The sequence below is a fragment of the Ptychodera flava genome, chromosome 2 (assembly GCF_041260155.1).
Source record: "Ptychodera flava strain L36383 chromosome 2, AS_Pfla_20210202, whole genome shotgun sequence".
In the NCBI taxonomy this organism is placed as follows: Eukaryota; Metazoa; Hemichordata; class Enteropneusta; family Ptychoderidae; genus Ptychodera; species Ptychodera flava.
The window spans coordinates 45,194,893-45,339,071 of NC_091929.1; the positions used below are offsets into that span (position 1 = coordinate 45,194,893).

General features: G+C 37.1%; 8 protein-coding genes and 1 long non-coding RNA gene across 15 annotated transcripts in view; 4 read left to right on the forward strand and 5 right to left on the reverse strand.

Moving 5' to 3' along the window:
- The first annotated feature begins 4,843 nt into the window (after nt 1-4,843).
- On the forward strand, nt 4,844-23,794 carry LOC139122337 (uncharacterized). Its single transcript, XM_070687736.1, has 11 exons — nt 4,844-5,050; nt 9,413-9,533; nt 10,123-10,306; nt 10,938-11,057; nt 11,620-11,748; nt 12,219-12,428; nt 12,886-13,011; nt 14,529-14,645; nt 15,503-15,625; nt 18,044-18,128; nt 20,222-23,794. Exons 3-11 carry the CDS (start codon nt 10,289-10,291, stop codon nt 20,398-20,400), a joined length of 1,107 nt encoding a protein of 368 aa, XP_070543837.1. The 5' UTR covers nt 4,844-5,050; nt 9,413-9,533; nt 10,123-10,288; the 3' UTR covers nt 20,401-23,794.
- Nucleotides 23,795-25,884: 2,090 nt separating this feature from the next.
- Nucleotides 25,885-50,023, forward strand: LOC139148726 (uncharacterized). 2 transcript variants are annotated; one of them, XM_070720202.1, is made up of 11 exons: nt 25,885-26,119; nt 36,638-36,758; nt 37,110-37,292; nt 40,124-40,241; nt 40,563-40,684; nt 41,094-41,294; nt 41,996-42,121; nt 43,942-44,064; nt 44,790-44,912; nt 46,348-46,438; nt 46,879-50,023. In XM_070720202.1, exons 5-11 carry the CDS (start codon nt 40,622-40,624, stop codon nt 47,064-47,066), a joined length of 915 nt encoding a protein of 304 aa, XP_070576303.1. In that variant the 5' UTR covers nt 25,885-26,119; nt 36,638-36,758; nt 37,110-37,292; nt 40,124-40,241; nt 40,563-40,621; the 3' UTR covers nt 47,067-50,023. The 2 variants fall into 2 exon arrangements, with proteins under 2 accessions (XP_070576303.1, XP_070576307.1); XM_070720206.1 differs by lacking the exon at nt 46,348-46,438 and having other exon boundaries at nt 25,897-26,119; nt 46,879-49,791.
- A 78-nt stretch (nt 50,024-50,101) lies between these two features.
- On the forward strand, nt 50,102-51,367 carry LOC139148748 (uncharacterized). The gene is made up of 3 exons (XR_011555998.1): nt 50,102-50,207; nt 51,057-51,150; nt 51,266-51,367. It is a non-coding gene; the product is annotated as an uncharacterized lncRNA (long non-coding RNA).
- An 11-nt stretch (nt 51,368-51,378) lies between these two features.
- On the forward strand, nt 51,379-58,038 carry LOC139150447 (uncharacterized). The gene is made up of 7 exons (XM_070722827.1): nt 51,379-51,388; nt 51,765-51,878; nt 52,986-53,018; nt 56,163-56,195; nt 56,528-56,551; nt 56,835-57,076; nt 57,401-58,038. Exons 1-6 carry the CDS (start codon nt 51,379-51,381, stop codon nt 57,062-57,064), a joined length of 444 nt encoding a protein of 147 aa, XP_070578928.1. The 3' UTR covers nt 57,065-57,076; nt 57,401-58,038.
- A 2,940-nt stretch (nt 58,039-60,978) lies between these two features.
- LOC139121984 (sulfotransferase 1A3-like) lies at nt 60,979-76,346 on the reverse strand. 2 transcript variants are annotated; one of them, XM_070687330.1, is made up of 6 exons: nt 75,957-76,346; nt 65,687-65,949; nt 64,865-64,988; nt 63,943-64,037; nt 63,213-63,384; nt 60,979-62,397 (listed from the first exon to the last, which is right to left on the reverse strand). In XM_070687330.1, exons 1-6 carry the CDS (start codon nt 76,114-76,116, stop codon nt 62,288-62,290), a joined length of 924 nt encoding a protein of 307 aa, XP_070543431.1. In that variant the 5' UTR covers nt 76,117-76,346; the 3' UTR covers nt 60,979-62,287. The 2 variants fall into 2 exon arrangements, with proteins under 2 accessions (XP_070543431.1, XP_070543424.1); XM_070687323.1 differs by lacking the exon at nt 75,957-76,346 and adding an exon at nt 71,214-71,443.
- Nucleotides 76,347-80,022: 3,676 nt separating this feature from the next.
- On the reverse strand, nt 80,023-98,740 carry LOC139122000 (uncharacterized). The gene is made up of 6 exons (XM_070687342.1): nt 98,615-98,740; nt 87,462-87,537; nt 85,372-86,010; nt 83,671-84,309; nt 81,965-82,603; nt 80,023-80,373 (listed from the first exon to the last, which is right to left on the reverse strand). Exons 2-6 carry the CDS (start codon nt 87,514-87,516, stop codon nt 80,339-80,341), a joined length of 2,007 nt encoding a protein of 668 aa, XP_070543443.1. The 5' UTR covers nt 87,517-87,537; nt 98,615-98,740; the 3' UTR covers nt 80,023-80,338.
- Nucleotides 98,741-113,660: 14,920 nt separating this feature from the next.
- On the reverse strand, nt 113,661-120,115 carry LOC139122027 (vacuolar protein-sorting-associated protein 36-like). 2 transcript variants are annotated; one of them, XM_070687394.1, is made up of 7 exons: nt 120,027-120,115; nt 117,324-117,592; nt 116,772-116,828; nt 116,311-116,430; nt 115,536-115,649; nt 115,207-115,330; nt 113,661-114,933 (listed from the first exon to the last, which is right to left on the reverse strand). In XM_070687394.1, the coding sequence occupies exons 2-7, from the start codon at nt 117,552-117,554 to the stop codon at nt 114,428-114,430; spliced, it is 1,152 nt and encodes a 383-aa protein (XP_070543495.1). In that variant the 5' UTR covers nt 117,555-117,592; nt 120,027-120,115; the 3' UTR covers nt 113,661-114,427. The 2 variants fall into 2 exon arrangements, with proteins under 2 accessions (XP_070543495.1, XP_070543503.1); XM_070687402.1 differs by lacking the exon at nt 120,027-120,115 and adding an exon at nt 119,375-119,549.
- Nucleotides 120,116-120,164: 49 nt separating this feature from the next.
- Nucleotides 120,165-132,100, reverse strand: LOC139122010 (uncharacterized). Of its 4 annotated transcripts, none has more exons than XM_070687364.1 (8): nt 132,029-132,100; nt 129,693-129,789; nt 128,772-129,021; nt 128,102-128,158; nt 127,276-127,395; nt 126,328-126,444; nt 123,632-123,755; nt 120,165-122,459 (listed from the first exon to the last, which is right to left on the reverse strand). In XM_070687364.1, exons 3-8 carry the CDS (start codon nt 129,006-129,008, stop codon nt 121,738-121,740), a joined length of 1,377 nt encoding a protein of 458 aa, XP_070543465.1. In that variant the 5' UTR covers nt 129,009-129,021; nt 129,693-129,789; nt 132,029-132,100; the 3' UTR covers nt 120,165-121,737. The 4 variants fall into 4 exon arrangements, with proteins under 4 accessions (XP_070543465.1, XP_070543455.1, XP_070543475.1 ...); XM_070687354.1 differs by having other exon boundaries at nt 129,693-129,851; nt 132,029-132,074; XM_070687374.1 differs by lacking the exons at nt 129,693-129,789; nt 132,029-132,100 and adding an exon at nt 129,370-129,483.
- An 8,221-nt stretch (nt 132,101-140,321) lies between these two features.
- The window catches only part of LOC139122043 (uncharacterized), a 14,995-nt gene continuing 11,137 nt past the window's right edge, over nt 140,322-144,179 (reverse strand). The window contains exons 9-12 of the mRNA XM_070687412.1: nt 143,710-143,949; nt 142,770-143,075; nt 141,546-141,782; nt 140,322-140,728 (exon numbers count right to left, since the gene is read on the reverse strand). Of these exons, the coding sequence (XP_070543513.1) occupies nt 140,502-140,728; nt 141,546-141,782; nt 142,770-143,075; nt 143,710-143,949 (1,010 nt within the window). The 3' untranslated portion in view covers nt 140,322-140,501. The remainder of the gene's footprint in view (nt 140,729-141,545; nt 141,783-142,769; nt 143,076-143,709; nt 143,950-144,179) is intronic.

A 144,179-nucleotide genomic window follows, 5' to 3' on the forward strand; every position in this document is an offset into this window, starting at 1 on the left:
GGGATTCTTTTCGGAATGGGTTTCGTCCCCAAAGTTCTACTGACTTACCACGTATTGAAAATCCATGTTGTAACAAAATTGTCCGATCAGCATCATCATTGAAATAAATACGCCACAGGTTTCTAATGCGTTGCAAAACCTCCAAACTGCCGATAGTGACAACTTCGGAAATGGCTGCTATAACTTCCTCAACTCGCAACCATTGAGTACTTTCCCTTGGTACAATATCCGACTGCTTCAGAAAGACCGAAACGTCTCTGATGACATCAAGTACAAAAAACAATTATTTCTTGAAACTTTAATGTAATTTTAGAATGGAATCTGACATTCCGATGGATAGTACATTCTCCCGTCTTTATAAATGCGTTTTTTCAATCGACATATGTTTAATGTTCTTTTAAAGTAATGTTGATGTTAAAATTGTATTTTATCTTTATACTGTACAGTCATATAAGATAATATACAGCGAAGGTTCACATCTGGGCCAGTCTCTCTTGTTGGTCGTGGCCATATGCCTTTTGATTTTATACGAGACAATAAATCCTTGAACGCGCAAGGGATATACTACGATAATGGTATATATCTTAATTTCTCATGCAAAAATATATCAGTCTTTTATAAGTTTCTTCTTAGACTGAAATATTCAACCATGTGTAATTCCGAGACCATAACCATAAATGTCCCAAAGAGCCCTCACATGCATTAATCTTTCTTTTTTAATTTCCTCTTACGGTCCAATCAAAACTTCTATCAAACATAGTAGCTTTGTTGTCTCCGTATACCGTTTCTATTTAGGGAAATGTAGTGACAGGCTCAAATGTTAGGTTTTGATGCAACAAGTCTAGTAAATTTGATTCAACGTTTTGCGCATACACTGAAATACACAGGGACAAACAGACAAAGTGACAGATACACGGACAGACGCACTCGGCTCACACAGACAATGCTCTCTAAAACAATGCAACTATATGCGTATACAGGCGTACACATATTTCAACATCTTCCACATATAATCAAGGTCAATTCACCTGGCTTTTCTGCTGACTTTGTATCCAAGATGACACCGTTATGAAGAGAAGAGTGTTTACTTAGGGCCCTGTTACACCTGAACGATTTAGCCAGCGTGTACGCAGGCTTAATGAACTAACGATATACTTTTCAAATGGGCGTATATATAGCGTATTCCTTACGTAAGCATCGGTTAAAATACGTTTTGGGTACGCTAGACAATTATCTCGATGCATTTCGACATATGAGTAACTTAAAAGTAACGTGTGTCAACGTATGTCAACGTGCGCAAAATCTACCTACATATGGCCCGCGCGTGAATAAGCCATACGCTGGCATACTTGGAAAAGTTTTGTGCATGCACAAAAGTTTTCCACAACGTCGCCGTATTACAACGTATACCAGCGTGCTTCAGCGTCTCTTAACTTATGCAAAACTTACCCATAACGTACTAGTATTCGACCCAGGCCCAGCGTATTCGCCAAATTTTCCAGACGTCTGCATAAGCTGACTAAATCGTCAATGTGACAGGACCATTGTATACTTTAATCAGTTCTTTTTTTTTCCTTTTTTATATTTTCTTATGTAACATTAAATCTCAAATTAATCAGAGAAGGAATTGTGTGTTTTTTATTTTGTCATTTCTTTAATTTCAAACATCGTCAACTTAATGGTAAAAGTAATAAAAGTGAGCCAGCCTTTTAATGTGTTTCAAAATGCAATTTTATGACTAATAGATTACTAAATTGATATAAGTTGAAATAAGTTTTACAGGACGTTTCATGGGAAACATTTTCATGTTGATCATGCAAATTTGTAAGAGTTAGTGACAAGAAATGGAACTTTCCTATTCCTAAAACGCAGGTGTAAAGATCTAAGTGTCTCGGTACCCCTGGCAATATACACCACTGATGGCATATGGAAGTTATCAATTACTACTGTTACAGAAAGAAGAGACTGATATCGACGGGTTCCAAGGATGAGTGGCAGTCGCGTGTTTTACTACTGACCAGGTAGATTGACTATATATATATATATATATATATATATATATATATATATATATATATATATATATATATATATATATATATATATATATATAAAAATATCGTTTGTTATTGCACATACGTTTAGACGACGCTAGTACAACAGTTATAGACATTTTACTAATCAGAAAATCAAAAAGGGCCACTCATTCGTCGAACTGATTTATCAATTGTTCAAGTCGTTTAATCCCATGATTCCCCGTCAGGAGAATCTGATTTTTATATTTACAATGACTTCAACGAGAGCTAATTATATAAGTTACTTTCAGATATCAGAAAACACCATACTAGGCGATATTGATCTAAGTTGTTACAATTTTATTGTTATCGGTATTAAGGCTATTAAAACAACAAAGAAAACCTCAATCAACTTCATGATTCTTAACATAAATAACATCACTTAAAAAGTGAAGTTTGCGTTTATTTTTTTTGTTTGTTTTATTTGGATTCCTTACTGATTTCTGAAATAAAACATAATGTATTAACAATTTTCTCTCAGGTATACTTCTACTACAAGCTAACTTTGACCTGATATTGCACGTAAAATCAACAACCATTTTCAATCGCTAAGGGGCGACGTCAAAACAATGTAGTATAAAAAACTTAATTCCCTAAGTTTCCCCCGACACCCCCTTAGAAAATTAATTGACTTATATTGAACCTATTGCTCTTTCTATGTAAAGCGAAGCAAAGGATCAATCAATTTAGGGGTGAAATAAAGCCATGCATCGTTAAAGTCCCACTAGCTGTAAGTCCTGAATTTTTTGACCAGTCAAAATATCTTCCTATTCTCTCCTCTCTGAATTCTACCCTCTGAAGAAATATGAACTTTTATTTATTGCATTTAGGAAACAATTCCTTTCAGAAACATTTAACAAGTAAAAATATTCCCCATATTCAAAAATTGGTAATATTATAAAGGAAATAGAACATACATTGTCATTGTTGAAAACATTCGCACCTACGCATTACATGTGACCACTCTGTGCAGTATATGTCGAGATGTCAGTGCAGATATGCACAGTATGTGGGTTTTTTCCTTTTTCGCTTTGGGCTGCGATTTAATGAGTGGGCACACGTAGTTCAATGTATGTACAGGGTCAGTCAATGTCCGTAACAAGCCAATAATATACTTTTATTTCAGTTCGCATAGGCTCTATAGGTCAAATGATTAGCAATGTGACACATAGAACTTATGTCTCAGAGACACTAAAATTGGTTGAAAATATCGTTTCTTGTACAGACGCGATTCGGTTGTTCAAGTTGCAAAGGATCAATGTAACCTCAGCCTGATAGTCAGCCTACTATACCTGTATATATCAGTTTGTATGTTAAAGTCGCACTGTATTGTATTTGTTCATCAAAGGGGCTCCTTGTGCTATTGTGTGACTTGCAAACTTGTTTTTCAAAGCTATAAATTGAAGTATTCAAGCATGTCTTCAATATGTACTTCCTCGTGTTCTGATCGGCATGTCAATTACACAGCCTCGTTCGCACTTCTATTAATATTCTTCGAAATATGTCCACTGTTATATCATAAATAGTCTCAAAACAGTACGCGTTGTTAGAATGTTTTGAGTTACAGATTACTTTCAGAAGACAGAAAGTAATATGTAACAGGTTTAAGATCGGCTCTAGAAAGATAAAGACCCCTTTAAAAGTACACCTTGATTGTAGGCCACGGGGTAGGGGCAGAAGAGGAACTCTCAGCCTCAGAAACTTTCAGCAAGGCTCTGTGACAGCACAATGGTTGGATGGTGAAGTAATGCCGATTTCGTCTACAAATGTAATCTCATCTGCTTTTCTTTTTACATTTATCACTTGTTTTTATTAGTAATTTGTATTATTACAACATTCAACTATCTGGCACCTAACATTTTTGAGAAATCCAATTATCCCAAATTAGTTACAATCGTCTTAAATTATTTATCTACTACCAAAGCCCCATTTGAACAGTACATCAACTTTAATAAAAGAAGTTTTGGTTTATCTGTTTGAGTTTTTTTTTGTTATTCCGATTCAGTTCTGGTTTCTGAAACGAAAACATAATTTACCGACGATTTCATGTCAGGCACACTGTTACTTCAAACTAGCTTTACCTCATACTGCAGGTAAAATCGAGTGCTATTTCAAATCGCTAAATGCACATAGTTAAACGTATTTACAGAATCAGTCAAAGTCACTGACAAGCCAAGAAAATGTTCATCCTTCAGTTCGCATAGGTTGTATATGTCCAATATTTAGCACTGTGACACATAGAACTTATATCTCAGGGACAGTACTATTGGTTGAAAATATCGTTGCTTGTATTGACGCGGGTTGTTTGTCCAACCTGCAAAGCAACGCCACCTCAGCCAGGTAGATAGCCTGCTATACCTTAATACGTCAGTTTATACTACGGACTAACGTCGTATTGCATTGTGTTTGTTCATCAAGAGGGCTCATGGTGCTTAAGTGTCGCTTGAAAACTTGTTTTTTTCAAAGCTATAAATTGAAGCATTCAAGCATGTCGGCAATATATACTTCCTCGTGTTGTGATCGGCATGTCAATTACACAGCCTCGTTCGTACTTCCATTAATATTCTTCGAAATATGTCCACTGTTATTTCATAAATAGTCTCAAACCCGTACACGTTGTTGCAATTTTAAGGTTACGGATTACTTTTAGAACACAGAAAGTAACATGTAACATGTTTAAGATCGTCTTCAGAAAATTAAAAAACAAATTAAAAGTACAACTTGATTGTAGGCCACGGGGTGGGGGCAGTGCGAAGAGGAACTCTCAACCTCAGAAACTTTCAGCAAGGTTCTGTGACAGCAACATAGTTTGTGGTTTCCAGGCAAAGATTTTGAAGAAGTGCAGCTAAAAGTCAAGTATGGCCTGTCAAATCATGACAATCCTCGTTCTATTAAGTTTGTCTTTCCTTGCGTTTTGTGTTCCGTATTCCAGCGGGAGAACCGCGGCGGAATGGAAGTCAAGGGTCGTTTACCAGGTAAGCCGTCTTAGAGTATAGAGTTGAACGCGAAAGGGAAGAACTTAAAATATCAGAATAGTTATAAGCTATTGTATTGGGTACAGAAGACGTTCATTTTGTGTCCTTTATACCGACGTATTGGCAAATATATACAGTAATTAAAGTGATGAAAGAAAATGATGATTTGTTGGCAAGATAACTCGAGAACAAAGTCCTCATATGTACGCAGTACTATTTAGTAAATTGTCAGAACAAGAACAATTACAAAGACGCCATGACGCTGTTAATACAGTTTGGTTTGTCAATCCAAACTATGTAGCACACAGCAAAGTGATTACATAGCTGATTTTCCGCCACTCGTAAGATCAGTCATACCCTTCATGACCTCGACAATTTCAAGAGGCACGCTCGTTTTTCTTAAATTGGGTCACGCTTTTATGGGGTGAAATATCTATACACAATAGGCGATTCGATCGGATGACCCAGTGCTATGACAAATTTAAAGTAAGAAAACAAGTTTAACATAATTAAAAACCACACCAGGAAGTTTCTATACTTAATACATTGACCCTTTCGAAATGGTACCGTCACCACTGAACGTTTTGTGTTTTGCCGGATAGGCGTGAGAATGCAGCATTAATGACTTTGAAATACTCATTTTCAGTGAATTCTGTTTGTTCATAGCACTAGCTAAACATTCACTCATCAGTCTTATCTGCTTCGATATTTTTTTAATATGGTCGTCTCTGAAAAATATTTTGTTTCATTAATACAATCATCAAATCCAGGCCTCTTATTGAAAAGGGAAGTTAGTGGCTCAACGCTGATTTACATAACTAAAAGCGCCGAAAGTGATGTGAAGGAATGCAGAATACATAGTACTCGTATTGTTCTCCTGTCCCGTGAATAACATAATTTACGCGCACTGAGAAGCTCTTCCTAAAGCCGGTTCTGTGTATGCTGTGCCACCATACGCAATCAGTAAATACTCCGAAACAACCTGATAATGGTCCGTTGCCGGCCACACAGCTTTTTTTCAAGTTGCTCGCTCAATACAAAACAAAGATATTTCCATGCAAAAAAATGAGAAGAAAACCGGCACCTGTTTGTTCCTATAGAGCTGTACGAGAATAAATGAGCATTACCAGCCCGCCTTGACTCGTGTCCACGATTATTTTAGTGAACTGTTCTGTTGACTTTACCACGAGTCGACTCGGCTAAAATGTATACTACAGTAGCGAGAGAGCATGACCCCTAGACAACATCTATTTACAAAACAGCCCGCCACTGTAACACTGACGTTACCAACTTTTATGTACGGTAAAAGTAGATTGGAAAATCTCTTGTATCACAGGGTGGTCGTACTTAATATCAAGGTGTTTCGCATGAAGAAGGGAATAAATCACGTTAAATTTCGATTTTCTGTGTAATTGCCATGCCGAAACAAAACGCAACACTACCCGGTCATAGTTTTACAAAACAGAACATGACGGTAAAGGTATAGACTAATATATATCATCAAAATGTAATAAACTGTTTATCTGTCAGTCCAGACAGAGCTGCCCTATGCTGGTTTACTGTAATGGCGCTGATCATAAATGACGTCATTTTTCCTTCATTGACATGCAAAAAAATATTTGTTTACATTTTCCGCAAGGTCGACGAAAGTAAAACTTGCTAGTGTTACAATGGATACAGAAATCATTCTAGTTTTAGACTACGAGCTGCAATAACTGTCACGCATGACACATCAAAATTGTCCAGGCGCAGCAAACTGGCATGCTTCTGCGTCTAATCGTTAACATGACTAATCAAATATACCATACAATAGAAACGGGAAGTTGAAAACTCAATTGTGCTATTGAAACGTTAACTCAAGAAGCGTGCAAACAAACTGATTGAATTTTATTATATGAAGACTGAATAGTGCGTAAAAATAGTTCCATTCGTTTGAAACTGATGAAACTAAAGTCACAATATTATGATGAATTATCAGATAAAATAGCGTCTATAAAATTCACGCTGCATTGGCGAACGTTTAATCATTGAATCAACACAAGAATCGTCACGGGAACAAATGCATCTTCATTCCTATGTTTTTACTAGGTGAAATGCTTTTGCGTTAAACACCATTGACACTCCCCACTCCACAAAACGAACAAGACTGCCGTGAGTCTAATCACAATTTTTGTTCAAAAATTGATTTGTGCAGCCACGCTTTCTAAGCGTATGTTACTTTACGGAGATCATACCTTGAATTTTAATCCATTTTTCCTTATCACTGCACTTTGTCACTAAACGGTAAATTAGAGCCGAGGAAAAAATGAATGAAGACAAACATAAACAAACAGAATAGTTTTCTGCTTATTCCTATAAAATATTGTGATAGCAGATGAATTTTCCACTGGATTTCGTTGGGTATTTGGGTCTATAAAATGTGATCTCAAGTGCCCTTTAGATTGAATTTGATCTTACATGTTCATCAATAATTGTAATTTTTAGTATTGCCTGTACTAAATCTTACATAGTTTATAAACCAACCATATTGAATTTCCACCATTTACGTGTAAAGAAACACAAACTAATATACTCCACATAATTTTGCAGTTTGATTTTACAATTTTGAAAACTTAAAATTCCATATATCTAAACCAATTTCTTTAAAAATTGTATTCATGTTCATTTTTTCCATAACGTAACAAGCGTCACCTCCAGATAAGCAAAAGAGGTAGAAGAACGCATGTGCAAAATTAGTACATCTCAAGCTGAATACGCTTATTGTTGTTCGTATGTCTAATATTGGCAAACTTTCTAACATGTAAGTCTCGCAGAACTTTGTATGCTGCAATAATCATTGGAAATTTCTCTACAGATTCACAGTAATCAGATGCAGATACAGCAAACTGTAAATGTTAGCATATTTCTTCTTATTACTGTAGAATAATACTTTGCAACTTATAAAATGTGTATGGCGTAAAAATGATTGTTGTCTTTCTACAGCACGAACAATCACCATATTAAATTTCTTGAATGAAAAATCTACGGGTGAAGGTTGCTCTACAGTGCATACTATTCCATGTACAAAACAAACAATTAGGTTGAGTATCATGACACATTTCAAAGTCACCAACTCATTGATTAATAGCGCCGGTCGTGATTTCATGTTTGTTACTACATATAGCTGTTTGAAATTCGGACAAATTTCGCTGTGTCATACGTGGCTGTTATTGCAGCTTGTAGTCTGAGCCATAAACTAGAGTGATTCGTGTATCACTGGCAGGTTTTACTTTCGTCGTCCTTGTGTAAAATGTGAACAAATATTTATTTTTGCATATCAATGAAGGAAAATGACGTCATTTATGATCAGCGCCATTACAGTAAACCAGCATTGGGCATCTCTGCTTGCGGACTGAGAGATAAATAGTTGATTACATTTGATCTACAACTGTTTCTCACAATTTCAGCTGAGATTTGAAGAGCTGACAAGGGTAACACTTTAAAAATCTATGTTTGAGGGTATCTATCTCTTTATAAATCCATGAACAATCCATGGACGTCGGTTTGTTTCAGAAGTAGAGAAATTTATTACACGGAGTAATCAGTGACAAAAATTCCCGACTAAATTTTATTAATTTCAACTCTTTTGGTAGTGTCACTGATTTTGTTAGACTTGAACGCGCATTGAGGTTGAAATCCTCAAGTAAAACCTATATTCTGTGACACCATTTTTGACAGACTTTGAAACACAGCTGTGGCCTAGGGTTAGAATCGTGTACATTTATTTACATGTAAGTTTCTGCATTCATAGTAGGAAAACTCCTGTTTCTGTTTATGGTTTCTGCAACGGAACTTTGTCGCTCTTGTTTAAAACACGAAGGTTGTATCATCAATTGTGTACAAAGAAGGTGTTCAAAAATGGTAACCATTTTACAGAAGCATTTTCATTTGTTTTCTTACAAGCTTTGTTAAAAAACATGATTTTAAAACATCCTTGTAGAAGGATCTACAAAGTTTTGTGACATCTGACATCGATGGAAAAAAACGCAGTGATATTCAAAAGCGATGCATAATACAATGGCATTTGACAAACTTTCATCTTTTCCGCCAATAGTACGGTTCATCCCATTCTTTTTCAAGTGTTTTGTAAAATGAAAAATATCCTCAATAATTCTGACATTTTCGCCACATGTAACGGCCATGTAAATGACTCGTTTAACAATAATGCCAAAGCAAATTTAATCACATGACTTAATTAGTTTGTGACTTGATATACCCCATGCACGTACACAATGTAAATATCGTATTTTTGTTTATTAGTAATTGTGCTCTCAGTGTTGTTTCATTTTACAATCTTTGGTTATCATGAAATGTTATTTGTAGGTTGTTACAGACCGTCTTGCTCACACAAGTAAATCACCAACTCTCCAATGCGAGACCCCAAGCATATGTGGGGGAACATTTAAGGGTATTCAACGGGAATTAGATTACATTGCTGGTTTAGGTAAGTTCAAGTCCAAATCCTAGCAAAATCAAAACATTTTTACTTTCTCTGTGCTCATCCTCTGATTAGAAAATGTCGACGTCAAATACATGCGGTTTTGAAAATTCTTCAATTAAAATGCCAAATCTAGTTTAAGATAATAACACATGAAAGCGAGGACAATATCATGATTTGTGGCCTGCCCAAGGAAGTTGATCCTGACCGAAAGATTGATGATGCCCGAGCCGCAGGTGAGGGTATCATCAATATTTCGATCAGGGGCACCTTCTTCATTTGTTATTGATTTTATGACCTCGAACATTTGAATCGTCACAAAATCCAGTATCTTTGCACATCGAACGACTGGTTTAAATGACTCGCAAATTTTCAAATGGCGCATTTTAAATATCTCGGTCAAGAGGTCCCGGCGTCTGTACACTACGATGCGTGTGCGCACTTCGAACTTGCTTTCGAACGGGCGAGAGTAGAGGGCAATATCCTATCGAGTCATATTATATCACTTTTTTGGAATGCCACGAGGCGGTGTTTTAGCCAATCACGAGATCTGTACTATAGATGAGGTGTAATAATTTCTTACATTTACTTCTAGGCGTAAATGCGATTCTTATCTCCCCATTTGTGCTGAATACTTACGATTCATCGGGTAGAGTCGATTACCTTGGTCGCTGGCCTGTGGATATCTACAAAATTAATACCTACTTTGGAACAAAACAGGATTTGACAGATTTGGTTCAAGCGTGTCACTCACGTGACATATGGGTAATGGCAGATCTGTGAGTATGTTTCAATGTTGATCTTCCAGGGACGTGTATTGTGTAAAAAAGAATATAAAATACTTTAAACTTCGAATTCAAAGCAAGAAATTATTTGAAATTATTGCTCAAACATGTTGAATGCTCTTTCTAATCATTCACATTGTTTAAAATCGAAACTGTGTGCATTTTAAATCTCAGATCGTTTTCTTTTCAGATTTGAAATACGTTAAAAATATAAGGTTTTTAATGTCCAAAGCCTGCGTCAGATATATGATTTGAAAATATTGACGGGTACCCCAATTGTAATTTGGTTGACGTAATTTCAAAAAACCAAGGACTACACACACCTCTATTTTAATAGCCAAAGAAAAGAAGAACTACCACAAATCAAGAGTTTTAGACATGCAGGTTTATGTCGTTTCAAATTTACATTTTTAATCATTGTATTGAATGCAAATTACTGTTACGTGTTTGAAACAAACTACTATAACGGACAATTTGGAATATTGGTTTGAAATATCAATAACATTGTCACATTAATTTTGGGATAACAGTTGTTGTTTACGCTGAAACAACGCGTGAGACTTAATTGCAAACCGATTGTAGGGTCATTTTAATATTTACTATTTTTGGTAAATTTTGCAAACAGGGTTATCAGAAATATGGGTTATCAGGATGGCTGTTCCAGCAGCTCCTGTCCCTCCCAGAAAGATCTAATTTCGACAAGTTTGTACCTTTCGATAAAGAAGAACATTATGACAACTTCAACGTAAGTCTTTAAAAATCGTCATCGAATTTAATGACCAAATCTGTAGAGTTACGTACGTATGGTAATACTTGACGGGTGCAGCATGGTAGCAGCTTACGCTTACCCATTTCGGTCACCTGGTACCATCGCTTACAATTGTATTTGGGGTTCAAGATCGTCCTTCATTATCTTGTCTTTTTTTCTTTTTGAAATTTTATACTAAAGGACCTGGTAACTTATTACCTTGTATGATTTTGATTATTGAATTTGTTTTGACGTCATCCTAAGGCTTGTAAATAACTGATGAACCAATAACTATATTCTTTCTTCATATTTTATGTTTCCAAGGAACGTCTTGCAGAGCTTCTCCGCTCTCTAAACTCACCCGTTTGAAGTTTCTTCCCATAACAATGACATGTCTGTACTCGTTATTATTTACTGTACGCTGGTCGTTTTCAAGGACATACGCGATTATTAGTACCAATTATTTGGTTTTCAGCGGTCACGTGGCTGAACTTTACACTTTACAATGTTTTACGTTAAAATTTGTTGTATTTTTGTTTATTTTGTTATTTGTTTGCAGACTTGGACAAACTACCTTCCAAGATTGAATCACACCAACAGCTTCGTACGTACTACATTGATAAACTGGGTTCGAGAAGTGGCGACAGATTATGACATAGACGGTTTTAGCCTTGATAACGTAGATGGTGTAAGTAGATTCCGTGTAACAAGTGTAGAATGCAATATGTAATTTTATGAAGGACTGATTTTGCATTGCTGAAATATTATTTTTTCATAATTGATAAAGTAGTCGGTGACATATGCTTCTTCTTTTTTTTCTTCATCTGCGTCATCGTCGTCGTAGTAGTAGAGGTCTTCATCATAATCGCATATGGCTATTGCAATAGCGTGTCAAAGTTCATCGGGCTCGTACACAAAACAAGGTTTCATAGCTGTATTCTTTATTATTTCTCATATTTCAATTACCACTTGTGTGACTCTGTGTTGAGATCATCATAATTACCTTAATCGTCTTATGCCTCGCCATCATAATAATCCTCATCTTTATCTATCAAATTTGTGTTCGCTGAATAAAGCTCTCTTCTCGGACAGTCTATGACTTGATCACCATTTGAAAATACTCTTCATTTACGGATACGCTTCCTCTCACACTTTAAGATACCTAAGGACGTTTTAGAAGAGTTGAATAACTCGACCGAGATCTTTATAATTGGTCAGGCTAGTGGGAGCGGTGCTGCCCTAGCCGAATACCAACAAGCACTTGATGCTGTCTTTGATAACGACATGTATTCGGCTCTGCGCTCTTTTGTCGCAAGATCCTACTCCAGTAATGGATACTATGAAATACCTGACAAATTGGCGCTAAGAGTAAGTAGAAATGGCTACAAACAACCAGAACAGAAAAAAAAGTCTTAAAGTATAATATGCCTTGGGAATTTTTCCTAATTCACAAAATTTTGTAAACATTCCCTACTAACGGCATGTACTTATTTCAAAATGCCGTCTTACTGTATCTGAAAAGAGAAACTCTGCTTTTCACAGTGAAGTTTTAAAGATAATGAGAAATGCAATTTTATGTTCGGTATGCGGATTCTCTAGTTAGATTGGTTATGCCTTAAAGCCTAAAATTAAAATTCGTAACTTACTATCCAACTCGCTTGAGGATATATATGCCAAGGGAACCGCTTAGTCATATACTACAACCGAAAAAGCTTCGTTGTCACACCATTTTGAAGATTTAAAAACAAACCTGATTCACTATTTCATTATGAGTTCTTTTTGCCGAATCATTGTTGATGTTAGATTAATATTGTTCCGTTCACAGCGAGGTTTATTCACTGATCCCACAGTCCTCGGGGGATACTTAGACAACGTCGATACACGTAGATTATTGGGCGTCACTGATTACACTAGACTACGAAATGCACTTGCGTATCTTCTGATGGCTGAGGTAAGATTTTCTCTATCACTTCCTCTGTACTTAATTTTCTTTTCTTTAGTAACTCTTACGAAAAACCTAAACGTACAAGGCAATGGAGGGTAAGGAATGTAAAGGTAGTGGTTAAGATAAAATAGAAGATGAAAGCCAATGCGCTATTGTTAAAGTTAAAATGGACAAGTTTATTGCCCAAATCCGTGACAAATTACATCCAATAGTTCTTATATAGTGCTAATCTATATATGACACGCTTGCTCAATTGACTCTTTGCCCCATATATGCTTCATTGAGTCTCCAATGAGAACTCGTGTAATGCACTTGTAGGAACGCTTGTGACATTGAGAGTAAAGAAATTATTGAAAGACTGACTCCCTTTTTTAATCTTGTAAAAGTTCGCCACTTTAATTCAAATAGTTCTATACGCTGTTCCAGTGTTACCAATTACTCAAGTTTTTTTGTCATTGAAATTTACATCACCTTCAGGCCATTCTCAAGGTAGGGCAAAGACGCGATGAAAAATATGTCTGTGATCTTGCATAGTTGCAGCAATTAGGACGTAAGAAAATACTCTTAAGTCCCTTTCAGCTTTTGACGACATACAGATATCATAATGGATGACCATAAGGTCTTTGTAAGGAGTGGTAAAATGATCTTTTTAGAGAACGACCGAAGGCACGGGTATTATCCCAATTTTAAAAATTGGAAATGCAAAGCATAAGCGTTGAAGAGAGTATTTATGTTTGTTTGCGTTAAAAGAACTTTTGCTGCAAAATGTTGGGACTAAATTGTATAAAGAAGCTCATTGCTGATACGGGACATATCTTCAGCATCTTTTACACGTCACATTAATTAGACTGCATCAATGACGTGGAAAAGGGGTCTTGACTTATTGCGCTAAAAATTATTTGTAAGATGACGAAATTCAAGTTATTACTGCTTGTCTTCTTCCGTAACGGAGTGCACCAGACTTTAGCGACAATGTCAAAGTTTAAATTTTACTATAGAGGTTCTGGTCAATGGTCGTACTTCGAAGCTACCAGGACTGCACCATTTTCGCGGAGGGACCGAGGAGTTTTAGGGTCAAAGGGGATGGGTTGTTTTCACAACAATTCCACGGTTGAATGACGAGAATCACCGATTACTTTTTTCGGATGCCTGACGCTTACCCTTACCATCGACCCATACCAACTCAACACAACACTACAAATACGCAACAACAACTTCTATGTAAATATTTCTCGCACATTTTTCCCTTTGCACACGTGTTCTGGAAAACATGTGCTATCCCTCCATCGCAGCTTTCCTCTGTCATCCTTTTTTGCAGCCCCTCACATCTCTCAGCCCTCCTCAAAAATAATAGTAAAGTCTTTGGCAGCTCAAAAACGTACATGAAAATCCCTGAATTATTTCTTCAGGTATCTTTTTCAAGTATAGAGTTTTAGCAAAAGTTTAATATTTTCTGTATTAAGTCATTTATCATTAAAACGCTTATTTACCGTGCTCTTTCCGCTATATTTTGATCATTGTAGTGGATTCCATTTCTCTACTATGGAACTGAACAAGGAACTGAGTTTACAGGTGGAAGTGGTTCCTCAAACCACGAATCACTTTGGCCTTACTACATAGAAGAGAGAAGCCTATATCAGGTACGAGGAGTATGTATTTCATAAGAGCCTTTTTGTGTGGGAAAAATTATCGAAAAAGATTTTTGATATATTTTCAGAAATCTTTGTCTCGATAAATGAGGGGAAAAGGAATTATTTGTTGAAACGATTAGTTGAAATATCATTGTTGATGAAGTAATGGAGAGAAAAGCACTGGGTGGATAGAATGGCGCACGGCAACGTAAAGTGCTGATGGATGAATAGGTGGATGGCTGGATGGGTGGATGGATGGATGAATAAATAGACAGAGAGACGGACGGGCGGAATGTTTGACAGACTGATCAGATAAATGTAAAGGGGAAATAAACGGAGTGAGGGACAGATGGATGTATAGCGTACATTCGGAATAAATGGACAATGAAACGAAAAAGGAGGGACCTTTACAATCTATGTCACCGGTTATCATATCGTACAAGTATATTTATTGCGAAAAGTAAAACAAAGGTGATACATTCGCAATATGGCAAGGTTAAAACTCAAACGAGCTATCAGCTGGAGAAAATTTCCTTTTTTGACATGTAACACCATACTTTCAACAAACTTTCATGATATAATAGTAAATAATCGCCTATTGGTACGGAAAGGGTGTAACTGTTCACCAGTTCTCTCAATAGGTTCATTCGCGACCAATCACGCATATATATCATGAACTTGTCAAAATCTCGTGGTATACCGTCACTTGGTGGGGTTCATTACTTAAGAACTTTATCATCTAGGAGAGATTTGCCTCAATTTCTCCGTTGGAAAGGATTTATGAACGGTGTAAATTCCGCACTTATTATAGTTGGCTCAAATCCTAGTCGATGCTGCATCAGTAACAGTTCTGTATTTGCTCACAGTTCATAGCAACAATCCTTAAGCATCGAAAAGACCTGTTTGGGTCTGAAGTCAGCGGTTACCAAAACGTTGCCCAAGTGGACTGCTCCTACAGCGACAGGTTTTACTCTTTCACAAGAAAAACGGTACGTCAATTTAAAAATGTACACAGAGAGACAAGGAACCTTATACAGGGGCAACAATAAAACGACTATGGAGTTATAAATGTATGTAGAATAAGACAAAAAGACTGACGAACAGCAAGACCGAGAGACAAAAGATAAGACTGAGACAGAGTGCAATAGTTGAACGCCTCCCTCTGTATACACACAAACACACACACACACATATGTATCGAAGTATACAGATGTCCTCGTGGGAAATTACAGTGCTCGATGCTTGCAAGAGCAGAGCGTTTACAAGTACAAACCAATAATTTCTGTTACACCCGTGGCCACTTTAGTGTTGATTAAGCCTGTCTGGTGCAAGCAGAAATTCTGTTTGTATAAACGAAACAAAGTGGTGGTCGGTGTAATAAATGTAAGGTTCACTATCGGCACCCCACTGTTAGGATTGAGATAACGTTCTACTAAAATGTCTCGCCTGCCCAATTCAATCGATGACAACACTGCACTGTAGACACGCTGAAGTCTGCACTCCGACAATGAACATCAATAACAACGGTCGCGAATATCATACGGGAAAATCCTTCAGTAACGACGTGGGCAGCTTGATTGTTCAAATATAAGACATTGTGGTGCCAATTTGGCATCTAGCGAGGTACCACGAGGAGCTACAAAAAACAAGCGAGCGACCGTTTTAAGATAAGCATAGAGGGAGCCAGAAAAGTTGGAAGAGATATACATGTATCAGGACAGGTTCCCTTCAACCGGGATGAGAAAAGTGTCGTTCATGGTTACACACATGTGAATACATGTACATGTAAAACGCTACCCCGACTGTACTTTACTCTTACCTTTCCGTACCAAGTGAAATTGGAGTAAGTTTATTCACGGTTTGTAGGAAAGAAACATGGCTTAGTGCAAGTGAATGTTTATTTCGAAAGTTTTGCAGTCAAGACGGGCGATGTCTGTAATTTAATTGCTAACATTTTCAAAGTGGCATTTTCTCAATTCCCGCGTCTGAACAAAGTCCGAACACGACACTTGCGATACCCGCTATAGTATCGTTGGTATTCATTCACTGCAATATTGAAATCGGCACAAAATGTGTGATGTTCTGTAACACTGACTGCATTTGAAACACATGAGTTTTACCTGAAACTAAATACTCATAGGGCAAAATGCTGTGGTCAACATCATTTGTATACAGTGTATTTTATAATCACTCCGTAATTTCAGGTTAATCGGCGTGTCCATGGGGTACCGATAGTAGGATCATTATCACCACTGATACAGGGTAAAGTAACCGTTTTATCACCCTTCTGCAGACAGAAATTCTGCTTGTACCAGACAGGCTTGATCAACACTAAAGTGGCCACGGGTGTATTTAAGTTCATGCACGAAACTAAGTGGCAGATATTATTACTTTTTACTTGAAGTAATTTCTATATATATATATATATATATATATATATATATATATATATATATATATATATATATATCGAAGTGTACAGATGTCCTCTTGAGAAATTACAGTGCTCGATGCTAAAGCAGAGCGTTATAAATAAACAGATTACTTCAAGTATATAGTAATGAAATCTATTACTTAAGTTTCATGCATCCTGCAATCCTCAGATAGAAGCGAAAAGATTACTAGCTCGACACTCTTATATATGATTGGCACGAACCATTCTATTTGTAGGTATATCTGTGTGTGTGTCTGAGAGAGAGAGAGAGAGAGAGAGAGAGAGAGAGAGAGAGAGAGAGAGAGGAGGGAGAGAGAGAGAGAGAGAGAGAGTTCAAATGATCTGTGACTGCCTTATGCCTTACAGGAGTACTCAATTTAGACATTCAGACACAGATAGACAGACAGAGACAGACAGACCGACAAAAGCATATACATCAATGAGATTGAGGACACACACACACACACACACACACACACACACACACACACACACATATATATATATATATATATATATATATATTATATATATATATATATATAGGCTATATATATATTTAAGGGTTGCTGGAGATTGACTTTACAATTTCATCTCTACAACGTTGTTTCGTGAGTAGCAAGGCTCACTCATCAGGAAGTTAGACAGGAGTGAATCTGCATGGGGTACACATCGCTGGTTATGTAGATGGTAGAATTCTGATTGAGTGATATATATATATATATATATATATATATATATATATATATGTGTGTGTGTGTGTGTGTGTGTGTGTGTGTGTGTAATTGAAAGCACATCAAGTATGTTTTATTCCTATTTGGTACCTACTGCTCGAGTTACTTGTATTCACGCTATCATCAGATAGATGGAGTTTTGAAATCGTGTTAATTTGTAAGAGCATTCCGTCATATATAAATCATCATATCTTTTATTATAAATATTCATTTGCTGTTTAATTTAATGCATGTAACAGACGCTGATAATCATATCCAACCAGGGATATACCACATCGAGTACTCAGTATACTATTCGACACCATCCCTTCAAAAAAGGAACAGGTAACGCACACTTTATTGCTGCTGTAGCAGTATAATACATTTTAATGCTCAATTTATAGTGTAAACCTTACATACCAAGTTAATCCCCAAATTACTGAAATTTGCATGAAATTAAACGACTGGAGGCTCGTATTTACATCTGACTAGAACAGTGTAGTTAATCTCTCTAAGATGCAAGAACGATGACACGATACACATGTACTTTCTGTAAAGTTTTATAGAAAGTAAAATTGACATCACTCTGGCCATTACTTATTGATTGTATAAATTTACCTGTACACGGATAGACGCCTATACTGCACTGATAACAAAAACAGATAATTTCTCTCAATACATTTTCTCTTTACAGATTTTTACTAAACTCCTTTAGGGTAATAAGTGGGTTTTCATGGCTGGTTTATTATTATTTAAGGAAGTTACAAATTCTGTTTTCATTTTGATTTTTATTTTCATTGATACGTTGTCTTTAACTCCTTTACGAGTTGCAATATGGATCAGAATTGACCTTCATATTTCGAAGATTTAACTTTATAGAAAAATCCACAACAATTTCATTTGCAGATTCGACCATTAACAGGAACACGGGGATGACTGTAATTTGAGTAAATTGATTTAATTACCGAATAAATTGCTGTTTTGGTACGTACTGTTTGCGAGAGTAAAGCACAGAATTTGAAACGTCATTTTTACTATTTGAATATGTACGCATGCGTATTTGATGCATGGTAACGGTTTATGAAATTACAACATCGTGTCAACATGCCTAGCTAGCCTTCCCGCACCAGGCAAGCGGTCAGGTCTCTGCCCGCGCCCGCGCCCTAGGTCTCTGCTGACTGATTCGGCCTTGCAAAATGTCGGCAAAATAAACATTGTTTGGTCAGATCGAAAGATGGAACCAGAAAATGAGTGACACGCGACAACTGCATCACGTCGAGGAGGCAGACTCTAGAGTCTACAGTTTCTAAAACACCAACGTCGCCACTGTGCGATGATCAACTTCGCTAGCCAGCGGTGTTTCCTCGGGCAACACCGACCTACCAACACCGTGGCCGTGCGGACCCCACGATTTGTAATGTGAACCGGGCCATAGTCCCCCCGCAAGGAAATAACTTAGATCTGCTAGCATTCATTGATAATCTATATCCTTCAGGTTAAAAATGCATTTTTCGGAAATAAAGAAAAACTGCAGTCTCCATCATTAAATGTAATGCAGGTCATGGCATGGTCTCATTTACGACGCGTCGATCGACGCGCTGACATGGCCATGCTGCATGCAAGATCAGACTGAGGGGCAAGACAGTTGCCGAACTTCTGCAGTGGTGGACAATACTGAAGTGGGCAAAGCTTTCAAATAAATATAGCGTGCAGATACCTCGCCTTTTAACATGAAAAATGTAACAACATGCAACGGGGAGAGAATTGCGGAAATGCTGTCAGGCACGCGGTGAACACAACCAGATCGGTGTACGTACGTGGTCTGGACGCTCGATCGATCGAACGTACACAGTATAGGTGCACACGGTGTGGGCACTGACATACATGTCTATGGGTGAGAAAAATCAATCACACAATCTTTTGTAGAGCTGTACTTTATCATATCGATATACTTATATTTCTGAAACATTGTGATGCTACCAAAGTTAGGCAAACGCAAAGTTTACAATGAATTATCATTATATATGTCAAGTTCTGTCAGCGAAACGACATCGCCCCTCCAACGTGCACTCCAGTGCGACGTCATCACTCTTGGTTGTACTTGTCACGTGCACAGCAGAAAACGCCAATGTTTTTGTTTTGAAAGTTTGTTTACAAAACAGCTTTTCTAGGCGGCCGCAACCTATCAAAATGAACGCATTTGTGTGTCGGGATTGGCAAGAGGCTTAGCTAAGAAGAGTACTTCTACGTAGTATGGTCTATTTGCTTTAGTTTTACGAAAAAAAATCGACAATTTTGATCCATATTGCAACTTTAAGGTTTTACCTTAACTCCTAAACGAGTCTTAATGTTTTTTCTTATGTTCTGGTGTTTATTATTATTTTAGGAAATAACAAACATTATTTTTCATTTCCGGTTTTTATTTCATCGCTTTTCAGAGCTTGTAAATATCTTCGATTCGGCTGATAAGGTCACCGTGAAGGATGACGGTACTTTTTCTATCACTCTAGAAAACGCCGAACCGAAGATATACAGCGGAGGATCAATGGTTGGCCAATCTCTCGTGCTAGTCCTGGTTGTATGTGTGTCGATTTTATATACGATAACCAAATATTGAAGGGTTAAGATATCTCATTCCACACTTTGTCTTATCTTACTTCCAATGCAGCTCAGCTAAATTTGCTTAATGATCATTCCTAAGAACTTGGTACCCTGCCTTGATTATTGATTTGAAATTTATGATGGATCCCATACACGGTTTTTGATAACGTCAATCAAGATTCCTATGTCTTATAATTAAAGTAACTTCATTTTTCGTGGTATTACTATACAAATTTAAGGTCATAAAATAAGTTAGGTGTAATGATGTTGAGATACAGTTTTCAACTTTTCTTCTTAACCTGTACATTTATGGACAGCAACGTTATTGATAGCAGTTGAATTTAGGTCAGAACTAGAATTCAAATATAAACAATAACAGTTTAATCTACATTGTAGAGACTTTGTGGTGGCAAAGTGAATTGTATATCTTTTAATATGCTTTGGGACGTGGAACAAACACTGACAATTGACACAGAAAGCAAGATTACATGGAAAATCATAAAATGTTACAACTACTTTAACTAATCAAATTCATCGAAGTGATTCATATTGTATTCGTACTGAATTTTAAAGAATTACCTAATCTCGTACATATTGACGAATCTGATACAACATTCGGCTGTGTAGAACTACAGGAGAGAATTATCACAGGTTTTAAATGTTTAAAGTCATCAATATCTCAGTTTGCCAAAGTACTACCAGAAATTAACACAGTCGTGTTGAAATCGTACAGAAAGAAAAAAAGTTCATTTTAAACAGACTACGTTTGATGCGTATAACTTTTCAAATTCATACTTTTGTTTCGTCGATATTTTTATGTTAGACGTAATACGAAATACGTTTTCTTTACTTGTTTTAGAAAGTAAACATCTTAACATGTAGATTTTTTCAGAGAGTGATTAATAATGTTTGAATATTAACTTATCCTGAACTGGAATGTAATGTAAAGATAGCATTTTTACACGACAACTAGTATGAAATATTGCCCCGTGACTATGTACAGCTTTAAGATTAGGGAAACTATAACTTAAGTGAGTATTGTTATAAAGGAAACCTTTTGTGTTTGCAACAATAGCGTATGCCGTAGAGGGCGTATAAGTGGTCATTTAAAGAGAAAAATAATATACTATTGTTACATTTTGATCTCTTCCAGGATCGAGATTTATATTTTTCAGTGCAAAAGTTCAATCTTGAGTATTGGATATAAATAATAAGATTTGATTATTAGAGTCACTAAATTTCTATAAATTGTAGCTGGGCAACCACTCTAAATGGGTTTCTCAAAACAGAAAACATTACTCCGTGCGTTAAAGTTTGGCCAAATTCGAATATTGTAAATAAGGGTCAACCTGTCATCTAAATTGTTTTCTAATTCTGTTTTTGTAAACAGATTTCCTTAAAATATGTGAATTGATATTCTATTCAAGAACGACAAGGGTCGACTGACTGACGACTGACAGGAAACGTCAAGAAACAAAAAAGAAATATTTATAGCGAATGAGCTAAGTTTCTAGAAATAGTTTTCATTATTCTTGTGTAAGTAAGTTTTGTAAGTGTTTTAAAAGTATGTTTAAATCTCTCCAAGTATGTGGCGTATGGGAAAAATGTAAATGTTGGCTTCATGTGTACTTAAGTCAATGTCATCTTACTGTTTATGAAAAATGAAAAAAAAAATGTTTGCTATATGCCTGTAAAAGATAACATATTAGTCAAAACTGCCTTGCGGTTGATTGTGTTAAAATTATCACATAAGTAGAAAGAGGACAAGAAACTAAATTGATGTAATTTATTCACCCTGAGTGCCTGTATATTTTTCTATTTTATCATTATATCCAGCTGTTTGTTATATCTTTATTGCTGTCCATTGGCCAAGCCACAGAAGGAGGCCATGACAAAGTTTGTGCAGCTGTATAACTGAATAACTGATAACTGAATAATTTCCACATTACTATGGCCAGTTTCGAAATGGGGAATGCTTATATTGTTATTATATTATATCTTTATTAGAATTGAATTTTTTTGATGCTGATAAATGAATAATAAGCGTCATTTTCATACTCTACAATATTTCTATTGATAACAGAGTCATTTTTATTCGGTATATATATATATCGGTAGGGACAATGTATCGATACTTTTGTTGAAAAACATCAAATTGGTATATATGCATTTTGATGGGTTTCTCGATTTAAAGTGTTATGTTTACGAATCATATGTCACATAGCAGGTATCGAATTTTGATTTCTCAGTTCGTAAGGATCGTTGGATTACTATACATTAAAATACTGATGAAATTTGGATAAGTATGTATGAACAAATTGGAAGACAGAAGTATTATTAATGCTAAGTGCAGCTGGAACGCTGTTTTACAAAACAGTTAGCATCGAAACATCTGTATGTCGTGTTAAAATAAGTTTATGGGCACAGATCTAGTAATTTTGCCCAGGTTTTGCCTGTTTCTTTAAAAAGCCAAATGTGATATTCTTGAAGTTATTGGTCCTATTGCATTTTATCTGTGTATTTGTGGTATATACATGCTCAACTGTAAATGAGTATTTGTTCAAATGAAGTCAACGTTACCAAAGTTGCTGATGAGAGACAAAAGCTTGAGCTAAGTCAAAATCTCAATCAACGTTGGTAGGATTGTCTTGGCAAGGCAGCCAAATACAATATTATACAGAAAAGTGTTGCATTGAAGTGACCATGAGTGAATTTAAAAGAAGTTGTGGTGTACAGATCTTGTAAAAATCACCCTTTCATTTACAAGATGTAGGATAGCATAAGCATATTCTCAAAAGTGCAATGTGTATAGATGGTAAACTTTGCTGCTTAATCCAGCAAGATCAGGTTATTAATCACCAACTCTTACATGTGTGGATGTAAATACGACAATGTTGTATGAAAAATGCTTGTACATTTTGTTTGAATGTTTTTTTCTTTCCAGGTCATATGTATATTTATGGAATTGTTTGTATGTATCAGTTAAGTAATGGCTTCTATGCAAATCCCTGGATTGATGCTTTTAAATTTGGTTAGAAGAGCTTTAAAAGAGACGTACATATCTGTTGCCACAGGCTCCTTTATATATATAGGCTTGCGCTCGGAACTTTCCACATTTGTCTGTGATATTGCAATGCTTATTTTAACTGGCTGGCCGTGTGGGATCATGTAGGTGTGGTAGCATCGTTACTAGTTGAAGCTCTAAATAATGCCCAGTATTACATGTTGCTTTTAATACTATTCGATCGTGCAACCGTAGGCCTTAGGAGAATAAATATTTTCTTTATTATTTCTATGCCATACAATATCATGAGAGGAGACCTTTACTTTAGTAGATTGTATACCGATGTTCTACTAAAATTAGATAGCCATCAGATCAACATTTGTAGCAGGTGTCACCAAATTTGGTGCTGTAATTTCAGAGTTATATACCTAATTACAAAGTTTATTAAATATGCAAATGTACCCTTAATTAACTTCACACTACTAAATGCTTTACAACACAGTTTTTTGTCTGTCGGATCGGTATATGCAGCAGTTCTCATCACATTTGATGCAGTTATTTCGGAGTTATATGACTAATTATAAAACTTCATAAAATATGCAAATGAGCAATTTATTAACTTGACACTGCTCAGTGCTTCTCAGTACAATAGAATATCTATAAGATCATTATCTGTAGCAAGTTTCATCAAATTAAATGCTGTAATTTTAGAGTAATATCACTAATTACAAAGTTCATTAAATATGCAAAAGAACCCTTAATTAACTCTTCATAACTAAATGCTTAACCCCACAATTACATATCTTTCAGATCAGTATCTGCAGCAGATTTTTATCACATTTGGTGCAGTTATTTCGGAGTTATATGACTGATTACAAAACTTCATAAAATATGCAAATGAGCTATTTGTTAACTTGACAAAATGCTTCTCAGTACAATTAGATATTTATCAGATCAATATCTGTACCAGATTTCACTGAATTGGGTGCCGTAATTTCAGAGTTATATACCTAAATACAAAATTCATTAAATATGCAAATGAACCCTTAATTAACTTCACACTACTAAATGCTTTACACCACAGTTAGATATCAGTCGGATCAGTATCTGCAGCAGATTTCATCACATTTGTTGCAGTTCTATTGGAGTTATATGACTAATTACAAAACTTCATAAAATATGCAAATACGCTATCTATAAACTTAAAGCCCCCACTCAATTATCAGATTTATCTAATATAAATGTTATTTCCTTGATAAAATATTCAATGGAAAACAAAAGAATGACAAACTGCTAATGGGCTGTTGACACATTTACTAATGCGAGAACCAGGGATTGAGAAGGGCGCCTTTAACACTGTCCAATGCTTCTCTGTAAAATTAGATATCTATCAAATCAACATTTGTAGTAAGTATCATTAAATTTTGTGTAGGAATTTCGGAGTTATATCAATAATTACAAAAGTTCATTAAATATGCAATTGAGCAGATAATTGACATGACACTCACAGTATCATCATAATGTTCTGATATTGTCATCTGTGAAAAGTTTCATGAAATTTTGTTCAGTATTTCTTGATATATGTCTACACTGTCATTTCCGTCTCCATAGGGAAACCATTGTATGGAAAAAATGATATCGCATAACTTCATTAATATGCAAGCCACACAACCACAATTTTAATCAATCTTTGCAAGTAGCATATGGTACCTGTGTACTAAATCTGACTTGAATCTGTTCAGGCGTTTTTGTGTTATTGTGTAAACAGACAGACAGACACACACACTCACACACACACACATACACACACACGGACAGACAGACAGACAGACAGACAACGCTATGACATTAGCCCACGTGTGTAAAATCGTGAGCTAAAAATGAGTCAGCCCTTCAATATGTTTCAATATGTAAATTATGACTTAATGACCGACTAAACGATTGATCGATCGATCGATAAGTTGAAATAACAATTTACAGTAAGATTCATGGGCAACAATGGCATGGTGATTATGTAAATTTGTAAGATTAAGTGTCACGAAAGGGAAAAGTTCTAAGGTACCCCTCATCAATCGCTACAGAAAGAAGCATGTGGTATCATATATGATTTTTTTCAAAGATGGCAAATGCATGTTTTGCTATAATTGAATACGTCAGTTTGTAGATCAAAATTGCACATGGGCTCTTTGTGCTAAATAAAAGTGTGACCCATTGGTTGTTTTTCAAAGCTATGAATGGAAGTATTCAAGCATGTCGGCAATTTATGCTTCCTTGTGTTCTGATCGGCATGTCAATTAACAGCCTCGTTCGCAATTCTATTAACATTCTTCGAAATATTTCAACTGTTATATTACAAATAATCTCAAACATTACATCCTGTTATAAGTTTTAAACTTGCAGATTACTGTTAGAAGAGAGAAAGTAATGTGTAACAGGTTTAGGATGGGCTTTAGAAAGATCAGGCCTACATTAAAAGTAATCTTTGGTTGCAGGCCACAGGGCGGTGGCAGAAAAGGAACTCCAAACCTCAGAAACACTCGGCAAGGCTCTGTGACAGCACATAGTTTGTGTTTTCCGCTCTAAGGTTTTAAAGAAGTATAGCTATCAAGTCAAGTATGGCCTGTCAAATCCTGTCAATTCTGTTGCCGTTAAGTTTGTCATTCCTTGCGTTTTTCGTTTCGTATTCCAGCGGGAGAACCGCCGCGGAATGAAGTCAAGGGTCGTTTACCAGGTAAGCTGTCTTAGAGTACAGATTTGAAAGTGAAAGGAAAGAACTAAAAATATGAGAATCGTTGTAAGATAGTATATTATGTGTAGGAGGCTTTCATTTTAAGTAAGATATATCGACGCATTCGAAAGCATATACAATGATATAAGATAACTCGAAACGAAAGTATTTCTGCAAATATACTAAGTACTAATTAGTAAACTGTAAGAACAAGAACAGTAAAAATAGTCTCCTTGACGTTGTTTATACAATATTGGTTATAAATCCATGCTAGAAAGAACAGACATACAATAAGAATGGCTGCACAGAATTATATGAAATTTCCTACAAGCTTGCTTTGATGTGCGTGTTCGGGCACACCCATATCGCCTAGGTACATGATGTGCTCACTGACAGCTGCGCTTGTAAAATTTCGCAAAGCCCACTTTGCTGTTTTCATGCGAGGGAAGCGTTCGTATGTGCCGCCATTGTGAATCTCATTCCCCAAAAGCTTGCTGGTATACTGTGGCAGTTCTCGGATATCGCCAAATTGTGATTTTTTATTTTTTCCCCTGTGGACCGATAGCCGAGGGTTGCCGTTCGAATGAGTGTAACTCTACGGGAACCAAAAATGTTGCTGTCTACTATGGCAGCTGTCGGCCTTAGATGAAATGCATTTCATTTCGTTTTCATTTTAAATTTAATTTACTTTTATTTTCATTTTACCTGAGCTTATGTGTTTGCTCACCTGAACTAATGTCGCGGCGATGTCTGTGTGTCGATTAACACATCAATTGCATTTGCTTCGAGATTTTTTTAAAAATATGAACGTCTCAAGAAATAAGAACAAATGTCTTCTGTTTCACTAACACAATAATCACTATCAAGACCACTCATAGAAACGGGAAGTGGGTGGCTCCTCGCTTGATTCACATCACTGGAAGTGCAAAATGTAATGTAAAGAAATTTAGATTACATGGTGCTTTTATTGTGTACGCTTCACCGAGAATAACAAAATTTACACGCACTAAAAGAGTACCTAAAGTCGGTTCCGTATATGGTCTGCTACCCATACCAAATCAGTAAGTACTCCAAAACAATCTAATAATAGTTCGTGGCCGGCTACACAGCTTTTTCAAGTTGCTCGCTCAATACACAAAGGTGAAAATCCAAGCGCGAACAAATGAGAAGTAATCCGGCATATTTTTACACGAGCTCTGATTATATTTATTTAAAGCCTCATTACTACGCTCATTAATATAGCCTATTATTATAAGGTATGGGATCGGGATATCTTTTTGAGGCTATACATTGAGCGAATGTCAGGTCAAGAGGGTGGGTGGGAGGGAAAACAACATCTATCATCCAATACTATGCGACGTCTAAGGCTTGCTCTTGCTATCATGCCTGGTTCCTCTGTTATTAAAGTCGGGTTGCAGACTCAACAGGTGGTTGTACGTGCGCTGAGGCACAAATTCTGAGCAGCAGTGGAAGCTGTAGGGGTTCGTTCCATGGCAGTGCAGCTGTTGTAAGAAGCCTCCGTCGTTAGCAAGTGACACTGATTAGATGGTCACTGGCCTTTTATAATACCATATATGAATATTCATAATCTGCGTAGTAATTTCGCGTAGTAATTCGGCTTTGAATAATACAAAAACGGCCTTCGCTCTGCATGCAAAATAGTGTGCAATGGCGCGATGGTTAGCACGTAGCCAGAACTACAAAGTAAGCAGATCACAGTACAGTGGGAGACGACAGCGTTGCCACAATTTGGATAATGTTGTAAGGGTTTAATTAAGACCTCATAGGTGTCTCTGTGACCTCAAAGGGGTCCCCGTGCTAAATTTACAGTAAAGATAGGGGTTAAACTCAAGTCTGACAATACCCACCGCTTAGTGGGACGCTTTTGTAGTCACATTGACATTTTTGAAGTAATATTTGCTGCTATTTTAATTCAAGATGGATAAAAATATACAAAACTAAGGCTGAGGACAGAATAAACAATGACGAGGGCTACTGTCTGTGTAAAATATACCATATCTATTGAAAGACGCATTTGAAATCATATGGGCATTTTTGAAGTCATTCTAATTGCTGCTTTTAAATACAACAATGGATAAACACGGGAATAAAAAATACAGGAATTGGATTGGAGGCAGAATTATAAACGGGGAAGGGCTATTGATTTAAAAAAAACGAAATCCACCCAAATTAAGGGACATATTTTGAAGTCATACTGATTACTATTATTTAATACTTCAACATTCATACAAAAATACAGAATATTGGCTCAAAATAGAACTATTAGGGGAAGGGGTAAGTATTTTTTTCAAAATATATCTCCTATACATAGATGCCGTTGATAATATGTACATTACTGAAGCCATACAAGTTGTTGTAAATTAATTCTGCTTGCTCAAAAAATGAGATATCATTGCTTTGATGATTATTAACAAAGAGGAGGTCTAGTTTACAAAATACAAACCCATATGCACATTTTCAAGTCATACTACTTTCTGCTACTTCTGCTGCTAGTTTTTTCAAGTTGCTCGCTCAATACACAAAGGTGAAAATCCAAGCGCGAACAAATGAGAAGTAATCTGGCATATTTTTACACGAGCTCTGATTATATAATATTTAAAGCCTCATTACTACGCTCATTAATATGGCCTATTATTATAAGGTATGGGATCGGGATATCTTTTTGAGGCTATACATTGAGCGAATGTCAGGTCAAGAGGGTGGTGGGAGGGAAAACCACATCTATCATCCAATACTATGCGACGTCTAAGGCTTGCTCTTGCTATCATGCCTGGTTCCTCTGTTATTAAAGTCGCCTCCCGTCGTTAGCAAGTGACACTGATTAGATGGTCACTGGCCTTTTATAATACCATATATGAATATTCATAATCTGCGTAGTAATTCGCGTAGTAATTCGGCTTTGAATAAAACAAGCAGATAATACTCGGGGTGATTTAAATTGTCTAGAGGTTTTGTGATCTCATTCCACTGGCATTCATCGATGTGTTTATGAAGTTCCCCGGCCATAAATTCGTCTGGATTACGAAACCACAACTGCTTTGCCGATTTTTTGTTCTCGCCTTTCGACAATGCTGAAATCTCGGCCAGGTTTAGATTAGGTGGAGCCGGTCCAGGGGCACCCCCAAGCGTTATCCATCCATAACTTTTTTTTCTGATAGCCGTGCTGTTATTTACTTGATGAGACATTTCCCCAATTATGAACAATTTGTTGACAGATGTAAACTCTCATTACTATGTATATATACATACTTTTATATATAATTTTTTTTTGCATATATATATATATATATATATCTCGCTCTCCGTATAAATGGAAATGGATGTTGATATGGGGGCACCCCCGGACAGGACCATGCGAATGGCAGGCCGCCTAAAAAGGCGGAGGGCACTCAGAAGGCCCCCCTGTCAAGGAGTACCAACAATCATGGGTGGATGAAGTAAATGAAATGACACATGCTATCTCACTGATCACTTTAATGCCATAATAAAACCAGAATTTTTTTAAGCAAAGTAACATCACAAACACAAGATTCACAACTACGGGAAGTTAAGTTCATAAGTTCCAGTCCGTCATCATCTGCAAAGATCTTTTTTCAGGACAGTTTCTTGCTAAATGACCCAATTTTCCACATACGAAACATTTCATGCTTTGACGGTAATCAAATCGTGGACGTTGAGAATTTGGATACGGACGATAGTCTCTTGTAGGTCTGGTGTGTTTTAGAAATTTTCCAACTTTGGAGGCAATCTCCTCTTCTTCCTTATTTCCGAGCAATAACACAATTAGTTTTCCAGCATCGCTTTCAAATTCATTCCCCTCGAACTGAGACAATACTGCTCTGTACCGCTTCAACGTCGGATGGTTGACAATCGTAGCCCTGTCTACCAACACTCTAAGGGCGTTAACCAATTGATACCGTGACGCGGACATGTGGGCTAAATCCATCAATTTCAATAGCGCTTCTTCAACATTTGCTGTGTCAGCAGCTTGCTGCAGCTTATCGACTTTTTGCTGTAACTCGTGCAGAGCATTCCTGTCAGATACCTGCAACATAAAGCCGATATCTAATTAATGACAGTCATATCTCACTAACTCTTATTTCTATAGCCGTTTATTCTCAATGTCTACCTCTTCGTAGAACATTATTTACAAGAGCCTCATCGTTCTACGATGTCTACCTCTGCGTAGAGCATTATCATTTACAAGAGCCTCCTCGCTCTACGATGTCTACTAGCTTCGTAGAACATCATTTATAAGAGCATGCCATCATCGCTCTACAATTTCTACCTCTGCGTAGAACGTTATCATTTACAATAGCCTCATCGCTCTACAATGTCTACCTCTTCGTAGAACATTATCATTTACAATAGCCTCATCGCTCTACAATGTCTACCTCGTTGTAGAACATCATTTACAAGAGCCTCATCGCTCTACAATGTCTACCTCTTCGTAGAACATTATTATTTACAAGAGCCTCATCGCTCTACAATGTCTACCTCGTCGTAGAACATTATCATTTACAAGAGCCTCATCGCTCTACAATGTCTACCTCGTCGTAGAACATTATCATTTACAAGAGCCTCATCGCTCTACAATGTCCACCTCGTCGTAGAACATTATCATTTACAAGAGCCTCATCGCTCTACAATGTCACCTCGTCGTAGAACATTATCATTTACAAGAGCCTCCTCCTCGCACTACTCCAAATCTCTCATAAGAAAAACAAGTAGATTTTATTCATTTCACAAATAAATAAAGAGCGTCTCTACACCCGGAATTCACATGTCTTCCTAATGTCTACCTCTTCGTAGACAGCATAATACACGAGCTTCCTTACCTAACTTTACAAATCTACAACGTACACGTGCATAAAATCTCTACGTGATCCCAAGTCTCTACAGTGGCTATACTAGTCAATTTACATGCATATGCTCCCACCATATTTAACCAAAAAGACTTCAAAGAACAAGTAGAGAGTATGGAGAAAGACAATAGGATGGAATAGGAAAGGAAAAAATAGCTGTAGTCGTAAGGAAGGCAAAGGTGTGAAAGGGTGAATTCAAACAAAGGTGTGAAAGCAAAGGACAACAGGTGAGCGACATAGCATAACGAAGTTGTGGTCAGCACAGGAGTGAGGAATGTCTACATGCAAAGACAACCAAGAAACACGATGAAATAAATTAGAAAAGTGCTATGATAATACGAAAAAGTATGCTAATGCAAACAGAAGCAAAACTGGCGCTGTCAGCACGAAGGAGTAACCCACTCACAAAAGGAGTAAAATTACAATATGAAGGGGCTCACCTGAGGAACAAAATTTTCCTACTTGTACCATGAGAAAAAAAAAATAATGACAAAGGTAAGCTAAGCGTGAAGAAGGGCAATACCGGCGCTCTCTGTATCAAATAGTATCCCACTCACACAAAAAAGAGCATGACTACAAATGGAGGAGCTAACCTGCGACACAGGGTTTGCCACTGCTTGCACAGTAGGAGGAGTATTTACATGTTGAGCAGCACCATTTGTAGACGGCACTGGAACCGCGGCGGTCGCAGATGGCAAGGCCGAGGACGGAGGTTGCTCTGCTTGCATGCGGGTTGCAGGCTCAACAGGTGGTTGTACGTGCGCTGAGGCAAAATTCTGAGCAGCAGTGGAAGCTGTAGGGGTTGGTTCCATGGCAGTGCAGCTGTTGTAAGAAGCCTCCGTCGTTAGCAAGTGACACTGATTAGATGGTCACTGGCCTTTTATAATACCATATATGAATATTCATAATCTGCGTAGTAATTTCGCGTAGTAATTCGGCTTTGAATAATACAAAAAACGGCCTTCGCTCTGCGTGTAAAATAGTGTGCAATGGCGCTATGGTTAGCACGTAGCCAGAACTACAAAGTAAGCAGATCACAGTACAGTGGGAAACGACAGCGTTGCCACAATTTTGGATAATGTTGTAAGGGTTTAAGGCCTCATAGGTGTCCCTGACCCCAAAGGGGTCCCCATGCTCAATTGCAGTAAAGATAGGGGTTAAACTCACGTGTGACAATACTCACCCCTTAGTGGGACGCTTTTGTAGTCACATTGACATTTTTGAAGTAATATTTGCTGCTATTTTGTAATTGAAGGGGGATAAAAATATACAAAATTAGGGCTGACGGCAAAATTAATAATGTGGAGGGCTAGTGTTTGTATAAAACTATACCATCGCTATTGAAAGACGCATTTGAAATCATATGGGCATTTTTGAAGTCATTCTAATTGCTGCTTTTAAATACAACAATGGATAAACACGGGAATAAAAAATACAGGAATTGGATTGGAGGCAGAATTATAAACGGGGAAGGGCTATTGGTTTAAAAAAACGAAATCCAACCCAAATTAAGGGACATATTTTGAAGTCATACTGATTACTATTATTTAATACTTCAACATTCATACAAAAATACAGAATATTGGCTCAAAATAGAACTATTAGGGGAAGGGGTAAGTATTTTTTTTCAAAATATATCTCCCTATACATAGATGCCGTTGATAATATGTACATTACTGAAGCCATACAAGTTGTTGTAAATTAATTCTGCTTGCTCAAAAATGAGATATCATTGCTTTGATGATTATTAACAAAGAGGAGGTCTAGTTTACAAAATACAAACCCATATGCACATTTTCAAGTCATACTACTTTCTGCTACTTCTTCTGCTGCTATTTAGGCTATCTTTCTTTTAAAATACCTAAGTGATAAAAATATGTTTTTGAACATGTGCTCATTTTTGAAGTCATACTAGTTGGTAGTTATTACAATTTCACATCAAGGCTTTAAAAATTGTAAAAGAGGGGATCATACAGTTTGTTTTTCAAAAATATACCAATCCTTAAATAAAGGAAAGTATTTGAAGTCGATCGATGTTTTGAAGTCATGATGATTTAATACTTCAAGTTCGATATGAAAATAAAGGATTAGGGTGTGGAACAGAATTAACAAAGGGGCGGGCTAATGATTTCGAAAAATATGCACATATACCTCGTCTATAGAGAGATGCTGTTAAAGAGATGCAGTTTTGAAGTCGTACTAGTTGACGCTGTTTACTTCTTTAAATGGGATATAAAATACAAGAATAGGGCTCTATACAGAATTAACAAAAGAGCTAATGATTTTCGAAAATACTCCCTGCCCTTCAGGTAGACGACGTTAAAGACATCAAAATTCTTAATATATATATATATATATATATATATATATATATATATATATATATATATATATATATATATATATATATAAATAAATGAATATATAAATATATATGTATATATATATATATATATATATATATATATATATATATATATATATATATTTATATATAAATATGAGAGACATCAAGTATGTTTGATACAAACATACTTGATGTGTTCTCATATTTATTGTAATATTGCTCTGCATCCCTGCATCGAGCACTTTACCCCTCTGAGAAGATACAAACAAGTTTTGGTATATATATATATATATATATATATATATATTATATATATATATATATATATATATATATATATATATATATATATATATATATATATATATATATATATATATATATATATATATATATATATATATATATATATATATATATATATATATTATATATATCCGTACATTTATATCCCTGCATTTAAAGTAAACACTTCTGGTCATTTTGGTCTGTTTGTGGGAGATAAATAATCACCAAAACAATGATGAGATGGAGCGAAAGGCCAAGTATCCTTGACGTTTTTTTTTTTTTTTTTTTTTTTTTCCCCGACAAATGATCACTGATGGCATCAGTAACATTGATCTTTGGTCAGTGACCACTCTCTATTTGACCTATTTGACTAAGGGATGATTGATATACTGCGGATGCCACATATGGGACAGGATACGCCTACTATTTGCGGAACACCTGACATCACTCGTTGGCCTTTGCCAGAGGTCCATACATCTTTCTTTTACAGATGAGACGTTGTAGTGTGTATCAGTACTTTGCTGTCTATTCTGTGCTGTTTTGTGTGTGTCTTTGAAGTAATTGGCCACGTCATAATGAATTTCGACTTACAGTTGTTGGATTATGGATGGGTATAATTGTGATTATTTGACATAATAATGTGCCAGGCGACCTGTAAAGTGTCAGATACAATCAGAGTTATAGTACACTTCAATGGCTTTGTTCAACATTTGATATTGTTTTGAAAAGAATACATATGACTCCAAAAGTGTCTCCAGATAATGCAGATGATTAAATGCTCCAACTGGTACATAAAACTACTTTTACTTCGATCGCCTTGTCAAACATTTAGTGTTGAAATAAGAAAATATATTTGACTCCAAAAGTGTCCCTGTGATCTCAAAAGTGTTCCAGACAAATTCAGTGCTGAATGTTGTATTGACGCCAATTCTATTAACGGCCAGATCTTGTATTGTGCGTGCGTACAGTCCCATGATGCTGTCGTTACAAAATCTAAGCCAGTGAAAAATATGACGCACACTTCCGCTTTGTTTCACAAGTTAAGATGTATCGAGATTTAAATACATGATAAAAGTTAATGCTTTTTTAACATTTAAGCAGCATTTTTCGTAGAATTTTGTTTAGATGCAATGCATCATTGGCATTTTCCCTACTCATGATGGAATACCCTCACCAATATTCAGATACCGCCATCTCCAAAATTTATTAGCCGTTTATCGTATTTGCAACTTGTAGAATGAGTATCGCGTAAAAATTATTGTTCTCTTTTCAGGCAGGAACATTTACCGATAGTTGAAATTTCTAAAATGAAATACGCGCGGATGAGGTTTGTACTGTGCTGCACACTTCTTTTAAAACTGCATTGTCTTGTGCACCCCAAATCCTATTCACAATGAAAAAAATGCTTGAGAAATATGAAATGTTTCGAATTGCGAAAAGGTCAAAACGCAAGAGTCCTAAATGAAAATACTAAATTAAATGACGTACTTAAATGTTTGTTCTTTCACATAAACTATGTACGGTTGGTTTATAAACTATGTGTGGTAAAGCAAAAGTGGTTGGTTTTCATATAAAATTGTCTCATATTTCTCCTCGGATTCAGTATGTAGAGTATGTAAGACCACATTTTATCGTTATAAACTAACACAATCAGGTGAATTGACAATTATTCACTAGTCCTTTCTAGCTCATTTCGCTCGTTATCGTTTCATAAAAACGTTTTAACTTGTTAAAAACGTACTGTTTCGATTATCATTAATGTCGTCAATACCTCTATACCATAGATCTAAATTTGATGCAAGCATGAAAAGACGAGATTGTACACGGCCAACTGTATTGTTGGAAATTTATGCTTGTGCTTATCATTTCAAAATGTCTTTTCAGACACCAAGATGTTTCGCTCGAATGACAATTAATTATTTTCCTATAATACTTTAATATATGTTATTACATATGTACCACAGTTTTCTTCCATCGAAGAGCGCGCGTACTACCGGTATTTGCACTGCAGTGCAATACCAAAAACATTATACCATTCCTTTATGTTAATGAGTATTTACCAATTTTGACCCGGAACTATTTTTGTTTGTAAACACAAAAAAGTCGTCGAGAAGATTTCATTTCACTTTGGTTCGATGCTAGTTATAGTAAAATGCACGAAATTACCGAAAAAAAATACGACAAAGAAAATTGCATGTACTTATTAGAGTGTGAGGATGATTTTTATCATCCAGAAGAGCAGTTTGTTTGTCAACGAAGCAAAAACATTGACAACGGGGGACGTCTGCTTCTAGATGGATACGCGGTGGCCGCCGTGCTACGGCGGCCATCATACATCGAAACACACGTAACTGCGGGCGCAGCGGAGGCAATTAAACAGTTAACATTTTCAGAAACGTTTTTGCCAGTATCAACGGACATTGCCTGTTTACAATAGAAAGTCACTTTTGCATGCATTTTATTCTGTGCTTGTGTGTCTACACGCTATTGATAACAGTGAGCGCTTGTGTGCCACGGTGAACACTGAAATTTGATCGTTCGACAAGTTACGTTTCCCGTATCTTACTCTTAAATTTCTCGTAAAAAATCTTCGACCTGTTATTTGTATCGATCATTTAGAAGAATTTCCAGCTCAAATGTGAAAAAATCAAAAGCGTTCCATGTTCAAAGTTCTCTTCGTTTGGTTATCTGTGGCATGTTGCTACGTATCAGTGAGCGATCGTAAGCAGAGTTCGAGCCCTCCGACGTCCCTCTTACGTCATCCTTGATAAACAAGTAAACAATAGTTTAACCAATCAAAATAGAGGGTGTGACGGCGTTGACCGATGAAAAGTGAAATCTGATTCGATGCCTCATTACAGTGATGTCAATGTTATATAACTCCGCAGGGTCACCCTGAAGCTTTGACAGACAAGTAGTACGCACGACTAATCGTCGATTCTCTCGATAAATGATGCAAATGAAAGACAGAACATGTGTTATAATTAATATTATTCACAGATTATTACAGACCGTTTTGCTCGAACAAGTGAATCTTCAACTGTCCAATGCTCGTCCTCGACCATTTGCGGGGGAACATTCAAGGGTATTCAGCGTAAGTTAGACTACATTGCTGGTTTGGGTAAGTTTAGGTCCAAATCGTAGCAAAATCAAAAAATGCAGTACTTTTTCTGTGCTTATCTGCTGTTTAGAAAATGGGAAAAAAATGCAATTTTGAAACCATAGATTTGTTGTGCAATTTCAAAGATACTAGCCTGTCCTTCGTTATTTCAAAGAGACAATGGAACCCTGTGAGATTTTCATCAATATTTTTGCTCCTAACATGGTTTTAACATGTTCTTTACATCGACGTCGACATATGCTGAAACACTAGGAACTCAGTGTAAATTTTGCTAAGGTATCTGCCCGCTTTCACTTTCCTTTTAGATGAAAATTTCTTCAATGAAAATGTCCGAGCTTTATTTTCTTGTAGGCGTAAATGCAATTCTTATCTCCCCATTTGTGCTGAATACTAACGATTCAAAGGGTAGAGCCGATTACCTTGGTCGTTGGCCTTTGAATATCTATGAAATTAATACTTACTTCGGAACTCGACAAGACTTAATTGATTTGTTCAAGCGTGTCATTCCCGTGATATCTGGGTAATGACAGAAATGTAAGTATGTTCTTTCACTGTTGATCTTTCGCGGACGTCTGTCGCTGTTGAATGAAAGCAAAAGTATTGACAATAAAGTGTTGAAATGTTTTAAACTCCAAACCACAGTACCCATTACAATCAGTAAAATTGTGTAGAATCGAAAATGTGCGCATTTAATGTCTTGGAGATTTGTTTTCTTCTAAATTTGGACATTGATAAAAATGTAAGACGTCAAATGTCAAAAGTCTGCATTAAATATATCATTTGTGACCGGAGATGAGTAGTTATTATCTCTCTTTCCTACCCAGGGAGGTTCTATATTGTTATTATTTTCAAAAAACCAAGGGTGTGATAGTGAACGAAAACAAGAACCAATACAAATAAAGGGTTTACGAAATTCAAATGTTTTGTTATCGTATTGAACACAGAATGATTTTATATGTTTGAAACACTCAACTATAACGGTCAGATATTGTTTTGAATACGATGGTTTCAATCGGGTATGAATTCACAATGTACGGTACCCAATCACCTAGCGGAGAAGCTACAGACAAAACCGCTCGGCCAAAATCCCCAATCTCAAAAAGATTGGAAAGGGACTGCCATGCATCTTAACACCGTAAAGGGAAACCTAAGTCCAGCGAATGCCACCTTTTATTGCTTGTAAAATCATCTTTGAATAAAATGCAGCTCAAATTAAATTTGCAACATAATTGTACGCGGTGACGACTACGGCGCGACGACAAGAGAAGTTGAAGTAGACGACATTTATTATAATGAGCTCGGAATTCCATGGGCGCGAAAGGGCACATGGGAGGAGCGTGCGTGACTTCATTGGTGATACAGACGATCGGAGCTTGCAGCTGGAGGAGTAGTGTGCACGGTTCAGCGCGTTTGTAAGACGACTATGGAGAGTTCGGACGGCGATATTTCTGAAATCGAGTATTACTTTTCCGCCGACTGAAATCAAACCATACTAATTTGAACCAAGATATGTAATAATGGAGAAAATTTCAACACATTGTTCACATGTTGGCTGTTTGCATTTTGTGTATGATTCCGTGGAGAGAGTCACTGTGCTTGTACAGACCCCGAACTGGATTGGAGAGACTGAGTGACCCTGCGATCCTTCAACGCTACGTTTCTAAAACAGAGTTTTCTTCATCAGTCGCTTAAAATTAATGTTTGGTTTGTGAATGATACGGAATGATTGACTGATTGTATGTGTTACCATGTAAGTCGAGCTTGGCCAGATCTTTAAGGCTGCGAAATCTCCGATATATATCGGAAAATATTTATCCGCGATTTGACAAATCTATAGTCTCGTCTATTTTTCGAAGTTGGGGTCGAACTGAGAAAGTCGGGCTTACTCAGATCTGTTAAGTGATGAAATCTCCCATGTATATTGGATATTTGCCAGCGATTTGAAAAATCTAGTATCGTCTATTGTTGTAAAGAATGTATTTCGTACAAGACCAGCCAAAACTCCCGATGATGTCCGATCGATCCTCTTGCCAAGTCCCGATCGTCAAGTAAAAATGTATTACATGTAGTAAAGAATGTATTTCGTGCAAGGCCTTCCCAAACTCCCGATGATATCCGATCGGCCCTCTCGACGAAGTCCCGATAGCCGTGTGTATGAAAATTTCGTTTAAATGCTTGAAATTTTAAAAAATATATTTCGTGCATGAATAATCTAAATGTAAAACATGAAGGATTCTTGACTACCGGCCATGGATGCTATTTTTGAACTAAGAGTCGGACAGAGGTAGTCGGGTGGTCAGATCTGTTAGGTGGTGAAATCTCTGATATACATCGGATATTTACCCACGATTTGACAAAGTATCGTCTTATATCAGAGTTAAAGTCCAAAATCTCCGACATTTATCGGGTTAATGTTGGTGGCCGTGCCGACACTCAGTGCAAGTAAATCTAGTATCGTCTGGTATCGATATTAGAGTCCCGCAATCATTGCCGATATTTATCGGGTAATGAATATCGGCGATTTCTCAGACCCGGTGTGCCGAGACACAATAGGCAAGAAGTCATTCTAGTATCTTGTAGTATCAATGTTACTAGGTATAGTATATTAGAGTGCCGATATCGCCAATATTAATGTTTATCTGGTTAAAACCGGCGCGGACAGTAGGCTGACTCAGCATGTCAAGACACGAACCACATTGTGTAGTATCGTATTAGAGTCCCGAAATCTCTTATAAAACAATCATCCCTGAAAGTACAGAGCATAACTTTGAATATTGACAGTTTTTTAACATTGTATTACCTCGCCCGACTTTCTTTAGCCACCGTAATCGAAAAAAGCTGTTCTGTGGGATAAAAACTTACTCCGTTTTTGTTCTCCCTTGAGTCATTTTTGCACCCAACTGCACAACAGTTAATCATTTCTCATGTTACTGAGCATTAAAGAGTTGCAATGTGCAGAACTGCACTACTACAGTCATAGACTCGAATGCATCGGTAAGCTATCACACAGGTTCGTGTATCGCCTATGACGTCACGCACGTTCCTCCCATGAGCCCTTTCGCGCCAATGGATTTCGAGCTCATAATGATACTTCAACGTCTCTTTTCGTCGAGTCGTAGTCGTCGGCGCGTGCAAGTATGTAGTATATTTGAGCTGTATTAATTTTTTTTTATTCAAGGGTTATTTAGAAGGGATAAAAGGTTAAATTCGCTAGACTTAGGTTTCTCTTTAATTATATATTTAAATATCAAACATTTATTTTCTGATAATAAGTGTCATTTGCCTTGATGTCGTGTTAGATTTTGATAGCAAACAAATTGTAGGGTCATTTCAATATTTATAATTTTTGTAATTTTTACTCGCAGGGTTATCAGGAATATGGGTTATCCAGACCTCTCTTCCAACAGCTCCTATTATCGCCAAGATTATGATTTCGACAAGTTTGTACCATTTAACAAACAAGAATATTATCACGATTACAAAGTAAGACTTTGAAATTAGTGATCGAATTTATCACGAAATCAGTAGGGTAAGGTTTATATAGTCATCTTTGAAAGCAGCTGACGAATTTCTCATTATTTTATTCATATTTGCTGTTCCCGCCTAACGTCTTACAAAACTTATCCTTCATTTTCTGACATCGCTAATAAGACATAAAAAAATCTTAATCAGCTCTGCAAATATTTCACAATCTTAATACCTAAAGATATATGAATTGTGTAATGGATTATTGCACCTGTTATTTTATTTCCAGCGGCCATGTGTTTAAAATTGGCTCCTAGTTTGTTTATTTGTTGTTTGCAGGGATACTGGCTTCCACGATTGATTCATTCAAACAGTTTCGTACGCACTACATTGGTAAAATGGTTCAAGACGTTGCGGCAGATTATAATATAGACGGTTTTTGCATTGATGACGCAGATGATGTAAGTAGATTAAGTGTTACATGTTTGGAAATGCAATAGGTCCCTTGTATCAATGAAAGATTCTTATTTCATTTTTGACTCATCAATAAATAAAATGATACCTTATTTTATTGTTTATGATGTCGTCAGCAAAATATGTGTATTCTTCGTCGTTGCCATAATAATAATAATAACAATAATAATAATAATAATCATCATCATCATCACCTTTTTCGTCGCCGAGACTATCATCATTGTGACCATCATTATCTGCACCGTCTTCAGTTCGTCATCTTCATCATAATCATCGTCTTCATCCACAAATTTCTATCGAGAAAATTGCGTTCATAGGGAAACAGCTCTGTACGCGGAAAGAATAAGTCTTGGTCGCCATTTAAAAATACTCTTACACTTCCTCTCACTTTCACAGATACCCAAGGACTTCTTAGAAGAATTGAATAACTCGACTGAGCTCTTTATAATTGGTCGAGCCTATGGCAGGGGTGCTGTGTATGCACCGCCACTTGATGCTGTCTTTGATTACGACATGCAGTCAACCCTGCGCTCCTTTTTCTCGAGATACTCCTCTAGCACTGGTTATTATCAAATACCTGACGGATTGGCGCTAAGAGTAAGTTTATTGGGCTACTAATAACCACAAAGGAAAAAAAAACCTTGAAGTAGAGCACAAGCCTGAAAATGTTTTTAAATTAACAAAAATTTGTAAACATTGTCTGCTTACGGCTTGCAATGACTTACTTCAAAACACCGTCTTACTCTAATCCGGAGAGAAGTTTGCTTTTCTCACTAAAGTTTTGAGGAAAATTAAAATTACATGTTAGCTTCTATAGTCACAACTTTTACGTCCTACTTTGTTATGAAAGAACAGTTTGACAATTCCCTGACTTAAGTTGAAACTTCTAGTAGAAATGCTACCAACATGAAGTTTTGACCAGATGTATAGGGACAACACTGTTCCCATCTACGACATAATCAAGTCAACAAACCATTGGCGTATAGTCAGTTTGACAATATGTTCACTTTGAACCTGTTTGTATTACTTATATGGACTCTGAATTTAACCTCATATTAAGATGTTTTCTAAAAGCCTAAAAAAGTTTCGTAAGTTGTGACTTTAAACCTAAAATCAAAATTTGTAACTTGCTTGCAGAGATGTCTGCCAATGAAGCCACTTAGTCGGATCCTAACAACTGAAAATGCTACGTTGCAATAATTTTTCATCATTTAAATTCAAGTATGATTTAAAATCTTATTATACATTCTTTCCACCGAATCATGGTCAACGTTTACTTTATGTTGACCTGTATACAGCGAAGTTTATTCACGGATCCCACCGTCCTTGGAGGCTACTTACAAGACGTCGATACAGAGAGATTTCTTGCCCTCTATGATTACACTCGACTGAAAAATGCACTTGCATATCTTCTTATGGCTGAGGTAAGACTTTCTGTATCATTTCCCCCGTATATATAATATACCCTACTATAGTAAGTCTTACGTACCACCAAAACGTTCTCAGCAATGGAGGTGAAAGATTCAAGGGTAGTTGACAAGTTAAAACAGAAGTCAGCGGGCAATGCGATATAATGAAAGTTAACATGTGCAAAATTATTGCTATAATCCGTGCAAAATTACATCCAGTACTCCTTCATTAGTGTTATATAATGTATAATCATATAATCACTCAATTGGACACTTTAGTCCCCTATCTCTATTCGATGCAAGAACTCGCGTTACACAGTTCTTGTTTTGCGTCCGTGCACCTAAAAGCACTCCGATATGAATAGAAAGGAAAAATGGAAATCTCGACTCCATTTTGGATGATTGCAGAAGTTTCATACTTTAAATGAAATATTTAATACACAGTTTTGACGTTACCATTCCTCCCATTAATATAACATTTAACATTGGCTGCAGGCCATTCTCAATGTAGGAAAAGACTCGGTGAAAAAAGATAGATGGATAAAGAACCAATTCTTAATCAGCTGTTACATATTACATCAACTGGACTAAATCAATGACACGCAAAGTTCTCTTGACTTATAGCACCAGTTTGATTATTTTTAGACGACGAACTTCAAGTTACATATTCCCTACGTTCTCCCCATATCGACCGCTAAATACTCTTTCTGTTGTGAACGTACATCCAAAATGGCACAGGGGTACCTCGATGCGTCATACGTATGACATGTCACTGCTTCAGAAGGGTTGGACGAAATTTAATACATAGGCTCTACAAGCTTCCCCAGGGTTCATTATTGTGTCTCAGGTGAACAATGCCATATGTATGACCGATAATTTGGACGTATCTCTGTGCAGATTCCAGTGTTGCCCTTTTTGCATCGCCACACTCGAAATTTCATTTAAAATAACTTCTGAAAACAGACATGACTGTTATTAGCATCTCACATCCAACTGACTGCCCACTAACATCAGATATGCACCTCCAAACGGTGCACTTTAAAATGAATGTATGCCTAATGCTGGTAATATTACTTCTCAAATTGCCGTGCAAATTGTCAATGATGATATATCACGTTCCTGCATTACGTATTTAAGTCCAAGGTATTTAGAACCTTACATGTATATGAAATGAATTTCATTCAAATAGAATGCGGCTCGGAGCCAACTGTTTTGATATCAAGACCTATTGTTGTTTTGCTGGTCTTCAGCAATGATCGTGAACTTTTAAGCCTGCGGCCTTCAGTATTTTTTGTGAAAGTCAACAATATAGTTGCTCGTTAGACAGTTTACCAGGCTCGAGCGACAATGCAAAAGTTTACGTTAGTCTAAAACGGGAACTTGTCAATTCTCGTGTCATTTTTTTGTAAAAAGGAGCGAGGAGAGTGAGGGTCGACGGGGGTGGGTAGTTTTCATAAACATTTCAAGGGTGAATAAAAAGAACTACATTTTTTCTTTAGCCTGACCCTTAACCCTCACCGACACAACACAAATACAAACACAACAACAACTCTATGTAAGTATTTTCCGCACTTTTTTCTTTGTAAAAGTGTCCTGGAAGACAAGTCCCTAACATCCCTTGGCCCTCAATAGGTACAGTCTTGGTATAGCTCTATGCCACTACACTTGACCCGTACCATTCGATGTACAAGGTGATTTGTTAATTTTGTTTTAAATCACGTAAACTGTGTAAAGTTGAGAATTTTAGCACAAGTTTAATATATTCTGAATATTCTATTTTGGTCATTAATTACCGAAACGTTTTTTTTTTATATTCACGGTGCTATTTCCGCTAGTGGATTCCATTTCTCTTCTATGGAACTGAACAAGGACCACTGTTTGAAGGTGGAACTTACTCTCTTGAATCAAACCACGATTCCCTTTGGCCTTACTACATAGAAGATGGAAGTCTATATCAGGTATAAGGAGTATGTATTGCATATGGACCTTTTTGTGCGAGGATTATAGAAAAAGGTTATTGATATACTTCCAGAAATGTTTGTCATGACGATATACGAAGGCAATAGGAATGATTGGTTGAAACGATTAGATGGAAATACAATTTGTTAATGGCTTTATTGAGGGAAGATCACTGGGTGGTTAGATTGGCGCACGGCAGCGTGAAAGGGCGGGTGGTTGAATGGATGGATGGACATAAAGACGGACACGCAAAGGGACGGAACGTTAGATAATTAAATAGAAGGAGCGGAGACATTGATGAACAGGGGTGAAATTCTGAAATGGAGTGAATGACGGACGGATTAATTCGCAATAAAGCATGGTTGGAGCTCGATTTATCAGCTAGAGAAAATTTCCTTTTTTTGAAACACAACGCCAGACTTTCAGCATTTATTATATGGTAACAATAAACCACCTCAGCAACGAGTGTACCCCTCAATTTTGACCAGTTCTCTCCACAGATGTACTCGCCATCGATTGTGCATTTATGTCGCCAACTGGTCAAAATCTTGTGCCTTACTGTCATTGGTTGTGGTTTACTACTTAACTGCTTTATCATCTAGAAGATCTTTGCCCACGTTTCTCTGTTAGAGTGTAAAAAAGAACAATTTAAGTTCAGCACTTATTATCCGTGCATCGAATCTTGCTTGATTTAGCATCAGTAACTTTTCTTATTTACTCATAGTTCATATCAACCATCCTCAAGCATAGAAAAAACCTGTTTGGGTCTTCAGTCAGCGATTATCAAAACGTTCCCCAAGTGGATTGCTCCTACGACGACAAGTTTTATTCTTTCACAAGAAAAACGGTAGGTTAAATAGAGAGAGCCATGGAACCTAACATAGGGGCTACAAGAAAACGGTAGGCAGTATAAATGTATCTAGAATGAGACAAACAAACTGACAAACGTCGAGGCATCAACAAGAAGACTGAGAGCCAATAGATAAGAATACTAAGACAGAGTAAAATAGTTAAACACCTCCCCATATTTACTAGTTAGATATTATGAAAAAAATATGAGAAATTTGCAAGACCGTGTCGTTTTATACAACACCGTTATATATATATATATATATATATATATATATATATATATATATATATATATATATACACACATCTCGAAGTATACATGTGAAAGGATTACTAACTTGACACTCTTACATATATGATTGGGACGAACCATTTTATTTGTAGGTGGTGTTAAAATTCGATAAATAATATTTGTTTTGGTGGCGACATTTTGAAACCAACTCAGAGCGTTTGTTTAACAGTGTAGATTTGTCAGCATTGATAATGTGCAGCTTTTCTGATATACAAAGATTACATCGCTTGCTTATGCTAGAGTAGATCGATGCTTTATCAATGATTGACCATGAAATGTCAAAGTCTTGGCCCTTATTGCTTAAGTTCCATACAAATTTGGACAACTCAGTATCGTTTTTTATCTCTCTTTACGGACGATTTTATGTGGCTAGTGTAGCGCGTCTTGAAGGTGTTATCAGTGAGGCCGATGTAAACCCTCTCTGCGTTGTCCTCCATTGATATTTTGGTCCTGTAAACCACGCCTTTGACTTGACAGTTACCCTTCAAGGGGCATGCCGACTTAACCCAGCAGTTACAATCAGTTGGTTGGTCCTTACGCTGATCTCCGGTGATTACCCTTTTATTATGCGATTTGATTATACTTGCCATATTCTTCATACAGCTATAACTCACTTTAATTGTGTTTCTGTTGAAGATCATGTGAAGTTTAGACCCCTTTGGAAAATGTTTGTCAACAAGTTGAAGAAATTGCCTGCCGATATTTTTTCCTCGTTCTTGATGATCAAAGATGCCCTTATCACTAGATATAAAGGTCAATATAATACGGCGATAAAGGCAGGCGGATACACCGAACAAATTGAATTTGTCAAGACCAACTAATCAGCGAGGAGAAACAATAACAGGAAACGTCATATCACGTAGTTTAACCCCTTTTAGCAATAGCAATAGAAATTAACATTCTTGATGTGTTCTTTATATATTATATAAAGAACACATCAAGAATGTTAATATCTGTTACTGGAGTTTCATAAATTCACGTAATCGTGATTCATGCGTGGAAGTCGAGTAATCGGTAGCGAACATGAATAATATTAAAAATCGCTCGAATGTGTGCTATTATGGAATACAATATAACCTATCAATTTTGCTATTTTAAAACATTCGTCATTTGATGTTTAATTTCGTGATTTTGACAGACATTCATAATCATATCCAACGAGGAATATACAACATCGGGTCCTGATCCTATGTATACCATACGAAACCATCCCTTCGACGTAGGAACAGGTAACAACTAAGACAAAAATTCAAAGTCAACTTTCTTACTCTTCGTGGCTGTTGTGTACCATTTATCCATAGCCTTAAAATCACTGAAAGTTGCATGAGATTTTAACGATGTTGTGCTCGCCTTTTTATCTTTTTAGAGCAGTGTAGTTGAGGTCTCTAAGAATGACGCTAAGGCACAAATATTCTTAAGGTTTTCTAAGAAGTTAAAAAGACAACAATCTGGCAATGATGTACTGATTTTCAGAGTTTACGTATACAAGACTCTTCAAACAAACTGATCATGGGCAGCAAGAACAAAATCATACTTTTCTTAGTACGTTCTCTCGTAACAGTTTAACTCCTTAAGGGCTATAAATATTCGTTTTTATGTCAGGTTTAATAAAAGCTTACGAAATATAATATTTAGTTTTCATTTTCGGTTTTATTTTATTGCTTTTCAGAGCTGATAAATATCTTTGACTCGGCTGATAAGGTCACCGTGAAGAATGATGGTACTTTCTCTGTCACTCTAGAAAACGCCGAACCGAAAATTTACAGCGGAGGATCAATGTTTGGCCAATCTCTCGTGCTAGTCCTGGCCATATGTGTATCGGTGTTATATGAGATTACTGAGCATATGAAGATTTAGTTATCTCATCCAATACTTTGCGTTATCTTTCTTCCGATGCAGCTCAGCCACATGTGCTAAAACTAACATTCCTTGGAACCTGGTACCTTGCTTTGATAATTAATTTCAATATTATGATAGAACAAATCGCATTTCTATCTGTCGAAGCACCTTCGTTTCTAGTGATAATATTAAATGAACGTAAGGTCATTCAATACGTTTATTTTGCTAGTAGGTGCAATGATGTTGATATACTCAAGTTTTTAGCTTGTAAGCGTAACCTGTAAACTTATAGATAGAGTTAAGGATAGATGTTTGTTTTAATACGCTGTGGGACGTAGCACAACAAATTACAATTGACAAAGAGAGCATAATTCAATGGAGACAATCATAAAAAGTTACAGTATTGTCCTTTAGATAATTCGATCACTCAATCAATAGATTGATCGATCGATCAAAAGATAGATCTATCGATCGGTCAACCGATCAATCTATCAATTGATAAATTGATGGGTAGATCCATCAATAGAACGACTGATCTATCAATTCGATAGAATGATAGATTAATCAATCGATAGACAGAATGATCAATCGATCGATTCGATAAATTGGTCGATAGATAGAGAGATAGATAGGTCGATCTGTTATCACATTGTCTCGTACTTAGTTTGTTTCTGCTATTTATTTTTTCCGTTTAGCGTAAATTGCGACAACTTTCTGTAGCAAAGCAATAGTAGTACGACTGTTTTCATGTTAGCACGAACGACTTACTTGATATAAATGTTTTCAAACGACTAGACTTGGTTCAGGAAGTTGTTTCTAGTCTTACTATAGTAGCTACAAAGTTTAGCTTTAGTTATGTAATATTCAAAGAGATGGTATCAGTATCGATAAAACAGGCAGGGTAATGAGCGACTGTTGGTTTACATAGAGAACCCTACCGAGAAAGAAAAATATTATGTATCTGTATCGGCTACAATTCAGACAGAAAGTATGGTTGTAATAGCAAGATTAGAAACAACTTTCCAAACCAATTCCAGTAGTGTAGCAACATTTAGATCAAGTTAGTCGTTCGTACTGCAACAAAAGTTATACAGGCGAGTCGTGGGAATACTTTGCTTTGCATATAAATGTGATTATCACAAAACATTTGTTGTTTTTTTAACAATTTAATCAAACCAGCTATAAACTGAAAGTCCTTTTTCCTTCGGGAATGTTTTCTGGCTCTAACAGACCAATTTAAATGCCGCAATGACCGAAAGCCAACATCGCAAATTTCGCACAGACATTGGATACGTCAACGATAGAAATAACTGCGTTTTAACCAAGGAATTAATTAACCAAACAATATTAATGACGTATTCGTACAATTGAATGTTATTGCAAATCTCAATTGAGTGTAATAGAAAAACAGTAAGTATATCAGTATACAGGAACTTAATTAAAAGGTATCAGTGACCTCTGGCAAGTGATTTCTTCTACCAGCACTATAACTCTATACGTCTATTCAGTAATTTTGCGATGACTTCGTAATCAAAAAATGTTACGACGTGAATCGCAACAGACTCGAAAAGGATAATAATGAAAGAAAAAGCATTATGTTGTCTAATAAATCTGTTGACCTGGCTTGCTTACAGAAGTAACTTGCAAAATTAATGAATTTTGATTACAAGGAATTCAGTTGAACAATGAGTCCTGATTTACCTGTAATTCAGTCCCATGATGAGAGTTACATTGCAAAGACTTGTAATTTCTACAAGAGAGGTTGATTGTGTATGAGTATCTTAACATTATGTGAATGAAATGTAAAGATAGTGGTTTTACATAACAACTTCTGTAAAATATTGTCTTGTGTCTTTGTGCAGTTTTATGAATTGGGAAACGGTAACATAAGTGAGTATTCTGATCCTGGAAACAGTTTAAAAACGTTTTACGTATGCAACAATCAATGGCGTATGCCGTAGAGGGCGTGATAGTCGCCATGAAAAGAGAAAATAATATCTGCTGATGTGCGGCATGGAATAAGCTCTTTCTCTGATTGGTCCATTGTCACTATTCATAGCGACTTAGGGAGTCTATTTGTATTGTTTTAATTATATTGGTAAGTTTCAGCTACCCAATTGGATGACAGCTTATTCAACGCCGCACGTTAGCCCTATAATATGGTATTGTTGTATTGGGATCTCTTCCAGAATCTGAATTTAGATTTTTGACTGCAAAAGCTACTTCATGGAGATCAATTTAAAGCCCTTTACCTCTATAATATTAGAATCGATTATAAGGGTCAGAATCCATAAATTGTTGATATGCAACCAATCAAAATAAATTTTACAAACAAAAGACATGGACCTGTTAATTAATTAGGCACTGAATTAGAAATGTTATTAATAATCTCGTTGTTTGAAATGCAGGTTTCTTTTAGAAAGCTCAGTTCATATTCTATTCAAAAACTACTCTAATTGTTGACTGTCAGGAAACGTCTCTGGTTACGCAAAGAACAAAAACAACTATTTTAAGATTTAAATTTAGAATACTATCTGACATTTCGGTGGGTAGCAAAATAAAAGTGAATGTGGTTAGATCTATGTAGACCCGTTGTTATAATTTTTTTATTAATCGGTATATATTAACTTTCTTTTAATGTAACACCAACATTAAGTTTGTATTCTTTCTGATACTCTACAATTATATACGAGAACAAAAGCACGTTGCTGTACCTACAATGGTGTAGCTAATCTAAACGTCGAAATTTCAGTGTGGTGTATGTTTTATTTACAAGAGCAAGAGAGACAATAGGTTGGAAAATATAAACAATTCAATAAGCTAGAACAGGAGCTGGAAGAGTATATCACCAGAATGCATAATGCTAGTAATACCTGTAATCTCTTTCAATAGACAAGAATTTTACATCTGTTTCCATGTGATTTGTACGGTTCTTTGTTTATATCAACGGAGAAATAAACATATGTTGAAGTGTGAAATGAAAACAATCAGAGATTTTGCCTTTGATAAATATGATTGTAACACACAACAAAAGGGGACACGAATGTCCAATACGTTACAGATTTCTATTGACCATTTGTGTCATTGTAGCTTTTTGAAATCAGTTCCCAGTTGGCAGACACTAATACTCAACGAAGGGTCCCTTTTCAAGCTTTTCAAGTAAGTCACATTTACATTCTGGTTTCGTCTAGCAGTTCTGTTACACTCCGTATATATATATATATATATATAGAGAGAGAGAGAGAGAGAGAGAGAGAGAGAGAGAGAGAGAGAGAGAGAGAGAGAGAGAGAGAGAGAGAGAGAGAGAGAGAGAGAGAGAGAGACTTCCAATGAGCCTCTAACAAAAGAAAATTATAGCAATACTAGATATATTTAGCAATCATTAGTCACTTTACATGAAACCACTCAAACAAAAACACTCATTAGTATTGTAAAGGTAACTAGGTACAAAGTAATACGTCGAAGCAAAGATATGAAACTAGCTACTCTGATCGGACTCGCCAATATCGAATTCGATTAGTATTGTGACAACTAGGTCACATACATCGACGAATAGAGCAAGGACAATGTGTTGAATATTTCTTGGGAAATAATTCCATGATATCGTTGGCTGTTTGAGCCTCAAAAAATATGAATCCTTAATCAAGAATGCGGCTCCTGAGGAAGAATTTTGGACTCGCAAAAATGTTACAACTTTGCTTGTCTGCGTCTTATATAGACTCGTTGACGAATCTTCAAGGTAAATTACATTTTACGGTTTCGACAATCACAAACTTAAACAGACCGACAGAAAGAAATTATGGCTCCATTTATTCTTAGTACATGTATAGTACATTATTGTGACAATCAAACATATACATTCAATTTTTAACCAACAAAAGAATTTCCCTGAATCGTATCGATATCTCCCCCCGTCCTGCAGGTATCAAAGAATTTGGACCATCTTTAACATATTTACAGTCATACTTTGCCAACCTTTTAACTTCGTTCCTCTCCTCATTATAGCAGAGAGACAACTGTAAACGAATTACGTGTCCCAAAATGAAGAATTTCCATTATGTTCTGCTGGCGATATGTACGGCCATGGTGAGGTGTGAAGATGGCAAGTATGATCATTTGATATCGTCAGAACAAAATTCTTTGTTTCTTCCTTTGTGTTGCTCTCAAAGATATAGATTGTAGTTTACTCGTATTTATGATTCCTATATTTTTTACAGACTGTTTCATTCCCCCATGTCAAAACGGTGGCATAGGGACAGTGACAACTTATACCTGTGATTGCGCCGATGGCTATTCCGGCACAGATATCGTCAGATTCTGTTAAGTTAAAATGTGTATAGGTATTAGGTCTGCTGAATGGTACGTACGTACGTACCTACGTACGTACGTACGTACGTACGTATGTACGTATGTATGTATGTATGTATGTATGTATGTATGTATGTATGTATGTATGTATGTATGTATGTATGTATGTATGTATGTATGTATGTATGTATGTATGTATGTATGTATGTATGTATGTATGTATGTATGTATGTATGTATGTATGTATGTATGTATGTATGTATGTATGTATTTATGTATGTATGTATTATTTAAAACGTTTGATTTTAAACAAAAAACAAAGATCGCAATTTTTTTTCCGCAAAAATTATATTTAAAAAACGTTTATTCTTTGACAAACAACTGTTCTTTTCTTACATTACTTTGTAGACATAGACGAATGTGAATCGGAGCCTTGTCTAAATGGAGGAACATGTACTGATGACGTCAATGTATATACATGTGCATGTGCTGAGGGATATTCCGGAACAAACTGTGAAGTTGGTATGGCTGTGTGATTGATATTTTGCCAATTACGTTTTGTCATTTTTCGTTGCTTGATTGCAATGTATGCATAAAATATTGCCCATCTCAACTGTCATCGACCCCAGGCAATAAATAAATATTGTGTAATGGTTTGCAAGGTCTATTTGATCTTTCGAAGAACACTCGCTGAACCTAAACTTGATATGCACGATTATAATTCTCTATATATGATCCAAGATGAAACCCTCACCTAATTACATAGTCAGATATTCAGTACTAATTTGTTCCACCACAACATTCACTACTTCTCTTTAATTCTTAAATCCTAAGAGTCGAAGAACATGTCGGCACCCGCTAAATCGCTCACTCGATAAAACGCGATAAAAACACATTTTCATGACTACATATGTTATATCATTTCGATTAATCATAGCCAATCTATGATAGATGTTCTTTCCACGCTGCGAATGAACGATCCTAAAAGTATGTTTTATCGACTGATCCCGCAATTGGTTCAGGAAAGCGGTCAATATCAATAACCTCTAACACATTTCAAGATTGATAGAGCATTCTCAAACGGCAGCAATTTTGTTCCGTTCACTAGTAAGGGGACATGTAATGATTTGTTTTTATTTCACACTACGATAGAACCAGTGACAGAAGGAGAGGGTATTTTTCCATATTTGATCGCAGTTACATCTGTTGGATACATTCTAACTTTGATAACACGATTGGAACTAAGATTGGAAAATTGGATCTTTATATTTTTCAGATTCCTCAAAAGTGTTAGGTGACATATAGCTGAATCTTTCAATATTACAAATTACTCATAAATAACTCGTGAGCAGTTAGCTCGCTTGTGATTATTAACTATAGCCGAACCGAGCTCAATGTTTTTACGATGTGTCATTTTTTCCCAATGATTAAAAATACTAGCTTGCATGATGTCATCATTTCCAAGTCTCAATGACCTGATACTCATAAAGCTGACTATATCATTCACCGCGATTCGTTCCCAATTGAGGGGACGTGGCTTTACACATGCGCAAGTGTTGGCTGCATTGCTTCGACAGTTTTATTTGGTTTCACCTACAAAAAATTTCTCTTATTTCTATACTCACATAGCACCCGAGACAGAAGAGGAAGTCCCCCCTGAGGGTACGTATTTTTTTCAATGTTCTATTTTAGTCCCCACGGACACCGTCCGGGGGGACTTATAGGTTTGGTCATGTCCGTGCGTCCGTCCGTGCGTGCGTCCGTCCGTGCGTCCGTCCGTGCGTCCGTCCGTTCACGCAGATATCTCAGAGACGCCTGGAGCGATTTCGTTCAAACTTGGTACAAGGATAGTACCCTACCTCATACAGATGCACGTCGATTTGTTTCACAATGCGATCAAATTTGGCGGTGTTAGAGGACTTTTTAGTTTTCACCTCCATAGACTCCCATGTATAAGGCAGTCAGTCCATAGACTCCCATGTATAAGGCCGTCCATAGACTCCCATGTATAAGGCAGTCCATAGACTCCCATGTATAAGGCAGTCCATAGACTCCCATGTATAAGGCAGTCCATAGACTCCCATGTATAAGGCCGTCCATAGACTCCCATGTATAAGGCGGTCCATAGACTCCCATGTATAAGGCAGTCCATAGACTCCCATGTATAAGGAAGTCCATAGACTCCCATGTATAAGGCAGTCCATAGACTCCCATGTATAAGGCCGTCCATAGACTCCCATGTATAAGGTGGTCCATAGACTCCATGTATAAGGCAGTCCATAGACTCCATGTATAAGGAAGTCCATAGACTCCCATGTATAAGGCAGTCCATAGACTCCCATGTATAAGGCGGTCTATAGACTCCCATGTATAAGCAGTCCATAGACTCCCATGTATAAGGAAGTCCATAGACTCCCATGTATAAGGCAGTCCATAGACTCCCACGTATAAGGCAGTCCATAGACTCCCATGTATAAGGCCAAGAAAAATAAAAATTTAGTTTCTCATAGTATTCATATTGCAAAAAGGATGCAGTGACACAGTTTTTAGTCCCCACAGATAAAGTTCAGGGGGCTCATAGATTGGGTCATGTCAGTCCGTGAGTCCATCCATGTGAGTCCATCCGTTCACGCAGATATCTTAGACACTTTGACAAATGTCACGTGACCTTGGTGACCTTTGACCTCAAATATACATATTTGTCCATAACTCAGTAATCACTAATGCTACACCCTTCATATTTGGTATGATGGGACAGCTTATGACGCCACATATTGTTCCTCATTAATTATGTGCATATCTAATTTTGAGCGAGCCAATAGAGCCAGAGGTCTGATTTTCGGTTTGTAGGGATAACTTAGCAATACAATTTTTTTGACAAAATGTCACGTGACCTCAATGACCCTTGACCTCTAATATACATATTTGTGCATAACTCAGTAACCACAAGTGCTACACTCTTCATATTTGGTATGAATGGACACCTTATGACGCCACATATTGTACCTCATTAATTATGCGCATATCTAATTTTGAGCGAGCCGATAGAGCTAGAGGTCTGATTTTTGGTATATATGGATAACTTAGCAATACAATTTTTTTGACAAAATGTCACGTGACCTTGGTGACCTTTGACCTCAAATATACATATTTGTCCATAACTCAGTAACCGCAAGTGCTAGACCCTTCATATTTGGTATGATGGGACAGCTTATGACGCCACATATTGTACCTCATTAATTATGCGCATATCTAACTTTGAGCGAGCCAATAGAGCTAGAGGTCTGATTTTTGGTATGTAGGGATAACTTAGCAATACAATTTTTTTGACATGTCATGTGACCTCGGTGACCTTTGACCTCAAATATACATATTTGTCCATAACTCAGGAACCATTAATGCTACACCCTTCATATTTGGTATGATGGGACACCTTATGACGCCACATATTGTACCTCATTAATTATGTGCATATCTAATTTGAGCAAGCCAATAGAGGTAAATGTACGATTTTTAGTATATAGGGATAGACTATAGGATAGAAATTTTTGACAAAATGTCATGTGACCTCTATAACCTTTTACCTACAATACACGATAATGTCAATAAATAAGTAACCACAAGTGCTATGTCCTTTATATTGAGTAGGATGGAAGAACTTATGACAACACATGCTTAACCTCGTTAATTATGCCCATATATAATTGTGGCCAAGCCAATAGAGCTGGAGGTCTGAATTTTGGCATATATGGATTAATTAGCAATACAATGTTTGTTTTTTCAAAATGTCACGTGACCTTGATGACCTTTGACCTTCAATATGCATATATATGCATATCTCAGTAACCACAAGTTCTTTACGCTTTGATTTTGATAGGATAATAGACCTTAAGATGTCACATCTTGTACCTCATTTATTATGCACATATGTATTTCTTGGCTGGCCAATACAACTAGAGGTCTGATCTTTTTTCCTGATTTAGAACCATAACTTATACATGCCTCTTGTTTCAAATTGGGAACAATGACATAGACCTATGTGTCCATAGATCTGAACATATACACTCCAGTGATACTTCTTAATGACATCATTTCCCTGCCCCATCAAGACTAATACTCCTATTACAAGTGGGGACTATGTCATTGACAATGACTTGTCTATTTTAGGTATACCTCAATTTTATCCCTTGTAGCCAGTATGCATACGGTTATTACGTGAAGAGCGTGAAAAAACTCCATCGCTCTTGAAAATGAAATAAATGTGACAGTGTTACCAAACAGAAGGGAGAACTACGCCTGTGATATCATTGTGACGTATCGATAACCGTTAGGTGATTGAATGTGAAATATATTTTGCATTTGTATCAAAGTCTCAATGATATGTTTTAAACTAATCATTAATAATTTAAAATTTTGTAGTTGACCCCTTCATTTTCGTTTACGCTAACAAGCCATTATCAGTTTTCAACACCACGGGCATGTCCAAAATAACAGTTTTGTGTTCAAAATGGATGTCTAGCTACTAGATTAAGGCTACAATGACTTAATGTATTAAGCGTTATCCTTGTGTTAACTATATTGGGAAAATGCGATTTTTGTTTTCGAAAAACCAAGACGGTGAAAAGCTCCTTACACCAGGAGCTTTAAAATGAACCACACGAAGGGTAGAGCAGAAAAGAAATGTAAAAGTTTAAGCGTCCAAATATGTGTCCACAAGGCGCATTCTACCTTAAGGGTTATTATGAGTTTTAAAATGAGTCTTCTGAATAAAGAAATTGATAATTATTTTATTTTCCTCCACTACAGTGCCAGTTCCGACTGAAGCGGTACTTCCAGACGGTCAGTATTCGTACACGGCATCTTATAATCCTAGTTACACCTGGTCGCTTTGAGCAACTCTTGAAAAAAGGCCCGCCATTTAGAAAGAAATATTTTGATGCTTGGGCAAGGAGCTACTTGAACTATTTATTGGATGTACCGTATGTCTAATAATCTTGTTAATCTGGAAAAAACAATGTAAACCTTTAGCAGATAAAGCACTTAAAAAGTAATAAATTGATAACTTTTCTTATACTTAAAAGATCAATCCAAGCTAGTAATGTTGAACGGATTCCTATAATTACATTTTCGTCAATCAAGGCTAAGATAATTATTATTACATTTTCTTTCAGTCACTGTCATACCTACATTGGAACGTAAGTGTACTTATGTATTACTTATTTATGAATTTAATGCTTCATTTCTGATATCGTTGAATATCATCGTTGTTAGTATCAAGATTATCCGACTTTTTTCTTTTATTCCATACCCCCCCGCTGTCTTATCTCAATGAACTGCACTGTTTTATGAACTAAGAATAATAAATAAGCTTATGTTATTCTGAAAATACTAAATGTTTCAGCGTTTGCCCATTTCAGTAGAGATTGATTATATTGTTGGTGGGTAACATAACTGTGTTAAATGTGTCTTTACATAAAGCTTGTGAGTTTCCTGTGAAGGTGTCCAACGTTGCCAAGGGCAAAAAGGTCACGCAGAGCAGCACCAACAAGAAAGCAAAGGGGGATCCCGAGAAAGCGGTTGATGGGAGCAGAAACGGAAAGATGAAAAAGGGAAAATTCTGTACCCAAACTGATAAGAGTTCGAGCCATACTGGGTTGTCGATCTGGGAAAGACCTATGATATCTATGAAGTGGTTATTTATTCCATAACTGACTGCTGCAGTAAGTACTAACAAAGAGCAAATAACACAAATATGCACGTGTATGAGAGAGAGAGAGAGAGAGAGAGAGAGAGAGAGAGAGAGAGAGAGAGAGAGAGAGAGAGAGAGAGAGAGAGAGAGAGAGAGAGAGAGAGAGAGAGAGAGAGAGAGAGAGAGAGAGAGAGAGAGAGTTGAATTTTTGGCGCAATTTTGACCTTTTTTCTGCCGTCTTGAAGTCAATCACAACTCTCAAACAGACATAATTTGCTAATTGCTTTATTAAATTTACTGCAAGTGAAAATCTGTCTTGCAACTAATGATTTGTCAATTTTATCTTGAATTTTAGCCGGTCGTACCAAGAACGCCGTCGTGCGTGTGGGAGACGATCCCGACTTCCTTGACAACCCCCAATGCGGCAGACAGTTGATTGGTCGTCTGGCACGAGCTAATCCAGCCAGGGTTCGATGTGGATGCCCTATTCCAATGACAGGGCGCTATGTTAGTATTCAGCTTGCGGACACTGAGAAGCCACTCTCTTTATGCGAAGTGGAAGTGATGGCTGGTTGAAGTTCAAAGTTCAACTCTATGTCTTGTGAATGACAACCACACACTTTCCAAGTCGTTCGAACTCTCTTCACGGGTGATTTGAACACAATAGCACGCTTGATTCTTATTTATTTACACTTGTTGGAACTCAAAGAGGGACTACACACCAGATTTTCGCAAAGTCATTAATAACATCAATAATTGAAAATATTGAGGATACTCTTGTCATCAAAATATTTCATTTTTATTTCTTCATGAGAGAGGTCTACGAAATATAATTACAAGTAAAACCAATATGAAACGTTTTTCAGTAAGACATTCGCTTGTACAGAAATTTACTCTTGACACAACTGTATCACTTTGTCGCGGGATCTTCAAATAACTGGAAACATTTACTCCTCCTTTGAAAATAAAGGTTTTGACTGTACAGACTGCAAAGTAGTTTGCTTGTCGACTTTTTAATGCTTACGTCAAAAACCTCTTACATTGCTTCAAACACCGCTGACAACAGTAACAATATTACATTGCATCTCTTCGCGATAGTTGACAAAGCGAAATTCACCATGATTGGGCAAATGAAGGCAAGCAATATGAATATACGATTGTTTAAAGAATAATTGATGTCTTTCTGATCAGAACATGAGCAACCATTTTATTCCTTGACTTTGAAGTTCTAAATTCGGTCAACTAATATGGACCAATTTGTCATTAGGGTAGCACTCGAGTGGGAAAATGTCAATGGAAATTCAACGAAAACTGAACATAGAGATTGTTCAATTTGCTTTGATTTCTTTTGTATTTGTAATACAGTCATTATTACGTTGGAATATTTGGGAAAGCTATTGCCTGATGATGTGACTATAAAAACAAACGTATAGCGTGTAGGGACACATTGGCATAATTCGATGTGGTTACCACAACTTCTGTAAACGCAGGTGACCTGGAAAAAATGCTGATACATTGTAAGTAAATTTTTTCTGACACAAAACGGGCAAATACGGGAGAATTTGCATTTCTCCGTCTCTCCACCCGGTGATTGGAACCGTTTGCCTTCTATACAGTTACTCTGTTCTTTACGAAATTGAATACTTCATTGAAACAACAACATAGACAATACATGAACCTTGAATTCTTTTGTTGCATTCAACAAAACAACCAGCCGTGCAACGAACGGCGCTCATGATCAATCGAACATTCGTAGTGATATAATGAATTGCGTACGTATACAAGTTGACATTTTGGTGTGAGAACATGTGCCGTCCACGTGATGATATTGAGGGGATGCATTAATAGACAGCCTGTTGTTAATCTATACTCATATTATGTATTTCGCATGAGGGTTCATGCTCTGATACGTAAATCGGAAATTCATGATGTATGACTGATTGCTGAGATGGCTTTATGTTATCACGTTCATTTGTCAGTTGCAAAGGACGCAGCCGTTGTCCTTGGAAATTATTTGTGTTTTATTCTGTGTAGAATGAGAAGGGACACATTATTTGGCGTGCCCTAATATAAATTTACTGTAAATATGTTATATTTCTACCTGCCAAAAAGAGAAAGATTACAGACTGAGACATAATTTCGGGCACACACGAAAAATATGTTCGTTGGCAAAGATAAATTCACTGACCTCGATATTTAGAACTGCATAAATGCAAAACTGTTGGATATGTTAGGATGCTACGAACGACGGATATTAAAGTTTGCGTGTTTTTGGTCGATAAACACTTATTCATTTGACATACTCTACTTTCTACAAAATCATGTAAACAACATTTTTGGAAAGTACTTTGCGAGCGAGCGAGCGAGCGAGAGAGAGAGACAGAGAGAGGGACACAGACAGACAGACAGACAGACGTTGGGAGAGAGAGAGCGAGCGAGCGAGCGAGAGAGAGAGACAGAGAGAGGGACACAGACAGACAGACAGACAGACGTGGGGAAAAAGAGAGGCTAATCGTTACAGGGCACATTATGTCACCAAAATCATGTGTAGTGATAAAGGCAGCGAGCCAGCATACCCATTTCAGAAATCGTAATGAACAACAGGTGCTTTAATGTCGATATAGACTTTAGTCGTTCGAAGAATATTTAAAATGTGAGTCCAATCGAAAACTATTTTTCAAACTACTCTCTTTCTAAGATTTGAAGAGTCCTCCACCCTCTAGCTTTCTATATCCAAACCTTCAAAGTCTTTTCTAATCCTCTCAAAGTGTACAAATTCTCCCATCCGATGGGGTCTCTCTTGTTAACGCCCTCACAGTTGATTTGGTGAAGAGACTATTTTTTTCAAAAATAGTCTCTTAGCAAAATAATATGACAACTTTCCCTGTATGCAGCGAAGAAAAATGTTCTCTGCCAGCTGACATAAAATAAAATTTCCACCGTCCAGTAGGAAATGGCATTCAAACATTCTTTACACGAATAGTTTTCTTGGCTTCCTATTATCTGATAAAACAAGAAAAATGATTTCTCACAAAAGACTATCCTCCTCTCCTTATGTGATAAGTTCATTAGCTGTATCTTCTTGCGATTTTTCCGTTAGTTTTGATTGAAATGATCACTGGCTCATGTTGAATAGCCTGTCAAATAACAGAGAATCGCATATTATTCGGAAACATTACGTGCCCTACAACTAAATAACATGTGATTTTACAACGAAATTTTCAATTTTTGTCCGGACAGAAATACAAATTCTGTTGACACGCGGATTGCAACGTAGGCATTCTTCTGCACCTGCGCGAGCCATTCACAGCGATTTCAAAATAAATATTCATTGCTTATGCCCGGTACTACGTCGTAGTCCATTGTCCGAGCAATCCACGACGCAATGTTGTTTTGATCCCACAATAAACGTGAACTTGTACATCTGGCGTGATCGCGGCGTCAACATTATCTGCGTTCTCCCCAGCACGCTGAGCATGCCAGACATCAACAAACGAGCTCGGAAGGGCAACACGTTTGAACAAAAATTAGCAGTTTTATGTGGCTATTATAACATCACTAATCATGTTTATTTCTTCGTAAAACAACATTTTGCAACAAATATGAGCCTCCAACATGGAATTTTCCGAGGTAAAAAATGGTCAAAAGTTACAAATAATGGCCCTTTATGTGATAATTCCAGCAAAAACATAAAATGGCACTAGTACGTTTATTACAAATTGTTGAAATTCTAGGTAAAGTAACATATGTAAGTTGTCATATTCAAAAAAACGGAAACATTTCGATAAGCAGACTTTTCGGTTAAACATTGTTGGAACGTTTATAGTTATGAACGAAAAATCAAGGTACCCATTGTATGTGAACACATGCATAAAGGCATGTGCTGCAGTTTTGAGCCTAAGTCAGTCCAAAGATGGCAAAAACACGATACAGTTTGATATAGCTGGTTCATGGTTTAATGTTCGATATAATATTCACAGATGTATGGTTATGTACAAAGCAAGCGGTGAGACATTATGCAATGATAGAAGAAAATGATTATTCTAATAAGTAAGAATAGTACAATAAGATTAAAAATGACAGTTCAATTGTTTATGTAAATGCACACATACGTCAGAGTCAAGTCGCAAATTCACAAGCCTTATTATCTTGAATATCTCGGCAAATCTTAAATAATTTTACAAAGGCTCTATCTCATTTGAATTATTTCAGAAAACTATCTAATTATTTGATAAACACAATACAACTTTATACAATACAACCTGCACATCTCCAAATGATACGATTATTTCTGTACCTAAGTATCTTATCCTAAATGTACGTAAATATGTTTTAAATGAAGACAAAATCTTTTCAAGCGCTTAACTCTTTGGAGAAGGAAACGAGTTAACTACTTGCATTAACTTCTATTATATTCAGGTAGTGGCAAGACTTTGGACTTTTTGAATACAAAATCTTCAGTTGCAGCTTGTCGACCAATTATATAGCGGTCGTTTTGTTTTTGAGTATAGAAGCCGCTGCTAAAGAGCTGACTCTTTGTAATTGAAAATAACTGTACATTAAATAGTCGTCATTGTTTTAACCCAAAAATACGTCATCCTCATAATTTATAAGACTTGTTCTTCATGCTCACCGGATAGTCAAAATACTCGTCAAGTAAAAGACAGAAACAAAGTAGGTTTTCTCTTCTCACTCTAAAAACATATCTCAAAACTGTGAGAATGAGCGATGAAATGTTTCATTTACACTTGAAGGTAGAACGCGCCTCGGGGACAGATAGTCGGACTCTCAAATTTCTACAATTCTTCTCTGATCTACCACTTGTGGGGGTCATTTTAAAACTCTTGACGAAAGAAAAATTTTGACTGGCTTAGTTTTTAAAAAATCAAAAATTTGATTTTCCCCCACAAAGTTAACATAGGAATGGCTGCCATCTTGAATTTTAAATATCGCAATATTTTGGGTACTTTGTTTCGCTAGTTCCAAACTTTGTAAGGTGACCCCCGATATTTATTGTTGATTTGGTAAGAGAATGGTTGAAAGTTTCATTCAGGAAAGTTTGAGCGAAAATTTAAGTCTTTCGCTTAAAGTGTCTGTGTAACAATATCAAACAAGTCTGTGCAGTTGAAAAGGACACGTTCACATTGTACTTGTGAGCTCTCAGACTGAAAGACTCAGTCGTGTGAGGTACACCGGAACATTCCAAGAGAAGCAGAAGAGACACAACGCATGCCTGGAAACTTCAATACTTGTACATGAGATGTTCATATCCCTTCATGTCTTCAGCGTATACTTTTTCAAACTCTTTGTTCTGCGCAATTGTCAAGTAATTCTTCCAGTCTCCAACCATACCTGTTATACGCAACGACAAGAATGTTAATTGTTAACTATGAAGATGAAGACCTAAGATAATCACACCGATCATTTAATCAATCAATCTCTGTCTGTCTGTCTGTCTATCTATCTATCTATCTATCTATCTATCTATCTATCTATCTATCTATCTATCTATCTATCTATCTATCTATCTATCTATCTATCTATCTATCTGTCTGTCTGTCTGTCTGTCTGTCTATCTTTCTCTGTTTGACTGCCTACCTAGCTACTTACCTATCTACCTACCTACCTACCTAGAACCCTTTTACAGTATGTGTCTGTTGAGGTAGAATGAACGCCAGTTTTTACGATTGGTTTCTAATCTACCACTTGTGGGGGCTCATTTTAAAGCCTTGTGCACAAGAAAACTTACAACGTCTCAATTTTTCGAAAATCGAAATTTTTACTGGTCTCAATTGATTTAAGACGGTGATGGCGGCCATTTTGAATTTCAGATATCGGTAAATGTCAGATGTACTTTATTTCTCTAGTACAAAACTTGCCACAATGATCCCAGATTTTTTAAATCTTGATTTGCCAAGAGAATTGTTAAAAGATTTATTGAGGACAGTTTGAGCGAAACTGTCAGTTTTTTTCTCTTTCGAGGTGCATACTACCTTAAACATGTTAAACATCTCTTCCCAAGAGAAAAAAAAGCCCGTAAACGAGAAAATTTAACATAATTCTTACTGCATGTAATATTTACGATTCATCTAGTATCTTTGGAGCGGATACTTCATTTTACTTTTTCATCAAATATCTCGTTACATAAACTGTTCATATGAACTCACCCTTCCTTTGCCAGGCGCCTGCATTTTTCTCCTTGTAGAATGGCGTGGCCGAAGTCTCATAAGACTTCTTCATCTCCTTAAAACTGGAAACACGCACTACGTCATCCACTTGCTCGTCGGTCAGGTTCTTGCCAAGAAATTTAGAGATTCTTCTGACGGCGTCCTTTGTGTCCTGTGAACAATAAAATGAAAGCACTAGGTCATTATTTTCAGATATGTCTGCTTTGTAAGTTAGTGTACTTTAGGGCCAATAAGATAATAAGTAAGAAAATAAGTAAGTATATAAATAAACAAATAAATAAATAAAAATACGTTAATAAATAACTTGCTCCAAATGACAGTATTAGAACACATAAATATCATACGTATACAGGTAAGTACCTTTCAGCAACAAGATCTTCAAAAATCCATTTAATCTACAAGCATCTATGGCAATTTCAGATGTGACAAGCTTTACGATTGGCCATTTTCATGAAACGTCCCGACCTCATGTTCTGGTATTTTAACTGATATATATAATAAAATATTATCAAGTATTCATATCCAGCAGACTTGGGTACTACATTTCTGCTGAAACTTATATTTACGCAAGGATGTCAATTGCCGTCGCTGCAAAACGTTGGAGTTTCAATACCACTTTTAACTACAAAGATAAAAGGTCATGCAGGGTTCATGACAAGGGTTAGTGAAGCTAGACTTCAAGACGATGTATCGAGTCGTAGTTACTTACTTTCTTAATTTCTTCATACGTTAAACTTAGCCACCACGGTTCGTCCATATACTTTGCACATTTCTTGGTGTGTTCAAAGACAGAGCCGAAGTTCGCTGTGAAGATATTTCAAACAAGTGAGTCACTCGCGGGACTACAGGGTAGACCATCCAAGCTAGACAGTTCCTATGTGGTACGTTTTCTTTTTGTGCAGTACACAGTTGTGAAGATAGCATAGTTGATAAAATACCTGTTAGATGTTCGATAAATGCTAACTCGAACATTTGCATTAATATTTAACCTTAAAAATAAAAAATTCAAAACATTCAACAACTTTAGTAACTCTGGTATTTCATAAGATAGTGTCCATGGAAACGTCTGGTAAAGTCACGCGAACATTGTATAATTTAGTGCGGTGATTTGTGCTGATTATCGCACTTGTGCGAGACGCCGTGTATAAGTCACGCGAAGGTTAGAGTGTGGAACAGGTACACAAAAGCAGGTGATAAGTTGAAATCGGGGGCATGGTACCGGGGCAAGGAAACCACAAACGATGACTGGACAACATTTAGGGCTTCAGTACCAAAGTGGGGGAAAGTTCAGTGCGTTGAATTGTTCAGGGGATTGGATCGATTTGCTCTGACAAAAAAAAACAAACATTGTAAACATGTCCTTATGAGCTGTTAATCGGTAAATTTGGCTATCTACTCTCTGCAAGACATGTGCGATATCTATTCAAAGGAATTTAAAGCTGAGAGTTATGATGATAATGATGGTGGTGTTAGTGATGATGATGATAGTGGTTGTGGTGGTAGTGGTAATGGCAGCTGTTGTGGTGGTGGTGATGACGATGATAGTGGTGGTTGTGGAATGGTGATGATGATGATGATGATGATGATGATGATGATGATGATGATGATGATGATGATGATGACACACTTACCATTGCCTTTCAAGAACTCTTCGAAGTATTTATCCCAAGGGACAGGTACATGATACTTTGCTGACTTGTGGTGCTCAAATATGGAAACAAGAACATCTTTTGGATCTCTCCTGATATAGACAGTCTGTTCAAAAGAAAGCGGTGAAAGCAATCAACGAAACAACGCAAAACATTGCTATGGATCAAAATAACTGCAGCGTTTACCCGAATAACAAATGCTGTTGCTTGTTTCCGGCATTGCCATTTTCAAGTTAGATTTGTGCACACAATAAATAGATAATGTGACCTGCAATATCCAATTGACAACGTTTCATTACATGTATTTGGGAATTGGCGATGACGTAAAGTTATTGAGTGATTGATTGATTTATTGATTGATTGATTGAGTAACCAAAAATTATCTGCACAGCAGAAATATTATTAAACTGATACCGTGCTGTTTGTGCTTTCGAAATCTACAAAGCAGAGAATTAAGGGAGATTTCGTCTCTAGGACAGACATTCATTCTCTCATTTTTTCCAAAGCCTGATCTACGAGGACGCGAAAAATATTTATGTGCTATTTTTAATAACTACTCCGAGCCATCCACGATAGTAAAAAGATGAAATTTGTCTATGGAAGAATGAAACTTTATCAGGCAAAATAGACTCCCAGTTTTTTTTTCAAATTATTGTTTTGTGACAGTCTTACGTCTATGTTCGAATCGTTTCACTAAAAGAAAATGAACCCAAGTGATATTCTACAGTGTTACGATAGAAGTCACAGTCAAGAGCCGAAAGATGAACCCTCGATAATTGGAGTAAATATGAACTAAAGACGTACTTTGGGTTTCTTCTGAAAGAACTGCTTTGGAAGATAGTCCGTCTGGAGATGAGACTGGAGCACTCTCGGCGATGGTTTATCGTTAATCCACAACTCAATAAACGATTTTGGAACAACGATCCCATCTGCTTCTAGATCAGGGTCGCCACTGGAAGGACCTGCTTCAATATTGGCAAGCTTTTGATGTATGTCGGTCTTTTCAATGACGCTTAGGTCATCGATATTCACGATAGCTGTCAAGATCGTGTTTACCCATGCCGTACCTGTGTCAATGAGACGGAAATAAGTGTAACTATTGATGATATTTACGTTATCTTAGTTCTATATAATAACTTGATAAAATTTATTATTCTGTCTCCAGTATTTAATTATTAAAAACATCAGCCGTTTAATTACAACTAGACTGGCCCAAGTCATTCGGCGTTTCTCGAGCGTAAATGTACGCTTCAGTTAATGGCTGGAGTGGACCATCGCGTTAACCGCACGATTTACTCTTTTTTGATCTTTCTGTGCCCATAGACCTGGGGCAAGTATACATCACAACGCATTTTGCTGCAATACGCATGTGCCCTTGTACTTTATCAGAGAAAGAATAAAATGATGCAATCGAGAGGTCATCAGACGATGCAAGACGTTGGTCCTAAGCGTCACCTGGTAGAAGAATAACTCGAATATTCTGATGTCTCAGAGTACGTGAATCCATCACTACTTTGTTCATGGTAGGTACGTGAGAGTAACTTTTGATAATATATTGTTTCAGTTCTGTAAATCTAGATTTACTACTTCCTGCAGTGTAATTAAAGTAGAACGCGCCTCGGGGGACAGAAATTTGGGCTTTCAAGATTTTTAGAATTCTTTTCTGATCTACCACTTGTGGGGGCTCATTTAAAAGCTCTTGCGATAGGGAAAAATTCATCGTCTTAGCTTTTTTGAAAATCGAAAATTGTATTTTCCCCCTAGAGTTGACAAAGGGATGGTGGCCATTTGAATTTCAAATATCGAGAAATTTCAAGTTTATTTTTCTCTCTAGTATCAAAGTTTGCACGGTGACCCCTGACTTTTTATTCTTGCTTCGGTAAGAGAATGGCCGTAAGTTTCGCTGAGGAAAGTTGAGCAAAAGTTTAAGTCTTTCACTTTCGAGGCGCACATTACTTTAAATACAACCTTGCTCGAACATCGTGTTGTATGCAATATTATTGATGTCAAACGCATTTTGGTCTAGAACAATATTCAGTTGTCAATAACAACAACAAACATAGAACACATATATCAAAGGACATGATTTTTTGTAATTAGAACGAATGTAATGGAACTGGTTGTAAAAGTTGCAGCGAACGAAGCTTATCGGACAGCAAATAAGCTACTCGAAATGCTTGCTAGTTTAATATGTTCTTCGATTCAGATGACACATCTAAGAATACAAAATTGTTATATGTCTATATGTGTCCACTGTTGCGCTCTATCTCTCTGTCTATCTGTCTCTGTCTCTGTCTGTGTCCTCTCTCTCTCCTCTCTCTCTCTCTCTCTCTCTCTCTCTCTCTCTCTCTCTCTCTCTCTCTCTCTCTCTCTCTCTCTCTCTCTCTCTCTCTCTCTCCAATGACACATAAAAATTTGCCAAGTCACGCGCAGAGTGTGCCTGCACGGGACAGTACTCGCATTATCAAACTGATAAGATCATCTATTTGCGAATAGCGGAGGAAGGCACCGCTTGGCTTGACCCTTGCTCAGCGATGTGAGTTTTTGAGATGAGTTGGAGGCAAAGGTTTCGGAGAACAATGTTTGAGGAGATCATGCATCAATGGTTGGAAAAATTAATTCATGTCTAATCTTTTGCTATCTTAATCGGAAAATCACGTAGCATTGAAGGTTAATACACATCATGGACGAATATTTTAAATTAACTGAAGATTTTCAAATCTTGCTTTTTTTTACTGTATTACAGCCTGTGTGGACTTGATAGGAAAGCTATGGTGAAATTACTGTTTTTATGATTTCGTTTTGAGAAACCGCAAATGTCATTTTTACAAGGATTTAATGCATTAAAAGTTCTACAATTTTTTTACCATGAAATACATGTAAGATTTTGGCTATTTGATCTCCCGTTTCGATTTTATCTTTAGCAAAGGAATGAATTTTATCTAGCATTCGATTACCATTACCTTATATCTCGAATTATTAACCTTAGTTTAATTTGACATTATACTGGATTCAGCCTATATGTGAAATGTGTTATTTAGCGACAGATGATATAAATACTGTATATTGTATAGTTGTATCGTATAAACTTCTGTTGTATGAAGACAATCCATTAGAAAATTATAATGCTTTAGCCTATATGTACACGTTCTGTGCTGTCGTAGGTTATACATTTGTACATTTGAGTATTATGCAGATTTGCAACCGTTGGTGAAGGACTAAAAGACATTTCACAAGACTAAAATAAAATATCTCTGACAGGAATTAGGTATCGTCAGTTGATGAAAATTAATGATTTTCCCGAGATCTTTAAAAGCTTGAATGACTGCCCAGCTTACAGTGTTGTCGCTGTTCAATTCTGATAAGGTCGGTCGTTATCAAGCACTTAGATATCTATTTAATCTTACAAGCCTCTGTTTGGTACCATCAAGTCACGCGCCGGGAGTATAATGCTGATAAAGGAAGATCTTGATACTAGGTGTCGTGAGACAGCTGAACTCTGCTCTTTGATGCCGGTTGCCCGTTACTATTAGCATATGTCTCTGCTGCCGAAAAGCTGAGCGTCTAGGCGACAGCAGGTGAATGTTTTTACATTTCATATTGTATTGTATTGTATTGTGAGATACATGGTACAGAAGCAAATGATTTCACGAGTACAACTTCGATATTCGAACTGCCTAGTTTCAAGTAACATTTCGTTGCATTTACCCCTATCTTAAGACCAACGTATCAAAACCAAAGATAGAAAGAATGGTTACAGTCTTGTCATATTAATAACCAACGTACAATCATCTTTGCTTGTTCAACTCATTCAAATTTTCATTTTACCACAGGGTTCTTCAATGTCAAAAAGTAAGGTAGACTTGTGGAATGAAAATTCATTGTGTCTTTTTCTCGTAAGGTTACTTGATTTCAGCGAGATTTTATCAAATTCAACTAGTGATGGGAATATTCTTTATATTATTAACAATATTTCATATATTACAAGTTTGACTTTTTGACATTCAGAGCAAGAACCTGATTCGCCGGTTTTTGACCGATAGCACTGAGGAGGTTCCGCCCTATCTCAAATCTGACAGTTGAAAAATTCTACAGAGGCAATTACCCGTGATTGCAGTCACGTGCGGGGATTAAACAGTACCCCTCAGATAAGATATAAACGCTGTTGCTGGTCTGATGTCAAGTGGGTCCATATTTTAAAGTGTGTTGTGCCAAACTATTCCTGTCCACAGTTGCTAATTTTGGAATGCGAATCATCGTACTTTGATGAAATGGTCAAAAGGTTTGTTTTCGCGCCCCTTGCTACCCATTAGGGTCACCCATTGACCCGATACTGATACAGTTAACGGCAACAAAAGAATATACGATGTAAATTCAATCGAAAACTTGGCTGTTCACTTGCGCAGTTGGATAATAATAATAATAATATTTATTGCTTTAAAAACGCCTTCCATGTAAAAGACATCTCAAGGCGCATTACATTTCAGTTATAAAAATAGAGCAATGGAAAATGGTTAAAAATCACACAAGTAACTCTCTTTAAAAAGGTAAGTTTTTAAATGAGACTTAAAAACGTTAAAATTATCAACACATCGGAGTTTCGATGGCAGCCTGTTCCACAGCCGCGGAGCACAAACAGAAAACGACCTATCACCGTAAAACACAGTGTTAGCGATCGGCTGGTGTAAACTGATCGCTGCACCATCAGCAGTCGACCGAAGAGAGCGCCCCAAATTACGAACGCATACAAGCTCTTTTATGTATCTCGGCGCCGTATCGTTTAAAGCCTTGTACGTTAAGCATAAAATTTTAAATTCTGTTCGCTTATAAATAGGTAGCCAGTGTAAACTACGTAGTACTGGTTGAATGGGATCTGCTTTCTTTATTTTTAGTACTAGACGCGCAGCTGAATTTTGTATCAGTTGTAACTTCCTAATTTGATAATTAGGAAGGCCAAACATTAAACTATTACAGTAATCGAGTCTTGATGTAACAAACGCATGTACTAATTTTTCTGCAGAACTTGTATCAAGAAGATTACGGATTTTTCCAATTTTCCATAAAGCAAATGAAGCAGACTTACATAAATTTGTGATATAGCATACAAGATCCATATTGTTTTGCTCGTACAAGCGACGAGAAAACCATAACCTCTTAAACAAGTTCGTAACCATGAACGTATAATTACATGAAATAAATGTAGAATGTTTTTTTTGCATATTTATTTCCATAGCTCCATTGTCCCGCTACAGGAGATGTGAAAAAGTTTGAATTCTTTAGCTATGATACTCATTGCCTGAACAATGTTAATGCCAACGACAAATGCATAACACATATCTTAATACAAGAACATAACGTGTACGAATGTTTTCAGGTTTTCTGCCTTACATTATTCAAACAAAAGACACATCCATTTTCTAATGAGCATGAGTAGAAAGACATAACGTTGGGTGAATATCAGCTTTACATTGTCAACAGTTGCCGAGCAGCAATGTCAATGACAATATGTGAACTTTTTTTTATATGGATACTTATTGAGGCAGAATGCGCCTCGCAGATAGATATTTCACTCTCAAACTATTGAATATATTATTAGAAACTTTGTTCGAGGAAAGTTCGAGCAAGAGTTTGTCTTTATTTTCGAGGCGCAAACTATCTTAAATACACCGTACGCGTGTTGATGAACTATAAACGTTCACAGCATGCACAGTTATCGATAGAATAACTGTATATTAGGATGTCGTTAAGATGCTTAGGTAGCAACTGACTGGCTCTATAACAGTTACTCTTCACCTTATCACACTGACTTGACGAGCGACAAGCTGTATGCTGACAAGTCGTATCATAAAATGTCCATCGCTACATTTCTGCATATCCTACGCTATATTGCTGTTACTTGGAAACAGCTCTGCCATCGAGTAAAAAAATATGCAGACTTTTACATGTTTTTGACTTTATACCTGACTTAACCTTTCAGCTTGTTATTCTAGGTTGAAAATCGCTACATCACAAAATTTGTCCACTAGGGTTTAAAATGAAGTCTGATAAAACACCTTGACGATGCCCCGCAACTGTGACACTGTCTGTGGATGGGAGGTAATTCAATATGTATTATCATTGGTTGAAGAAAGTTTGATCAAAAGTTTAAGTCTTTTGTTTTCTAGGCGCAAAAATTATATGTGGTAAATGTATATCAATGCGTATTCAAATCATCAATAGTCATTTGTGCATGCAAAATGCAAAAAGTACACGCATTATGTTCAGCTCATTCGATGCCCTTTGTAGGAAACGACTTGAAATACGTACAATGCAAATCCTCAAAAGGCCTTACCTGATCTAGCATAGCTGAGGAGGAAAACATCATCGTCCCTGATTTCAAAATCTCTAACAAGTGTCTCGATGGTATTTTTAGCCAAAAAAGTCGGTAGGAGGTACCCAGGTCTGAAGTAGTAGGAACGCTTCCATGGTGGTTGGGCCTCTACGTCTACCATTTTAGATTTGTCTTAGAGAGACGCGCCGTTTACAAACTAGAATCGCTCGCTAGGGTCCTGTCGGCTGTCTGAGCGAAATTTCTACGATTCGGCATATATAGCGCCCGGAGGCAGAGTCGTTAATCATTGTCTATGGAATTGTAAATTCACTGGTTAACTGCCAAGCATACAAGTAGCGTCATTGCCATTGTGGTGAATGTATATCAGACAAATACAGCCCTAATGAACCCGTGTTCCCTGCGTACCTGGCCCACAACTTGTTGAGCTGAATGGTCTCCTTGCCAGCATAAAATTGCAAACTGATGTTATTGTGGGCATGTTGAGGAAGATTGCTCCTGGACAGGTATTCTAAATCTCAATTTTTTACAACTTTTTTCTGATCTACAACTTGTAATGCATACAGGTAACACAAAGATGGCGGCCATTTTGAATTTCAAATATTGGTGAATGTCAGATATTTGTTTCTCTAGTACCAACCTTTGCACAGAGACCCCTGATTTTTATTCTTGATTTGGTAAGAGAGCAATTGAAATTTTATTCAGAAAAGTATAAGGAAAAGTCTAAGCTTTTTTAAAGGCACGTACTACATGATATGTAGAATGTACCTCTGGCACAGTATTTCAAATTAGTATAATCTTACGATATTTTTATGCAAGGGCTTCCATTAGTTATTCTGATTTCGATATACTGCCCTACTTGTAAATTTATGAAAATTCAATACTAACAGGAAACGGAGGTCATAATTCAAGTATGCATAAGTTGTGTTCTACCGTAAGGATGGGTCAATAAATCTCAATGTGAAATTTAAATTTTAAATCAAAGAAACTGGTTTTCAGATGCTTTATTAATCATGATACAACAAACACTTGGCGCTGAATAAGTCTATGAGAAAGGCCCAGAAAGTTAGGATGATTCATGTATGAAGGGACAGTGCTTTCTGACCTTAAGGTTACGGGTCTGAAATACATGGAGCCTTGCTTCTGCTGGTAGACACATAACGACATTTCGCAACAAGGAGAGGAATGTAAGAGATAGTTCATATTGGTAAGTCACAGCGCAGTATTCCTCGATGACTTTTGAACAAAACTGAATCAACTTGTTGAGCACCACTCTGAGTCTACAGCTATTTTCTCCCAAGACCTTTGGACCTCAGAGTAGCTAGGCTTTGGTTTGTAAAACTGGTTTTCTGAAAGTCCAACTGCCCTTCTTTCCCCGAAGCATGTCGCTAGTGTTGGGACGAGCCCTGTCTATTGGAATGCCTTTGTCTTTCTGCATAGCTAGATGCTGTAGCTAGCTTTCAGAGCTATTTTTGATTCTCTGTCAACGACGGACTTTTCCTTTTCATTTGGGATTCACAAACCGGTGAGGCATTTGCTGAATAAAAAATGTAGAAGCCTCTGCTTCCGACCTCTAGTAGTGTTCAATATACAGTCCATCCTCCTTTTCTCATCCTTGATCTTCACTCTTATTCCTGGCATATGCATGGAGATGTCCCTTTTCTCTAGGAACTGTCAACACTATGATAAAAACGTTCTTCGTGGTTTCTCAATAGATATTAATATTCACCCTTTGGCAGTCTCTACAAATTATGGAGCGAACGCAATTCCATGTCCCAGTGAAAGAGTGGCGTAACTCATGTTTTGGTCAAAATTTAGCTGCTATAGGCCTATATATATTTCTTCAGGAATGTGAAATGCATCTTTTTGTGAAAATTTTGTGTAAAAAAGTCAACATAACTCATGTTGCCATAGGGACGTAACTTGAGTTACGCCCCTTTTGCACGAGGAAGTCAGTGCACTAAGGGCGTAACGCCGTACTTACGGCCTGTCTTGCACGGGCAAAATGAATAAAAAACATCACAATGTAAAAACTAGTGTAAGTGGTCCAAACAGAGGTTGAATAAAGCCAAAGAAATATAGGATACTGAATGACAGCATTGATGACTTCTATACAGCACTGAAACCAGTCCGTAGTCCAGTCTGTTTTCACAAAAATAGACAGCTCATTATAAATGTTGAAAATGAAATTTCAATCCCTGACAGGAATTGGTTATAAATAAATTGATTTGCCTGTTGTTAAAAAACTAAAAATAGTTCCTGTTGTACTTTGTTTCCGATTAATTCACTCTAGGGTGGTCGTTATCTAGAACTTCCATATCTGAGCGGACAATCATCCTTTGTGTACAATCATCAAGTCACACGCCATGATTACTATGTAGATACAGGTAGTGCTGAATACAAGGTGCTGTCTGACACGGCTGAACTTTGCTCTTTGGATAAGGTTACTGGTTGGTGCTAGCATATTATGCTGATGACTTAAACTTGCCCTGGGGGAAAAGAGGATTCACGAAAAACGATATTTTATGCTGTATTGTGAGGCACCTGATACAGAAATAAAGGATTTAATGACCACGGCTTCGAAATTCGAACACTGCAGCTTGAAAGAGCTCCTATTCTTGAATGAAGCGCCTACTCCTAAGATTGGTGTGTTAAAGGCTTAGAATGAAAAAAGAATCTAAGTTTTTCAACATTTATATGTTAAATTAATTACATGTTCAGTATATAAAGTCACTTCTGCTACTACATGTATTTTCAGAAAAATGTTTTCGATGTAGTACAAGAAGATAAAATGTAAAAAAATTGTAATAAATCCATAAACGGCAAGTTATTGTTCTCTTCATTGATAATTGTTTGATTTCCACGACCGTTATTAAAATCACACTGTATGACTTGAGATCATTGCCGATCATAAAATTGAGTTCGAAACTAGGAATGTTTCAAAGGTTTCTCATACTATCTAGATGATTTATTTACGTTCTGGTTGACATGTATGGAAAGAACCTGGGGCGACAGTTATTAACCAATAGCAATGCGAAGCCTAAGCCCTATCTCGAACCTAAAGTTAATAAACCTTTTTTGTCGTTGACCTTTGATGTATGTCACTTACAGGGATTGAGCAGTGCCCTGAAGAAAAGGCGTACACATCGTTACGGGTCAGATGTCAAGTGGGTCCATATTTAAAGTGTATATAGCGAAGTATGCCCATCCGTGTTTGATAATTTTGGAAACTAAATCCTTGAACTTGCATAAAATGGTCAGAGATATATGTTTCTATGCCCAGTATGAACTATATGGGTCTCCCACTGGCCTCGTACCTGATATAGTGTACAGTAATAAAGTAATGAAAGTATTTGGGTCACCGTGAACCACTCACTCATACCTGACAGTGTACGTACAGTAGTGAGGATAAAATGGGCAACGGGAAAACCAAGGATATTTACAAATGGGACAAGGGCGAGAGAACTGTCAAAATAAAACACCGAGACTTTCCTCTAACCCGAGCGCATTAATGAATTTAGCGGTCAGGACGGAACTCTGTTTTTCATATTATGATACCAATAAAAGTCACATTTAGGTCGGAGATACCGTTTGGCCCTGGAACATCAACAGACACACTACATATAATGTAAAGAACAATGACGGACGCATTCGAGAGTGACACTACAGGTCATCCTCAAATTCGTTCCCTTGGGTTTTCTTATTCTACAAGTAAGTGACCAATGACAGATCACTCCGCTCAAAATTGCTCGCATTGAACAGAAGTTTGTAGATTGGTCCCAGCCGCTTACCTTTTCGCAGCAGCAGTTACTAGTTGGGCCAGCGTTCACAGCACGATCTACGCAACAGTCTACAATAGTTTATTTCTTCAATTTACTGTGTTTTGATATTTATACGCCCACAGACTTGGAACAAATATAAAATCAGCCATATTGTCAAGATATCATGAAACTATACAATGTTGATAGCGCTGTGTTTGCTCCATGACAGAGTCACTGTGCAAAAGAACGCGCATATGCGCCTATGTCGACTGCTGCCTGTATTTCATTCTGTAAGTTCTTTTCTTCAAAAAACAATAAAATTTATAGCGACGAAAATTGCTTCAGATGTACAACATACACTTAATGTAGACGATTAGATGAATTCAAATTTATGTTTTAGCTGCTATTTTGCCAAGATATTCGTGAATGTCTGTTTTCTTACCATTGCACACGTTAAACGGCTTAACAACAAGTGGAGTATTATTTTAGTACCTGCGTCTGTAACATCTGGATTTTCGTCGTACAGTAAGTTCCGGTATTAGTTTTTGATGGCCTATAACACTTTTATCAATAACTCAATTAATATATGGAAGATTATAATAAGGATACGAAGTCCCTAGATTGGAAACAATTCACATTTTTTTTAGTCTTCTCACTAAACGTACAAGTAAGAGGTTGCATACCGACGAATGATATGGCGTATGTTCTGCATGTCCTGTTGCATGCAGGATTTGTTTAAGACAGGGCTGCCACTATACAATGTCAAATTCATGAAATAGTATCATTTATCCATAAGCTTAAGGGTTTAAACACAAGTCTATCACACAAAATCCTCTTGATGCAAACAATTGCAGGTGACAAATTTTCTTGTGAAATGTTTTAATGCAAAGTCTGTTTTCAAACTTCACCGGGCAAACGGCGAAACGATTCATGAATCGCATTGAGATATCGCGCATCGCTCTCTATCTCTACGAAACAGTCTTACCTGATCTAGCGTAGCTGAGGAGAAAAACATCACCATCTCTGATCTCAAAGTCTCTGACGAGTGTCTCAATGGTGTTTCTAGCCATGAAAGTCGGTAGCAGATACCCAGGTTTGAAGTAATAGGACCGCTTCCATGGTGGCTGGACCTCAACGTCTACCATTTTAATGTATACTACAGAGCTGTACAGTTTATAAATCTACAATTGCTCGCTTGGCTGCTGTCGGTTGTCTGAGCCTCAATCCTACAAGTCAGTGGATATATTGTAATCTGGAGGCAGAGCTGTTAAATATTGACAAGGAGTTTGTTGGAGAATGCACGTAGCAAATTTAGGTCAGCCAGGTACGCTCTTGGAGTACCTGTATTCGTGTTCGATGGGTACTCACCTGATATGCACAGCCAACAGCTTCGTATACCTGTCAACATTAAATTGCATATTCATATCGCTGGGTACTCTTCAATCTATGGTTCTCGCATGCGTGCTTGGTTGTCACTGAATGTTCATTTGAGTGACAGTTTTTTCCTCCGTTGAAAGTTGTGTTCACTTTATCATTTTTTTTAGATAAAGCAGATGGCAAACCTTCCGCCGTATGGTAGAATGCACCTCGGGCACGGTATTTCATAGTCTCAGTCAAACGGATAATTCTGTTCCTATACCAGGGCTTTTGTGAGCTCTTTCGGAACCTGTACAGAAATGTGAGTTTTCATCATACTTTCACTTAAGGCTTCTAATTGTTTTTCTCCCAGAATTTACACTGCCTAAAAACGGCGGTCGGAATGAATTTAAGATATTTAGTAATCTTCTGAGTGACATGTCCAATTCAAATAGCGGTCAGGTGTGGCCCTCCCCAGTAGACCCGTATCAAAAGAGTATAGAGATTTTGGTGCTCAATCCACGCAATAAATATTTTTATAGGACATATAATTCATGTCATTAGCAGCGATACACCTTGTCTGGTAAGAATGATAAGTTGAAACATAATCGACTGATACAAATATGTGATTATATGAGCCCCATTTTGGAATGCCTTTGTCTTTCTGCTTAGCTAGATGCTTAGCTAGATGAGTTCTCTGTCTACGATGGTCTTTTCCTTTTCATTTGGGATCCCAAAGCGGAGACGATTTTTCTGAAACGTTGAAAATGAAATGTTGAAGAAGCCTCTGCTTCAGACCTCTTGTAGTGTGCAATATACAGTCCATCCTCCCTTTCACATTCTTGGTCTTCACACTTCTTCCTTGCACATGCATGGCGAGTTTATTCTCCCTATAGGAACTGTCAACACTGTGATTATAACATTCTTCGCGGTTTCTGAATAGATATTGATATTCAGACTTTGGCAGCCTCTACAAATTGTATAGGGAACGCTATGGGGCTGTGCTTTTCTCCATTTGGAACATCCAATCATTAGCACCCGTCAAGATGATTTTGCTTAGTCTTTGGGTCATAGAAGGACTGTATCTTCATTCATCTCTAGGGCATAGTAGGGCTGCATTTTATATGTCATGCTATCAGCTGTGAAGGTTATCTTCAAAAGTTCTGGTGTATTTCAGTTCCTATTACTTCTTTGGGATAGCTACAAAAGCTTTAACGACTCCAAATTTCGTTGGACACTCTTTCCATGTTTCCATGTCTGAATTTATCGAATTACCTCTTCGTAAAAATGTCATGGGAGCATAGTATCGATGGCGAGCGATCGGTCTGTGCACGAAAGCGTCACCGCCAAGTACAGGAACAAAATCCGGTTGATGACGCAGAACAGGGGTAATTCGGATTTCTTATCTTATGTACGTCACACAGGTGGTGATGCCGGCCAGTTCATATTATAGCTTTAATCATATCCTAGTTACTATCAAGATAATAAGACGTTTTACTTATATCTATAATTTCTCTCCTCTTTCTTGTCACAATGAGTTACAAAGTTTTATTAACTAAGAATAATGAATGTATCATTCTGAAAAATAAAAATGTTTCAGCGTTTACCCCGTTCAGTGGAGATTATGTTGTTGACATGTAGAATACTTGTGTTTAATGTGTCTATCCATCGAATTTGTGAGTTTTCTGTGAAGGTGTCAAACGTTGCCAAGGGCAAAAAGGTCACGCAGAGTAGCACCAACAAGAAAGCCAAGGAAAGAGACAGACAGACAGACAGACAGACAGACAGACAGACAGACAGACAGACAGACAGACAGACAGACAAACAGACAGACAGACAAACAGACAGACAGACAGAGACAGAGACAGGGAGTGACAGAGAGAGAGAGCGAGAGAGAGAGAGCGCTGGATTTTTTAGCCAAATTAAACAACACTTTTTTCGTCGTCTTTGAGTCCATCACAACTCTCAAACAGAGATAATTTACTAAATGTGTCATAAAATTTACTGCAAGCGAAAATTTGTCTTGTAACTAGAAAAGAAAGAAAGAGAGACAGGCGATTGGTGATAAGAGAAGACAAAGCTAATTTGCTTAATAGACAGACAGACAGACAGACAGACAGACAGACAGACAGACAGACAGACAGACAGACAGACAGACAGATAGATAGATAGATAGATAGATAGATAGATAGATAGATAGATAGATAGATAGATAGATAGATAGATAGATAGATAGATAGATAGATAGATAGATAGAACATTAATATCAGACTAGTAGTTTCATTTCCTAACAACGTGTATATATACGCATGTTCTATGAACACAATAACAGTATGGGATGGAGTAACCATGTTCACATTCAGTGTTTACAATCACAGTAACAGATGGTGTGGTCGGCCCATAAACTGGCATAGAGCCGTTCTCTATTGACAGTACAGTCCGTATTCAGCAATTGTTCTGTGTGTATCATATCATTAAGTTGTCTTATAATCCGAAAATTGTTGACGTGTTGTTAAACTTGATAGGACTAACCATGAGAAGATCATGTTTTGTCATATACTAATAGCAGTAATGAAGATAATATAAATTTGCTGCTTTCAGATTTCGAATACTCCATTCGCACTGTGAAAATTATTTGAAAGCTTACTACTTCTCTTTTACCTCTTTCCATTTCTTCACTGCCTCTTTAATAAGAACTCGACATTGAGGAGTGTCAACCGTAGGGCCATTTGTTGTCACATGGAGAAGGACATGCTATGGATATGCTAAATGTGCCAAGAGCAGCTGCTGACGATCAGGATGCAGTACATAAAACTCAGTTCCATGCAAACACAATTACAAGCTCTTCGTATCGAACTTGAAGGAGCAACAGCTGCCCTTAAACTTGATGGTTACTGTGATAACAGTGAAAGTGACATTTAGGATGAGGCTGAAGAGTGTGAGGTCATGATGCAGCAGTTTGTTGGTGTTAACTGTTTTTTAACAAAAACCAAACGGACATGAAACTGGCTTTAGGCCAAAAAAAAAAAATAGTTTGTTTCTCATCCCCGCGCGCGTCAATGTAGACCCGCCGCGCCAACCTTTTTTTTTTTGCATCTCAAGAGGGAACGAAAAAAAATGAAAAAAAAAAAACTAAGAACAAATTAAACCGTTCAGATCATACCAAAGCAACACAAATATTTTATGATATACAAAACTGAACTAGACAGAACATTGAACATCACACAGTGCTGTAACATTCCATTCAGAACTGTACACTATGTCATTGAAAGCTATCAAAACTGCATTCTGCACTAATAGTCAAAAAGCAGCACTGTTGATATGCTAAAAATTTGCTGTGCATTTATCTCTGCATGCATTCCAATGTTCTCATGTTGTAAGCGCGTTGTTGTTGATGGTTGAATAAAAAAAAAGTAGCAGAAAAAAAAAAACCGCGTCACCGCATCATTTTTGCAAGATGCCTAGGATGAGAAACAAATTATTTTTTTTTTTGGCTTTACTTTTGTGCATTCTCATTACCAGAGCAAAAATTCCCACTGAGTCTCAGTAAATGTCAGCAGAAAACTCCATTTTTACTTGTAAAGCCTTGCATTGACTGATAGATAGATGGATACATAAGTAATTAGGTATGTTGATAGACAGACAGACAAAAACATAGAAACAAATAAAGAAATAGCAAGGTAAAAACAGACATATAAAGTAAACGAAACGTACGTTATTGAGTTTTATTATTGACACCTATTGAAAACAGCGCTTTTGTGTTTAATGCTTGGAACATTTTTATTTCTCTGTTGCATCCCTAACACCCCATGCGTATTAGAAGAAAAAAAAACTTCAACCAAAAGTACAATTAAAAAGACGTTCTGTGCTACAATAATTTGTTTAGTCATTATGATAACGTTCAACAGACGTGATTGACATGATGACATGGGTAAGAATCCGTCGGCGAGTTATGGAGCTGCAAGAGCTTCAATTTCACAAATGGTCAATAATTCCGTTTTGTCGACCAGCTTAACACTGACCTAACGGCCAGTCATTGACACTTTCTGTAAATGAAACAGCAACACCTCATTAGATAGTTGAAACAACACATAGCGGCCTGGTGTCAAATAGTCCTGCTACCACAGCTGTTCATATCATTTCAAACACATTTTGTTAAATTTAATACATTTACAATATTCAAATTCTCAAACTTATACAAAACTTTGCCGGTATGCTGCTTTGGTGAATTCAGTTTGTATTTTGTGGAGTAAAAGAAGAAATGTTTCCATCGTCTAGCTTTTGTGAAAAAATATATTTCATTTTCTTCATAAATTATACAGGGTTAGTGATCATTTTGAATATAAAGTATAAGTAAAGTTTGGATTATTTGTTTCTCTAATGCAAAAATCTACATGATGACCCTTGAATTGATTAATTTTCAAAAAGCAGATAAAGGTACGACACTGAGCTCACACTTTCCGATGTTTCTTTTATTTCTAATCATCTGGATAGATGTAATGGAGGTAGTTAGAAATACCAGGAATGTTCATAAAACTAATCACACCAATATATCTGTGCTTGTTATTAAAACACTTTGCAAGATTGCTCTTTTAGATTCTATGAAGAGACTGTAAGAACCTATAGTTTGCCTGAATGTCATTCACGGAAATGTGATATAAAGTCAATTAGCAAGTGCAGCATCTAAATTACTTCCGTGTCAGTGTGTGCATTTTGCATCACAATGAAACATTACTTTGCAATTTTCCACCCAAAGCTTTTGAAGAACAAAATTTATATGGCTGGGCATGACTTCATATACAATTATTAATTATGCATTGTATACTAATCCGATCAAATGTTGACTGTACGTTTTGAAATGCCGGCGTTATACTGCCGCAATCAAAACTTAAAACCTCGAAAAATATAATACTTCATCCTTTAAGGTTCCAAGACAAGAAATTTGACCTTTTTAATCTAACGATTCTCTAACGGTTAATAAGCTCAGAACCCCTGTAAAGTATACATTTTCTGAAAGCGTAGATATACGGGAACATTTTGGTAACCACAGTGTCTCCATTGTTTACATAACTATCACGTGAGACGGTAATTTGCATAACCTTTCAAAAATCGGTTTTCCCTATGTTTTGTCTCAATACTTCAAAATATCTGACTCAAACTTGCTGGAATGCAAGCTGTTACAACGCTCTTTCAAAGTGTGTCTCAGATTTTTTATATCTTGCTTAGTTTTTTTGGAGCACAATTTTAAAGAAATCAACTACGCTTAAATTCACTGCTCTGGAAGTTTTTCTGGCATAAAAACTGTTGTAGAAGGTTTAAAAAAATTCTGAGACACACTTTTGAAGACCCTTGGGACAGCTTGCACTCACACAAATTTCAGCCACATATCTCAAAGCATTGAAACAAAACATAGGGAAAACCGATTTTTGAAAGGTTATGCAAATTACCTGTCACGTGATAGTTATGTAAACAATGGTGACACTATGGTAACAAAACTGTTCCCCTATATCTAGGCTTTCCGAAAATATACAATTTACGGGGGTTCTGAGCTTCTTAAATACTAGAGAATTGTTGGTTTAAAATGGTCAATTTCTTGTCTTGGAACCTTAAGACCAAATATACATATGAATTCCTCACCTGTCCCTATTTTACACTTGCTCTCAGCTTCCAGTATCTCCTCCGGTGTCAACTCTCGGTCATAGACCTGCATACATGACACTCTGGCACTCAGATATCTACTATCGCCTGTGCGGACTCCCATTCTGGCTTCATAGTTGGTGGCCAGCTCAATCTGTCCGATGTTGATTGATTGAATCTCACTGTCCAGGATCCACAGCTTGGCCTCTCCGGTGTTGTGGTTATAACTGGCGCTGATAAAGTACCACTGGTTCAGCTCCAATACATTTTCTTCCCACAGTGCGTCTGTGAAAGCTAGGGTGTCACGGTGAGTGAAGCGTACGAAGTGGCTTGTGTCACCACTCCACATGTGGACTCCCCAATCATCTTCTTTAAAGTTGAAAATGGGACCAAATGTTCCTTGAGGGTAAACATACGCCAGCATATGTATGGAGTTTCTTGTGTCGTATGCACCATTGTTTGGGAATTCGATGTAGGAGTCTCCTACACTGGTAAATTCGTACGCACCGGCTTTCGTGCCATTTGCATCAGCAACGAGAACAGCGCCGCCACCGTTGAATCCATGGTTACCATTACCAGATGTGTCTTGCAGTTCTTCGTCACTGTCGAGAGGCCAGAATGCCACTGGAGCTGGAAGTCCTGAAATATTATCCAAAAGTAGTCGATGCAAATAAGATGTTGTCCTTCCTGTCTTGTCTTTGTACAACAAATAACTTAAGGAGTATTGAAAAAGATCGAAACAAAATATTTTAATTCTAGTAAACGTTAGAATTCTATAGTTCACTTCAATGTGATATGCGATTCGTGAGTGGCTGAGACGATCGCATAAGTTGTTTATGAAGACAATCCTATTCATTCGGTGTACTACTAAAACGGAATTAATTCATCTGTCGGTAAACAATTGTCACCTTATTGAATTTGCAAATTTGGTCCCAGAGATACAAAGTACTTAACAGTTACTGATATTTGAAATTAAATAGCCGCCATCCTTGAGTTTTCTGAATTTAGAAAAATCAAATTTACGATTTTCAGAGAAATAAAACGTTTTCAACTTTACTTTTCACGAGCTTCAAAATTAACCAACACAAATGGTTGGCCACATTTGAGTCCAAATATTTGTCTGCGAGGCCGGTACTACATCAATGTCGTTATCGGGAACGACTTATCTTCTTTTCTTTCAGAAAAGTTTTCATCCTCACATAACGCGTGAACAGATGTAAAGTAGTTGTTATTCATGGTAGCATTCACTGAATACTGGTATATGGCGAAAACTTATAATACAAATTAAGTACAATTTGGGCAAATGAAATTTGTTATAAACCTCTGACACAGAAGCTATGTTTGTAAAGATCATCTTCAGAAAGCAATTTCGAAATCCCTTCTTATTTGGATTGGCAGACAAGCTTTAAAGTAACTACAATACTTCCATGTTGCCAATACCTGCGAACTTTTGATCGACTTTCAGTCTGTTGATATGAGTTAAGTAATACAAACTGCTCAGAAATTCGGATTCAATATCGTATTGAAATTGTCTCGGAAAATGCTTCTGACAAAATGAAATTCTTATTATACTTTATGATACACTCATCCAATAAAATACTTCAGTTTCCATTTTGAAAATCATTTAACAGTCAACTTCCAATCTCACATTCTGTAAAAAGTAAGACTTTATCCTTTATAAGAAAGAATAGAATTGACTTCCTCACCTGTCCCTATTTTGCACTTGCTCTCAGCTTCCAGTATTTCCTCCGGTGTCAACTCTCGGTCATAGACCTGCATACATGACACTCTGGCACTCAGATATCTGCTATCGCCCGTGCGGACTCCCATTCTGGCTTCATAGTTGGTGGCCAGCTCAATCTGTCCGATGTTGATTGATTGAATCTCACTGTCCAGGATCCACAGCTTGGCCTCTCCGGTGTTGTGGTTATAACTGGCGCTGATAAAGTACCACTGGTTCAGCTCCAATACATTGTCTTCCCACAGTGCGTCTGTGAAAGCTAGGGTGTCACGGTTAGTGAAGCGTACGAAGTGGCTTGTGTCACCACTCCACATGTGGACTCCCCAAGCATCTTCTTTAAAGTTGAAAATGGGACCAAAAGTTCCTTGAGGGTAGACATACGCCAGCATATGTATGGAGTCTTTTGTGTCGTATGCACCATTGTTTGGGAATTCGATGTAGGAGTCTCCTACGCTGGTAAATTCGTACGCACCGGCTTTTGTGCCATCTGCATCAGCAACGAGAACAGCGCCGCCACCGTTGACTCCATGATTACCATTACCAGATGTGTCTTGCAGTTCTTCGTCACTGTCGAGTGGCCAGAATGCCACAGCAGGTGGAAGTCCTGAAATATTATCCAAAAGTAGTCGATGCAAATAAGTTATTGTCCTTCCTGTCTTGTCTTTGTATAACAAACAACGTAAGGAGTATTGAAAAAGATCGAAACAAACTATTTTAATTCTAGTAAACGGTAAAATTCTATAGTTCACTTAAATGTGATATGCAATTCGTGAGTGGTTGAGACGATCGCACAAGTTGTATTTGAAGACAATTATATTTATTTGATGTACTACTAAAACGACATTGATTCATCTGTCGGTAAACAATTGTCACCTAATAGAATTTGCAAATTCGGTTCCAGAGAAACAAAGTACTTAACATTTACTAATGTTTGAAATTAAATGGCCGCCATCCTTGAGTTTTCGGAATTGAGAAGTATCAAATTTTCGATTTTCACAGAAATAAAACGTTTGCAACTTTATTTTTCATGAGCTTCAAAATTAGCCAACACAAATGGAGGGCCATATTTGAGTCCGAATATTTGTCTGGGAGAGCGAAACTACATCAATGTCGTTATTTGGAACGACTTATCTTTTTTTCTTTCAGCAAAATTGTCTTCCTCACATCATGCGTGACAAGATGTAGAGTAGTTGTTATTCATGATAGCATTCACTGAATATATGGCGAAATCTTATAATACAAATTAAGTACAATTTGGGCAAATGAAATTTGTTATAAACCTCTTACACAGGAGCTATATTTGTAAAGATCATCTTCAGAAAGCAATTTCGAAATCCCTTCTTATTTGGATTGGCAGACAAGCTTTAAAGTAACTACAATACTTCCATGTTGCCAATACCTGCGAACTTTTGATCGACTTTCAGTCTGTTGATATGAGTTAAGTAATACAAACTGCTCAGAAATTCGGATTCAATATCGTATTGAAATTGTCTCGGAAAATGCTTCTGACAAAATGAAATTCTTATTATACTTTATGATACACTCATCCAATAAAATACTGCAGTTTACATTTTGAAAAACCATTCAACAGCCAACTTCAAATCTCACATCCTGTAAAAAGTAGTATGTTATCCTTTATTAGAAAGAATACATTTGAATTCCTCACCTGTCCCTATTTTGCACTTGCTCTCAGCTTCCAGTATTTCCTCCGGTGTCAACTCTCGGTCATAGACCTGCATACATGACACTCTGGCACTCAGATATCTACTATCGCCTGTGCGGACTCCCATTCTGGCTTCATAGTTGGTGGCCAGCTCAATCTGTCCGATGTTGATTGATTGAATCTCACTGTCCAGGATCCACAGCTTGGCCTCTCCGGTGTTGTGGTTATAACTGGCGCTGATAAAGTACCACTGGTTCAGCTCCAATACATTGTCTTCCCACAGTGCGTCTGTGAAAGCTAGGGTGTCACGGTTAGTGAAGCGTACGAAGTGGCTTGTGTCACCACTCCACATGTGGACTCCCCAAGCATCTTCTTTAAAGTTGAAAATGGGACCAAAAGTTCCTTGAGGGTAGACATACGCCAGCATATGTATGGAGTCTTTTGTGTCGTATGCACCATTGTTTGGGAATTCGATGTAGGAGTCTCCTACGCTGGTAAATTCGTACGCACCGGCTTTTGTGCCATCTGCATCAGCAACGAGAACAGCGCCGCCACCGTTGACTCCATGATTACCATTACCAGATGTGTCAGTAAGCTGATCGCCGCCATCGAGTGGCCAGAATGCCTTAGGCGATGGCAGTCCTGCAAGGCGTGTAAAGAATTGGACGTCAGAGTGCGTTTTCAAGACGTAGAATTTGGCTACCGTTTTAAAATTTATTATTTTTGGCGGATTCCCATCACATCAAGATGACTTATCAACTGAATTTAATATATTTCTAAGTTCGCTACAAAGTTCGTGCTTCAAGCAAGAGGGAATTTTTGCTCCCTTATCGCACACGTTAGTTTTCTATTACTAACGGTGTCGGATTGTTGTGTGTTGATGCGGATAAATTCGAGACCAGCCGAATACATTGATAGTAAATTTAGTAAACTTATTTTTGAGGTATTATGCTGCCTTTCAAAGATTTTTTTTAGCAGCCGATATAAGTATGAATTTGGATATTAGTTTTCAAGTTGCAGTTATATTAAAGATAAAGTCGTTCGATCACACGTACACTATAAACATTATAGGCCAAGGAACTACTCGTCTTTGTAATTTTTTGACAAAACAAAACATATTATATTGACAAAATTGATACAAAGACATCTATTAGATATTCAAAACAGCCCTTTATTGTAAAAGTTCTCACTAACATTCCCGCCATTATCTAGTTATTTTGTGACGATAACATGGAATAAAATAGCATTAAAGAGGAGGTCTTTTACTGAAATGAGTTCACAGGGATGTCATTGACACATTTTTGTGACAAATAACATTCGTACACGCACCATAACCATCAATATTTCCACTCTGTCGCTTGTGAACGCGCCTTTACTGTGGACAAAGATGGAAGGCATGAAACAGAATTGGCTCAATATACAAGTATCGCAAATTTTTGACTGCTTTTGTTCTCAAAAAACACAATTTATCCAATAAATCAGCATCAACAGCTTCCATTATGTGTCTACATTCGTACTCGCTATAGTGCTTCCATCAAATTCAATCTGCTTTGCAATTTATGGCATGACTTCCCTTTCCCAATACGAAGTCGTTTCCAGATCACGGCTTCCGCGCACACAGAAGTGCATTACCCTAATAAATGTTTCAACTTATCGCACACTACCAGTAGATAGCCAATCATAGCGTCGCTAATTTAAAGTGTATTGCAGCCGTTATGTGAAGCTGCGATTTTGTTTGGTGACTACCCTTTTATGCTACTACAGAAAGGTGAACCAGATACCTAATTACAAGCTACTTTTCTTTCACATTTGCATAGGGGCAGCGGCCATGGCCTATTTAGCGCGCTATTCGTCGCCTAACAGAAGAATAAAAGAATCCCTATGCTTGTAAATGGACTACCAGTCCTCGGTTAATAGTATGCGCATACCACCTTCCAGTAAATACATCCACATGAAATTACAGGTTGAACGTAATTAGATAGATAAGATCATGGCTTTTACGCTAAGGGTTTGCAACTGGCGAGTCTTGCTGCATGGAATCACGAATATGGCGTCAATTATGTTCGCTTACAAGTATTATAATAATACCATACCTGCCGTCAGTCCACAGGCAAACAATATCGTTTGGAGGACAAGAAGTCGTTCCATCCTGATAGACACCGCGTATAGCTGATCACACCGAGTATAGCCAAATTTGGCGAGAATAAAGCAAATAAAAACAAGAAGGTCCATGGTTAGCGCATTTCTTGTTCTTTTGAAAAAAGAATTGTTTAAAGTAAACATGACATCAGCGGTAGGCTGGCTCCGTGTCAAATTTCTACCGCTGGCTGTCTGCCCGCTCACCGATTCATAAGCGCCCAGCCAGCGGCAGAAATGGGGTAGGTAGACAGACTAGATTATAGTGGACGTGCTTTCCAATGCCATAGATCATAAGTGAAATAAAGTTCCTGATAATCCGTCAACAAATCAGAGATTATATATCTTGACATCAAAAAGACATTTGACATGGTAAGGTACAAGGGAATTTTGCCCGAATAAACTGACATCTTCTGGCTCTTAAGGATCAATATGGCCTGATTTAGCCATATTTAGGGTAAAATTAGCGTCGGGTAAATATATATCAGAACTCAAAAACTTCTACAATACTTTTTGGACTACCATTTAATGGTCTAAAAGTAAAACGATTGCAGTGTTATCTTTGTATCATCTTCAAGATGGGGTCACGTCTTCACACACGTGAGCTAATGTTGTAGCGATGTCTGTCTGTCTGTGTGAATGTGTGTCTGTATGTCTGTTTGTCTTTCCGTCTGTCTTTCTTACTGTTTACACGATAACTCTAAACGCCTGAACGGATTCAAGTGAGATTTGGTAGACAAGAACCATATGCTACTGGCAAGAACAAAGATTTTGGTTAATATGGCTTGCACAGAATGTTTCCTATGGAGACAGTCAAGATAGTGTCAACATATATCAAGAAATACTGCCCAAAATTTCATTAGAATTTTCGAATATGACAATCTCTGAACATTTTGATGATACTGTGAGTGTCATGTTAATCATTGGCTCATTTGTATATTTGACGATTTGGAACTTTTGTAATTAGTGGCACAACTTAGAAATTCCTGCAGCAAATTTGATGATACCTGCTACAAACATTGATCTGAGAGATACATTATTGTACGGAGAAGCATTGAGCAATGCCAAGTTAATAAATAGCTCATATGCATATTGTATGAATCTTTGTAATTAGTCACATAACTCCGAAATAACCGAACCAAATTTGATGAAATCTGCTGCGCATACTGATCCGACAAATATCTGACTGTGTTGAAAAACATTTAGTTGTATAAAGTAATTGAGGTTTCTTTTGCATATTTAATGAACTTTGTAATTAGTTATATAACGCTGAAATGATGGCACCAAATTTGGTAAAATCTGCTACTGATAATGACCTGATAAATATCAAATTATTACATGAAGCACTAAGTAGTGTCAAGTACTTGTTATATATTGAGAATTGCTTAATAACATATTCAATGAAGATTTGTGATTAGTCACATAACTCTGAAATAACTGTAACCAATGTTGATGAAGTCTGCTGCAGATACTTATCAGACAGATATCTGACTGTGTTGTGAAGCATTGAGTAGTGTCACTGCATGAAAACCCTATAATACTTATTGTATTAGCATGCATTATTGCCCGTATTTTGGCTGAATAGTGCATATACAGATGAATACAGACAAAAATCCATTGCTTGTTTTAAGCAATCCGGAATTCATGTGGATTCATGTGAACTCACCTGTATGTCTGTAATAGAGGTATTCCGTTGGTGTGAATTAATCTGTATTATTACGTTTTGATGCTACGTTTGAAGTTAATCGAAGGGTCATTTGCATATTTAATGAACTTTGTAACCAGTGATAGAATTCTGCAATCATGTCGCCAAATTTGGTGAATCCTGCTACAGATATTGATCTGATAAATATGTTATTTTCCCGTGATGCACTGAGCAGTGTCATGTTAATTAAGGGTCCATTTGCATATTTAATTGACTTTTTAATTTGTCATATCACTCAAAAATTACGGCATTCAATTCGATAAACCTTGCTACAGATTTTGATCTGATAGATATCTAAGCGTCCCATGAAGAATTGAGCAGTGTCAATTTAACAAACAGCTCATTTGCACATTAAATTAAGTTTTATGATTAGTGATTTAACTCCTAAAGTTGATGAAACCTACCACATATAATGATCTAACAGATACCTGACTATTCTGTGAAGCGTTCAACTATGAAATGAACCTATTAGAAATCACATGAGCACATTCAGTTCACATGTGGTTGCATTTTACGTTGATCTTATGTTGTAGCCTCCTTACCACTGTCCAGATGCATTTTAGAAAATAGTTTCAAAACACCGTGTTTTTATTAAAAGCTGGCAGCCTGCAAAATTAGGCAGCTGTTTCATAAAGTTTGCGGGTTATAAATACAGATATTGAAATATACCGAGGACAGTCATCTTATAGAAATAGATGTCATTGAACGTAAAAACGGTGCTTCAGAGCATTTTACGGCAAATGGGGTTTGTATAACGGCGTTTTCTTGATTTAAAATCTATTATTAACAATACTTAAATATTGATTTTGAATTCTAATCGTGAATGTCATTTTATTGATGTGCTTTGAGAAAAAACTGTCAGGACTGCCATTATCTCTTCTTTGTTACAGTGGGATATTCACAGAAAAGTGTATTCAAACAATCAGATTCAAAGTTGTTGCTGAATTTCTTACATCATCGAAAATCCAGTGAACTTTAAGTTAACATTTCTCCGATAGGGAGATAGGGAGGGGTCAAAACGTCGTGGATATCAAATCGTTCGTCATTAGCAGTATGTATTTTTTAGATGCTTCAGCTAAAGGCAAAGCCTGCATTCTATACGTTAAAAGAAATTTACAAAAGTTGATGGTAGCAATATATTTAAAAATGACAATTCGGCAACAAGGGCAATTTGTTTCCCCGATACAATTCCAATTTTAATTTATTTTGACACAAATATTAAATAGCGAGGTATTGGCTCTCAATGCCACATGCGACATAGATGACGAAATGTATCTTGAATTATTTATCTAAAATATTTACTTTTGATGACAAAACAGGGGGTCCTAACCAGAACCGACATATAAGCGATCAGCTTAAATGTCAGCATATACTTTTATTCTTGTAATACCGTATGTAAGAATTGAAGTTAATAGTTAAGAACATTTTGACGAAACGTCATAAAAAAAGCTACAATTATTTTTTTCTCCAGTCCATATGGTTTAAGGTAAGCTTATCGACCTGAGAGAAACAGAAACAATACTAAAAATGTAATCAACAATAATTTTGTCTATTTTTGAATTCACCAACGGACATACAATTGTTAAAAATTGTTAGAAATCGCATACTTTCGTCATTGAGCGATCGACTGTTTTCGACTTGCTTTTTTTTAAAGAGAACTTATTTCAGTAATTGTCTTTCTCATGTTGAACAGGGCATCGAAATTCATTATATTTCAAATTTTTTATCCGCCCACACGAGGCCTTTGCACCACGTTGTTTGCGCATGTAATGAATATTTTTCCGCCTAACAAATGTCCTATCAAAAAGCCTGATGCTGTACTCTGAACTGAACAAAATTAGAATAAATGATTGTATGGCGGCCATACATGTTTGCTGCACTTGAAAAAATAAAAAAAGGACTGATGTAGAAGAAGCGATTACAAAGAACCATGACGAGCATTTATACTAAACGTATTTTCATCATGTGAGCCATTTTCTCTTGATAGCGCAGTTTCTTGGCAATAAAGCCAAGAACCAAGGCTCTGTTGATGCTTGATAGAATGATTCACAACACGATATTTATTTCCAGGTCCGGCAGACATTTGTCACTTAGAACATTAAGTTTGACAGTCCTGAACCTCTTATTGTGATTTGTGGTACCAGATTTTAAGAGTTCCCCCACATGCCACACCCATCAGGGAATTGGGAAGTCAAAATATTACCAAGGTAGTATAAACAATACTGTAGCTAATATATAACACTCTCGCTAAAGCTTTCTTCACTGAATCCTCAAACCATTGTCTTTCAAAATCAAAAAGAAACAATTAACAATAAATTTAGGAATACCCACAGGGCGTTGTCTACATGTCCGTCCCCAGGGGTGGATAGGTGTTTCGTTGTATCGCTAATAAAGATATATTCTACCAACCTTTGTTAAAGAGGAAAGTCCAGCGCCGTGGGCGCACAATAGGCAACGTCGTAGTGACGTCGGTTGTTGGCAAACACTGGGCGGGATGGTTAAACACTTGCTTAGTCGTTGGCTTATCAGAATAAAATAAAACTATCTTTTACACCAGGAACTACCGATTATCACCTCTGCCAGAATATTACGGAAGTGTGTAGGGTTCACACGATTCGAGACTACATTATAACTAGGGTTTGTGGAGTGGTCGAGGGGCTGTGGTCTGGTCGACAGACGTCGACCTTCCTTGACTGTGATTTCTTCTCTACTAAGGTGACTGTATGCCGTGTGTTTTGAGTTCGAATCCAATCAAAATTTACTGAATTCAAATCACAGTCGTTTTGTGGTTCGATAGACAGCGATGCGATGACCGCTGTGGTATGCAATAGAAATACATGTATACTTTAGGAAGTTATGAAACAGAATGGGCCGCTCATGTATCGCCGAGTTCGGAGACGAATTTCCATCATACAATTTACTCAATAAACAGCAACGATGTATGGCTTTCAATACATCTCTGAATTTCTGCTAACTTTTTTGCGTCTAAGTAGATGTGTGCATATTCCGTTGCGATTTCAAACGGGACCCGGTTTTCAACCCCCTGGTTTCAACCCCGGCTTTCAACATGGAACGGATACTTTCTCACAACAGCAGCGGGTGATTTGAATGTGAAGGCGCTGTGATTGAAGCCAGTAGTTGAAATGGACATATTATTACGAGCTTCGGAAGGAAGATAGAAAACGAAGGTCTTGACTTAGTTCAGGAGAGAATTTCCTCGGGCACTGTATTGAGTTCAAATCTAGCCCTGAACATCTCGTGCTCGGTACAAGCGCGCAAACTAGACATATAAACAATAAGGGGAAAGTCTAGCCATGGATGTAAAAAATAGTCTCTAAGGACGGCAGCAGATTGTGATCGTAAGCAATCGTAAGTTAGAACCTTCTACTGTTTGTAGCTTTATGGTTTTTTTGGTTGGCAGTGATGTAGATAATAGCCGGTCACTGGTAAAAGACGTCGCGCGGCCGGGTACACGCAGCTTGCAACTGAAAAAAAACTTGTGACTTTGAAAAACAAATCTTCACTCATTCGTAAGCTTATTTTCAGTGTAATTTTGGTATTTCGAACAAATCACAGAAAAGGGTGAAGAAATTTTGAGTAAAACTGATTTAAAACGTTACGATCCCCAGTTTAGAGTTTGGTATGCAACAGCATGACCCGAAGACGAGAAGCGCAGGTTGCATATCCGGTTACCTCGGATAGGTAACCTCGGAAAACATCGACGACCGTTCGTAATATGCAAATAACATGTGACTGAGACGTAGTGGAAAAGTTGTCCGTAGTTCCATAGATGAGCCTGCATATTTGAATACTATATACGCTGCTTGCTGTTCACGATATGTAAGCCAGAAACTTCAACAAAAGGAAACTACCAGTAATCTGTGACAATGGTCAGCCAGTATTTTGAAATACATTGGTAAAGAATAAATGACGCTGATGACTCCCCAGGACAGCTGTGCAGGGCCGTGGTCGTCGTCGATGAGTACTCGAGTATGGATGATCGATCTACAACGCAATGTTGACGTAGCCAGTAACAGTGGTAACACTGAAATTTCCATTCCACTCAGCTCAACTGAATTGAATCAACTGATATAAACAATGACCAAACTTGTCACAATGCCAAAGGTACTTCCTCAAAATGTGAGTGAAAAGATTCAGTTTCGATGCCTGAAGGAAGAAATGAAATTTTGATTGCCTTCAAAACGACGTGTGAAGACTCTCAATGTTCATAACTTTTTACAGGAACACATACAAAACGTTTTTTTCAAGACCACCAATCACTCCAAAAAGAAAATGCCGCTTCTTGCTTGTTCATTACATGTGTCTTATCGTGTACATTGTATGTGGCTGTGTATGCGTATGTTTAGGTACATAACGGTGATTTTAGTGATAAGTCAGTACGCTTTGTTAGTTGTGCTCCGCAAGGATCAAGATCGCCCAGGCCGCAATTTGAATTTGAGTAATCATGATTGGCAGCATACATTAACATTTAGAACAGAGGTCAAATAGACATTCTGGACCCACGCTTTGTGAAAATATGCGTTCTCTGTATTAAATAACAGTGTTTTTCAACGTTTTTTCGACATATAGGCAGTCGCTATACATTCACAGGTGTCATGTATGAGATTGGACGGAAATTAACGCCGTTAACCCGTCGAATTTCTGGAAATCTCGGAGCAAATCGAGTGCGTCTTACCCGTAGCGTGGCTTTTTCACATCTGCATAGTCTTATCATAATCCCCCTTTTGTAGGGGACTTTCCTCTTTAACTTAGCACTGCCCTTGACAATCTTGCGTATACGTTTTATCAACATGCTGCGTCTATTATCTGATGAGTTTGAGTGCCTAATTAGCCAAAGTAATCAAGGGTAAATTACTAATCTGTGGACGCTCTCACCAGATTATCACCGGATTAAATTTGACAAAGTCAACAACGAACGCACCAGCAAGGTCACAGGGCGTTGTCTACATTTCCGTCCCCAGGGGTGGATAGGTGTTTCGTTGTATCGCTAATAAAGATATATTCTACCAACCTTTGGTGTTTCGGTCTTAACTTAGCACTGCCCTTGACAATCTTGCGTATACGTTTTATCAACATGCTGCGTCTATTATCTGATGAGTTTGAGTGCCTAATTAGCCAAGTAATCAAGGGTAAATTACTAATCTGTGGACGCTCTCACCAGATTATCACCGGATTAAATTTGACAAAGTCAACAACGAACGCACCAGCAAGGTACCTTGCTGGTGCGTTCGTTGTTGACTTTGTCAAATTTAATCCGGTGATAATCTGGTGGAGAGCGTCCACAGATTAGTAATTTACCCTTGATTACTTTGGCTAATTAGGCACTTAAACTCATCAGATAATAGACGCAGCATGTTGTGATAAAACGTATACGCAAGATTGTCAAGGGCAGTGCTAAGTTAAGACCGAAACACCAAAGGTTGGTAGAATATATCTTTATTAGCGATACAACGAAACACCTACCCACCCCTGGGGACGGACATGTAGACAACGCCCTGTGGAATACCTTTGTCTGTAAAACTTAGTTTTTTATTCCATGCCCAAAATTATTTCAGAATGCGAATGTTGAATCTAAGAATACAATATGAATGAATATACGAAATGTCCTATTCTGTCGACGACAGGCGAAGTTTAAGTCAGGCTCTGGGTAGAATTCTCTTGTCAACAATTATTTTATAGAATGCATGTCCTACGTTGAGTCTGTTAGACTAGTACTTTTGTACTTTATTTTACCTGAAGCATGATGGCGAAAACATAGCAATCTGATTTGTCAAATGTGAAAATACTGGACAATTTTATATATTCACAATACAGCAGTGTCGTTTTGGACACTCGAGCATTCATCTATAGATTACCCTTTTCCAAAGTTCTCTGCCAAAAGTTAAATCACGGGCATTCTGTTGTTCTTAAATGATGGTGTATAAGCGTGTAAACATGATTTCGTATTTTGATGTCCGTTTGGCGCTGGAGAACTTACATCGTGATTTAAAAAAAATAAAAGTCTCAACAAAAATGAGGTAATATTAATACAAAACAAACAGTCGCATTCTACTGGTTCACCAACTGATTATTCTTTCTCTCACACCGGTCATTCTGCACCGCGGCTAGACTCTCCACAGTCACTGTGCCTTGTTGTGCGCGCCCACGATGGGCCTGCATTCGAAGGCTACGTGCAGCTGTGAGCACGCGCTGCCAGACACAGCGACTGTCGGTTCTTGCAAGTATATGAATATTCATAAGGGTAGTGACGTCAAAAGAAACACCTATCTAACTGGGCCGACAGAATATATACTTGTAGCCGGTAGATCTATATACGCGGTATGGTTTTATTTTTCATTTTTCATTTTATTTGGCTATGGTATTTGTCATTTTTGTTTTGATTAACGGATGTGTGGAGTTCTATAAAGTACCCGGATCAGGCAGAAATCCGACCGGTCGCTTGCAAGAACTTCCAGACCCTGGGATTCGCGTCGCGTCTCTGAAGGGCGCGCGCGTGTTCCAACAGGGAAGAACGCGAATCGCAGGGTCTCTGCCAGACTACACCGCGGCATGCACGGCAGAGTTCTTACCAGCGCGTATTTACCGCAATCATGAAGCGCGTATTCGAAGTGCGGCGGAGAATGACGATGACGATGGTGAGTTGCTATGACTGCCGCGTACATGAGCGTGGTGACTGGAATCGAACGACAGCTATGCACGCGAGCGCCTCTGAACTGTCGTCTGCTCTCCCGGCCTCAGAAATGTATATATATACAAGGGTATGCACAGGGTACTCAGTAGCCATTAATGTCAATAAAGAAATATGAAAAATATTTTTATTAATAAATAAATATTAAAAAATATGAAATTAATATGTTACAGGTCTGACCTGAGAGCGAGCGCAGCATATCATATCGTCATTGATGTTTTCAGGCAATAGCATGCTAATTTCTGTGTTTGCTGCATGATGCATAACTTAGCCATTGACTCGTTGAGGTTGAATTGTTGTCAATTGTTTTCTAGAATAACATTTATAGCAATTTAACTCGGAAAATTATTTTAAACTGGTAAATTATATGATTCCGATCAGTTTATTATATTAAACAGGGGCGAGAACAGAGGCAGTCTGATGTAAAACACGTACTTGATATTCCCGTCGGTAGCTAGCTCTCCACACTATTTTTAATTCTCGCGTGAGTTGACCGTTCGTTCTCGCGAGAGTAGGCTTGTTTCAAAATGGCGGCGCCTAGTGATGACCGATCCGGGCCTTCAAAAGTGATCGAAAATAGGCATTTTGAAACAAATTTCACACTTTCTTTAGAACAGAGAGATTCTTTTGTAGGCAATACACATTGTCGAGTAGTTTTTGTGGTAGATGATATCTTTAATTTCACGCAATCCGTGTAAAAGTATTCAAAATGGCCGCCTCCATGGATTGGTGCTCTCTTTTCAAACTCGTAGGTATATAGAGATTCCATTCTAAATTTCTTGTACACGCGTTAGTCTTAATGCTCGCTTCGCGAGCGGCCTTCGGCCTTCGCCGCTCTCGCTGCGCTCGCTATTAATAATAAAAAATATAAAATATGAAATTGTAATCATTGTCATCTTCATCAACATCATCATTCGCCCGCCTCAACTAAAGTACTCTTCTTATAATAAGTTATTATAAGGAAGAGTACTTTAGTTGAGGCATGCGAACTTTGGGAAGAATTCAACACTGCCAATGATGCTGAATGATGATGTTGATGATGATGACGATGATATCAATTTCATATTTTCATATTTTTTTATTATTAATAATAATAATTTCATATTTTTTAATATTTCTTTATTAATAATAATATTTTCATATTTCTTTATTGACATTGATGGCTACTGAGTACCCTGTGATAGTACGCGTATATATGCGTGCCTCGTTCCGCCGCGGCGTTTAACATCGAAAGAATGCGGTCGATGTGGTCGCTTGTGACGTTCACGTAGACACGTCCGACCTTGATCTGGTTTTGTAGCTAAGTCGGCATTTCAATCTGAGCGGCATTCTGTTATAAATTTCTTACACAGTTATCATCAAAGTTCGTATTTACATATAAGCTGCTTAGTTTATTCAGACTATCAATTCAGAACAACAGAGTGCCCGTGGTTAAATCAGATAAACCAGACGGTTTTGGTCAGCTCATTCTATATACGAAGTCGCTACTATTCTAATTAAGTTTGGGTAGGATGTTGCGAAAAAATACATCAGAACAGAATACGAATACACTATATGATCGTTTTATGGCATAAAAGAGTGAAATATCATCCCTGTCGATTCGAAAATGTTGAAATTTAAGATTAACGGAAAACCAACAGAAATAGTACTTGCAAGTGTTCTACCGATTGGTCAACAGTTGTTTGGGTTTTATCTTGCGTCAGCGGGCGTAGGATAGAGAGGCAACGGCGAAGGGATGTATTTTTATTATCGGCATGCGCGGAAATTTCGTCCATTTGTTCGGCGTACATTTGTTATTAAAGAACGTAGTGGACAACGAGTTTCATTGGGAGAGGACTGGTGATGGAGTCAATGCTTTGTAAAGCCCGATGGGGACTCGAGTTTTCGTCAAGTATGGCTATCCAGGCATTTTTACCGGTATAGAAAGGGGAACACAAGTTAACAAGAGGAAGGGGATGTTTCTTAAACCGCATCAGAAGGAATATTGCAGAACACCACTCATGCTCCCGTCGAAATTGTATTTTTTCGATACACCTCTAGTAGAGTGAATTGAAATGTTTGCATCTGAGAAGGGTCGATTGCAGAAACTTTTGATTATATTTTCATTATTTTGATGAAAGTACTTATTCTTGCATTCCTTGTGGAAGGCTGAAATGCACACTATAGCAAACGCACTATTATAACATTTACATTTGTTGATATTGAAAATTGAATTCCGACTTAGATTCAAGATCATTTGTATTAACAAGAAAAACATTCAGAATGGTCACAGAATTTAAAAAAAACGAATATTGTCTCTTACAAATATACAAGAAATTCAACGTATAAAGCAATTGGACCTATACCTAACGCTTTCTGAATAATAATAATGAATTTTGATTGGTACAACTCTGTCTGAATTCTCGGTTTTATAAACACAGCATACCCAATTCTTTGAATTTAGACTTCTATAACCCACTATGCAAAAACTGAATGAAGAAAACTATTGCTGATATACTGAGTCAAACATTGACAGGTTACATCTTTCACAAGTGAAAATGCTTTCCTTTTCAATTTGAAAAGTTTCCCTGGTATTTATAATGAGCGTCTGCTCTACCGAGCCTAATAACGCTACATCGATTTAAAAACATCCAGATGATGACGAAACAAGAAAATATAGGAAAGAGATAATGAAGAGTACAATATTGTTTCCCTACCTTCTAGATAATCTGTTTCAAACGCTAACGTCGAGCCCAAATTAAAGCAAATGCCTATTACGGCTTTTGTATTTATATTCTTTCAACTGGCCATACGTGATCAGCTTCAGTGAAATAAATGGTGCCCAGACGAGTCTTAAACACTTTCTATTTTTATGTATTACAGCTCGTATGATTGTATTTTATTTTTGGCACAAGGCTTTTTCATGTGAGGCTATTATGAATGCTCTAAGTGTGGAATGTTGAAAATTTTAAAAACAAAGAGAGAGAGAGAGAGAGAGAGAGAGAGAGAGAGAGAGAGAGAGAGAGAGAGAGAGAGAGAGAGAGAGAGAGAGAGAGAGAGAGAGTCAGAGACACACAGAGATATACAGAGACATAGACGGAGACGCACATTGGCGAATCTCATAACATACATGTATATATGTTCCAGAAAATGTGAATGTGAAACTAGTTCAGAAAAGTTCTCACACATGGATCACATAAATATGTCAGGTTTTATGACCCCCCCCCCCGAGTGAGGCTGGGCCGAGGAGTTTGCTAGAAAGGCTATAAGAATATGCCGCCTGAAATGAACGACCTAGCTATCGAGTAAAGGCAGTCTAGACGCAGATGAAATAATATTTTGTGAGAATCTTGTTCATTTCTTTTGGATTGCATGGACAGGTATCTTTCCACATTTGATGGCTCAGTGTCATTCTTATCTGTCTGACGTCAGACACAAATTGACGACATACCTTGATAAGTGCCACAGATATTACATTTTTGATCAGACGCCGACCCCAATATCTAAGGACACTGTTTGGACGCGGGTCGCTCTCGCGGATTGATACGGCATACAAATTTGTAGGAAAAGTATCAGCGGGCAGTTTCGCAAGGAATGACTTGCCAATGGCCAACAGAGTTAAACATGACGCTGTGTATGCCAAATTCCTTTCACGGTTTTACGGTTAGTCTTTTTTCACTGTATAGTCCATGATAAAAGGATTAACAGCCTACACATATGTAATGACTCGAATCCTTATTATTAAATTCATTTACCATAGCATCTGGTTTGAGTTTGTATGCTTTTGGGGACGGCAACACATATTTACGATTAAAAAAATAACTAGAACTGAATAATATACAACATGACAAAATGGAAAATAGACAGTCAAGAAGAGAAGAGCAATTTTCTAAACTTCCAAGCCATCAATTTTCTTCATGAATGGCATGTTATACGATAAAATGAACTGCGGTCAATTTGAATGATGTTCTTAAAAAGTACCGAATTACTTAAAATTTTAACATAAAAACCAAAAACGGTCGACACATAATGATTCCGTGCTGTGGTGTACAAAGCTCTCTTAAAATTATACGTACATCATGTTATCTTACTATACCCACGGAGTCAATAACTTTATTAGATTTGAAAAATTTTGAGAGAAAAGGGCAGACCTGACAGTAAGCTTATTCTAGATTTTTTTGGCTAATGTGCAGCATCTCGAAAGCTGTTATCGAATGGGTTGGCTGAATCTTACCGTCATAACTGAATTATACAAAACACTCCCTAAGTTGCCGTAAATAGTGACTATCGACCAGTCAGATATTTTTGAGTCAGCTGCACATCAGCAGATAATTTTCATGACTACGCATAAATGAATAGACAACCCAGATTGGCGGATTTGAGTATGACCAAGTGACTATAATGCTCCTAAACACTGTGCATCAATGAGTCCTATATTTATTTTACTTGACCACCCATGTTTCCGTGCAAGCTGGTCTCTCGCACACTAATGTTGTCTGCGAAGCGCGATTTTCTTCGACTTGTTCGTATGATAAATGGAGTAAAAGTATCCGCCATGACCATCATCGTTTGTTAATGGAAATCTGCTGAAAGGAAGCCTAAATTGATGTGCCCGCCTCCGACCTGCCTGTAAGATTTTGACGTAGTTTTCTCTAACGCTTGCTCATTCTTAATATTATTGGTCAGCGTGTGGCTCTGTATTCCTTTAAGTTATAACCCCATATTTGGGCAGCTATTTTAATATATAGAAATTGTGTTTAAACCGAGGTGAACTCCGTCCAACACACTGTACATGTTAGTATAAAGTTCGACAGATGAGTAACTTGTTTGAAGGGCCAGCCGCAAATATCCTGCGTGTAAAAATATAAATTTCAGCTTTTACCTAGCAATGAACGTGAACCTATTATATATAGTTAAAAATACGTTTTCTAATAATTTTGATGATGTACCAACAATAAGTAAGCAGGGCAACATACAGATATCTGTGCACTCATTCGGGGTTTTTTCGCTCAAATATTTGCAGTGTCTGCCAAAGACCATTCGGCAGTAACTCTTTTTTACATATCGCTTCCGTCAATCGTAAACAAGATATCCGTTTTCATATTGTTATTTTCTAGTACAGAGTAACAGTTGCGAATGTCATATTCCGTGCGACGCGGTGGCCACGTACATGTTTGCATAAACTGTTCTGATCAAACATCCTGTCTCATTCACCTAAAGTTCAAAGTTCAAATGCTGAAAAGTAAGAAGAGTTTCTGTCGGTCAGAAAGCACATGCCAATGTTTACTAAAACGCTGAAGATTCTTACCGATATGTAAACACACAATGTTGTTAAATTTTACAAAAATATTACACGAAATTTTGTTTTCAAACGTTTTTCTTTAAAAAATATATCAAACAAGTATAAATAAAAGCGGCGTATTCCCTCCGAGTCTCAACAATCGTGGTGTTTGTTTGATTTTTGTTATTGAAGTATGGCATTTACTTTGTCTAAACCATGACTTACCGCGTATAGGATACTTGGGGCTTGGTATCTCTGTTAGAGTGACAGTAAAACTCTTTCAGGACTAAAAATTTATATATGGTGTGGCTGCAGTTAGTTTTCAGAAAGTCAGGCCTGAAAGAGTTAAGGTCTGTTGATATTAATGCTTTCTCGAGACATTGTAGTGGCTAAAAATGAGGCTTAAATCGAATAGGGCGACTACTCAGTAAGCATGCGCTGTGTGACTAAAATACCATCGCAAGGCAAACAAAAGAAAATGTACTATCTGTATGATAAAATAATCCAGACAATCACTGGAGGACGTTTGTTGACATCAGTAGAATGAAAAGTGAAAAACGGTATATACGAATGTTGGAAACCTATAAACGGAGGTCCTGGATAATAATTTGGCTATTTGTGATGTTCTTATTTTCCGAATATGTTATATTAAAACTTTGTTGGTAATACATGCTGGTAGTGTCTACAGAGTCGAACAAATTGACAATCGAGTACCGCTACATCTCCCCATAACGTTGTCAGTTTTCAAGGACTACTGCTAAAAAAGGCACCGAAATATACGGGTAATCTGAAAATTAACCAGGGTAACTCGTATTACACAAAATTGCTTTCCAGAGTACTCTAGACATTGTCATGTTTTTCAGGGGAAAACATTTGTACTGTGTTCTGTTTAGGTAATATTTCCTCGATGCAAACGACAGAGTGTGATATATGAGCATAAAATGCTCTCGTGTTTCAGTATGTATTGCCTGAAACTTGTGAAACAAGTTCTGAACTTAATTGAAATTTGATGATCAATATCATGAACAGTATTCACCATAGATTAATTCAAAAACTATGAAATAAACTGAATCAAATACTAGTTCTTAGCTCTCTGTCATTGTATCACCACATGAAATTGCAACTTGCTTTAATGCCAATCTGTGGAAGCCCATTAAATATGCAAATAATGAATAAGCTAATGCGATAATGCAGAATGCCGTCATACTGTCACATAACTTTGTCATCAATTTACGCGTGGTCAAGTCCATTGAGTCATCACTAATTTTGAAAAGTTCATTGAATATGCAAATTACTAGTCAGCTGTCTGTAACAACCTTTAAAGTAAGGTACTTCTAGTTCAATGTGCCTTATTTGAAATGTTCCTTGAGAATGGAAATTATTAAAAACGTGACGTAAAAATACAAAATGTCTTTCATTAACGCAGAATCATTGTCTTACCAAAAACAATCATATAAGACAGGTTTAATGGCCCCAAAGTGAGGCTTGGCCGTGGAAATCAATAGAAAGGCTATATGACTTTGCTGCCTGAAATCAACAACCTAGCTATCGAATTTATAAGAAATACAAAAGAGAAGGCCCTCTTGAAGCTGACGACACAGCGGCACAGGCGGTGGGCCACAATATCCAAGAACTTGAAACTAAGCTCAATGGTGACATGACATCCATTTTGAGCTTGTGTTGTAATAATAACATGTGTATAAATACAGAAAAGACCAAGGTGATGGTCATTGGAACCTCCCAGAAAAAATCTAGAACAGACAAATGTATAAAAGCTGTTGAATGTGTTAGACAAGAAAACTTTTAGGTCTGTCAATTGATGATACTTTGACCTGGGATAAACATGTCAGTAAAGTGTGCAGTAAAGTTGCTTGTAAGATTTTACAGTTAAAGCGTATAAGATCATTCTTAACTAAAAATGCAATGTTGACGTTTTATAATTGTTTCATTTTACCTCATTTTGATTATTGTTCGAACATATGGGGTCATAGTTCAACCACTCTTTTATCTCGTATAGAAAGACAGCAGAAATCTGTTGCTAGAGTGATTTTTGATCAAGACTTTTATACTCCAAGTTATTAGTTCCAGAGACCAGCTCTGGAACTGTTAGTTTTTGCTCACTTTCCTTCTTTCTTTCTTTCTTTCTCTATTTCCGGTATTACTACCATAGAACATGCTACGGACAAATTTTACCTTAATTACCCAGAATGCATTGCGACACGCTTAAGACGTCATCGCTCAGCTCGGACGGGTTTTACGGGCATTCTTGTTTGTTTGTTTATTTATTTTTTTTTATTTGGCATTGCTGAACTATCATTTTGCGTTCAGTTATTGATAATTCTAGCTTTCTTTCGCTTTGTTTTTGTTGCTTTTTGATTTTATTTTTCTCTAAATACTCGCCGTACGTGGCGCTATACTGTTTCGCCCGAATGCTAATGAATAACAATGGCGGCGGTACGATCGCTTCGCTCGCACAGAGAGAGAAAAGTAGGGTTTCCGCAAATTTACAAGCGCGGCTGGGCACATCGTGTACCTAGGCGAGGTGGGTGTGCTCGAAAACGATGATCATTGCAAAATTTGGACTCAAAATCGGCTGTTTTGGCGGAGAAACTGCCCGCCGTATTTCTGAGGAGCCACCAGCGGTTTTTCCTATATCAGTCTGCGGGGCTGTGGTGGGAGGCCGTTTAACGCCGGTAACACACAGCCCTGCCATGCAGAGCTAGGCATTCATTGTGAACGTACTATACTGTCTGTCACGCACCAGCATGCGTTGGCTGCACGTAAAAGCAACTCAACTTTCCAAGATCAAACGGTCAGTATCTTATGAAAACAGCGACATATAGCAATGAAAATTGTTTTAGTCTGTGCTTTAATCAAATGAAAATGCATGTGGCTCAATTTCAACGGCCTAGGTCCGATGTTTCCTCTCGTCTGATCATCGTCGTAAATCACACGCCTCTTTACGGCAACAACTCAGCGCTACCCGTCAAGCGATTGATTTTTGCGTAGGTCAGCGGAGCGAAAATTATTGCAGCTCTGGCTCGCGAGAATGTCGTCTGATAAACATTTCCGTGTGTTGTCGCCCCGTATGTATCTGTTGCGTTTTTACCGTACATGTAGGCATTTGTAATCTGTGTACTGTAATTCCCCGGACTGCCTTGCTTTTAGTTGTATTATGGTGTTTTAATACTGCTATCAGCCCTAAATATTAAAATCCAAAGCACTCTTTCATTTCTGCACCTATCTTTGTCACACATTCTCTTGTTTCTTCCACTGCTCTGGTCTCTGGAACTTCGCTTTTGCTTGCAAATGCTTTCTAGTGTTTTATTTAAATCCTTAAGGTAGTTGCCAATTCGTGAAAGAGTTTCATACAATGAATCAGTTTTATGTACAAAGTTCTGAATAACCTTGCTTCTGATTATCTTAACGTTTTTAGAGGTGTATAGCAGATCCAGGACGTAACACAAGGTCTGCAAACAGAGAAGATCTGTATATTCCAGTGCATAGAACCCAATTTTTCAAAAGACATTTTATGTACAACGGGGTTAAAATATGGAATACTTTGCCCGGAGAGATCAAATCCATCTTTTTCTTCTATCATTCAAAAGAATTTGCAAGTGCCATTTTTTTTAAATAGATGGGATAATCTTACTTTTATGTAATTTTTTAATCTTTTTTAGATTTGTTTTTACTTGCAGCGTTTATACATTTTTTTCAGTATAAAGTTTTCTTCCTGAATTATTTTTAATGTAAATACTGTAAATGTTGTTATACTCGACGGGGAGAAGAGCCTCAGGCTCAACAGTTTATCGAATTTAAATAAAGTCTAATAATTAATAATTAATAAAGTATTATATAGAAATAATAACAGGTTCAATTTCCGTGAAAATTTCAACATAAGGGTATTTTGGGTCGAAAAGACCAAATATGATATCGATTTCACTGCCCCATGTTTCCATGGTAACCATTTTAGGTGTTGAAAATTTCAGTTTTTCTAATATCCCATGAAAAGTTACTTTGATTGATATGAAAATTATCTAGTGGGGAAGTTCGGGTCAGAGAACACAAATGCCAGACTCATTTTAATGTTTCGAGTTGCCATAGTAACTATTTTGGGATTGAAAATGTTACTTTTTCTCTTATTCCTATTAAAGAACTATTATTTGATTTAAATAATTGATAATAAGGGGTTTTCTGGTTAGTACACCAATGAAATCACACTCATTTTAATGTGAGATGTTTCCATGGCAACCATTCTGGAGTAACAACACCTTTTTTCAGAAGTCCCACAGCTTCAATGAACTGTTTTTAGATTTCTATATAATACTTATAGCCCCTACACTTGTATAAGTAATAACGCAAATAATAATAGGTTCAATGTCCATGAAAATTTCACCCGAAGGGTATTTTAGTTCGAAAAGACCAAATATGGTATCTATTTCACTGCCCCATGTTTCCATGGTAACCATTTTAGGGGTTGAAAATTCCAGTTTTTCTAATATCCCATGAAAAGATACTTTGATTGTTATGAAAATTATCTAGTGGGGGAGTTCGGGTCAGACAACTCAAAACAACAGACTTATTTTCATGCTTCGAGTTGCCATGGTAACCAGTTGGTGATTGAAAATGTTACTTTGTCCCTAATTCCTATTAAAGAACTATTGATTGATGTAAAAAATTGATAATAAGGGTTTTTCTGGTTAGCACACCAAAAAAAAGTCACAATCATTTTTATGTGACATGTTTCCAAAGCAATCATTCAGGAGTAAAATTGCCAGTTTTTCAAAGATTCCACCTAAAATCCAGAAATCAACAGAATGTGTTTCATCAAAGGGATATTTTGGGTAAGAAAGACCAAATATCCAGTGAAAAAATCCATTAATCAACAGAAATATTATACCAAAGGGTTATTTTAGGTTAGAAAGACAAAATATGATATCCATTTTACTGCCCTGTGTTTCCATAGTAACCTATTTGCGTTTTAAAATTTCAATTTTTTTCAAATTCCATTAAAAGTAATCCCAGTAACTATGCAAATGCTCTCCTAAGTGTATTTATCACAGCATGAACCCCATGTTCATTTTTGTTAATATGTTGCCATGGTAACCTATTTGGGAACCACAGCTTTTTTATTTAAAACAATAGACCCTTGAGAGGGTCTATGTTAAAACATAATTCACTGTTTTTTATTTATTTTATGGATTTCTAAGTAACAACGTTTAACGTTTGTTCTATAATAATAATAATAAAAATTGTAATTTCTTTGCCTTCATTCTAGGAAGAATAATAAAGATAATGTACATTGGGGCCATTCTTGTCAAAATTATTTTCCGATTTTATACCCGTGATTTTATATAGACCAGAAATAATTTTTCAAGCATTTTTAATTTTGTTTCATGCAGTCATCCCAAATAAGTGTTATATAGTATAGTACCAACTTATTATACATTCAAATTAATTTTATGTGCTAAAATTAATTCTACTTGCATCTCAAATTAATTTTATGAACCAAATTTCCCTTATCACCCAATGTACCATTATTTATCAGAAGCAGTAGCAGTAGCGCACAGTTTTTTTTTGTTTTATTTGAAACATACTTCACTGGTACTTATTTATTTGATGGATTTATAATTAACGACGTATAATAATGTTCATTTTATAATAATTTATTTTGATTTATTTGCCTCATTCCAGGAAGAATAATGAAGACAAATTATTTCTGATTGTTTAACTAAAGTAAAATTATGGCCATGTAGTGGTGCATTATTTTTTGTGTGACCTGGCGTGACTCCATAAACTCTATCCTTCTGATGGTTAGCTAGATCTCCCCTTTCCATGGTAGCAATGACTAAATTTGAACATGGTCCTTGTATACCTTTCAACATTTTGTTAAACCCAGCAGGCCAAGACTAGGGGAAATATTACAAGTTAAATGTTTTACGTTTAATATTGCCAAGGGCTCGAAATTAACTTTTTTCCCCTGATAGTCCACTTGGGCAAGCATATTCTGAAGTTGGTAGCCCGGTGACACTGGCTAGTAGCCCATGCATATTTTAGATCAGGGATATCTTTTTTCGTTAACCAGACAAGAAAGGGCTATTTTACAAGGTTCTGCCCATGAAGTGAATTTTCTAGTCTTTTGATGTGTATACTGGCACACCTTTAATGCCCAAGGAAACAGGTGTAATGGACGACAGTGGGACTCAAAAGTTTTGTGATCTATAAAAGTCGCCATGACAACATGACAACAACATGGCCTTTTCAGCACTGAGACATACTGTAGTAGGGCTAAAAATAGACCATGGCCCTTCTGTTGGGAGGAGGCATAATTTCCGTGTCATTGTGATTGATACATTATTATCAAAATGCAACGAGAATGCATTTTTATTGGCCATCGTTTCCTGTGCCTGTCATTCAAGTACGTCAGTTCAGATATGGAAACTTTGTTGCAAAGTTCCACCGCACGGCCGGTCGTCTCCAGAACAAAGTCATACTATGGCAAATTTGTATGCCCAGCTGGGTTTGACTGCATTTATCTAGCTCGTCCCAAAGTGACGGACGCATCTTTCAACCTTTCAGCTTGGTGAAAAGCGCATTTATTGATTCACCAAAGGCCTGTGGACTCGCTTATTTTTGCACAAGTGCTACATGGACATAGGAAAAAGTTGTTGAATACTCACTGTTTCAGTGAATCCGCCATAATGTGAGTTCTCAAATCAAAAAATGTTGCCGAGCTCGAATACAAATGTCTTCTCATTAAATTACGTCATTGTTATACAAGAGTTAGCATTCCAAAGTCTGTCACCCTGATTTTTTCAAAGTTTGGAGAAGGCCGGCATTTCAATCTGAGTGATTGAACGACGTGAAACGCAAAATTCCACAGCATATTATCTGACAATATGTACAGTAGAAATACTGTATACCGTCGCTGCAGGTACGTATAAGCCTACACTCCAAAAAATGGCCACAGGTGGCGTGAACTTTCTGAAAGGATTTCCTAAACGTCCTACTTGTTACCTTAGGGACTCACTTGTGATGTCCTGAAAAGTATTCTCAGCAGTAATTCCAGTTTCTGTCAACATGCAAAGCTCAACGACAAGATTATAGCACGAGACGTAGTGTACAGACTACACATTCACAGGCAGGTAACTCAATTGCGCATGCTCATATTGGCAGACTACACTGGCAAACAAATGCACATGCGTGAAGGTATATGTGCAGCAAATACACTGGCATAGACTCTCCCAGTCGCTGTGCCTTGTTTTGTGCGCGCCAACGACTGCCACGATGGGCCTGCATTCGAACTCCTCTTTTCAGAATTCGCACAGCTTCAATGAACTGTTATTAGATTTCTATATAGTACTTATAGCCCCTAAACTTGTAATAATAATAATAATAATAATAATAATAATAATAATAATAATAATAATAATAATACAGTAAATTCGATCATTTTATAACATTTCGTGCTGGGGACCCTGGTCAGAGGCCAACCCCAATTTCTAAGGACACTGTTTGGACATGGGTCGCTCTCGCGGATTGATACGGCATACAAATTTGTAGGAAAAGTATCAGCGGGCAGCTTCGCAAGTAATGACTTGCCAAAGTGGCCAACAGAGTTTAACATGACCCCGTGTATGCCATATTCCTTTCACGGTTTCACGGTAAGTCTTTTTTTACTGTATAGTCCATGATAAAGGGATTAACAGCCTAAACATATATGTAATGACTCGAATCGTTATTATTTCCATTTACTATGGCATCTGGTTTGAGTTGGTATGCTTTGGAGGACGGCAACACATATTTACAATTAAAAAAATAACTGGAACTGAATGATATACAACATGACAAAATGGAAAATAATCAGTCAAGAAGAGAAGAGCAATTTTCTAAACTTGAAAGTCATTCAATTTTCTTCGTGAATGGCATGTTATACGATAAAATGAACTGCGGTCAATTTGAATGATGTTCTTAAAAAGTACCGAATTACTTAAAATTTTAACATAAAAACCAAAAAACGGTCGACGAATAGTAATTCCGATACCATAGCGAACAGGACTGTCTGAAAATTATATGTATACCAATGGAGTCAATGACTTGATTACGTTTGAACAATTTTGAGAGAAAGGGGCAGACTTGACAGTATCTAGATTTTTGGGCAAATGTGCAGCATCTCGGAAGCTGTTATCGAATTGGTTGGCTTAATCTTACCTTTGTAATTGAATAATACAAAAAGACTCCCTACGTTGCTGCAAATAGTGACTATCGACCAATCAGGTATAACTCTTTGAGTCGGGAAAAAAATTTCCATGACCAGCATAAATGAATAGACATCCTGGGTTGGCGGATTTGAGTATTACCAAGCGTGTACCATTCTTTTACATACTGTGAGTTAACGAGTCCTATATTTCACTTGACGGCTAATGTTTCAGTGCAAGCCGGTCTCTCGCACACTAATGTTGTCTGCGAAGTGTGATTTTCTTTGACTCGTTCTTCTTATAAATGGAAGAAAAGTATCCGCCTTGACCATCATTGTTTGTTAATGGAAATCTGGCGAAAGGAATCCAAAATTGACGTGCACGCCTCCGCCTTGCCTGTAAGATTTTCGCTTGGTTTTCTCTAACCCTTGCTCATTCTTAAATATTATTGGTCAGCGTGTGGCTCTGTATTCCTTTAAGTTATAACCCCATATTTGGGCAGCTATTTTAATATATAGAAATTGTGTTTAAACCGAGGTGAACTCCGTCCAACACACTGTACATGTTAGTATAAAGTTCGACAGATGAGTAACTTGTTTGAAGGGCCAGCCGCAAATATCCTGCGTGTAAAAATATAAATTTCGGCCTATTATATATAGTTAAAAATACGTTTTCTAATAATTTTGATGATGTACCAACAAAAGTAAGCAAGGCAACATACAGATATCTGTCCACTCATTCTGGTTTTTTCGCCCAAATATTTGCAGTGTCTGCCAAAGACCACACGGCAGTAACTCTTTTTCTACACATCGCTTCCGTCAATCGTAAACAAGATACCCGTTTTCATATTGTTATTTACTAGTACAGAGTAACAGTTGCGAATGTCATATTCCGTGCGACGCGGTGGCCACGTACATGTTTGCATAAACTGTTCTGATCAAACATCCTGTCTCATTCACCTAAAGTTCAAAGTTCAAATGCTGAAAAGTAAGAAGAGTTTCTGTCGGTCAGAAAGCACATGCCAATGTTTACTAAAACGCTGAAAATTCTTACCGATATGTAAACGCAAAATGTTGTTAAATTTTACAAAAATATTACACGAAATTTTGTTTGCACACGTTTTTCTTTAAAAAATATATCAAACAAGTATAAATAAAAGCGGCGTTTTCCCTCCGAGTCTCAACAATCGTGGTGTTTGTTTGTTTGATTTTTGTTATTGAAGAACGGCATTTACTTTGTCTAAGCCATGACTGACCGCGTATAGGCTACTTGGGGCTTGGTATATCTGTTAGAGTGACAGTAAAACTCTTTCAGGACTAAAACTTTATATATGGTGTGGCTGCAGTTAGTTTTCAGAAAGTCAGGCCTGAAAGAGTTAAGGTCTGTTGATATTAATGCTTTCTCGAGACATTGTAGTGGCTAAAAATGAGGCTTAAATCGAATAGGGCGACTACTCAGTAAGCATGCGCTGTGTGACTAAAATACCATCGCAAGGCAAACAAAAGAAAATGTACTATCTGTATGATAAAATAATCCAGACAATCACTGGAGAACGTTTGTTGACATCAGTAGAATGAAAAGTGAAAAACGGTATATACGAATGTTGGAAACCTATGAACGGAGGTCCTGGATAATAATTTGGCTATTTGTGATGTTCTTATTTCCCGAATATGTTATATTAAAACCTTTGTTGGTAATACATGCTGGTAGTGTCTACAGAGTCGAACAAATTGACAACTGAGTAATTCTACATCTCCCCATAACGTTGTCAGTTTTCAAGCATTAATTACAGATTTACGACTTTTTCTGTTTTTTTGCTGATAAACTGCTAAAAAAGGCACCGAAATATACGGGTAATCTGAAAATTAACCAGGGTAGCTCGTATTACACAAAATTGCTTTCGAAAATACTCTAGACGACGTAATGTTTTTCAGGGGAAAACATTTGTACTGTGTTCTGTTTAGGTAAAGTTTCCTCGATGCACACGATAGAGTGTGATATATGAGCATAAAATGCTGTCGTGTTTCAGTATGTATTGCCTGAAACTTGTGAAACAAGTTCTGAACTTAATTGAAATTTGATGATCAATATCATGAATAGTATTCACAATAGATCAATTCAAAAACAATAAAATAAACTGAATCAAATACTAGTTCTTAGCTCTCTGTCATTGTATCACCACATGAAATTGCAACTTGCTTTAATGCCAATCTGTGAAAGCCCATAAAATATGCAAATAATGAATAAGCTAATGCGATAATGCAGAATGCCGTCATACTGTCACATAACTTTGTCATCAATTTACGTATTACTTTGATCAAGCGTGGTCAAGTCCATTGAGTCATCACTAATTTTGAAAAGTTCATTGAATATGCAAATTACTAGTCAGCTGTCAGTAACAACCTTTAAAGTAAGGTACTTCTAGTTCAATGTGCCTTATTTGAAATGTTCATTGAGAATGGAAATTATTAAAAACGTGACGTAAAAATACAAAATGTCTTTCATTAACGCAGAATCATTGTCTTACCAAAAACAATCATATAAGACAGGTTTAATGGCCCCAAAGTGAGGCTTGGCCGTGGAAATCAATAGAAAGGCTATATGACTTTGCTGCCTGAAATCAACAACCTAGCTATCGAATTTATAAGAAATACAAAAGAGAAGGCCCTCTTGAAGCAGATGATATGGTAAGTACTATTATGCCCGTATAAGATTGCGCCCATACTCACGCAAGCGCCAAGCGGCACAACAACTTTAGATAAAAGTTTTGGATCCCGAAAATCTTCGGTCCATAATTTTTTAGTATGTAGGGAGTAACGTGAAATACAAATTTCGATACAATTTTAGGAGAATCTCTTTCACACTTTCTCTTTGATTGATTGTATAGATACCTCTTCACATTTTATGGCCCTGTGCCATTGTTATGTGTCTGACATCAGATGAATTAACGACATACCTTGATAAGTGTAACATATGGTGCATTGTTTTCTGCCTTCATTCCGCTTACAGTAAATCCGATCATTTTATGACATGTCGTGCTGGGGGTTCTGGTCAGAGGCCAACCCCAATTTCTAAGGACACTGTTTGGACGTGGGTCGCTCTCGCGGATTGATAGGGCATACAAATTTGTAGGAAAAGTATCAGCGGGCAGCTTCGCAAGTAATGACTTACCAAAGTGGCCAACAGAGTTTAACATGACGCTGTGTATGCCATATTCCTTTCACGGTTTCACGGTTAGTCTAAACATTTTTACTGCATAGTCCATCGAAAATGTTGATTTTCTATACTTGGTATGCGTAGTGTATGAGAAACTCAGAACAGTTCTTACGAATATAAAACTAGCAAGATTAAATTTATTTTTTTATAGAAGTTTGATTATTGATATAAATGTTCTTCATACAATAGGATTGTTACTAGTGCATATACGGTGCACGTGTTTTCAATGCGGTTCGAACCCACAACCTACGGTGTCAGTCATCTAGTGGAGTAGCAACAGACAGAACCACCGCCCCCCCCCCCCCCCCCCCCCCCGAAATCCCCACTCTCAATAAAGAGTGGTTCAATAACCGGCTAAGTTGTTATATTTTTCTGACTGCGACCCCTCAACAAGCTGTAGAGTTCAGAAGCAGTCACGCTCGTAGCTCACTATCACAGATCGCACACAAACCTTATCGGAAATGTTTACTATGCTTGGTAATCTACGACGAAACTATGATTTTTTTGCATTATGAAACTTGCAATATATGTGCAATTATAGGCGTTTGATAACTGAAATAAATGTACTGGATTAGAATGGGGTGGTTACAAATACATGTATAATCAAAATAAAATTAATTGAATTAATTTTACCGGAGATGGATCAAAGCTCATTCGGTCGACATACATACATGCATGCATGCATGCATGCATGCATACATACATACATACATACATACATACATACATACATACATACATACATACATACATACATACATACATACATACATACATACATACATACATACATACATACATACATACATACATACAGACGGACATACAGACATACAGACATACACATACATACATACATACATACATACATACATACATACATACATACATACATACATACATACATACATACATACATACATACATACATACATACATACATACATACATACATACATACATACATACATACATACATACATACATACATGCATGCATGCATACATACATACATGCATGCATGCATGTGTACGTATGCCTACAATGAAAAATCTCGAAAACCATATGTAGAAAACTTTAACATTTTATGTTTTTTTATTTGTATTGCAGGGGCAATGTACGTGGCACGTATGAATTATTTGAGCTCTGTTTAATCTGTTACTTTTTTCAAGATATATGCAGGAATCGCTTTGTATTTCTTATTAATCTGGATTATGAGTTATTTCTGTATTGTCACTTTACGTACATGTCACGTGCACCTATACATATCATCTTAAATTTTCATGCCTCGCGATTTTCAAAACATCTACGTCAGCTATGAACACCTTATGCTCACAACTTGGAAATGCTGATCTTATTAAAATCAACTTGAAGGTAAGTTAATGTCAAAAATACAATTTTGCACTCTCTTCTGTCAACTCATTTTTTTAAATATTAAAATCTGCCAAAATTATTCAACAGTATACTCCAAAAACATTACTTTTTACAGGTAAATAAACCACAATTTTCGGTCTGATTTCAAAATGACAACTTTGAAATACACAATAATTATACAAAATAAAGCAATGCGTATATTTCTGAACATTGGTAACATCAGCATCGTCAGTGAAGGAGGAGGAGCCTGATACAGTGTCTTCGGATGATAGGGCCTAGGGAGCTTTACAGTTTTCTCTTTCATATCTTTATATTTAATACGTTTTGTGAATAAATTTATCATTTGGTATACAGATCTTTGGTAGTTCACAGCATTTAAACACCATTAGGCCTAATAATGAGTACTTCAAACGATATTTGATTGCCTTTCGTTCGGGTGATCAAATCAAAGGCATATGACGTCACGCTGATGCCTCGTTTTCTAGCAAGGACGATGTTACATCGGTGTCAACAGCATAATATGATGGAGGGGATGATGCCAAGTCATTGGTGACGTTCGCGGTTGCGCCCTCTACGACGATTATATCACTTTGTTGTGGATTCTGGCCTGTGAACTGCAATAGTTGATGTTGTAGTGGTGCCGTTTGCAGCGGCATTCGCGTTTGTGTCTGCTGCGATCTGTGTGCGTACAGTGGCATTTGAGGTCGATCCAATGGCTCCCTCTGCTGCAGCTGTGGTGTCTGAGACGACATCTGTGTTTGGAACGAATGCTGATATCGTTGCTGCTGATTTGGATGCTTTGCCTGCATCAGATGATAGCGATGATGTTGCGATTGTTGCCCCATGTGTTGATGCTGCATTAATGGCAAAGGGGTCCCTTCCCTCAGTTGATTCTGAATAACAGTTTCCTGACCATGGACTTCAAAGGAAGGTTGATTCACATAATGCTGGCTCACGCTGTAATGACCTGATATAGAATTACACATTCATAAATATGTATTGTCATATCTTACTTCTATCATCAATGAATTTCTCATCATAGTCGAACGCTTCAATTCGAAGTAGGTGCAAAGTAAGCTTATAAAAAGAAATACACAGGCATGTGATGCCGTAAAGAATTTTTTTAATTGGATCTATACCAGAGCCTTTGATGAAGACATTACATAGCTTATTAATGGGAAACGTTCACGGATAATGCGTTCGGATACATAATCTTTTAAGGTGAATTTCTTTTCATTACCTCTTGATTGTGTTGCGAGATCAATGTCACGTGACCATGAGTTCTGATTGCTAACTGTTCGCACGTCTTGCATTGGGACTCCGCGTCGGACTCTTTGTCCTTCAATTGGAACGTCATACATTGCCTGAGAATTTGGTGAAAAAACACTATTTAAATAAATATCAGTGTAATTTTCTTTTGTCATTCTTGATATTAAACAGCTTCATATAAACTTTAAAGTGTAAAGTAAAACTAATGTATTAAGGAGGGCCGATTCAATGAAATATCCGGCACGTGTAACTGGAATCTTAACAGGAACTCGGCAACCCTCTATTCTGTAAAATACTCACGATCTGATTTCTGTTACAGCAGACAGCTCTACAACAGAAAGTCGATGTGACGACAGCAACAATCACTTCAATAACAGCAACAATGGCGATGAGGGCATTGGTTGCAATACAAGTCTGTATGGTATGAGAAAAAGCCGACAGAAGGGTTTCATTAACATTTATGCAAGAGCCAGGAACTCAGTGCTTTGGAGAAATGCACGGACAGTGTCTTGGGAAAATGCATTTCCTTCCATACGATGGAATCACAAGAGGGGAAAACAATGACATACATCAAGTCATCACAAAAGAAGATGCATTTTGCCTAGTCTTTAGAGCATTTCAGTAATCTGGAAATAAATGACATCAACATACTAATTTACCACAATTTCACGGACAAGAAAGGTAAATCCAAAATTTCTTCTGATAAAACGCAACTCAAAACGAGTCAAACAAAACAGAAATACGAGCTGTGATGTTAAAGGTAATCATTAAGTATCCGTAAAATGTGCATTCCGTAATTTCAAAGGGTTTTTTTTCGCGGTCTTATTCTTGTTCCCTCTCTTTCATTCTTTTTAGCCATCTTTTTTTACTTTCGGCTAAAATATCACGGATATTATATATTAATGGTATTAACATCGACGGAATGCGTATCACTTGAAGGTTTATGGCAGTTTGCCAAGTGAGTTGAAAAGTTTCTCTCGTCAAGTTTTGGTACATTCTTAGTATTGATGATTGATGAAATATAGATGAATAAATACTAAACAAAGTTCAACATGGCGTTCATTTATTCACTTACAACGTCACTGCATTCGTGTTCGCATTTTAATTCCATTGATAACGCCGCTATACTGGATGCCAGCAGGGCAGTTCCAACCATAGATGCAGATATGATCGACAGAACCAATAGAGCTGAAATCTGCGGATGGTTAACAAAAGGCAAGAAAAGGATTAATAAGGGCTACTTTCGGTGGATTTTCCTTACAACTGTAGAAATGTAACATTTTAGAGCAATCCAGGAAGTAATCCAAATAATGTAATCTCTAATGATTTGAAAAATTTGAGACTTGGAAGTCATTATGCAAGTTGTAGCTTGTCCTTCAGTAACAATATTATAAGACAACGCAGAACGCAGAAACTTAGACCATAAAAAGGTACAGAGTAACTAAATCTAAAGACTTCCTCTTCTTTAGCAAATTAGGTCACGACACAAGTTGCTAATGGTTAATTTTGACTCGTCAGAATCACAAACTAACTTACCGGTCCACTGGTCTTCTTCACTGCCGATATCAATCCCACAATGCCTATCACCATGAACTTAAAATATTAAAAGGATGTAAAAAGTGTAGTATCGATCCAAAATCATACTTAGCGATATAGGGTCTTCTTAACGTATGGTGCCACCAACGTCGAATATTTAAAACCATCAGAAAATGTGGCCAATTTCAACTTCTGTGTTTTCACAGAATGTGTTCTATTGAAAGATCACTGATGGTCACATACGGATTAATTGATACATGCAATATGAAGATATGCTAGACAAAGCGTCAAAGTATAGTGAGATTGATGTCATCAAAAGTATTTTTATTCTGTTGAAATATCACTGAATGTGGGTCAAGTTAAAACTATTTTTTTCATCGGTGTTTTTTCGAAATTCTGAAACCTTGTCAATGAAGTAAAATTGAAAGTAATGATAAATATACTGCAATTTACATAAATAATTGCTGTTATTTAAAATGTACATTTATAACATTCTAATATTAACTCGACACTGTCACGTTTTGCAATAACGAAGAATCTTATTGTACTCACAAATACACCACACCATATCCCAGTACCAATGGTCGAAAAATCACAGTCGACAATGAAAGAAAGTACTCCTAAGGCTACGGAAAAGACACCAAGAATCATCTGGCAAACACTCAGTCCAGCGATAGTGCAGTTAGCAAAGCTTTGAATCCTTCCTCGATTGGTCATCGTTGTTTGCCATTCTTGATGAGTGACTGCGTCAGGCCCGAGCAAATACTCCCGGCTTTCAGACATTTTTTATTTGCAGTTCGTTGTGGTTTAACAGTTCAAAGCTATGATAATAAATTTGAAATATACAAAATATGATGATAATGAAAATTATTCATAGAAATTGATGAAAATTGCAGTGCACAGACTGATGACACATTTTTAAATTGTGACGTTAATTTTTGTCGGATGTCAATTCATCGTCACTTGGAGCAATTTGTCCAAGTGAGTATCGATTCCACTGTTAGAAATAAGCTTGTATTTAAGCTGAGTGCATAAGACAATAGAGCTAACATATGTTTTAACTCTTAAAACAAGTTTTCTGAACAGCAAAAAAGTATTGTATTTGTGTGTTTACAAACAGAATGCATAGATAACCGATTTCATCATTATATAAAAACGTTCGAAGTTTTTCGGCAAATTGTCTGCAAAGATGGTATGTTCGATTCGCTAAAAAGATTTTATACTTGTTACGTCATCGCTACAAAGAGGCAATAACATCCATAATGTAAGGGTTTCATGATTAATTACGGCCCAGAAATAAGCAATGAATTTCTGGCCAACGAACCCTAGGTACAAAGTATCTGTTGCCACTATTTTTTACGCGAAGATGCTTTGTAAATATTTCAGAGCTCTGTACATACAGTAATTACCTATGCAAAAACACTTACAAATGTTATATTGTGACGATTTAAGGTAGAACGCACCTCGGGACAGACATTCGGACCCTCAAACTTTTACAATTCTCTTCTGAGATACCACATGTGGGGGTTTCATTTAAAGCTCTTGGTGAAAGAAAAATTTTCACCTGCTTAGTTTTTTGAAATTCGAAAATTTTCATTTTCGCCATAGAGTTAACACAGAGATGGCGGCCATTTTGAATTTCTAATATCGGTAAAACTTAGGTTATTTGTTTTTCTAGTACCAAAATTTGCACGGTGACCCCCTATTTTTATTCTTGATTTTGAAAGAGAATGATTGAAAGATTCCTTGAGGAAAGTTAGAGCAAAAGTTTAAGTCTTTCACTTTCGAGGTGCATATTACCTTAACAAGGTGAAAGAGGAATTCTGACGACTGATAATACTATATGTCAGGTTGAATAACCTCAGTTGCATTTTCCGTGAAATTAGTCTTTTTACAAAACTTTAATATTCTAATGACCCTTTCATGGCGACCTTTTGCCATGTCACAACGTTAGTTCAAATATACGGTATGGTACGATATACGGTACGCTATTCTCGGTAATACAGAGATCAAGACTTTCTGTAACCTCTTTCAAAACTACATAGTGTTCTGTTTCTTGATTTCATGAAGTGAAGTCACCATATGACAAATGGTCTTCACCTTGCAGAATTCATCATCATAAATTCACCTTATCATAACAGTAACATCCCAATAAATTAAATTTATCAGAAAATTATCACTGATAAATTGGTCACTCAACATTTCTTTATCGGGAAATTGTAATATTTCCTATGACTCTAGGAGTTCAACTGAAATTGTCTGTACAGCCGTGACAAATTTTCTGAACCTTTCATCTCCAATGCTAATGACGCCTTGTTGCGTTAAGTACATTGAAACCAGGATGACGCAATGCGCACGCCACGCTCAGTAAACGCGTTAGATACAGTTCAAAACTAGATGCGTAAGTATATTCCTGAACTGAAAATTTTGTCAGTTTCAATTATTTCCTTGGTACATTTGCTCTTCAACTTGAAGACTTAACACAATATATTTGACCAGTTTTCTATCGAAGGGACCAATGAAGACTGAACATATCTATGTCGTCAATGAAATATTGGTATCAGAGTGAGGTGAGGTTAATTGATAATGTACTGTTGACGTACCTTATCAATCGCTTTATTTGATAGCACGGTAGAACACTATTTGCACCAGACCATTGCTGTCATAATGAACTGTCATTACAAATTTAAAATCACACCACATCGTTTGCTGGCATAATGACATGTGTTTACAAATTTATCATGCTACTTATCCGACATTGCATAAAAGATCAGAGAAAATGTTCGCACCAATCGTAATATCATTATTATGCCTCCGCCCTACTAATTGCATTTCTATATCGGTCAGTAGGGGAACAGTTAAATACACATTTTATATTAACTTACTCAAGATAACGCATAGAGACTATATCCCGCCGCGAATTTGTGTGACAATAAGAGGCCCAACATCTAAATGTTTCAAGCTTTTCTCTTTGTCGCGTCAATGCAAAATAAATCATGATTACTCAGAATAGAAAATAAATCTAAGTTATACTGTTGGTAGCCCAATTATCCTGCAAGCGTTAGTGTTTACCATGAAGTAGGCTTGCCTCGGGAGTATTGTTTTTTGCCTTGTAGAAACGCGATTGCCTTTGCCACGTAACTTTTGGATGTATCAAGAACTAATAAAGTCATTTTGATATGATGGTTGCACCGATATAAGGAAAGAATACAAGTAATGTACCCAGGTATTACATTATTTCGTTGTGGCACGCACCTGTTTTATGCAACGTTGAGATCTCCGATTTCACGGACTCCCATTTCACGGCTACGCTCCTAATGACAAATTGATGACGTCATGTGCATAATACTACCTCTAGGACGAAGGTCATATGACAGAGGACAAGACAATGTGTTACGGGCTTTATTAACTGTTTTAATCGTCTATTCAATTTCTAAGGATTGTCTGAGTAATATTTAAAGTATGCTGAAAATAAACTAGCTTCTGAAGTCCCCTCTAGAGAGCGCAGCAGTATTTCAAATTGCAACAGCCTTGGTTTTGTGTTTTTTTGCATTTCAAAGATAATCATGCAGAGATCTAAACAAATATGCTCACTGAAGATGTGACATTGATCAATTGTTAACATCTCCCCAGCGGATTGCTTGACAGTTTGATGTCAACGCAAAATAACGAGCCGCCTGCAGAGCGTGACAAATTGAAGTAATGTCACTCAACGCCCAAATTTCATAATTATATAAAAGCGACAATATATCAAATGGCAAACATGTATAAAAACACTACAGCTGACAAAATATCAAATGACAAACATGTAAACACACTACAGATGTCTGACAAAGTCTTCACGGTGTAATTATGGTAATATTTTTACACCCCCTTCCGATCGCATCGAAATTTTCGTGACATTGATCATAGATAAGCGGATTGTTATACACCATATTGCCAAACTCTCGTGAAGAAAACTAGGAGAATAGTTATTGATTCAGACTGTGGTTCTATTATTTTAAAAGTGACATCATAGTGACAGTGATCGAGAAAACGGATGTAAAAGCTCAATGTCAAAGTACAAATGCTATCGTAGAAAAATCTGTTCTACTTGTAGACTGATCTGTTTCGTGTTCTTTCTTCTCTTCCAGCGGGTCTGTAAACCATGATCACCAAAATAACGCTGTTTTATAAATGAAGTTCGAAAATCCTTGTTGTTCTTCCCGGTCGGACAGAAATTGCTCGTGAAGTCAGGGATTTTCCTCACAGCTAAAACTAAAATGTGTAAAATCTTTAATTAACAAGACGTTACAATACTGTAAAAAGTTGAAGGATACTTAGCTGGCCATGGCACAGCAACTATAAAGTTAGCTACGAGTAAACATAGAAATAAAAATAATAGTAGTAAACACGATCTACTTCGTGACTTTACACAATGTTATACTCGAGGAACATGATCCCATCAGGACATTTGGATAATTGTCACCAAAAATTTGCAAGTTGAATAATTGTCACAATTGTCCATACTTTTGCCACAAAAAAAGTTGTCGGTATGATCTTTCATTACCTACAATCTCAAAAATTACAAGATTTACTGATATTGAAACAGCTATCTATGTAACTCTATCAGAGAGATTCAAGCGTAAGCAAATAAGTCACGTGACTACATGTTTCATCTCGAGTCCACATAAACTGTAGAAACCAGCTTAGATATTCAAAACATTAGAGTCCTAGTATATTTTCTTGCGTTTCTGTCTACTTTTCATTTTCTATATCTATTGCAGTGGCAAACATTAACCTTTCTCTTCATTATCACATGTCGAACGTATGGATTGAAAATGTAGAGTCTACGTCAGCCATATGTACCGGTATATTGTAACCACGTGACATAGAAAAAGTTCAGCTACTGCATCGATACATCAATGGTGTCTGTGCCCGATGTTCCTTTATCACTCAGATCATATTGGTTTGATTAATACGGTATTTAGGCATGTACTTCATTTTCTACCAAAGGTGATGTTTTGTCATCGTCGACATAGTACTCAGGTGGAGGAGTTGTGGAAGCTTCGTCGCCATCGGCATTTGCTGTTGCGCCCTCTACGTTGGTGAGGTCATGTTGTTGGTACTGTTGGTGTTCTGTGGCCTGGCAGTCTTGAGCGAGCTGCAACTGCGGTTGCTGCTGCAGTGGCATGGATTTCTGCAATTGGTCTGGTTCGATGTGCTGTTGTTCGGTGTGCTGACTTTGTTGATTCACTGTCTGGTGCAACATCTGAGGGCGTGTTTGCTGTTGTGGCCGTGGCTGCTGCAGAGGTCGTGTTTGCACTGATGGCCGTGGCTGCTGCAGCGGCTGCTGTTGCAGTGGTTGTGTTTGCAGCAACGGTTGTGACTGTTGCAGAGGTCGTGTTTGCTGCATTTGTTGCGATAATTGTTGAGGCGCTTCCAATCCCTCTCTGGATTGAGGTAGCAGTAACGGACGCGATGTCTCTCCTTGTTGTACATGCATGAGTTGTGACGGCGGCAATGGTTTCTGTTGCGGTTGTACAAACAATAGACATTGCAGTGGTTGTTGCTGCTGGTGGTTCACCAACTGGGGCTGTTGCAGTGGGGTAAAGTCTGTCGTTTGTTGATATCCAGGTACCTTCATGTCGTGGGGAGTAGCTCCGGATGTATTAGTACAGGCAGTCTGATGTGTTGATCCGTAATGACCTGTTAACAAGACAATGCGATCACTTTAATCTTGACAAGCAATTGACAAATGGCAAATGGCAAATGAAGTGATTGCAGCATGGGTACTGACGCCATAATGTTTTGTTCAAACAGGTAAAGGAAATATACAAAGTGTGCAAGTTGTAGTTGCTGTAATACCTAGCAGCAGGTCTAGGGTCAGCAAAAGTCACCCACAATTTTGGAACAAATTCAGGCACTTCAAATACTGGCGCATGTCCATTAGAAAACGGTATTCTCTCCATATTGGTTAGCCTTAAATTAGGTTTGCACATAATTAATGAGATATGTCAATTATAAAAGACACATATGCGCCCGAAGGCACCTATTGCCAAAGCTGTACTTGTTGCAGTGATCTGTAAAGGGTCATAGATTGTAAAAAAGTCATCCTAAAACTTCCGGAAAAATGTTGAGCGTACTGAACAATATACTGTACACAAACTATACCTCTAACCAATGTGGTAATGTGGTTACCGAGATACGTGATATTAAGTCAATGGTTGTTCAAGGCCATCTGAAAAATTGTGGAAAATTTTGTCCAATACCGATCAATGGCGTCATACCAAAATCAAACCTGTAAGCCGTTGCAGTTTCGGATATATGTGAAAATTGATCAAGGTAATCCACGGAAACCCTCAAAATGATACGGTATACTAGTAAGTAAACTCTCGTACTGATCAATATCCAACAAAAACACAATCGCTAGCCCATTTGGTAGATAAGGTGTGTAAAAGTTTGTCAAAGGAAAATCCAATATGGCGGCCAGGTAACATGACCAGCCATAATGTCAAGGTTAGGCCCTCGAGTTCTTATAGCCCTGAGCCAAGCTTCAGGAACTTAAACGTAGCAGTTTCCTCGATGAAGGATGATAAATGCATGATAAATAATAATAAGAAGATAATGAATGAGAAAAACTCGAGACTCCAGTAAAACCAATGTGGTCCACGCCCGTACGAGTTCGGAACCCGAGATACTTATACGGGCACGATCATTTTCAAGAGAACATTTTAATACCGTTTGGACGTACTTTGGAGTGCCAGCAAGGTAAGAACTACATTTTTCTCAATCGGTATAATAATCACTTGATATTTCAAATTAATATGTGTATGTTTATCAATGCATTGTTACAGATGTAAGTTACTATACAGCCTTACTTGTTCGATGATGCTCACATTGTAAGTCAGACGATATGGCACACTGGTTACTAAGTAATCCCGTATTTTCATGTAGGTCTTCCTGACGAATGCTTCGTCCCTCAGTTGGCACACCATGCATCATCTGGTGAAACGTACAATTTCGATAACTGTAAATAATTTCCATATTGGAATATTGTTTCGATGTAGCAGGCACATTTCAACAAGGGAGACAGAGTGTCTGCAGTTGATTTATTGGTTTGACTGGTTTCAGCTCAGAAATCGGTGATATACGATAGCCTTAACATTACCTGGCCAAAAAGTATTTTGCGACATCAGAGAAAACCGTCATTTTGCTGCAGACAGCACATGCAGATACATTTTAGGGAAGTCCATCGGATTTTTAAAAGCATAAGTATAATGAACAAATCGCTAGATTGCTAATATTAAAAAGAACTGATCGTGATGTGATCGCCAAATCATACAAGTAAGCCAATGTCAACAAGCAATAATGTGAGAGTAAGGGATTGAAGACTGCTGCGTTACAGTGCCAGGTTGTCAGTTTATCATAAAATAAATTGATTACTACGATAGAATATTTCAGAGGTAAACAAAGAATTAGTGGCATGTGGATCACAGGCGCACGACGTCTTTTAAAATCACTTGTCTGTAATTTTAATGTTGAAACATGCATTTATTAAAATCTGTGCAAACGGAAATCGTGCGGGCAGCTATTGAGGCATACAGTGAACAGTGCCCGTGCACGGCTGAGGCCGCTTAGCTCAACTGTTAACGTTACTAATTTTATACAAATGGCGAATTTTAAAACCACTTGTCTACAATTTTATTGTTGAAACATACATTTTATTGATAACTGTGCGAACGGAAATCATGCAGGCAGCTTTTGAGACATACAGTGAGCAGCGCCCAGAACACGGCTGTGGCCGCTCGGCTGTCTTGTACACATTACTCTAAAGGTACGAAAGTATTTGGAAAATAATTTTTAAATTAGACAAAATTAACGGTTATTGGCCATCCTCGAGATTCAAACTTCAACATAATCAAGGGGATACTTACAAAAATCGATCGATCGACTTCCTAACTTGTAAAGTTAACATCGGCCCTATCTACGGCTGATAATTAGCGCAATGTTTTTTTACAGACAAGTCCCCTGCCAGCGCCATTTTCAAAGTGTGCAGCTTGAAGTTGACGCATGCGCATACTTTCCTTTTAAACGAATACGTCATTGTTAATCGTACAGAGGAATAGCCTTCAAAATGGCGGTGTCATGGGAGTTGTCCGCAGGTGAAATTAGCGACTTACCAGCAATTACATGGCCCGGTGCAGTTTTTGTGTTTCAAGAACCCAGTCGATCGATTTGGTACCACGCATGCGACAACACAGAGAAGTTTAAATCCCCAGGGTTGCCAACAACGTTTTATTTTACGGATTTTATTAAATTATTTTCCAAATAGTTTCGTACCTTTAGAGTAATGTGTACAAGATAGCCGAGCGGCCACAGCCGTGTTCTGGGCGCTGCTCACAGTATGTCTCAAAAGCTGTCTGCATGATTTCTGTTTGCACAGTTATTAATTAAAATGCATGTTTCACCATTCAATTACAGACAAGTGGTTTTAAATTGGCCGAGTGTATACTATAAGTAACAGCAGAGCTAAACGGCCACAGCCGTGCACTGCACTGTAGTGTAGTGATGGGCACTGTTCATGTATGCCTCAAATCTGGCCGCACGATTTCCGTTTGCACATTTGTTAATAAAATGCATCTTTCAACATTAAAAATTCAGATAATTGATTTTAAAATTCGTCGTGCGCCTATGATGTGGATAACCAATATCAACAAGAATTGTAACACACCTCATCCGCAGTCTGTATTCTAATTCGCCAGTTGATAGTCACGTGGGATGCATTCTTTATGTGCTGATCCACGTAATTTGTTGGAACTGTTGCCTGCCAGGCATCAGTTCCAAAAAATGATGCCCGCTGACGTCAAAAACGACATTGACGCGTGCGCGGACCGGAATGTAAACAAAGATGTCGTCTGCGGCCGATCGAAACGATAGTCGAGAATTGTTTTGGTTTATCCTACTTTCTGAAGAAGAATTGAATGCTTTGGTTTCCAACAAGGACTCGAAACGGACGAAAACTATAATCAAAGGTGCATTGAACGTTTTGCAGAAGTATTGCGATCCTGTTAGGAAAAACGTTTTCTTACTGAACCACTCCAACATATTACATCATAGGCCTACATGAGACAAGTTTTGTGTATAGTACGTTCTTATGCATGGCTACGGATGAGATGTGTTACAAAACACATATTGACTGGCCATGAGGGCAACAGCATACGTCTTTAACCCCTCGGGCCTGTGAGTCACCCCCAAAACAGACTGTTTCCCTCGGCCTACGGCCTCGGGAAACAGTCCGTTTTTGGGGGTGACTCACAGTCCCTCGGGGTACAGACGTATGCTGTTGCCCACATGGCCAGTCAATATGTGTATAATGATGCACACTCCAGGGTTTGAAGAATGCACTTTTGATAACAGTTTAAATGCATCGTTTTACTGAGATAAGAGCAAACAAATTAAAATGGAGAACAAAATCAAAACATGCTCAAGTACGAACTGGCTTGATTTGCCCATGAAAAGAATATACAGTGATACTAGAACAGAAATAATATTAATACATACGACAACTACTTACCATTAGAGGCTGGTCACAACAAACAGCTCTGCAACAGAAAGCCGATGCAATAATCGCAATGACAGCCTCAGCGACAGCCGTTAACCCCAAAAGAGATTCCACTGCTAAACAAGCGTCCTATGAAAGGTAAGATCAGGTCAAAATCAGTTTTGAGAGTTGTTTTATATAGTAAATTTAACACGGAAGTCATGGCTTTAGTCAACTCAGGCGATATATTATATCACCATTTTGAGGTGTTGCAGAAAAATGTATTATCATCTGCAATGTTTTGCAGTGTCTTGATTCAAATATATGTACAAGAAACATACCTTTGAATAAAGACAACATGTGTAGCATAAAAGAAGCACAATTTTCATAATTTTTCAGCAAATGTTTAAATAAAAGTTGTGAGCGGTACCCTAAAATACACTTACAATTTGGTTTACTCATACTCCTGCGGATGGTTTCTATGGATACATAACTCATATAAATTGTTGTTGAAATATTAAATGCATATTTTCACAGAGTATGCCTTGCAAGATTTCCTATGGAATGGTATTTACATAAAAGTATTGGTGTTTACTGAGCTTGTTCCCATCAAATATCCGAAATTGGCATTTTTAACAACTTTCAAAAAGCCTTGACGTATGGCAACAAAACCGTACAGAAAGTGATATTAACAATAAATTTCACCCTCAAAACGTTTGCACTGTAATCAATTATGCCAATCTATTCATAAAACCAATTATGGCAGTCTGGTCACCATGGCATGTCACGTCTTGATGTAAGTGGTGACGTTTAATGAAGACTAGATTTTGTTCATGCAGGCCACCAAAGCTGCACTTAGATGATTTTATATCTATATTGTCAATAATTACTCATTCCTCGAACACAATCAAAGTTCATAAGTTTGTAGAAAGACTGTCACATTTCTTTATACGCTGGATGACATTGTTTTCGAATACTTACATAATAAAGGTAGTCATCATTGCCATACTCTTCTTGGGATATCATTGCTACACTTGCTGACAAAAGTACAGGCGCAAACAGAGAGGCTGACACCACCGAAAGAACCATGAACGTTATAATCTGTCAATATGGACCAAAGAATGCTAGTCATTAAAGATGGACCCCTTTACTTTGACTGCAACACCAAACGTTTGTGAATAAAATTTATAGCACTTTCATTTTAAGCATTTTCATTACATCCGTGACATTACAGACATACGTTGTAATTAGCAATGCTGTCTTAGGGAATTTAGACTGTTAATTAGACATTCTAACTTTTCCAGTAACAAGTAATCTTAAGAATCATTAATGACCAATTGCTTGCTTTTCTCTGTCTCTTCGACGTGCAACCATCTTCCCGTAGTCAATCAGTGCTAGGCTTTTATGCGCTTATCACGTCTCTAACCTTTGACCTCTAATACTATGACCTGGACAAATAGCAAACCGACATAAGTGCCGCGTTAGAATGACTGTGTAAACAGTATTGTATTTATAATCCTAGTAAATTTACCTAACTCATGTTCAGCCGTAGTCAGGCGAATCAACACAGTGGTCTAAAGGAGAATGTTTTTATTATTTTTACATAATTTATTCATCACCTAAAACTAGCCGCAACTTTTTATTAAAAATCCGAAAACTAGACCAAACACACCAGAATTTTAAAAAGGACGCGCAGGAAAATATAGCACTGTATTGTAAACGCTGGACAATTTACGAAGTAAATAGTCTTTTTTTTGTTCACAAATAACTCTTCCACAAAACAATTATATAATTAAGTATAACTCACCAATCCATTTGTCTTCTTAGATGCAGATATCAGTCCAATTAAACCGCTGACCATGAACTAGAATTAGTGATTAAACGATTAAAAAGAATTCGAAACAATAGCAAAACCCATTCCTTCTTCTCGTGTCACCCTCAAATTTTAAGGACAATATTTGATTTTGTTAGCCATGTTCAGAGCAAACGTTTACATGGCGTGCTCAGCTAAATAGTCAATGCGTGGTCGATTTGCCAAGCAATTGAAAATCTGAAGAAGAAGCAATTACCATATACGCTCTGTAATGTCGACGAGTCGAATGTTTAAGCTCGTCATAATGCCACCCCATTCCATCTTTAAATGTATATTCATGTGAGAAATACTTAATTGTTTGCTTTAGTTTGCTTAGAATAGCCTTTACACAATCAGGAATAAATGTTGGTCGGTATGCACGTATTTGCAGCAAAGGATGACAGGTCGTCCTATTGACATATATTTGCTAGTGAAATATTAGCTATTCTCTAATTCCGACATGGGAAAGTAATTTATTTGCTAGATACAGGACAAATTTAAAAGTTGAAAAATTCGTCCAAACTATCTATGGAACAGCCAAAAACTGCAAGCCATTGTGATTTCAAGAATTCCCTCCAGGCGCAGTTTTTCTTGACTTGATATTAAGGTAAAAATCATTACTTACGAAGACGCCACACCATATTCCACAACCGAGTTCAGATGACACACACTTAATAACTATTGCAACTATTCCTAAAGCCACGGCGATGCCACCTAGAAGAAGTTGACACAAACTCAGCCCAGTGATTGTTCGATTAGCAAAGCCTGGTCTTGTATCATTCCTTATCGTTGGTTGCAATTGCTGAGATGTGTATGATTGCAGTACCTGCGACTGGCTTTGTCCATGTTGTTGTGTTTGCATTGTGACATATACTCTGACAAAAAGTAATAACAACGAAACAGGTTATCATATGTTATTCAAAACACGACAATACTTAACATTTTCGCAAGTAAAGGAGATTCAATTGGTTTCATAGCTTGTGCATCAGAGCAGTCATATATTTGAGAGGTTAGTAGTCTGGTCATAACCCGTTTACTTAATGAAGGCAATCACCATGTTTTGACTGGTCGACGAACAAGGAAAGAATGATGGGTACACCGTGTAATCATTCTTAAGCGGATTATTTAGAAACCAAGATCACCACACTTCATGTTAGTCTTAAGTAAAAGCCAAAAGCATATAATTATACAAATATTTATAATGTTCTGCAAAGATACCGTACAATAACGAGTGTCCAACAACCCTGGCTTCACGGTGACCTCAAACTGATATTGGTTGATCAAACTTGATTCAAGAAGACAGTCTGTATGTCAAATGAACAAAAAGTCTCTATCAATTTTTTATCCCTCGGATTTGGCAAATAAAATGGCGACGTAGTGCTTTGAGCGTTCAATTAATATTTAACTTTCTGTCATATGCACAGTTCCTCCTCTGTGGTGGAGGGACTCTAATTTGGAAGAATGGACCATTGCAACCGCTATGATTAGACATCACTTGTGCAAGAACTATTTCGATCATGGTACTATCTCACTTGTAAAATCTTACCTAACTAACCATAGGGATCGTTGATTTCATTTCTTGAAAGGACTGTCCCATCACTTCATAAGGGCTTGGTAAACAGTTTGATGACTGCACGTGTATCCTGAGAGATACAACAAGGGGTCACATTTCAGGCTAGTCGCATGACCCACGCGTTAACCCCAACTAATAATACACATTGCAAAGCGTGTCCCATTTACGTTGACAGGAAGGGGTGGAAAAGTTAAATATTACAAATTAAGTATATAAATAGGTTAATAAATGTTATATATCCATCACAGTTACTTATTTTACGGCTTGTGTGGATGTACGATGACCCGGGAAATGACCCAGAGGCTCCATTTTTCATGTATAAAAAATCTTAGAGGTAGCCGCCTTCTGATTCCAATTTCGGTGATAAATATGTAGTGTGTATATATATGGTGCAATATATGAAAGTATTTTCGATAGTTGAATATTGATTATGATTTATAAGGTGAACCAGGTTATACATTGAATGTATGGTTTCTCTATAATCACTACACGTCGCCAATATTTGTAAAGCATTTATAATTTACAGGCTTGTCTAAATAACCTTAATGAAATTATTCTAAATTAGATCATCCTTATTCATATTTTTCTCAATATACTGAGCAGGAAGTGGCGGGAAAGAATTTGTCATCTTGCATTGCACCAGTAGCCACATTCATAGACACTTGGACCCATAACATAAACTAACTGTCCTAGCTATATCACTATTAGTAAAAAACAGAAAATATTCATTGGTCATATAAAACGACGGCGATTTACACTGTTGCCAAAATAATATAGCAAAGGTTAGACAGTTTTAAATACATTTAATATGAAAAGAGTGCTAGCAACAGTTTTGTCGGCCGTACATTTTCATTATTTTATTGGCATTGTAAATTATAGACCAGTTTATAGACAGAACAATAGTTTGTTTTGTCGGCCGTACATTTTATTATTTTATTGGCATTGTACATTATAGACCAGTTTATAGACAGAACAATAGTTTGTTTTGTCGGCCGTACATTTTCATTATTGCCATTATAAATTGTTGTGATGTGAAATGTTGTTTGTTTTCCTGAATTTTCTCAAGGATGTGAAAGACAAAATTCCGAAAATGGACAGTGAACAACACACTTCCTTAAATGGAAAGTAAAAGCTATTCCTTATATTCTACTCTAGTCTAGTTTAGTCTAGTCTACTCTATTCTCGTCTAGGCAAGTTTAGTGTAGTCAAGTCTGGCCAAAGCTGATTAAGTGTAGTCTAGTATGGTCAAGATTATGCTATATTACTCCATGATATTTCATTTGCATCTATTCTATCCTATGCTATCCCACACCTTGCCGAGTCATATCATATCCTATCCTAGTCTGCTTCGTTTGATTTCCCACACGACCTATTCCAACACTGACATGCTTGCACTGACTTTTCATCTCCTAGACAATTACTATTTCAAATATGACAGGCAACACATTACAACTGTTACAATATTTCTGTCACATGCGTTTTCGTACCTTAACCAAATACGAAATATAACGTATTCGATCAACATCGTAGTGATGACCCCATATTGACCCGTCATTAGCAATTCAATGTTATTCCTGAAAATTTCTTTGTTGCCATGGATTAAAAATAGTTACCCGACCTTTGAACCTATACCGCGTGTGGTTCAAAAGTTAACAACTTTCAACACAGGTATCTTTGTTTGTTATTTATTTGGTATGGTAAAATATGCCAGCAGCGTGAAATTTACGATAAAGAAAAGCTGTGAACAGTTAAACAAATACGACAGTAAGTAGTTCAAAATACCCCTTCGATGCAAGAGAATCTATAAAACCCTACATCGTGTTTTCTCAAAATGACAGCGACGCCTAAGCGTATAGTATACTTAATAAAAAAGATGGCACACGTGATATGACATGGTGTAATTTTTGCAATGATCATGATCATTCCAATAACTTATAAACCGCTACTTTGAAACCATACAGTCTTCACAGTGAATTCCGCATGGTGACCACAACATTTTGTATGAATGTCGGTTTCACGTGAACGGTGCTTTTGCGCATATGATGATGACCGTTCTCAAAATGCTAGCTCATGCCAACTTTTCATCAAACGTGCGGAATACATACCAAACAAACATGAGCGTCTTTCAAATCTCAGGATTTCGCCATACCAGTACGATCACATATCACACGGAAATTCAAATGATAAACACGTTTCAAAGGTCACAGGCAAAACTGTTCAAGTGAATGACAATCTTTGCTGATATAAATTATATATGTCACTGACCATGATCATCTATGACCTATAAACAATGTAAAGATCGTTTTCACCTGTCCAAACTGTCGGTCGCAATATCCTGTCCTCCTTTTAGCTGCTCTCTGCTGTAAACTCATGAATCGGTGACGTCAGAAGTATCCCTATCTTCACAAATATTTTTTTTATGAAAAGTAGAACCCCAGTGTATTTGATAAATTTTAATTACTTTTTCACAATAACACTGCAGCCACGAATGTTTGCGTATCGTGCCAAAAATTTTGTAAGTTTCCGTTACCATGCCGACATGATATGTGGTAAGTCGGTCGGGAACTTTTTAATTGGGTGCAAGCCAATAAAAACCAGAAACATAAAGCATCAACCTGCATGAATTTAAAAATGTGAAAAAATTGGGCTGAAGGGTTTCAAATTTTAAAGGTAAAAATACAGGAAAAGACATAATGTATTTAGCTGTATTTGTACCAAGCGGTAGACGCAATATTCGTGATCAATAATCAAACAATATACGTAAGTTTTTGACCTAATTTCGATTTTTAAAAAATGTTTTTTCTTGACAAAATGTGGAAAAGTGTCTGGTCGCGTGACCAGAGTGTCGTCTGCAGCTTTGAAACAATGGCGGGTGATGAGCACCCGGATGAGCGACAAGCCTGTCTCAAAAACAGCAAGATTTTCTATTCCAACAGCGTAGGAACTTCAAAAGCTCCTTGACAACGTTTAGTGTGCAAGAACGTTATACGGTATGCTACGGACATTTGTGCTTCTTTTTGTGAAAAAATTTGCACTACTTTTGTCGCTGTGGAGAATCGCCAACTAAATTTTTCTACTATGTTTATCTATTGCCTGTACATCAAAGCACATTTAAAACAATAACGTAGAAGAGCATGAGTATGCGGTGTGTTATAATTATATTATTACACCTATTACGTGGCTATAACACAAATGTCTCATCAATATACATAGCAAGTTTCATAATCTGTGTTTAGAGTCCTTCCAGTCTTATATCTCTAATTGGGAAAGTTAGTTAAATATGCAAGTTAGTAACTTGCTAATGTAAATATGTTAAATCACTTTCATTAATATTTTATCATAAATTCATCGATAAACATAGCAGGTTTCATCGACTTTGATGGAGTCAATCAAGACATATCTCTAATTAGAAACGTTCGCTAAATATGAAAATTCGTAATACAATGTTTTACATAATCAAAAATGACTTTTGGTAATATTATATCATTGTAACTACAATATACATAGCAAGTTTTGCAAGAAATATCAAGGATGAAAGACAGCGTTACAATTCTTCATGTTTCCCCTACGATCATCACTAACATTACGAACTAATGGTACGTTTCTTCTCATTCAAACTGTTGTCGGGGTAATATGCGCTCATGTTTATCGCGTATTTCAGCTATGACGTACAATGTGGTATTGATGCTGTTTTGAACAATGTAAGACCACTTACGTTTGGGTGAATCAGACAGACACTTCTTGGTCTATTCGATGACATCTTTACATTTCTCCGGAATGTCATGAATTATCTTCATTCTTTCACTACTTTTATAATGACTGCTCATAATTCAGCCATGTCATCTGCATCCTTAACCTGCTCGACGGTTTCCCCAGGAACAGAATGATCCTTCAAGAAACATTTAGCCAATTTTAATTATGCTGCAGTCATTTTCCTCAAATATATCGATGATGACTGCCCTAACAATCATGATCTTCGACAACTGTGACAATGCATTAACAAATAGGTATTATTGCCAAGTCTGCAACAAGAAAGTCAGCGTTTCTGGCTATGAACAAATAGCTAAAAGGTGAACCCAACCAATATTTTAATTTGGGGTTAAAAATTAATTAAAATTGAATAAATATCTGCAAAAACGTGATTTTTGAGCAAAATATGCTGTGTTGGTTGCAGCGCCCCCTTAGAGTAACGAAACTAAAATACAGCAGTTTTTTTATATGTTGGTATGAGATATAAGTGAAGCCAGAGTCATGTGGACCACCTGAAAATACAGAAAAAATAGCAACCGAAATAAGCAGAACTGATCCTTCTCACAGGGAAGTAGACTGAGCACAGCAAATACATGTTAAACATGTATTTAGCCCACTGGTTCGACCAAAACGAAAACTATCTATCTATGGCACAACAACACGCCTGTTTGGTGGAAATTTGGGATGTATGACTAGAAAACACCCGAACCTAGTTGTAACCTTTGCTCTTTTGTCAATGTCACAGGAGTTACTTACAAAGCTCACTTCTGAAAAGAGATGCTCAAAAGCAGCTACTTTGGTAGCCAACAGAAATTTCCTGATGTCAGAAAGCGCATAATGTTGCTTGGGTGCATGAAAAAGAAGCTGAGTGAGTGGATAGCGAGTGCAATAGTAGTCTATGTCGTGGATATCCTTCAGCGGAAAGGTGTATTAGGTACATAAAAACAGGTTATTTAAACATATACGTAGATGTTTGACCATGGTGTGAAATGCTGAGCGCATTACCATGTAGCATGAAGAGGCCGGCTGGGAGATTTTGTAATTTGGCGAAGAGAATTAAATGAAATTTTCCTTCTTGTGCTTTGTCGTCAATACTTACCTGTGGGGAATGCCCTGCAACTCGCGAAGGCATGACGGGGAGATTTTAACACGTTTTTGAAATGAAATCAAGCACTGCAGCAAAGAGGTCTTTACTTTCAACACAATTCTAATCACACACAACAAAATTGTAAGCCTAAGTTGAGATCTTTACAAGAGTAAGATGTCATAAAACATGTCTCACTGGTTGTAAAAAATCATTTTCGTGACAGGATATTGCCCGATGAATGATTGATCTGTATGAAGTGATATTTTCGATTTTCTTAATAATAATGCCTCTCTCCATTTACGTTTTTGGCTACTTGACAATGAACTTCATTTCTCATTACCCTCTACAGACATATGTAGGCGTAAAAATTGAATCAACCATACCTTGTCTATGTTGATTTCACTTAATAGACGTTTTCCTGCCAAGAAATTATCGTTAGATATTTGCAAAACTAGCGATGCCTGCTAATTCTTACAATTACTTAGTGCGATGTCACAAAAATGCGCAGTAACTGAACCATCTAAACGGAAGCGCAGGTGGTGTTTTTTCTAATATACTATTGGTATTGGTATGAGGTAGAAACCAGGCAAAAATAATGACACAGCGAAGATCACGGCGAAGTAGTCGGAGCACTGCAAAAACATGTTAATTTACAGATTAAGCATACCATAGGGTCACAACGAAAACAATTTATCTGGGGCACGAACGACTACAAAACCATCCCTTCTAAAACAAGGTTGTCTTAGAACCGTTCTTCCTGTTAACAACTTTGGCCATTATCATTTTATTAGTCACTTCTTCTGTTTGAGTACATTACATCCCCCGACGACATTTTGCATATCTCTCCTTTTTGGTCGATATTTTTGATCTTTTCTTAACCACTGTCAATAGCCCCTATATATAACTAAACAGAGTTAGTGTGTTTGAGTACTACTTAAGTCTAGCCTTTGCCTACTTCGCTCCTGGCACCGCTGCTTACGATTGGCAAGAAACCAAAGAAACAGCAAGCGAAGGGTTGAATTATAGATAAAGCAAACGGATTATGTAAAAGTAAAAAAGGTCAGAAAAATAACATGTTGACGTTAGAGAGGGGTGTAGTATAACAGACATGTGAAACGGAAACGTTGATTGGGTCAATGAAACTGCATATAAGAGAGAAGAGATTTAGTTAGGGACTGGACACAAATTACAGGGGGTGGGCCGGTGTTTTTGGAGGATAGGTCGCCATTTTTCGCGCAAGCATTTTTGAAGGGTCATACAATTTTGTGCAAGCCTATGGGGAGGGTCACCTTTTTATGCATCAAAGCTGACATTGCATGTGCACGTATTGGAGAATATGGAATACTGAAAAAAAGAAAAAATACCTCCTGGCACTTTCATTTCTGTCATTTCCATTTTCGGCGCGGCCCTTCGGGCGAAAGTTTTTAGGGTATAATAAACAATGTATTGATGATCCAAGCAGCCACATTGATTTAAGCTGTCATGATTTCTACTTATCCAACTCCTCTATTGTGCATAACTGTCCCCTATAATGACTCTTTCAATAACAATTTGGGAGATCACTTATTTGATATCATTCTCCCATTGACAATACATTGGGTATAGGTCGGTGTCAAATGTTCATGTCGCTGTATGTACATTTTTTATTTTTTGAGGACATTGACAGAATACAAACTATTCAGAATAGTGCAAAATGTCATCAATAACAACTGGAAGCTTCAGGTCGAACAACTTTTTAATTACAATTTAGGATCAGATAACCTGTGAGTTATTTGTAGTTTCCTCATAGCCTACAATGTATAGTGAATCAACATTTCGGTGAAATTCCAAAATCAAATTTCTTGCACAACCATGGACTTGAAACCACTCTAGTCTAATCATTAACATTAATACTAATAATTAGGTGTACATAAATGCACAGATTTACCTAGTTTTGTATTGGAAAAAAATATTCATAGTTTCATCATAGACTGCCATGCATAGTGAATCGACATTTCAGTGAAATTCCAAAATCAAATTTCTTGCACAACCATAGACTTGAAACCACTCTAGTCTAATCATGAACATTAATACTAATAATTTGGTGTACATAAATGCACAGATTTACCTAGTTTTGTATTGGAAAAAAAATATTCATAGTTTCATCATAGACTGCCATGAATAATGAATCAACATTTCGGTGAAATTCCAAAATCAAATTTCTTGCACATACATGGACTTGTAACCACTCTAGTCTAATCAAGAACATAAATATCAATAATCAAGCATACATAAATACACAGATTTGCCAAGTTTTGTATTTTAAAAAAAATTATAGTTTCGTCATAGACAACAATTCATAATGGATCAACATTTTATGCGAAATTCCAAAAACAAATTTCTTGTACAAAGATGCACGTGTTACCACCTTCTTCTAATCAAGTACAATTATATCAATTATTCAGGGTCCATATATGAACAAATAGTGCATATTTTTAATTGTAAATTTTTTTTACAGTTTTGTCATAGACTCCCATGTATAGTTGATCAACATTTTGAGCGAAATTCCAAAATCAAATATCTTGTTCACATGAGCACTTGTAAACAACCCATGCAAATCAAGTATATTTATATCAGTTATTAGTCGCGCCAGCGCTTACTGACTACGCATGCGCTTATTCATAATATACTATGCGAGTAACCGGAAGTGTACCCTTCTTTCTCAGTTGGGCGCCGCCATGTTTTTTTTTTCGAGTACTCGTAAATAAACAAATACGAAACAAATTACAATTATATAACATGCCTTTTATAAAATATACCTCTTTTATTAGCCAGTAAATGTTATTATACACCTTGTCGCTGATACAAGTATCGTTGATATAGATAAACGGAAAAAACTGTCGTGCACATGAACGGGGGCATACGCAAAGAATGCTGGGATTTAATTATAGAAGAGCGCCCCCTGTGTCAATAATTAGATTCAAAAATTGCCAGTTTTTAGACGGAACGCTATAGTTTTCAGCTTGCAAGTGGAAGGTGGGCAGTGCGGTTACCATTGCAATGATAATGATTGCATAATACGTCCCTTGTTTATCGCAATAGGCTGTTATCATTGTAAAAATTGCCAATTTTTGTCCAAAATTTTTACACGCTACAGAAAATCTATACCTGCCCTGCTGCAGCCTGTGCAGGGTTTGACGTCGTGTGTACGTGAACTGCTTTCATCAGAGGGATACAGGGCATAGTTGGCATATAAACGTTTATGAAGTAACAATTACAGTTTATCATGAATCAATACAAATAACATTGCCAATCTTAACCCCTGGCGCGACACCAAGGGCTGAGCCCTATATTAAACATCTATAGATGGACAGATATTGCTAGTTTTATATTGGAAAATACACGTTCATGGTTATCTTATAGTCGACTACCATGTAAAGTGAATCAACATCGATGAAATCTAAAAATTACATTTTTGTACACTCATGCATTTTTACCTGCCACTTCAAGCAAAGTACATTTACATGAATTATCACACACATATGATTTGATATTTTTGGATAAAGCGTTATATCGGCCACATTTTGCCTTCCCTTTGCGAGAGGACTTCAAAAGTATAGCAAGTCAGAAGGAGGTCTTGGACACATTGCGGGTTAGTTGGGGGGCGGTATTGAGTAACAGGGGAGAGTCACTTATTTTCATTCACGGATAAGGGGGAGGGTCACTAATTTTTGTGCATGAACTTTTGAAGGGTCACTATTTTTGATGCAGCGGTGTTTCGAAAAACACCGGCCCACCCCCCCTGTAATTTATGTCCAGTCCCTTACTGCTGTCGTTGTTCTTGCGAAAACAAGATCGTGTTAAAAATCAAGCACAGTTTGTTAATTTATTCTGGCCCGTGATACATTTTTGATGATGATACATTACTGTTTTGATATGCGAGATATCCGGTCAATATTCGTAAAACAGCTCAAGAAATGATTTCTAAAGTGAACCCTTTTCTCAGTCCCATTCCAATAGAACTCTATGTTAAAAGGACCTCTATAAACCGAACATCTCTCCAAACCGAACAATTTTCTCAGACCCTGAACGGTTTAGTTAAGACAGGTTTTACTGTATCAGGCATTGCATCAGAAAATATTGCCCAGCCAACTGGTACGCATTTTCCGTCAAGTCCAGGATGGTTTGTCCTAAATCTGTCAGCATTTCATCATTAATGCTTTCTCTGTACTTAAACTGAGTCAATTAAAATAAGCTTTGCCAAAAGCGTGCTTCCATTATTTCCACTAATTCCTATTACATCATCTCCTTATGTTAACCATAATTAAAGAAAAGCAAGTTCTGGCCAGAGGCTAGAAAATGGTCCTTTCCCTCGGGCCCTATCTATATAAATCGCTGCATGCACTTGGGATTAAGGGACGATAAAAGTCACATAAAGGAGTATCACAACCGGCTTTTCAGGTTGGGTCTTCCCGGATTCTGTGGCATTCTGTAATGCTGATCTTCCTATCAGTCAGGCAGGAAGGTCCTCAATATCCTTCTCCCCCAACTTGAATATTTTGTTGAGATATTATCAGCATTCGTCATTTTAACAAGCTATAAATAGGGTTATTACGGACCCCTCTTTCCAAGAAAATATTTAATCGTTCAGATATTAAAGTCTTAATTCTACTTTACAACAAATGTCGGACTACGATATTCTCAAACATATAACGCACCCGTTTCAATTTATATTGTCTATATGGTTAATGTCCCTGAAAGTTATTGAGTAACTAAAAAGTAGTTGTTAAGTTTTTCAAAGACAGAATGTCCAACAATTCACAGGAGGCCATGATGCTCTCGAAACCTTTATAATTTTTACGCACTTAAAATACGTTAGATGGATGGATAGATAGATAGATAGATTGATAGATAGATTGATAGATAGATAGATAGATTGATAGATAGATTGATAGATAGATTGATAGATAGATTGATAGATAGATTGATAGATAGATTGATAGATAGATAGATAGATAGATAGATAGATAGATAGATAGATAGATTGATAGATAGATTGATAGATAGATTGATAGATAGATTGATAGATAGATTGATAGATAGATAGATAGATAGATAGATAGATAGATAGATAGATAGATAGATAGATAGATAGATAGATAGATAGATAGATAGATAGATAGATAGATAGATAGATAGATAGATAGATACATAGATACATAGATACATAGATACATACATACATACATACATACATACATACATACATACATACATACATACATACATACATACATACATACATACATACATACATACATACAGGCAGACAGACAGGCAGACAGACAGGAAGACATACACAAAGATAGATAGATAGATAGATAGATAGATAGATAGATAGATAGATAGATAGATAGATAGATAGATAGATAGATAGATAGACAGACAGACAGACAGACAGACAGACAGACAGACAGACAGACAGACAGACAGACAGACAGACAGACAGACAGATAGATAGACAGACAGACAGATAGATAGATAGATAGATAGATAGATAGATAGATAGATAGATAGATAGATAGATAGATAGATAGATAGATAGATAGATAGATAGATAGATAGATAGATAGAGAGAAACATAGGAAGGGAGGGAAGGAGGGAGATAGACAGCCAGACATACAGACAGACAGATAGCAACATAACAAATTTAAGAAACAGATACATAGGGAAAATAGAACATAAGTTTTGAGATTTGTTATTGACACATATTTAAAACAGCACTATTTTGCATTGAACATGTTTATTTCTCTGTCTCATCCCTACCACCTTACATGTTTAAGAGGAAAGAATATTCGATCAAGTTACTATGAGAAAGACAAACTGAGCCACAATCACTTGTTTGATCGTTTTGATAACACTCAACCCGTGTAACTGACGTAGTGGCATGAGTAAGAAACGACGGTTTATGGAGCTGCGAAAACTTCAATTTCACAAATGGTCAATAATTGCGTCTTGTCGACCAGCTCAAGACTGACGTAACGGCCGGTCATCGGTACGTCACATCCGCAGACGAGATTCACTGTCTCCCCTCTTACTCGCCTGTCAGACAACGGTCCAGGCCCACACTGTGGGTTATCTTCTGGGTTGGGGCTATCACCAACACGTACCACAAGACCCTTCAACCGAAACGCTGTGAAAGGAATCATATTTATTAAAGTGAGCATCCCTTTACATAAAACTGACATGTGATGGGTGAAAAAACAAAAATTTGATATATATTTGATAGTGTCAAATCGTTTTTTCTAATACAGTTGTTTACAACTTTTGAAAGACAAAACTCTGTTAAATTTGATTTGATTCAAATTCTAAAAACTTATACAGCTCATTTTTATTTTTTGTGAACTACAAGAAAAATCTTTTCACCGTCTAGCTTTTGTGAAAAACAATATCTATCTTTCCTCATAGGGTGACCATTTTAAATTTTAAAGTGTTGGTATTTAGAAGATCTCTTTCTCTTGTACAAAAATCTGCATGGTGACTTTTGCATTTATCATTAATTTTGAAAGAGAATGGCCCGTTGATGAAATCTGTGGGCAAATTTTGCATTATACAATGGCAGAGTCGACGCCAAGTCTTGCTTGCAAATGCTTTCTTATTTTTTTCAATGCAAAGAACGAAATCGAAATGAAAAATGTCTCAAAAACGTCCTAGTAACATATTAAAGATGTATTCTTTCAAAATGTGTCGTTTTGTACAGGATAGATCGACATCTACACAAAATATGCTTCCCACACGTTTCAACTTTTTGAGTTCAAGTAGACGTTTCGACGAGTTTACCCAGTAAACTCAGCTACTCCAAGTATTTATCGTTAAACACGACACTTTCTAATGGAAATTGAAAATGTCTTTTCTGATTTTCTATATGGTTCCAACCAAATAGACAGTGGACGTCGATGATGAAAGTCAAAGTTTTATAATAGAGTGACCAATATTTGACTTTAACTCACCGCAACAGTCCTGACGATTGGTAATCGTCACCTGATGTATGTCATAACTCTGGCCAAGATCGAGTTGCATGTTAGGCTCAAATTCTTTGTTCGTCTGAGAACAAGAGCCGCCGCCAAAGTCACTGTCTTTGTTTCCGTCTATCGCCCTGGACGCCACATTTCCCTTCTTGGTGGAACTCTGCTCTATATCCATAGAGGGCGTCACCACGTTCACTACATTGTCCGGTAAAATGCATGCTGCAATAGTAATTTGAGGTGATGCATTAATGATACTGCCTCGTCCTCACTCTATTCAGAACAAAATACTTTCGAATTACACAAACAGGCCTTCCTGAAGTCTAAAATAAGGTCATAAAGTCATCGAAACAGTGAAACTACCGCTCGCTACACAGTGAGCCGCACATAGGGGAGTTGTGTACGCATGCATATATGCGTTTCCTCAGCTGTCTATAAGCTATTCTAAGCGATAGGAAGCATTTTGAAAAGTCTTAGAGGTGTTCTTATATTATTTCAAGGGAATGGTTTGGGGGTGACGTTCTTCATACCAATAACAGCGCGTGCTGCAGTGTCGTCAAATTTATAACACAGTCGGTTTGCGCAAATCAGGGTTGCAGTAGCGTAAATCCCCTACGACGTTTCCCGTTTAAAGTAGAACGCACCTCGGGGACAGACATTCGGACTCTCAAACTTTTATAATTCTCTTCTGATATACCACATGTGGGGATTCATTTTAAAGCTCTTGGTGAAAGAAAACTTTTCACCGGCTTAGTTTTTCGAAATTCGAAAAAAATTATTTTTTCTCCATAGAGTTAACAAAGGGATGGCGGCCATTTTGAATTTCAAATATCGGTAAATCTTGAGTAATTTGTTTCTGCAGCACCAAAATTTGCACGGTGACCCCCGATTTTTATTCTTGATTTTGAAAGAGAATTGTTAAAAGATTCCTTGAGGAAAGTTTGAGCAAAAGTTTAAGTCTTTCACTTTCGAGGTGCCTACTACCTTCAAGTTGGGCCTACATTGGAACAGTAGGCTATAGGTTCAACAGTGTCAAATCATTATTCTTTTCTAATTTCCGAACAAATGTTTGGTTATTAAAATCACATATCCAGTAATGCCTTGTTATTATAACAGGCATCAGTGAGTTTGTAACAGTGTGAAAGGCGCGTTTCAAAGTCATGATTGGACTGACATCAAACGCTCGAATATTAGGATAGAAATGCTTACGTTCTTCAGTGGTGAACCCAGGTGTCGTAGCGACTGCTGGCGGTGCATGTGTACGGACAGGTGCAAGAGTCTGTGGTGTCCCTGACGGCATGGCGAAGGCTTCTATTTCGCAAATGGTGAGCAGATTTGTCTTGTTGAACAATTGGACGCTGATGTATCTTCCAGGCATCGGGTCGTCGCATCCGCAGACGACGTTTACCGTCTCCGCTGCCGCCCTCCTGTCGTTAAGCGGCCCGCCACAGATTGGATTTTTCGTATGATCGGGGTTGTTTCCCACGCGAATGACAGCACCTTTCAGACGGAATGCTTAAAATAGAGAGGAATAGTCATTAAGCTTCTTGGATATTCTTCATTCTATCGAAGAATTGTTCTTGTGAGAAACGAAACGGGTAAGAATCGAAATAACACTCAGAAAAGTCGTTTTTCAAGACGTCGATGTCAACTTATTAAACTCAAGATAGCATTTTTCGATAAAACAAAATGTTCGTCATTCTTGATGCCCGGCTTATAATGTCACTAAGGACACGGGTGTCGATACACAAACTATGTTGCTGCTAGTCAATTTGCCATAAACAACATTTATAAAATTGGTAGATCCCTATGAAAGTTAGGATTATATTTACATAAACCTGTTATATATTTTGATGTCCCCATTCCTACATAACAGGGTTTTACACATATTACATCAACACAATGTCCCATACGGACCATTTAAAGACTATATGGCTTCAATATGCAGCCTGACGGTCGAAATGTAAATAATGTGTCAACTATGACCTTATCTCGAGTTTCTCCGCTTTAATATGGGTCTGGAATGTAGGGCAGGTCGGTAGGTAAACGCCTTAATTTTATTACTTTCAGTAGTCCACTTGAGCCTTGAAAGCAGGGGGTGAGGGTAATAATTAACCTCAATTATGATTCATGGCCTTACGATACTCACCACAGCAATCTTGACGATTTGTGATTGTCACCTGATGGACATCGTTGGTGGCTCCAAGGTCAACTATGAACCAGGGTTCGAATTCCTTTGTGGTCATGCTGCACGACTTTCCCTTCTTCAGATCGCCGTTCTTGTCTCCATCTACAGCCCTGGAGGCCACATTCGATGACTTAGTGGAGCTTTGCTCGACGCCGCTGGTCGGTCTGACGACGTTTTCTATTCCATCGGGAAGAATGCACGCTAGAAAAAAAGGAAGGCAGTAATCAAATGATTTGAAAATTCCACATTCTTTAATTTCTGAAAATGGCAGACAGACTGTTGTACGTCGGCTTCCAAATGTTTGGCAGGATGTGCTTACCATTTTTGAAACACTTGACAACACCTCTTGGTTGTAGTTTTACCAGAGGTCCATTCACTTTTCTTACATATATTTGATTTGCTGTGACTGTTGTGTGTGTAATGTTTGTTGT

Excerpts from the sequence above, each read along its gene's own strand:
- LOC139122337 (XM_070687736.1), top strand. Across the intron at positions 14,646-15,502 it reads AAGAGAGAAGCCTATATCAG|TTCATAGCAACAATCCTTAA; the intron begins GTACGAGGAGTA and ends ATTTGCTCACAG. Across the intron at positions 18,129-20,221 it reads TCCCTTCAAAAAAGGAACAG|AGCTTGTAAATATCTTCGAT; the intron begins GTAACGCACACT and ends ATCGCTTTTCAG.
- LOC139148726 (XM_070720202.1), top strand. The coding sequence starts at position 40,622 with ATGGTTCAAGACGTTGCGGCAGATTATAATATAGACGGTTTTTGCATT. Across the intron at positions 44,913-46,347 it reads ATTCTTTCACAAGAAAAACG|ACATTCATAATCATATCCAA; the intron begins GTAGGTTAAATA and ends TGATTTTGACAG. Across the intron at positions 46,439-46,878 it reads TCCCTTCGACGTAGGAACAG|AGCTGATAAATATCTTTGAC; the intron begins GTAACAACTAAG and ends ATTGCTTTTCAG.
- LOC139150447 (XM_070722827.1), top strand. Across the intron at positions 51,879-52,985 it reads CGGAACAAACTGTGAAGTTG|CACCCGAGACAGAAGAGGAA; the intron begins GTATGGCTGTGT and ends ATACTCACATAG. Across the intron at positions 53,019-56,162 it reads AGAGGAAGTCCCCCCTGAGG|TGCCAGTTCCGACTGAAGCG; the intron begins GTACGTATTTTT and ends CCTCCACTACAG.
- LOC139121984 (XM_070687330.1), bottom strand. The coding sequence starts at position 76,116 with ATGGTAGACGTTGAGGTCCAGCCACCATGGAAGCGGTCCTATTACTTC. Across the intron at positions 64,989-65,686 it reads TCTTTCAGAAGAAACCCAAA|ACTGTCTATATCAGGAGAGA; the intron begins GTACGTCTTTAG and ends TCTTTTGAACAG. Across the intron at positions 62,398-63,212 it reads AGGCGCCTGGCAAAGGAAGG|GTATGGTTGGAGACTGGAAG; the intron begins GTGAGTTCATAT and ends TGCGTATAACAG.
- LOC139122000 (XM_070687342.1), bottom strand. The coding sequence starts at position 87,516 with ATGGAACGACTTCTTGTCCTCCAAACGATATTGTTTGCCTGTGGACTG. Across the intron at positions 84,310-85,371 it reads CAAGTGCAAAATAGGGACAG|GACTTCCACCTGCTGTGGCA; the intron begins GTGAGGAATTCA and ends ATAATATTTCAG. Across the intron at positions 80,374-81,964 it reads CAAGTGTAAAATAGGGACAG|AAAGTGTCAATGACTGGCCG; the intron begins GTGAGGAATTCA and ends TTTCATTTACAG.
- LOC139122027 (XM_070687394.1), bottom strand. The coding sequence starts at position 117,554 with ATGTCTGAAAGCCGGGAGTATTTGCTCGGGCCTGACGCAGTCACTCAT. Across the intron at positions 116,431-116,771 it reads TGAAGAAGACCAGTGGACCG|ATTTCAGCTCTATTGGTTCT; the intron begins GTAAGTTAGTTT and ends AACCATCCGCAG. Across the intron at positions 114,934-115,206 it reads TCTCGCAACACAATCAAGAG|GTCATTACAGCGTGAGCCAG; the intron begins GTAATGAAAAGA and ends ATTCTATATCAG.
- LOC139122010 (XM_070687364.1), bottom strand. The coding sequence starts at position 129,008 with ATGCAAACACAACAACATGGACAAAGCCAGTCGCAGGTACTGCAATCA. Across the intron at positions 123,756-126,327 it reads GTTGTGACCAGCCTCTAATG|ATGATGCATGGTGTGCCAAC; the intron begins GTAAGTAGTTGT and ends ACGTTTCACCAG. Across the intron at positions 122,460-123,631 it reads ATGTGAGCATCATCGAACAA|GTCATTACGGATCAACACAT; the intron begins GTAAGGCTGTAT and ends TCTTGTTAACAG.